This window comes from Pempheris klunzingeri, chromosome 7, assembly GCF_042242105.1.
Source record: "Pempheris klunzingeri isolate RE-2024b chromosome 7, fPemKlu1.hap1, whole genome shotgun sequence".
Taxonomy (NCBI): domain Eukaryota; kingdom Metazoa; phylum Chordata; class Actinopteri; order Acropomatiformes; family Pempheridae; genus Pempheris; species Pempheris klunzingeri.
This window is the reverse complement of record NC_092018.1, coordinates 10,959,821-11,097,192: the sequence shown is the minus strand read 5'-3', so window position 1 is coordinate 11,097,192 and position 137,372 is coordinate 10,959,821. Positions and strand designations below refer to the sequence as shown.

General features: G+C 41.2%; 14 protein-coding genes across 17 annotated transcripts in view; 6 read left to right on the top strand and 8 right to left on the bottom strand.

Annotated features, from left to right (window-relative positions):
• The window catches only part of LOC139203684 (A disintegrin and metalloproteinase with thrombospondin motifs 12-like), a 17,754-nt gene extending 3,918 nt beyond the window's left edge, over positions 1-13,836 (bottom strand). Inside the window, exons 1-18 of the mRNA XM_070833522.1 lie at positions 13,719-13,836; positions 13,193-13,554; positions 7,847-8,021; positions 7,497-7,705; positions 7,311-7,394; positions 6,867-6,991; positions 6,575-6,724; positions 5,575-5,718; positions 4,561-4,705; positions 4,368-4,460; positions 4,060-4,205; positions 3,745-3,914; positions 3,135-3,268; positions 2,808-2,928; positions 1,645-1,889; positions 1,142-1,283; positions 889-1,015; positions 136-346 (exon numbers count right to left, since the gene is read on the bottom strand). Of these exons, the coding sequence (XP_070689623.1) occupies positions 136-346; positions 889-1,015; positions 1,142-1,283; positions 1,645-1,889; positions 2,808-2,928; positions 3,135-3,268; positions 3,745-3,914; positions 4,060-4,205; positions 4,368-4,460; positions 4,561-4,705; positions 5,575-5,718; positions 6,575-6,724; positions 6,867-6,991; positions 7,311-7,394; positions 7,497-7,705; positions 7,847-8,021; positions 13,193-13,554; positions 13,719-13,836 (2,901 nt within the window). The remainder of the gene's footprint in view (positions 1-135; positions 347-888; positions 1,016-1,141; positions 1,284-1,644; positions 1,890-2,807; positions 2,929-3,134; positions 3,269-3,744; positions 3,915-4,059; positions 4,206-4,367; positions 4,461-4,560; positions 4,706-5,574; positions 5,719-6,574; positions 6,725-6,866; positions 6,992-7,310; positions 7,395-7,496; positions 7,706-7,846; positions 8,022-13,192; positions 13,555-13,718) is intronic.
• Positions 13,837-17,267: 3,431 nt separating this feature from the next.
• On the top strand, positions 17,268-23,164 carry agpat9l (1-acylglycerol-3-phosphate O-acyltransferase 9, like). Its single transcript, XM_070833460.1, has 14 exons — positions 17,268-17,323; positions 17,721-17,923; positions 18,021-18,087; positions 19,334-19,482; positions 19,566-19,711; positions 20,263-20,337; positions 20,451-20,540; positions 20,677-20,770; positions 20,854-20,969; positions 21,342-21,397; positions 21,595-21,680; positions 21,800-21,928; positions 22,066-22,145; positions 22,525-23,164. The coding sequence occupies exons 2-14, from the start codon at positions 17,780-17,782 to the stop codon at positions 22,631-22,633; spliced, it is 1,341 nt and encodes a 446-aa protein (XP_070689561.1). The 5' UTR covers positions 17,268-17,323; positions 17,721-17,779; the 3' UTR covers positions 22,634-23,164.
• Positions 23,165-25,806: 2,642 nt separating this feature from the next.
• Positions 25,807-27,132, bottom strand: myl7 (myosin, light chain 7, regulatory). The gene is made up of 6 exons (XM_070833498.1): positions 27,082-27,132; positions 26,573-26,648; positions 26,319-26,423; positions 26,155-26,233; positions 25,994-26,042; positions 25,807-25,911 (listed from the first exon to the last, which is right to left on the bottom strand). Exons 1-6 carry the CDS (start codon positions 27,115-27,117, stop codon positions 25,807-25,809), a joined length of 450 nt encoding a protein of 149 aa, XP_070689599.1. The 5' UTR covers positions 27,118-27,132.
• Positions 27,133-29,673: 2,541 nt separating this feature from the next.
• On the bottom strand, positions 29,674-34,112 carry gck (glucokinase (hexokinase 4)). The gene is made up of 10 exons (XM_070833579.1): positions 34,017-34,112; positions 33,304-33,466; positions 33,064-33,218; positions 32,724-32,843; positions 32,513-32,608; positions 32,286-32,385; positions 31,985-32,168; positions 31,235-31,390; positions 30,596-30,829; positions 29,674-30,168 (listed from the first exon to the last, which is right to left on the bottom strand). The coding sequence occupies exons 1-10, from the start codon at positions 34,095-34,097 to the stop codon at positions 30,021-30,023; spliced, it is 1,437 nt and encodes a 478-aa protein (XP_070689680.1). The 5' UTR covers positions 34,098-34,112; the 3' UTR covers positions 29,674-30,020.
• Positions 34,113-36,974: 2,862 nt separating this feature from the next.
• On the top strand, positions 36,975-41,592 carry ykt6 (YKT6 v-SNARE homolog (S. cerevisiae)). Its single transcript, XM_070833444.1, has 8 exons — positions 36,975-37,157; positions 37,519-37,690; positions 37,934-38,016; positions 38,594-38,694; positions 38,784-38,888; positions 39,158-39,223; positions 39,434-39,535; positions 39,649-41,592. The coding sequence occupies exons 2-8, from the start codon at positions 37,587-37,589 to the stop codon at positions 39,682-39,684; spliced, it is 597 nt and encodes a 198-aa protein (XP_070689545.1). The 5' UTR covers positions 36,975-37,157; positions 37,519-37,586; the 3' UTR covers positions 39,685-41,592.
• A 534-nt stretch (positions 41,593-42,126) lies between these two features.
• Positions 42,127-45,887, top strand: LOC139204236 (uncharacterized). 2 transcript variants are annotated; one of them, XR_011584419.1, is made up of 6 exons: positions 42,127-42,238; positions 42,793-42,850; positions 43,783-43,854; positions 44,832-44,922; positions 45,164-45,354; positions 45,676-45,887. XR_011584419.1 is itself a non-coding variant. In XM_070834218.1 (5 exons), exons 1-5 carry the CDS (start codon positions 42,179-42,181, stop codon positions 45,210-45,212), a joined length of 330 nt encoding a protein of 109 aa, XP_070690319.1. In that variant the 5' UTR covers positions 42,127-42,178; the 3' UTR covers positions 45,213-45,887. The 2 variants fall into 2 exon arrangements, 1 of the variants encoding a protein (XP_070690319.1); XM_070834218.1 differs by having other exon boundaries at positions 45,164-45,887.
• An 802-nt stretch (positions 45,888-46,689) lies between these two features.
• osmr (oncostatin M receptor) lies at positions 46,690-54,695 on the bottom strand. The gene is made up of 16 exons (XM_070834550.1): positions 54,644-54,695; positions 54,321-54,474; positions 53,566-53,838; positions 53,338-53,467; positions 52,644-52,792; positions 52,331-52,464; positions 52,079-52,220; positions 51,614-51,699; positions 51,242-51,455; positions 50,344-50,529; positions 50,148-50,249; positions 49,254-49,421; positions 48,903-49,037; positions 48,675-48,756; positions 48,488-48,572; positions 46,690-48,125 (listed from the first exon to the last, which is right to left on the bottom strand). The coding sequence occupies exons 2-16, from the start codon at positions 54,451-54,453 to the stop codon at positions 47,796-47,798; spliced, it is 2,349 nt and encodes a 782-aa protein (XP_070690651.1). The 5' UTR covers positions 54,454-54,474; positions 54,644-54,695; the 3' UTR covers positions 46,690-47,795.
• A 477-nt stretch (positions 54,696-55,172) lies between these two features.
• LOC139203521 (rho guanine nucleotide exchange factor 28-like) lies at positions 55,173-93,865 on the bottom strand. Of its 3 annotated transcripts, none has more exons than XM_070833312.1 (39): positions 93,708-93,865; positions 92,826-92,869; positions 88,772-88,913; positions 88,016-88,125; positions 87,527-87,713; positions 85,208-85,391; positions 84,377-84,578; positions 84,055-84,130; positions 82,551-82,597; positions 81,827-81,899; positions 72,969-73,090; positions 72,401-72,780; positions 71,418-71,592; positions 70,824-70,935; positions 70,518-70,598; positions 69,559-69,601; positions 67,841-67,964; positions 66,617-66,761; positions 66,292-66,347; positions 64,234-64,291; positions 63,545-63,665; positions 63,128-63,258; positions 62,861-63,001; positions 62,306-62,556; positions 62,100-62,225; positions 61,886-62,003; positions 61,183-61,437; positions 61,022-61,098; positions 60,734-60,912; positions 60,460-60,557; positions 60,143-60,334; positions 58,979-59,110; positions 58,688-58,818; positions 58,557-58,604; positions 58,312-58,416; positions 58,019-58,183; positions 56,991-57,242; positions 56,511-56,871; positions 55,173-56,252 (listed from the first exon to the last, which is right to left on the bottom strand). In XM_070833312.1, exons 2-39 carry the CDS (start codon positions 92,856-92,858, stop codon positions 56,062-56,064), a joined length of 5,424 nt encoding a protein of 1,807 aa, XP_070689413.1. In that variant the 5' UTR covers positions 92,859-92,869; positions 93,708-93,865; the 3' UTR covers positions 55,173-56,061. The 3 variants fall into 3 exon arrangements, with proteins under 3 accessions (XP_070689413.1, XP_070689414.1, XP_070689415.1); XM_070833313.1 differs by having other exon boundaries at positions 55,173-56,249; XM_070833314.1 differs by lacking the exon at positions 70,518-70,598.
• A 1,239-nt stretch (positions 93,866-95,104) lies between these two features.
• On the bottom strand, positions 95,105-100,899 carry utp15 (UTP15 small subunit processome component). The gene is made up of 12 exons (XM_070833725.1): positions 100,756-100,899; positions 99,846-99,968; positions 99,645-99,737; positions 99,324-99,508; positions 98,860-99,038; positions 98,466-98,591; positions 97,836-97,971; positions 97,636-97,720; positions 96,901-97,056; positions 96,577-96,678; positions 96,218-96,351; positions 95,105-96,071 (listed from the first exon to the last, which is right to left on the bottom strand). Exons 2-12 carry the CDS (start codon positions 99,933-99,935, stop codon positions 95,771-95,773), a joined length of 1,587 nt encoding a protein of 528 aa, XP_070689826.1. The 5' UTR covers positions 99,936-99,968; positions 100,756-100,899; the 3' UTR covers positions 95,105-95,770.
• Positions 100,900-101,449: 550 nt separating this feature from the next.
• On the top strand, positions 101,450-104,696 carry LOC139203624 (transcription factor BTF3-like). The gene is made up of 6 exons (XM_070833445.1): positions 101,450-101,503; positions 102,339-102,407; positions 102,516-102,629; positions 103,620-103,821; positions 103,916-103,972; positions 104,299-104,696. The coding sequence occupies exons 2-6, from the start codon at positions 102,339-102,341 to the stop codon at positions 104,343-104,345; spliced, it is 489 nt and encodes a 162-aa protein (XP_070689546.1). The 5' UTR covers positions 101,450-101,503; the 3' UTR covers positions 104,346-104,696.
• Positions 104,697-107,897: 3,201 nt separating this feature from the next.
• il12b2 (interleukin 12B 2) lies at positions 107,898-111,087 on the top strand. The gene is made up of 6 exons (XM_070833412.1): positions 107,898-107,979; positions 108,097-108,327; positions 110,029-110,131; positions 110,262-110,443; positions 110,713-110,861; positions 110,965-111,087. The coding sequence occupies exons 1-6, from the start codon at positions 107,898-107,900 to the stop codon at positions 111,085-111,087; spliced, it is 870 nt and encodes a 289-aa protein (XP_070689513.1).
• Positions 111,088-114,565: 3,478 nt separating this feature from the next.
• LOC139204141 (protease-associated domain-containing protein 1-like) lies at positions 114,566-117,333 on the top strand. Its single transcript, XM_070834110.1, has 5 exons — positions 114,566-114,767; positions 115,001-115,101; positions 115,200-115,309; positions 116,383-116,550; positions 116,668-117,333. The coding sequence occupies exons 1-5, from the start codon at positions 114,692-114,694 to the stop codon at positions 116,786-116,788; spliced, it is 576 nt and encodes a 191-aa protein (XP_070690211.1). The 5' UTR covers positions 114,566-114,691; the 3' UTR covers positions 116,789-117,333.
• A 532-nt stretch (positions 117,334-117,865) lies between these two features.
• Positions 117,866-118,756, bottom strand: LOC139203386 (sphingosine 1-phosphate receptor 3-like). Its single transcript, XM_070833086.1, has one exon. The coding sequence runs from the start codon at positions 118,754-118,756 to the stop codon at positions 117,866-117,868; it is 891 nt and encodes a 296-aa protein (XP_070689187.1).
• A 3,760-nt stretch (positions 118,757-122,516) lies between these two features.
• LOC139203596 (allatostatin-A receptor-like) lies at positions 122,517-123,606 on the bottom strand. Its single transcript, XM_070833411.1, has 2 exons — positions 122,744-123,606; positions 122,517-122,583 (listed from the first exon to the last, which is right to left on the bottom strand). Exons 1-2 carry the CDS (start codon positions 123,604-123,606, stop codon positions 122,517-122,519), a joined length of 930 nt encoding a protein of 309 aa, XP_070689512.1.
• Positions 123,607-137,372: the final 13,766 nt, after the last annotated feature.

Below are 137,372 nucleotides of genomic sequence, written 5' to 3'. Positions count from 1 at the left end.
GAGGAAGAACACCAATGATTATTAATTAATTAATTCAGAAAAGCTCTGTGATCAGTGGAACCAAAGTTAGAGAGAGAAGAGCTACAGAGATGCAAGAAAACCCAATAAGAAATGAGTAATAGAAAGAAAACGTACCTCTTCCCAGCTGCTGACTGCCCAGTCCTGTCCACAGGGTACATCTCTGTTGCACGGCACTACAGGTTTGGGTTTAAGGAGATGCTTACATTCGATAGGGTGGAGCACCCTTTCCTCCCCTGACACAGTGCGAACACACAGCACTGTTCGCTTCCGTATTCCCTCTGATCCACAGGTGGTTGTGCACTGCTGCCAGCCACCCACCCACCACCTGAGGAAGAGGGGATGGACAGAGGAGAGAGGGTGAAGAGAGAGACTGCTGACAGAGGACATTCAACAGAGTGCAGGGGGACATCATCATCTGTTTCTTCTTTGAACAGGGGTTGACATCATTTGAAAACATTTGATACAGTTGCCAATGTGTTACCTGAGTGTCGGTGCCGATTTGATTTGATTTGATTGAAATCAGCACATGACAGTTTAATATGCTCCATAAGCACGTTACCAAAAAAGTATTGAGGTTCCATTAACAGCCCTAAGAATGAAAATGTCACTACAACGAAACCCAGAGGCAAGAGGAGAGAATGCAGTGTTACTCTTTAGACTGACTAAAAAGATCTAGATTATGCAGTGAAATGAATAAAAAAAAAAACTGCTTTTTACTCTCAAACCAGCCATAATAACCTGTAGATGTCTATATTTAGATCTTAGCCTGGATATTCTCCAGTATTATAACTGCAATAATCATCAAGAAATATTTATAGAACTAAAACCACAACACAATATGTTTGGAGGTCATATTAGAGTAAGGACCTTGCAGGACAATCCATAGTCTTGCATTTTCGGTGTCTGTCTTCAGGGCGGGTCTCTGGGTCACACAGAGACTCATCCACTACACCCACGTCCACCTCAAAACACCGTGCAGGCTGGTGCTGCTCCCCTAAAACAGGCAGGAAATTGGAAAGCAGAAAGCAGATGGCCACATCATAACTAAAATGTCACTGAAATCCTCCAACTATCACAAGCTCACAGAAAAAGTACGCTTCTTGTCAAAGGCAGCACCAACCTAATCCACAGGTGGTGCTGCAGCCTGTCCATGCCCCGTGTCTCCACGTGTAAATGGGTTCGATGACCTCGTTTCCTGTCACTTTGGTCTTCTTGATGGTGTACTCGTAGTTTAGACCTAGGTTCTTCTCCTGGAACAGCAACTGGACAACCACATGAATTATTGAGAAAAGTATCATTTCAAGATTATCTGTCAACATTAAATATTTTACATTATGAAAAAACACATTCATCACATTCTCACCAGTTTCATTCAAGTATATGATCCTTCATCCAGGTATGTATAGGCTGATTTGGAGTTTGTTTGCTCTGATTGGTTGGTTAAGGTTATATTATAGTACGTCTGTTTTCTCTATCCCTGATTGGCTGAACAGGAAAAAAATATAAATTGCTAATTTCTTACCCTAACCCTACATCTCAGAATACTAAAACACTTAAAAACTGTGAAAATGAACACAAATCACTCTGATTAAGACATCAAAACCATGTGGTATGAAGGTCTACCTGGAGCATGACTGGCTGTTTGGTGGGTCCAGGAGCGGTGAGGTTCTCCAAGTTCCCGCTGCGTTCATAGTAGAAAGTCGTACCGCCGGCCTTATACTCCCCGTTCCACTGGATGATGTAGTTACCGTTGAGGAAGTATTCATCTGATGCCTCACTCCTCAGAGCCAGGAAGTTACCTGCCTCCCCCACTTCCTTTACCAGGATGTCGCGCGCCCCCTCAGGTATCACACCCACGTCCACATACCCTGGGAGAGCCGGGAGGGGAGTCAGAGTCACAGCGAGGTAATGGATGGCCCACCATGGCTGCTGCCACACTCACATCCAGACTACCAGACAGTTTCTCTCTGATCTTTAATAGAGGGTGGGCTCAGTCTGTGGGGGTGGTTGGCATGTGTGTGAGTGAGTGAGTGTACGTGTGCGTATTCAGTGTGGGGGGCACTGCCCTGTCTCTGTTTTTTATTGTGTTTGGATGGGGGGACTGGATGGGGGAAGACGAAAGCAGCTATGAGTAGGTCTCTGGAGTTTAATGATGTTTGTGGGAAGGTGTGTGTGTTTCTGTGTATGTGCAAAGGAGGGGGAGGTTTGCCCTTGGTCTAAGCCTTTTGAAGTCTTACACATCTGGGCTGGTTATCTGGAAAGGATGCTGTGCGGGGCAAACACACACAGATAGAGAGAAAGAAAGAGGGAAAGAAGGAGGGATGTTTTATTGTTTTAGAGCCTCTATCTCTATTAATCTGCCTTTGCCGTGTGTTGACTCTGCATGTGAGTTATAGTTTTCCAAGGTCAGTAAAATCAGCCAGAGACACATTTCTCCTCAGACTAATGCAAACATGGGCCTGCAGACGCACAAACACACACACATATCACACCAGCCAAGTACAGCAGGACAAACAGCTGCACAGTGTGGACAAGGAGGCTGCCATGACAACAAAGAAACAACACAATGGCGTAATGCTAATGAACTGTCCTGAAATGACTCTCCGCCTGTAGACATAAATCTGAATTCTGTGCTTTTTCACACTTTTCTGGTGGGTACATTAAAGCTTTTCCTCATTAATAGGCTATCTGTTTTGCATTACTACAATTTTACAATTGTATGAATTCCAATGTCTACATAATTCAATTTGTTTCCAGCTGCTCAAATATACATGTGCTGAACTCACCAAAGCCTTCTCCTTCATCAAACGACTTATAGACCGTCTCACAGCTTGTGCCATCACCCAAACAGACTCCACAACGATCCTCCACTGCATTTGAGTCAATGCCATAGTCACACCCTACCTCCTACAGACAAAACACACACACACACGCGCGCGTGTGCCAAAACATTACAATACAAACACAGACACATTACAGAGTCACATAAAATGCTAAGTTTGTACAGAAAAACTAGTTCCACTATTACACCATAGTTACACTGCAGCTTGTCTCATATCCTGCTCCACTATCACCCCCCCAAGCTCTTTTAGTCTCTTACCCAGCCACACTACCTTGCACACTCCGTTGACGCAGATGTTCCTGGAGTTGTTATTCATGAAGCATGGTGTTCCGTCTGTCACAGCGTCAAGCATCCTCTCCGAAAAATACTCATTGACTGGTCGACAGTGCAGCTCACAGGAAAGTACTTAAGACAGTCGAGAGGTGGGGGAAATAGGAGTTTAATTTAGTTTTATTCCAATGAAATGCTGAGTGTGGGTCCAGTCATCTGATGTTAAACCAAAGTACCAGAGATGGATGATGAATATACATATATAAAATACTTTTTATTAATGACCAGATATTTTTGGAGCTCTTTTTTCTATAAAACAACTTATGAGCCCAATAAAGTAAGATCTATAATGCATAAACAGTGATTTCAATGTCAGAAATAACACATAACATAAAAACATTCACTGAGCTGTACTGTCTCTGGTTGGAAGCAGTAGATGGTGCAGCTACAGCACTGAGGGCTTTCTAGTATAAATGCTGCCCCCTTTTGGCTGATATATATAATCACAGTTACAGATCTGTGATTTTAAAAAAAAGGGCAAGTGCAGAAAACGGCTACTAGCACATGTGTCTGCAGTATTTAATTGTATATTTGAGGTTTTGACCACTTACATGGGTTAGCCACAGGAATCCACTTGTAGAGCTCATTGTGGTAGGGCACAGTGTCGAACTCACTGCATAGCATCTCTCGAAAGGTTGGTTTATTCCTCTCGCAGGGCTTTGTGTTACAGGTCCGATAACGCTTCCTCTCCCCAGTGCAGTACTTGCCCCCAAACTCTGGTCTGTGGAAAACAGTAGCAACCGTGAATGAAACACGTCAACAGTAACGTTTCAGGATGTCCCCTGTTGTGGAAGACATGCTAAAGAACTGCAGGAAAGGTTTAACTACAAAAAGAGTTGCGAGGCAGATCTAGAGTTAGCTCTTACTTTGGGCTGTTACATTCCCTCTCTGCTGACTGGACTCCAGTTCCACAGGTCCTGGAGCAGTGAGACCAGGTGCTCCACTGTCCCCAGCCGCCATTCACCGTCTCTGGAAGTTTACCTACAATCACGCACTCTCCTGAGATGCACCACTGATGGAGAAAAAGCTGGTAAGATCACTCAGAGGGCACTATTAATGTGACACATTTAATACTGCAGCCAGTACCACCCTCTTCTTGGTAGAGCTAACTATCTCCATCCCCAGGCTAATGAAATCCAAACCCTGAGAAGACAAAGCAACTGGCAACATTCACCTTCTCTGGTCCACAGCGAGTGCCATCTATAGGTGAGTCCAGTTTGGAGCGACAGGAGCCGTTCACTGAACACCAAAGAATCTGGCAAACGTTCTGAAAGAAAGACGTAATCCAAAACCAATGAGAAAAGGACTATTTGTAAAAGATTTCTGACATTCACTCTTCACTTGGTGCTTGGGTGCATAGTACTCACATCAACCTCATGGCAGAATGTAGCGTTTGGGCCATACTGGAGTTGGCACTGGTGGTGTGTGGTGTAGCGGACACCGAGGCGAGCCAGTGGGGTGGTTAGGTCCCTCTTGGATGGACGGTCATCCAGGCAGAAACCCCAGCCACGACTAGGACGCACAAATATGTGATAATGAATGTGTGACCTTTTAAAAGAGAAGGTGTGGTGGTTGAGAGAGAGACCTGGCTGAGAAACAAAAAGAGCTCAGCAGGGAGGAGTAAAAATCCTTGCTTGAGGCTACTAATGTGTTTTGAACATTTTACAAAATTCTAAAATCCTAAAACTTGTGCCATGTCAGTGAACATGTCCATTCAGCACTTTGCAGTGTCCTCACCTAGTATTAAATTGAATGAGGTGATGGAAAAACACCAAATTCTGAATAGAATGACTTGCTTAAAGGCAACTACTCTAATAGCAAAATATGCTGATTCACAGTTCAGAGTTTAACAAACATGAACTCTGACTTTGCAGAAGCTTGAGGTGAAATTTAAACAGTCAGAAAGGAATTGTTGAATTCATCATTGAAGCAGTTTTCAATAGAAAATAATGATACTGTATCTTTAGGCTTCTCTTGCTTTTCTGTCATTAGTTAGATTTCCGAGCTTCAAATGAATTGTGCATGTTCAGCATATTCACACTTATGTTCTTTTTTAAAAAAACAAAACTTAGTCTGTCATGGTTTGCTACACAACAATGTCTTCTGACTTAGTTTTGTTCCAACCACACCCCACCCACTGCATTTTTGGATCATTTTCACTGCCTCGATCAAGTCTGCACCAGCATATCCGCTTTGTTTGCATTCAGGAAGTGTCATTATAGTAGGGAATTAATCCCATTTTCACCATGATTTCACAACCTTAGCAATTTTGCAGTCGACCCGCATGTTTCCCATAAAGAAAAATAACATAAGAGCTACATGAATCATGTTGTTATTTAATGATTACTGGCTTCATAATAAAAGCAAGGATTCAGCCTTACTCAAGGAAGCGTGTGATGTATTCTTTGGAGCAGGGAGACCAAGTGAGAGGCGAGCTGTCATACATCAGCTGTCTGGACATGATGAACGGGTGCCTCCCTTCCAGCTCACAGTCGTTCCCTTGGCCATCATGATGGATTCCAAAACTGTGTTCAAACACAACCAACATAGCCAATGATGATATTATCATTACACAAAGAAATGTTTTACAAGAAAAGATAGCCTTCCCGCTCTCTGATCTGCAAAAAGCTGAATCAACTAAATCAACTGATGACTGTAGTTTATGTGTGTCTTAGTTATATCAATTCCTGTTAGTAAGAAGCAGTAAAGTACATTCATTTCTTGTCCAAACAGGATACTGTGAAGATTTCTACATAATTTATACATTATATTAGTCACAGAGTGGAGTTTAGTCTCAGCCACGGTGTTTACATTAAATTAAGCTTAGAAAGAACGTTCCATCGGGAAAAGTATGTTTTTCATTTGTCTGCTTTTCTTCATTCATTACTCTATCTAAGCCATGTGCCTCCTCGCCCTTTTTCTTGCCATCTTCTTCTTAAAATGAAAAGGATCACTTTTCTCTGCATCCAACATATACATACAGATGTTAACTAACAGTACCAACTCTCATTTTATCAGCACAACTTTATATTTGTAAACTGGTGTCTGCTACAGCTCTACAACGCTCTGGAGTAGAAAAATGAGGGAAATATTGTTTTTTTTGTGTCACAGTAATCCAAAGCTGAAAACAAATCTAACTTCTCTGTCACTTTCACTGTTACTACATGATCTGCGCCCACACTAGATCAATCTTCTCAGGTATCAGTCTTTCATGTCTGGTTACTTGATACTAGCCATTATTTCCATAAAAGCCAATGATACGCGAATGCTAGGAGATTTAATGACGCAACTGTATATTTCTCTATAGTAACCGATCATGCTTTCTTTGTCACATTGGCCATTGTTATGATATTCCATTATTCACACAGAAAACACACAGACCTGTGGCCCATTTCATGAGCAACGGTGAAGGCGACAGGCAGTCCTGAATCCTCATTGATGTTGCAGCTGCGGTGCGGTTGACACATGCCAGACAGATGAGACAGACCCAGGGTCTCACAGGGCTGGTTCATCCCAGCACAGATGTCTTTCCTGAGGGGGAAACACAGACTAATTACGCGTGTCCATACCATATTTCCATCATAAGAGGCATCAGAGCATATAATTTATCAACTTCATTTGAATAATCTATTGAAACTGCTGACCTTCAAATGCATATGTGAGTGTCACTTGCCTGGTGACTAACACAGCCACGTCATGATGAGCTGGGTGCGTGTCACTCTGGGGATTGAGGTTCTTCTGCCAAGCACAGAAACTGGCCAGAGTGGTGTCTGCATGGTGAACAATCTTCAAGCCTTTCTGCAACCAACAAGAGAATCAAAAATATCATTCTGCACATTTTTGGCATCACTTGGATTTTTCTTTCTTTCTGTCATTTGAGAACAGCTTGAGATTTTTTTGACCCTGAAGAGAAATGTTTGTTGTCATTCTTGGAATTTAGTTTGAACTACAGCCAAATGGAGAAGAGTCACCCAGTTTACTTCACCTTCTATCCACCCCAATGAGGAATGCTTCATAGATATGCACGTCCTTGTTCCAACTTTAATATACGTATATAGTAAAAGTAGTAAACTCACATAAGAGTTTCGTGAGAAAAATTCTTTCAGGAAAGTGTTACCTCTTCTCCCTGTAGTAGAATGAGGCGAACCAAGATGACATGGATGGCATTCCCAATACTGGCATCATGAAATATCCCAGCCACCTGTTAACATAGAAATGATTCACTGCTAAACGTATATACAAACTCGTCATCTGTGCAGACACTTTGAAGGGGTGAGAGCAAATTTAAAGACTGTAAAGAGACCATATTCATGATGGTGAAGATGTAGGACTCCACGTTATCGCTGCCATGGTATTCTATGAGTTTGGAGTCAGCCACCACCATGGTCTCCACCCACCGCTCCCTGCTGACAGAGCGTTGCGAGCGGGACTGAGCCTGATCTTCCTCCCTCTGCTGCTCCCTCTCCCATTCCTCCCTCTCCCTCTCCACCTGGACAGAGTCACTTGGAGCATCTAAAGCGTGGATAATGGAAGACATCACTTGCTGTACTCTTGTGGCTTGTCCTTACTTGTCACAGAAAAAGAGAGAAATGTATACAAATATACAAACATCTGCAGTGTCTTACACAAACACACACAAGTTCAGATACACACCTTGAACTCCACAGGTGCTGGGTGTGTGTTTGGACGCTAGACTGCGTTTTTTTCTGTGATTTTCTGTAAGTCTTGGATAGACAACGTGGGGCTCTGGAGTCCCTGCAGGACCATCAGGAGATTTGTGGACAGGTTCGATAAAATAGTGTCCCTCTGGCAGGGAGAAGAAGCCCCTCTGAGGAAAATAAAGATTACACAGAATATGGATTTAGTAGACATGACTGAGCCTAGACAGAGTGAGTTTATGTTTTGATCAATCACTTCCTGTGTAGTGAAAAGACACAGATGCACAGCTGAGAAATAGGGCAAATCAACATTGTGCAAGTTATTCAGGACATGCCGTTCTACTCAGTCACAGCTCCAAACGGTGATTAAGGTTTAAAGATTATTTTATGCCAAAATCAATCTTTCCCAATGCAGTTTTAAGTCTCATGTGTATTGTCATGCATTCTTAGACTGCCACTAAAACAGAAACATTACAGCCTAGAAACTAGCATGCTTTTGTGTTAAAACACTTCACAGTGCAACAACAAATCACCAACAATTGTAGTATTTCAATAATTCCTACACTTAAAAGGTGAGAGGTTGGACTTTCTCTTGCAAAGCCAGCTGAAAGGGTAATTTCTCAGTAATTTCCATCGGGGTGGAAACCATCATTAGCCACAGATCTTAATATGAACCTTTCTCCTTGCCTGAGGCACATTCCCCGTCTGTTGTAGCAGCAATACAGACACTTGTTCCTAAGTATGCCATGCATGTTCTTACTGGTGCAGGCTATTTACTAGCTGGTGAGGTCTGCTGGTGAACACACACATAGACAAGTACATAGAAACAAACCCCACACACACACACCACATGAAAACATACATGCATGCAAACACACAAGAGATGCTTCTGTCAAATGTCTGACTTTTCCTTATAAGCACATGCATTACAAATGTTCCACCTCAAGCTCACTGTTAGCAAGTTCTATTCATTAAGGTGAATGTGTTTGTGTGTGTGTGTGTGTGTGTGTGGTGGGGGGGGGGGGGGGTTGTGTCAAGCTGAGTCCAAACAAGCCCAGACTGTTCTGGGATGAACCCCTCCCTCTCCCTTAAACCAATTTCCAAAGGCAGAATGAGAGAAGGAGATATAATTCTTGGAATGAGTACAACTGAGTGAAAGACTTTTTCATTTGTTTGTCTTTGTCTCCAGCATCATTTTTAGAAAAAAAAAATTCACTGTGCATACACATAAAGAAACATATCCAAGACATAATATATCAGATTTAAAAAAAAGAGTCAAACATGGCCAACACGAGGAATTCTTACAATATGATAGTTGCTTCTGATTCTTGGATCTACTCAGTGTTTGGGGAGCCAAAGGCAGATGTGAAAAATTAGGCCACGCAGTGCTTACAGTTTGGCCAGTTGTGGTTCCCTGCTGCTTGCTGCAGCTACACACTGTTCAGCTTTCTGGGTCACCCTTACAAGTTTTACATGTGTTTCTTGGGACATGTGTTTCAACCACATTCACTCAGCAGTTTGCAGAGCTCAGATCGGGTATTCTGTATCTCCATTCAGGGAGTTCAGAAAGTACAAATCCAGAGGAGCACTCCCTTTGGAAAGACTATATTACTCCACCTGCTACAGTTAAGCTTGTAAAATAAGATGGGGAGCCCACAAACTGGAACAGAAACTTTGTAAGATAAAACCCAGGCTTGTTTCTACATGTAAAACCACCAGAAGAACAACAGTAATGTAACAAATGATAAACAATAGTCCTCTGTGCATGTCTCAGGTTTGTTTTTTTCTCAGATTAAATAAAGTTTTGAGAAAGGGTTTTCCAGTGACTCAGAGTGTGGCCCTCAGCCAGGGGTTCCAGAGCTGTGGTGGACTCATCCACAAAGCATGCTGGCTGATATGTCTGTGGTCAGTTGGGAAAGCTTCCCAGAGGCCCTGTGCAGAGAGCATTCAGCTGATTTCACTATTAATGTGTGTCATTCTATTTGACAGGATTAGCATTTTACCAGATAAAGATTTGTTTTGCATTTGCAAGACAAAACATAAAAATGCACGAGACATATAAGGGTGAAGCTTTAGGCAGATTCTTTGCTTTTCTCTACCATCATGCCTCCCCATTGTCTCCTATATCTTTTTCTGAGTCCCAGAAGAAAAAAAGCAGGTGGTTGAGATCAACCAGGAAGGAATGCTACAGAGAGGCCCATCCAAACATTCAGACCATTGCTCTGCATGATCTGTATTATCTGCATACCAAATGCAGTCCTACCGTGCCGCACAGCTTGCAAGGCTTTGTTTGTACAGTGTGGTTATGGTGTTACTTGTGATCCTTAAATTACCACGTACAGATCCTGTGTGATGTGTATCCTCGACAAACAAAGGCAATTTGAATGGACACCAACTAGGACTTTGTTTTCCATTTGAACCAAAATAGAGGATTATTCTGGAGCAGTTTTTGCTCTAAATCCTGAATGGTCCCCCTGCTCAAGCAGCCTGGGACTGAAGTTCACCTTGCACTTTTGCCACCACTTCTCCCTCTGCCACCTCCTGCCCCTCTCCTCCTCCTTCTCCATTAATCCCCCTCCTCTGACCTAGAGGAAGCATGTTTGGGCGTGAGGTGCCAGAGCCAGGGGAGGTTACCATAACACAGGTCTGTGTTCTAAATACATCGGCCATGTGGAACTGCTTTCCTTCTGTTTCCTGCTTCTGTGGGTTTTGTAGTGCTGGCCAGCTGGGTCTGAAATAAAGTCTGTGCAGTTACACAGCCTGTGGCCTCAGCAGTGATTAGTGGAACACAAGGGGAGGTGGGGGCGGATGGTGCTCGTTACTGCAATATGATTAACCACAACAGATTTCGACCAAACTAACTTGCATTTATTCTCAGACAATTGTTTCTCGATAATTACAAGTTTCATTCCACTTTCTTGCCTTCAGCTTTTTTTTTCAACTTCAAAAGATAATTCTGCCTGTGAGCTAATTTCTTCCTCAGAGGTCAAAGACATTATCATTTTTCATCTGCATAGTGCAAGGAAACATGCATTTAAGTGAGGAAAATACTGATATAATAGGTCTGAACTTGCATATTCTTGCTCCACGCTGTGCCTCAGGGATTACCAAAGACTCTACTGAGCAAGTTTAGGCTTTGCTTGAATTGAAGGTTTTCCCACGGAAACATGAGAGTATGTGTACATGTACAGTGAATAGTGAAGGTGAAGAGTTCCCTGCACTTTGTAAAGGTAAAATCTGCATCACTGCAGCACAGCCCTATTTGTTTGAGAAAATGTAACTGGATTTTCTCAACCAGAGGCAGGAGTTAAAATGACACAATGCAGAGGTGATACTGTGGAGGTGGGGACTGTGTTGAGGCTTTTTATGCCTGTTTGCCTGCCAGGCTTCCTTTATTTTGGTCAGCCCTCCAACCGCAGCCAGATGACACACCAGGTTGTAGACAATGAAACCATTTCACCAGCCTACGACTACGGCTCGAGTCAAGTATGCAGCCCTTTCTCAACAAGTTTCGCGAACATATCGCTGGACGATTTGCTTCACCAACAAAAGTAAGAGCAAATTAACTGTGAGACTGCTGGGAAACACATAATCAAGACAAAAGGTGGGAAATTAGCTCTTATGGAATTAATCTTTAATTCAATCTCCATGTTTTGAAGAGGAAGAATAACTTGGGTAAGAGTTGAAATGATTAGTCAATTAATCTATTAGTAATATATTATATTATATATAATTCCAGTCTGCTTTTTTAATAACTGAGCAATTGTTTCAATCACTTTTCAAGCAAAATGCCAAAATGCTTTGTCTTCGATAATAATAAATTCAATATCTTAATAAAAATATCTGAAAGAATAATAACAAGCATTCAGTGATGATCTAATTCTGAAAACTGCTCTCGTACTGTAACTTCTGTAGAAAAATATTTTGCTTCCTGTTCGTTTATGGCATTTAGTAACTTCAGTCTTGTGCAACATAAACAAATGATGATTGTGAATTTATATGTTGAATTAGTCCATCTCTATTTGTCTCCTCAGGGTGAATGACCTCCATAGCAGCTGGCAGGGGTTTCCCCTCCCACATCTGTCTGGCTGAGTCTTGCTGTTTAGGGCTCTCTCTGTGGTTTTAGCTGCTATAAACCTTCTGCAGAACAGAAAATCAGTGTAATAGATCACAGTGGTTTCCCCACTGAGCATGAGAGAGGGAATAAAAAGGAGCATTGGGGATTGCAGGGGAAAAAAACCCCTCTTAATGTGGTAAGTTGTAGATAATTGGAGTTTAGAGTGACATAACACACTTATCAAATGGACTGCATTTATGAGATTCGGCAGGAAGAGGTAGTGCAACCCACACAAACATAACAGAGAGGCAGGAGGCAAGACCCTGCAGGAGGAGAGGCATTCCTGCTGTGACACAATCAAACATGAAAACCGAAACATTCTTCTTGACTAAAACTGACACATCTCATCATTTCAGAGCCACATCCTCTTCCTATTTGGTTGTTTCAAAATATTAGTGTAAATCAAATGACTCAGTTATTATTTCAAGAGCAACTAATTTTTTAGTGAATAAACGTCTCAAAGACGCAAATTCTAAGCAATGAATTTCCCCCAGATTTTTTCATATGGTTCATATCTCTTTTCATAATTGAAATTCTTCATATGTTGAGCTGCTGTTGAGGGTCTGTCCAACTGTCTCCTCTCCTTTGTAGTCGAACTACTACTCACAGCCATAAGTAAAAAAAATACCCATTCTTTGATCAAAAAGTATGGCCATATTTCCTGTCTCTCGATCCGTCAAATCTTATTGTTCCAGTCTATAAAAAAGTGCCAAAGTCTATTACTGAAGCTCTCTCTCAGCGTAGAACAAAGTAACACTGCCGGGCCAAGGGTGGGGGTTGCAAAGAGTTTCTGCAGGAACAGACAGCCATGTGAATGAATGAATGAACGAGGGTGAAAGTAAAGAGCAAAACATCTGAAAGACAAAGAGGACAGAAAGAGTCTCATGGCTGGCCGAGAAGCAGCAGCCGTCAGCGGGTCTGCAGCACAGCCGCTCTGCAAATAGTGTCAGGAAGTCTTTGAAGGGCAAACTAACACACAGGGCACTGTCAGATGGAAGGGTTTGCTCAACAGCTTATGACTGCCTGCACCACATACCAGCTTCCCCATAGTGATGCCCCCACTCCTCCTGTGTATTAAAAAAAATCCTCCTGCCAAAAGCAACTAGATTTTTCAAAGAGATATGACCTTCGGTGCAGATTTAGGGAGGAAGCTGCTGGATAAAGGCTCCATTTGGAGAGGATGATTCAATTTGGTGAATGAGACAGAGGTTTGTAACTCCTTACCAGTCCTTTGCAGGTGCTGATGGCAGCAGTTCCTTGCACATCATAGGATTTTACGGTGCCAAGGAGGTGGCAGAAATTCCCCCCAGAGGGACGGTGCTCAGTCCTGTGTTCACTGCCATTCCTCTTCTCCAGGATGTACTCACTTGAAACCAGGTGATTGTTTGCCGTCAAATTAAACATTAAAGTTTGACCCTTGTAGTTGACCTTGTAGTAAACCTGTTCCTCCAAACCGGGTTGCAGGTCACGCCTGACTCTCCCACCCTTGAAGTGGTGAGACAGAGAGTGGGAGATGAGCTCTCCATCAGCTGTGGTTTTCACTGGGTAGATGACAGACAGATCTAACCCTGACTGGGACAGGTGACCTGCAGAATAGTGATGAATAAAACACAACACAATAGAACTGGACCTTTACAGCAGATTTTTAACATTAGTGCACATTGCACTCACCCATGCAAACGTTTCCAACCATGCATTAAGTTCAGACATGCACAGAAATGCAGCTTCTGATTAAGTGCACCACACTGACCTTGCTCTGCAAAGAGGTAGAGGAGTCTGCCAGAGTCGGAGAGCTCTTCGTGGCCGGCAGCCAAACTGAAAACAAAGTGTAGCAGAAAAAGAACCGGGCGCTCCTGCGAACATCGCATATTTCATGTAACCAAAATCAAAACACTGCAAAAGAGTCCTGGGCATTGGAGATCCAGTGGCGAGAAGCGACCACTTCGATCCTGCACTGCACTGTGTCATGTCATGGACAAGCCCAAGAAATCTGCCCTCACGAAGGGACACACGCATCGAGCAAGACTGGGAGCCAGATCATGGTTTAAAGAGGGAGAGAGCTCTGGCTCTGCGGAGGAAGGAGGGGAGGAGTGTTCTTTGGGCCAGTGTCTACTTTCCTTAGCAGGAGTGAGGGGGAGCAGAGCGGCTTCGTTGATCTGAATGAATGAATTAGCCGAGACTTGTCATCAGTAGAAGTAACTTCAAGTAACTTTAAAACTTGATGGATGGATGGAGGAGGAACAACTCCACTGACTACATCATCTAAACTGATTCACAGCTGACACTTTTTTGACACCAACAACATGACAACATACATAATGGGCTGTGGTATTAAAGTTTGTACAGTTTTCAAATAGGCCTTCTCTAATACCACATGAAACGTGCACACGTGCATAAACTGACTCGGTATTTATTTATGGTTAAAATTTCACATTTTAGGGCAGCGACATGGTCGTGATAAAACCAAACACCTGTCACTCAAAAATCTGCAGCTACAAATGGAATTATTGCTGTTTTGTACATTATAAAAATCCACAATAATGAAATCCTATCTATGCCTTTCCATGCTCCATGTTCTAATATAGATGCATATGGGAAGGCGCAGACTAATGAAAGTGAGCAAAGCTACTCTAAAATATGTACAATAATTTTGTTTGGGGTTTTTTTTTGTGTGTGTGTCTTTTGCATGCTCTACTGTTTGGGGGGGAAAATGAAGATGTTTGTGTTTTTTGTGACATTTTTGCAGATCTCTTAATTCCATGAGGACAAAAAGGTCTAAACGTGAAACAATGGACACATCCTGTGCAAACACATGCATTCTTTACCTCTTTATTTGAGATAAAAGGACAAATGTTTGTTCATTCCATATATGCTGCTGTAGCCTTGGACATGTTCTCATTCTGCCTTGTTGGCAACAGAGATCAGTTTATATAAAGCAGGAATTAGACTCCAGTGTTGCAGGATTGTAATGCATTCAAGGAACTTGGACACCAAGAATGGTGTATAGTGGCTGTACCTCCAGCCTCCATTGAGCTTCATTGTAAAAGTAGACAGGCCAAAACAGGCCAAAATCCCTAAGAGGTTTTCTGTGGAATAGCCCTCTGTCAGGTGTTATTTATTACTGCCAGAGAACATTTAAGGTCCCTGTGAACTGTGGCATACTGTAGCTCGGGATAAAAAGGCTTTTCTGAGGTGAATGCCAGTCTCAGTAAATACTGCTGTTGTTCTATTGTCTAGTTTGTAGACCTGGAGCAGATTTATGTGTGACTAAGAGGCAACTGAGACTCGACACATTCCCTCCTGCTTTGTCTCAGTCCATGGAAGAAATGAATGCAAACAATCCTGTGAACTCATTTAACTGTGGAGTCTAATGGTATCTATCTATCTATCTATCTATCTATCTATCTATCTATCTATCTATCTATCTATCTATCTATCTATCTATCTATCTATCTATCTATCTATCCCTTCTGTGCATGAGTATGAGTATGTAGGCGTATGTGGTTATGGACCTACCACAGACTTATCTTCCACAATGTTTTTCAAAGGCCCAAATGTGAGTCAAGGAAGATTTGAATTAGTTATTTTTAAAGTCCTGCAGCTTTGGCTGCACATGAGACTTCTGGGTAATGGGGCAGTGGCTTTTGAACAAAGAAACTTTGTTTGGTTTTCTCAATCTCTCAGAAATCTGGTTTGGAGTAAAGAGACGATAATTTTGGAAAATTCCAAAATTGCTAAAAATAACCTTGCAAACCACTGATGGCACACAGCTCCACACGGATATATGACTAATGGGCCGGACTGGGGTGTTGGCCCAACAGGACCCAAAAAACCTAACATGCAATATAAGCTGTAAGATCTTTGTATTGACGCTTTATGGTTAAAAAGAAAGTGCTATTTTAGACCAAACAAGCACTGCCTTACAGGAACTAACACACCTTAAGTTTGAAGGACAAATAATGTGCTGTCGGCAGGTGTTTGATACACACAGAATGTTTACCTGGTCTTAAGTTACCGAACCAGGCAGATTTATGAACAACTTTATTGCACGTAACGTCTCATTAAATCAATCTTATCTCATACTTTTGATGAAGAGGATAGATTAGATATGAATTTACAGTATATTATAATATCCAGTATTTTACTGTGGCAGGCAGCCAGTTTTATTCTGAAATTGCATCTCCACCGAGTATCCAGGTTGTGGTCCAGAAAGCTCTCTGGATTAGATTCAATCCCACAATGAATCGCCCTCTTATCATTCCCAGAGATATTACCCAAACTGACCCCCTGAAGTCCCCAGTTACAGTAATGTGCAACAGACTGTGAAATGTCTGAACCTGGAAAATAATCAGGACCTTTTGTTAGTCTGAGGTGGGAGAGAGAGGCTTTTACACAGAGAGGTTGTGGCCACATTCCTCATATAGGCTTCCCTGTGTCGTGGTGAGTAACATGTCTGAGAGGTTTGGGGCAGGTTAGGGTCGTATTACTGTTTCCCAAAATGCGTTAAGTCAGCACTTTAACATTTTAGCCTTTGGGTTAGTGATCGAAGATCTCAGATGACAAGAGGAACTGAAAGTCATAGTGAGCCCAAATAAATAGACCAGTGTTACCTGCAACATGAAGCTGACCAAATATCTTTTTTTTTTCAAAAATTCATTGCAGAAATAGTTTAATTTTGACCAAAAACATGTTATCGCAAGGTCCACAAGCTTTTTGAGGAGCTTTTAGCCATATCAATGGAGTTTTACCAGAGAATTTCTCTCACAAAAAACCAAGGAAGTGGACATCGTAATGATGGTCAAGAATGAACCCACAAGCTCAAACAGCGTTTTATTTATTGTATTTTGTTATCATAAACTTTAATCTAATCAGACAATAATCTCATGATCTCTTTTGAAAGAGAGACTCAAGTGTAGCAGAAGAATTGTGACAAGACGCACACGCAGACTGCACCAGAAACAGACAAACGCATCCATCAGGAGCAAAACTCATCCAGTAAGATGTGACAAGTTTAAATATCCTACCCTTAATTCATTCCATTTACAGGTAAGTGGTGGTGGAGGGTGATCTTTCCAAGGTCAGTGTTTACTCATGTAAAGATCAAGAGATGTCCACTTTATAATGCCACAGGAGAGAAAACACAGCATGTTACATTGTCCAGCAAGTGTTATGCAAAAATAAACAAGTATTTCCCCTCCCAAAGATGAATCCATGCCAGGGCTGCGCGTCCACAGGAGGCGCTGTTGGCCCGCTGCTGCTTGAACTTTGTTCCAGTTGTAAATGGGCGTTTCTTCTCACTGCTCAGTCCTCTGAGTTACTCTTCAGGAAGGGAGGACATGGACTCACGTTTGACAGGTAAAATGAGCAGATTTAACTCTTAAATAATGCTGGTAATTGTAGTAAACTAACAGAACTAATGCAGTGTTGTATACAGTCCTGTATTGTAAGTGGAGACGACCCCTGTCACAGTTTGATTACGCATGGATTTGTTTATATTTACATATGATGACTTTGGTGACTGTCCGGGTTTCTGTGAAGTGAACTGTGACCTGGTCAGGCCTGATTAGATTCTGTGCAGTCTTTCAGCGTTTTATTTCCATTATTTTGCTCCTTTTGTCACTGTGGTTGCTGTTGACCTTCATGCGCTGACAGGTGATATTGTTTCTGGCACAGCATGGACCGTCTGTATTACTTTGGTGACAACAGTGGAATTGTATGACAAAAAAACAAATATATATTCCCCCATATACAGAGCTACACTACATCTGAGCCACGGGGCTGCTCTTCTATATCCCAGAGAATAAAGTGGAGATGGAGGATTTCTGGGCAGGGACCCTTTGGGTGCTGAAAATCTGGCTGTACCTCATTATCAGCCTCATCATGGTGCCAGCCATGTTTGGCTTCTCACTGGGCATCTCTGAGACCTACATGACCATCATGGTCAAAACCTTAGAGGTACTGCTGTTTGTAGTGTTATGTTTCTCTCAGATGTGCATGTGTTATCCTATGAGGGTATTCAGACTGAACGCCCCCTGTCTGTCCTCCCGTGCAGTGGGCCACTCTGAAGATACAGAAGGCAAACGCAGATGAAGGAGCACTCAAAGCTTCTGCGTCTAATGGTGAGTAGAAACCGTGTCTGGAGGGACATTAAAGATAGATACAGTTTGAGTCCCAAACAACAGAAAAACTTGTGGGAAGGGCACTTGTCTAAAGAAGAATTGCAGTCATATCCTTTGTGGTGAAACATGGGGGGTTAGTGACAGATATGTGCTGTGCTGAAATACTGGATTTCACTTTGCCTGCGCAGGCATGTTGCAATGATTTTTCCCAGTTTTGAAAGACTAATTGTTTTACCTACACAGTCTGTTTCGGCACACACTTAAATTCTTCCAGGATGACAGCGCTGTGACCTTTCATGGCAGGGTTTTATTCCGTACCACAGGACTGAACTTTTATGAGAGGCAACAAGGTGAAGTTGCTGTGGGAACTCTGCCTATCTTACAAGTCGGCATTACTCAACTCTTTATCAGTCGCTCAGCTGCACAGGGTGGTATCCCCCACTGTAACACTTAGAGACTGTTAGTAATGTCAGCGAAATGAGTCCAAAGTATGCCAGTGTTACTTTTTTAAATGTGGATGATGAATACAAGAAGCAAGAGTGCTTCATAAACAGAGATAAGGCAAGAATGGAGATTGTTCTGAAAGTCTTCACTGAATATTCAATAGAAGATTTGTTCCTCCAGGTTTTGCACTTTGCCCCCTAAGTTATCAGATAATGTGGAGTCCATGCTTAGGCCAACTCTTGGCTGGTCTGAGACATGTTCTGGTCTGAGACAGTGCAGCCTTCACTTTACATAAGACTGCTCCTTGAACAGCTCACTTTTGTGTCATCATTATGTTTTTGAGGTCAAAAAGTGTGAGGCCATGTCTTAGGTTGTTGGCACATTTTGTCAGCTAAGGTGAATTTTCTTAGAAATTCCCCGCTGCTATTACAAGCTTGATGCAATGTCTCATTTGGGCTCTTGCCTCATCAGAGCCAATATTTCATGGTGAAATTAACTCGTTCTGCCGAATGACACAAGTTGCACAGTTTTAGGTGATGCAGAGTTGTTGCTGATTTTATCTTGCATGTCCCAGACAGGGTTTCTGTTTTGGCTTATTGTAATTGGCCTAATTCATAGCACTTTGTTTATATAATTCTGGCAAAGTACAGAATGTAGTGTCCCTCCAAGATACACATTCCTGAATTGACTTTGATTTTCTTTCTTCTTTTGAGTCAAACTATTTCCTCCTCTAATGCTATCAACACAATCTTAAATGCTATGGCAAGGCTGATGTGTTTGTGTGTGTGTGTGTGTGTATTAGGTCTCATCCAAAGGGAGGATGGCTCTATGGAGAAAGAGTTAGAGGAACTTAGACGCAGTCGCCCCAAACCACCTGACGGCGGTGATTTTACACTTAGTGACTGCTTCTATTTCACCCGTAGAGGAATTGAGAGCATAGTAGACGATGAGGTACATCTATACTTTATTAGCAAGAACACCATTTGTTTTGCATTTCTGTGGTCTGGCTGTGATAGTCTGATTTTTAAATTCAGGTGACCCAGAGGTTCACTTCAGAGGAGCTGGTGTCCTGGAATTTACTGACTCGCAACAGCAACGATTTTCAGTACATCAGTCTGAAACTGACACTGGTCTATGGCCTCGGTATCTTTGTGAGATACTGCATCCTCGCCCCTCTCAGGTACACAAATTCTTAGTGCTAACTACAATTTTAAGCAGGAGTGATACAAATTCAGCACTGTCCTCCAGAAGGCTGAGTCAAACCTCAGTTGGAGGACGTTTAGAACAAAAATGATATATAAGCTGACATTGGATCCCATTGAAAAATGTAAGGCGTAACAGAGGAAGTCATAAAAAAGCTCAAATATAAATCTCTTTTTTTGTTTGAAGCTTGACCAATTTCTTCTTTACCAGTATGTTTGCCATTCATTTAACTGCAAAAAAAATGTGGATATTTGTTCAACTCCATGAATAATATTGTCGGTTAATTCAAACCAACCACCATTTCTCTAACAACCTGTTTTCATACCATTCTTCTTGTCTTTTGCGAAGGCTGTAATTTTAATTTCAGTTATTTACTTTTCCCTCAAATTTGGCCTTCAAATAAACCACCTCAAACTTCACAAATTCTGACGTATTTTTTTTGCTTACCAGTCAGCGTTTTATTATGTTAATGACTTTTCACTTTATCTACTGAAAAACTGAGGGGTAACTGTGTCCCACTTTCTCCAGGATAACACTTGCCTGCATTGGCCTCACCTGGTTGGTCATAGGAACATCTGCAGTTGGATTACTTCCAAACTGGAGGTGACTATAAACTATAACCGTCCCAATAATGGTCATATTCCACATTTAATGGTTTTTCATAGAAGTGGTCCCCTCCTCATTTGCACTTGTTTGCCGATGCGTGTGTGTTTTAGGATGAAGCTCTGGCTCAGTGAATGGGTCCATGTGATGTGCTACAGGATCTGTGCTCGAGGACTCTCTGCCACCATCCACTATCACAACAGGTGAGTGACTGTGAAATAGGAAAAGCTCTCTTTCTTTACTGCTGCTGAAGACACTGTGGCTGCTGTTACTATTTAAGTTTATAACATCAGGAATGTCTTCTGATACCAACTTAATGCTCTCACCTCACGTCAACAGGGAAAATAAACCCAAAAAAGGAGGAATCTGTGTCGCCAATCACACCACTCCTATCGACATTGTGATTCTCTGCAACGATGGGTGTTATGCTATGGTATGAAAGCAACCCTCTTTTATTTCAACATTTCCTCACTGAAACATGACTTGCTGCCATAATTGCCAATGCATCTTTGTCAGGTGGGTCAGATACATGGAGGTTTGATGGGAGTCCTCCAGAGAGCCATGGTGAGGTCCTGTCCTCATGTCTGGTTTGAAAGAGCAGAGATGAAAGACCGCCACCTAGTGACCAAAAGGTCAGTTTTACACTCCCTTCAACACTTCAACACAAGTCTTCTCAGGCTTGTCCTTTCATGTCTTTCTCACCTGTATTTTCTTTTGGTTTCGCCTTGGTGCTAAAAGAGGTTGGCGTTTTGCTGGCAGTAAAACCTGCCAGATTTTCTGTATCTCTTATTATCCAAACAAGAACAGATATGTTTTGGAAAGTTACTACTGAACAGTGAGTCATACAGTTTCCAGTATCGCATAATATCACATCCTCACTCCAGATGCTCATTCCAGATGTTTGATGTATTGTCCAAAATGTGAAAAAACTCTTCAAAGGTGCAATATGTAGATATTTATATAGTCAGGAAATGGTTTCCATTACCTCTTTGTGGTGCTTCCAGGTTGAAGGATCACGTGAATGACAAGACAAAGCTTCCCATATTGATATTTCCAGAGGGTAAGTGTGACCATGTAGAGAGATATAGTTACTTTTATGTTCGTCTTTCTTCAAAGATAAGTGCGTGTTGTCTTAGCTCAGTGCCTGATGGCAGTCTGGCCACTGAGCAGTGACAAATGAGCCGCTGTTTTATGTGGGTTTGGACAGAGCTCACACAGCACTGTGCCCTTTAATCTCCTGGTGTCTGGTTTCCGCAGGAACCTGTGTCAACAACACATCTGTCATGATGTTTAAGAAGGGAAGTTTTGAAATCGGAGCAACGATATACCCAGTAGCCATAAAGGTAGTCCAGTCCTTCAATCACGCTCCATTCCTCATTCAGATTTTTTCTAGCCCACTGGTTTACATATTTCAAAGTACACTTCTTCACTATACCTCTGTGTATTTTTGAACTTTTCTTAGTATGACCCAAAGTTTGGAGATGCTTTCTGGAACAGTTCCAAGTACAGCATGGTCAGTTACCTGCTGAGGATGATGACCAGCTGGGCCCTAGTCTGTAATGTTTGGTACCTGCCCGCCATGCACCAACAGGTGTGTATGACATGTGCTGAAGCATGTGAGCACGGGCATGCATAAAGCCACGTGTGCAGCCCACAGGAGCCACACCCACACAAAGACACACAACACGGTAGACTGACTTTGTTTGTTTTTTCAATCAAAAATGGCAGGAGGGGGAAGATGCTGTCCAGTTTGCCAACAGGGTGAAGTCGGCCATCGCTCACCAGGGAGGACTGGTAGATCTGCAGTGGTAAGATACAATCTCATCACTTCATCCAATTAATTGTTACAGTATTGAATTGGTTTCTTATGTTTTTACCTGAAAAAAGCCAGGACTTAAAAATTTAAAGGAACAAATCAACAGGGGTATGCAATCCTTTAACTGGATGTCAAACATGAAAAACAGTCAATCTTTAACTTGACAGTTATATTCTGCTCGTTTTTATTCTCGTATTAACTGCCTCGTCTGATTTTAGTTTGTTTTGTAAAGCACTTTGTAACGTTCTTAAAAAAGTGCTATGAAATGTATTATTACTATTATTATTATTCCTAGACACTGAACAGATGTGGTTAAATGATGATGAGCACCGTTCTCAGTTTGTCCTGTCTCAATCTGGCTGCTTCTGCAGGGACGGAGGCCTGAAGAGAGCAAAGGTGAAGGAATCCTTTAAAGAGCAGCAGCAGAAGCAGTACAGCAGCATGGTGGTGGGAGAGGACAGTAGCGGCATCAGTGACTGAGATCCCCCACTAGTGCGCTGTACATATCCCTGCCCTATTTTTGGGGAACACACTGGAAACAACCGCTCTCCTCTATTATGTTCTCATTAGCTGGACCTGACAGGGAATACTGCCAAGCAGACTTAAACACACTGTGAAACCATAGGCGGTCTCACTAAAAAGACAAATGGAATATTGAGCTTTTATGACTGTGAAATGTGAAAAGCTCTCTATTTATTACTGCTGCTGAAGATACAATAGCTGCTGTTCTGATTGAATGTTAATGCTGAGAAAATGCTCTGAATGAAATGTGATTGCAAACAAGCCAGTGGTTGGGGAAAAAAATGGATTTCGGGCATCTGCTGTTCACTGTGTTTTTTAAAAAATAAATTTTAGTTTACAATTTCAATGAAAATTTGCAGTGAAAAAGTATTTTGTAGTTGCACTGTTTTATGACATAACACAACATTTTATTTAATACATGTAACAGTTACAAAGAGAAAAATACTGAGATAATTATGATTTAACCATTTAAATATTGGCTGTATGTATTTAGATGTTGCAGTATCATACTGCAACATAATGAACACCTATAATACATAGTTTCAGATACAACAGCCAGTTTGAACAAACTTGCATTATTGAGTTTAACACTGATAGACATATAGCTTAATTCTTAGTTATTCAAAAGGGAAACTTCTTGTACAGTGTTTTTAATAACCTTTGATCCGTCACCCCTTTCACAGAACCTCAAAGGTAAAATATGGGCATTAGGGGTTTGGCACTTAGATAATACAGGATAATGTTGAGTGTGAAAGAGCAGCTCATTAAATGTCCACATGAGATGTGACAGTCTTAAAGGACAACACACAGAAGAGACTTTTTGGATTTCTCTCCACTGGCTGGTTTTCCTGAAGTGGTTTGATCCTCACTGCTGCCATTCGTCTGTGGATTCTCCTCTTTGGTCCCTTGAAGCAAATTAAAGAGGGATTTGTTGGAAGTTTTGCTCATTGTAACTGCGTGAATGTTGATGCAGTCCTGTCATTTCTTTTTTTTCTCTTTCAAATCATCTGCTCTCTCACCATCATCCTCATGATCGCTTGGATCTGCGTTGTCCTGCATGTCCTGTGTAAAAACAAACATCACTTAATCACATAAACGACAGTCACAGTATTTCACTAACTGACCAAACCAACCAGTAATGAGCCTCTGCTTGAAGACAGCACTCACCTGCAACAAGCTATTTTTGTTTTTCTTTTTCTGTTCCTGATATCTGTGAATATGAACAACAATGAAAAGAAAATTACACGTGGGTGCCAAGAAGCTCAGCTGACTGATTTATTTACAACAACGTGCAGTGGACGGCGGCCAGTGTGTCACAGCTTTCTCTAAAATGTGCTCTTCCTTTCAGTCAACCAGCAAGGAGAAACTAATGAGTGAAATATTTATGAGCCAGATTAGTTCCTCTCATCTGCGTCTCCCTCTGCACAGTTCAAATGACAGACGGGCTGATGTTGATCCAGACAGGCACTGTTGAAAACAAGCTGCTTTTATCTCTTAGCAATAAAAGCCAATAAAGCTGCTCTGTGTCTTGTGTTTCTTGTAGGATATGATTTTAAATTTAGTTAGATAATCAGCTCTGTTAGTTTTCATCACTTATGTGTAGTCATTATCTAATTAGCTGCTGAGGAGTGAGTTTGTCTCCATGATAACATCAGCCTACATTGGCCCCCGCTGGTTAATTGTACTAACATCTGCAGTTAACATAATCAACCAAATGGAGGTGACCACAAAATATAACCTTTGCTGATTTTTCATTTGCGTGTCAAACCTAAGAATTATTTATGAATCTCATCATAGTACAGTATATAGCTAGCAGTTACAAAAACACAGATTGGACCTTTAACAACACTTCCATTTCATTTAAAGCTTTTATTGTATTCAGCAGTAAAAGAGACGTGGTACCAAATTTTGTATCAACTTATCAAAATGTTATATTTCTTTTACATTAACATCCCTATAATGTGTTTTGAATGTAAAGAACACAAAAAAATCTCAGTTTTTTCTACTGAGATGTCACTGCAATCAATGCAAAACAATGTGAATCTTCTGAAGTTGCATTTTTTCAGGATGTACCTGTTGCAGTTTATTAATGCGCATATGAAATGTTCAACCCACCTCTGCAGGTAAGAGTCACAGTTCCTGTAGGCAGGTTTGGTCTTCCTCTGCAGCCCATCCGGTGTCCATGTTGCGTCTACATCCACCCTGCCTGCAGCTCCGGATGCAATAGGCATCTCTGCCAGTCGATTTACAGATTCCCGTAAACAAAAGTAAACTCACGATCATTTGGATGCAACTCTGCTGTTGCAAATGTACTGGAAGTGGAGCTTGCCTTGCAGACTTTCGCACACAACTTGGCCTCTTGTTGTTGACTGGCTGTTTGCTGTGTGAACGGGAAAATGTGGCTGTGGAGTTTATGGAGGTGTTTGTTGTTGTATCCATGGTAACAGTGTCCCAGAAGAATGGAGCAGCGGTGAGGAGTCTGTGAATGTGATGGAGCCACGGACATCCTCTTTACTTTACTTTAGTGTAAAATATTCAATAATATATTTTCTTTATATGTAGATATGCCTTTACGTGCAACAACTTTTTACCAACCAAGAAAAGCTTTTGTCTTAGTTTGCTGTTTATCCGCTTGTTTATCCTCTTCCTTTCTACACAGAGGAATAAAAATGGCAAGAACTATAACAACCATAATCATAATATTAAGATGAAGTAAAAATATTAAAAACACGTGAATCAAACTAAGTAGTAAACCCCATGATTCTCTCTTGTATTTATGTAATTTCATTTACTTTTAAACAAATTTGTGTGTGGGTATGACTCTGACTCAAGTTACATATTCCTTAATGAGATGAGTTTAACTTCATTTGTTTATTCGAATAATCACAGATATGACTTTTTTAATGAGCACCTCTGGGATCACAGCCAAGCTGTTTCTAGCTGTTTGCCATATACATTCTTGCTTAATAAAATGAGCATTTGTAATCAACAAAGACTCTTTCGAGGAGCCCAACACTTTATTCTCAATAACATACAATTCCATCAATCATTGTTTTTGAATGGTAACCAGCCAGTGTAAAAACAGTTATCAGCATGTTCAGATGGCCTGACTATATGGATTACAGTCCTTCTTAGGATTCTTCCTTCTCATCTCCATGCGTGATGGTGTAGCAGAGCGACTTGTAGTCGATGTTGCCAGCAGGGTCAATGGGTGCGAGAGCGAAGGCCTGATTCACCTGCAAGTGACAGTTTGCCTGGTGAAAATTATTATCTTAACTAGTTTGAGAGCATTTCCACATAAAAACAGAAAGCACAAACCTCCTCTGCTGTGAATTTATCAGCCTGGTTCATCAGTAACCTTCTGAATCTGGATAAACAAGGCAAAAAAGTGCAAAAAGGGGCAGATAAATAAGCTAGTTTGTTATGTTAAAATGGAAAGCACGAATAGCATGAAAGCAAATTTATCTAATGTATCTTACTCATCCTTATTAACAAAGCCCGTCCCATTGGGGTCAAAAAGTTTGAAGGCAGCAAGTATGGTGTCTTCAGGATCGGTACCTGCAGGAAGTAATGTTGAGCATCTTCTGAAAGTTCATCAAAGAAAATTCAAAGGTTTATTTGATCATCTGTGAAAAACTCTCACCGTTGAGTTTCTCCCCAAAAAGAGTGAGGAAGACAGTGAAGTTGATAGGACCCTTTCCCTCGTTTAACATCCCATCCAGCTCCTCGTCACTGACATTAAGCTTCCCTGGACCACATCCACACATGCAAAGGCACACACAGTAAATCAAATTAAATAAACACATTGAATCATACACATTACATCACTAAACCATCATTTTTATAGGTCTAAGCTGATAGACTAAAAAGATAAAGGGTTAAAGTTAAAGAAGATACCCAGTTGTCCATAAGTCTCCCTCAGGTCTTGTTTTTTAATAACACCATCTCTGTCTTGGTCAATGCAGCCAAAAGCCTGTAAGATAAAGCACATATATCATAATGATAAAATAAAGATAAAATAGAAATGAAATATGAAACACGTACATTTTTCACAAGTGCATGCAGGCTGTTAATCCTTCATTAAAATTATAGAAATACTGAAAACTACATATTTCACCCCTCACAGTTCATAATAATTATTTCTTCCTCTCTACAAAGCATTAGGAGTGATTAGTAAATGTAAAGTTTGCTCTTCACTATCAGTGCCTCAGAAATTATCTTGAAAATGTGAAACATTTATTCTATTTCTATTCTATTTTTTTCATTAAACATAGGTTGTGCGAAAAGGCACAAGAGATTTGCTTGAATATTTCCCTTCCTTTGCATAGAACTAAAAGTCAAAAAAGATCTCTTTCAAAAAAAGTTTTAAAGCAAACTGCATCAAGGCGGACAGGACAGTACGGTACCTCCTTGAACTCCTGTATCTGGGACTGCTCGAACATGGAGAAGACATTGGAGCAAGACTTCTGTCCTCCCCTCTGTCTCTTATTGGAGGCCTTCTTACTTGCCTGAGAAGATGAACACAGTCAGTCAAAGTTAACAAACAGCTGCATTCACATTAGTAAAATGATGTTCAGAAATATACACTAACACAATACAACAATAGGAATCCTAAATGGATTTTAAATCATCACTGACTGAAAGCTGACTGACTTACCATGTTTGAGTGACCGTATGTGGACTCCCAGCCGAGGTGTGATGCTGGGGTGGGTTTTATGTGTGGCCCGTCTTATCGGCCACCCTCCTATAATAGCCTGTGGTGGGTAGCACAGTCCCTACATGGCCATGGCTGCTCTTTGTGTGGCACTGAAGGGACCTGATAAGAGGTGAAGCAGCCAGGATTCCTCAGTGCTGGAAAATAGAGATATGGGGAGCAGAGAGGGAGACAGGAGACAAGGGAAAGTGACCTGACATTTGACAGGTGCTCAACCAAATAAAGCTATTTTTCAGAGGTCAAATCAAGCTCTAAATGAAACGTTATTGTCTGTTTATGGGCACTGTTATTAACCCTGGAGAACCCAAGAACCCTTTTCTTCTTTGGAAAATTATGAACTATGCATTAAATGACTGCTATAAGTTCACTGAACACCAACATATCCACTTTTTCAATTTTAACCCTTTATTCCCTAATTTAGGATTAGGGCCAAATTTGACCCATTGGGCTTTAGGTGTATCATTTCAAAGAATCACAATAACAAACACTGTCAATGCAAACTATTTTAAACTTAGGAAAATAATCAGTTAACCACACAGCTACATTTAACAATGTTTTTTTTGCTTTATTTGTTGCATGTTAGAACTGGATTTCAAATGTACAAACACACTTTGGCCAATGGAAACAAGAACACAAGGCCAAAAAACTAACACCATGGGTCTTTTCTTATCAAAAAATCTGTTCTGCTAGAGAGAGGAACTCACACTAGACATTGTGGTAGTCTTTGAAACAATTTCTGTTTTTGTTGATGCAGAGAGGAACTGCACATTTTTCACAGTGCATTTCAGTTTTGAGGTCCTTACACACAGCTCATCGACGGCAATTTACTTATTATATATATTTATATATAAAATAAGTAATAAGTTATTATATTATTAAAGTTATTATAAGTATTAGTCTCTGGCCCTGTACTACCGAGGTAACTTAGTAAAATATATTATACAAATGAATTTATTTCAAGGCTTTAGCCAAAAACAGGACTGTCACCATTCTCCATCTACAAAGTCACTCAAAGACCCAAAGGGTCATTTTTGACCCGACATTTTTTAACCCATACACCCAGAGGGTCATTTTTGGCCCATCGTTTTTTGAACTAGCGCAAAGTTGCTAATTTATCCAAAAAGAAGTAAAACGTACTTCTAGGCATTCTGCAAGCTAATACTAAATAGATTAACAAAAAATACACAATTTTACCAACCACTGGTTTGCTGAGAAGACGATTTTGTTTGGGTAGGTTTCCAGCTCAACGAAACAGCATGTGGTCAGTCATCTTGTCACTACCACTCTGGCTCATGTCAGTTCAATATTCATCCACTAAGTGTCTCTATGCAGGGGTCAGAAGTGGCACTCTGGGTTTTTTAAGTTAAATTTGACTATTTTTTTTATGTTTGTTCATTTTGGGTAGCAGCAATTAACAGCGGCCAAATTTGACCCCGTGGGTTCTCCAGGGTTAAGACTTAAGCAACAATAATTGTGCAATGCAACACAGCAGACCTTAAGCCTAATTCCTACAAGTATAATAGTTTCCTGTTATTCACTTTTCTGATGAGTTTCTATTATTTCATACCACTCACATTTTAAAAACTCCATGTATATTGATTATTTGTGTGAGCAGATTAATTTGACGTTTACGTTAATTTAAAAAAAAGATGTTCTGGATTAATTTTCTTGTAAGTGATTGTATTGAAAGCACAAAATCAACAATAGTTGTTGCATTTACTGGAAAAAAGATTTCTTGTTTGTCAGATTTACTTCATCAACGTTGCATTAAGAGGACTCAGTTCTGTTGTTGTGTTAAAGGTGTATTACATTATTTTGAAGTATTAGTATTGTTTTGATGTGTTTTAACGACATTGTTTCTCGACCATGGGTGCTTTGTTACAAAATGTCTACTACTAGTTGACATAGAAGTAAGAAGAAATCATACCCTCAAGATGTGTTTGCCAGTCAGTAAAAACCATTTGCTAAGCCATTGTAGCAGTGGTATCTCAGTCATATTTGACAATAAAAAACAGTAAAATTCTTTTAAAGTACAATTGCTTAGTTTAATTAGGCAATTTTATTTACAGTTAAACTTATTCACATCCAAAGCATATTTCGCCATGCACATGTGAAAAACTACAACTGGCTACCATACATAGAGTTGTAAACATGAAAATGAAATATACAATAACGTATAAATATTTCATTGCTCACAAAGAGGAATTACTACACAAGAAAGCAATGAATATGATTTAGTCATAGTTTACAACAGCATTTACAAAAAGAATCCTTGTGTTTTACATCAACCAGTTATATTATACAAACAGTTATATCCATTAGAATGCATTTTCATCAGAAATCCAGCAGCCACTTTTGAAATGGGTCAGTCCGTCACAGTAAAACCAATTCTTACAGTTCAGAAACACTGAAATTGCTACAAGTCTGTCTAATCCTACCAAATATAGTCTATGATACAAGTTGTTTGCTGCTTTCTTTTCTGTACATCTTCCGGCGGTGAATGTCCACTTTGTTTACACACATCCCTCAGAGCCTGAAAAAAAGGCCAGAGCTGCCCACTTGGGATGGTTTGTCTTAACTGTTCTCCGATCAGAGTTCAGGCTTGCTGCACTGCTCAGGGCAGAGCTCCCCTTACTGACTCAGCATGCATGCAGCCATTTTACAGGCCACTGCTGAGATGAGAGCAGCTCCACGACCACTCCCCTCCTCCGACTGGATAAAGGTGATCTCACAGTGAGGCGTCAGGTCCCTGACGATTTTGTGGAACCTGTCATGGAAACTGAAATAGAGAACCAACACATTTAGTATATAGAATCAGTAAAATCTCCATGTGTCCCAACAAACATTCACTGAGCTCCTGTAGCTCAATATGTGTACATGGAGGAAATATAAGCACAGCAACATAGAGATGGAGAAAAAAATTGGTCTTTTGAGGCTGTAGAGGGAAAAGTGTGTCTGCCTCTTCCACAATGGACACATATGATTGCTGAATATTGGGGCAATGCCTGCTACTTGATTCTTGTTTGATTAATTTATTGTAAATGGTTCTTTATATAACTGTTTTTTTGTACTACTACTGAAAATACTCTTTGTGTAGTCACCAAATATTCCTATATTTCCTTTGCTTAGTAGCAAAGCATCTTGTCCCCAATAGTATTCAGGAAAACTAAGATTTCCAAAAGTCTAAAACCTGAGGCATTCCTCACCATGGGTGCAGCTTATAGACAGATCCATCAACCCCCACTGTGATCTTCAGGGCTTCCTGGCTGCGCCGCTCTCGCATCAGGTTGATCACACCCGCAAGCCCTGCACCGCACATATGAGCAGAGCGAGTGGAAACACTCTCACAGACCAGATGCACAATGTCACAGTCCAGCTCTGATGGCAGAACGCCCAGCGAGGACAGGATATTGTAGATTTGTTTTCTGTCTCCAGTGTCACTTAAGAGAAATGACAAAAGACAAAATTAAAAAAAGGCATAAGTTTCTAGATGCACTATAGATGGAAAAGATACAAACTTATTTCTTAAGTTTTAATTTCTATCTCTCATTGTTGTGTTCTGCATCTATTTTTTAATGGTTCTACTACATTAAAAGATCTTCTTGTACAAATGCTAGTTCCCCACATTCCACATCAGCACTGTTATGCAAGCTCATGTCATCAGCATCCAGTTATGTAACACGACAGGCTTTTCCCTTCGCAGTTCTGCAAATTGTCTATAAAGAATGTCTTATCATACCTTACATTTGTTAGTTTTGTTATAGACAAAATTGGAAAAAGGAACCACATGTAGTTGTATAAGCTGGTGGGTAACTGCAGCCAGGTTAGGATTCAATGATGCTTACCTCTCCACCTGTGAAACATAGCGTGTCTCAAAGCTGCCACGTGTCTTCAGCAGCTCTGAGGCTTCACCATTAAACAGCAGGTCTTCATTCACCAGCTTCATCATAACAAGCCTGACCAGCTCACCCATGTACTTCCCACTAATTAACTTCTCGTAACTACAGGAGGCAAGAACAAAACAAGAGACAGATAACTTTAAGAACAGAGGCATATTAATAGGAAGGGTGGGCAAACAGCTTTCTTTCTGTATGCGGGCTGGGAAAGAAGGACGGCGGAAGAGGATGTCAACGTCAATGCTAAAGAGGCTGAATGAAGCTGGCCTCAGCAGTTGTCTGTGTGAAGGGACCGTCAGTGCAAAAGGTAAACAGCCATTAGGCCGACAGGCACTACGGTAAGCAGTGGAGAGGGATCATTAATCTGACACCCCCACCCGCTGACGGACCACTGACGTATGAGGCTTGCCATTTACAAACATCCTCAGGAAAAACAGCCGGTAGCTTAGCAACTACACAGAGACCTCAGGTGAGAGTCAGGTGAGTATTGCCACAGAAGGATAATTAATTCAGAAAAACAATAAGAGAAGGAGGAAGGGACTGCGAGACAATTACAGCACCTTTAATGACATATTACTCTTAAGCCTGAACATCTGATTACTAACGCATGAGTACATGTGCACACAGTGGATAGAAGTTGGAACACGCATAGAGTTGAGTTGAATAAGTGACGAGCTTCCTATGTGGGAATGCACTCACAGCTGATGTCCGGGGTTAATCGAGTTCTCGTCCACCACTCTGTCGTACTCCAGTCTGAATTCGTCCAGCTCCCCATTGTCTCCGAACGCCCCCCACTCTGTGTTCACACACATCCGGCCCTCCTCCCCTTCTACCAGCTCCACAGTCCTCATCTCCTCCATGTAGCACGCATTACACCCAGTTCCTGGTAGACGAAAAAAGTAAAAACACACACCTTAAGTGTGCTTCATTCTGCATGTCTCTGCATATAAGTGTGTTCATGAGTGCGTATCAGTGGTGCATTCATGCTTGTGCTACTCACCAACAATCATTCCAACTTCACAGCTGCGATCTTCATAATAGCAGGAGATCATGGTTGCTACTGTGTCATTCACCATGGCAACCACATCCATCTCAAAGTCCTACATGATAACACCAAATCATAATGCACTTAGAGTCATCCAGTTGTGTATCGGTGTTAAAAATCAGTCAGTGTTGCTTATTAAAAGAGAAAATGATTTTATAATAATCGTACATACAGTAACTCACCCCTCGTCTCTTTATAGCATCTCTGAGTAAACCCACAACATTGTTTCCTTCTGCCCCAGAGGCCTTAAAGCCTTTGGTCCAGTTCAGCAGGATACCCTGTGGAGGGCAAAAAGGCAACCCTTAAATGTAAACACTTTATGATACATACAGCACTTTTATAAATTTGACAAACAAAGTAAATCAGTGTCTGATGTACAGTATAGCATCCTACCTTGTCAATGTCCTCATGTCGTACAGGAAAGGAGAAGGTGAAACCCAGAGGGTGCTTCTTGTGCTTAATATGATGTTTGTCCAAAAAGTCTGACATGCACTCTGCTATGTAATCAAATAACTGCAGAAATGGAGAGAAAGACAGGATATGCAACGCGGAATGTGGAAAAACAGAACAATAATCAGTGCTAATTATATTCAGAGAGGTTTTTTAGTCAGAGTTATGCCAGTGGTTACACATGACCTCTCTTAGATACATCAGCTCTACAAATGGACAACTACAAATAACCAGAAAGCAGCACTTATTAAAACTGAAAAAGAATTGCTATAGAAATACAAACCATTTCAGCGGTGCCTGTCATGGCATCTTCAGGGATGGAGTACATCTGGTTCTTGGTCTCCACCTTCCAGCTCCTCTCCTCATCTTCACCCACCTTCACCAGCATCACACGGAAGTTCGTCCCCCCCAGGTCAAGAGCCAGGAAATCTCCCACCTCTGTCAAAATACACACTAATGAATGCACGTTTTTTGCCTTCTTGGTAACAGCCACATGATCTTATGATTGAAGACGGGTATCTACCTGATCCCTCAGGGGTGGAGCAGACATACGTTGGAAGCATTTTGACACTGGCCTCTTCATGCGTCTCTAAACGCAGTCCTCTCTCCATCTCGCGTTGCATCCTCTTCATGATTTCTTTTAGCTCTTCCTTATTCAGCCTGAACTCTGACAGGATCTGCTCTACCTGCAACGAGAGGAGAGGAGAGGAGAGGAGAGGAGAGGAGAGGAGAGGAGAGGAGAGGAGAGGAGAGGAGAGGAGAGGAGAGGAGAGGAGAGGAGAGGAGAGGAGAGGAGGTCATGAGCTGCACACAGACCAATTAACTATATACATTTACTTGTAAAACAGGGTTTTCACTTATTTTGATTTTATGTGAGGTTTCACTTTTGAAAATAAGAAGAGGAATCAGAAGCAGGAAGAGCCAAAAAGGAAATAGCACACAGACGAATCACGATCACTACTTTACAATACAAAAAAAAGAGGAGAGGACTCTAAGTTCAGCATTTCCACATACAACCATATTTTTAGTAAAGTACAGGACAAAGTAGCATCTAACACAAACAAGCTCCTCACCCAGAGTTTCTTCTGAAACAACATGGAGCAGTCTGTGTGTAAAGACTATGGTTAAAGTCACATAACAGTAACATGGGATAAAAACACACATCCATAGCAATACTAAAGGTACAAAATACTTCAACCTCAACAAACTCGTATCAGACAGAAAATGGGTTCTTACCATTAGGATTTTATCAACCACTGGGCTGAAGCTACAAGGCATCTCCACTGTCTGGTCGAGATGAGAGCTGACACACGGCATCTTCACAGCTTTGACTAAATGAGACTCCGGTGTGTGTTTCTAGGTGTGTGGTGAGTGCGTGTCTACCCTGTGTGTGTGCAGATCCAGTGAAGTGTGAGGACCAATGAATGAGAACCTTAGCTGTTTTTATGCTCAGGTGAAGTGGGCTGGTCATACCAGAAGCAAATACCCACCCCTTCCCAGTGTCACCCCATCTGCTGATCAGGGGATCAAACACGCACACACACACACGCACGTGCACACGCACTCGCACGCCTACTATCTTTGCCAGGAAAAGAACTGAACTGTGAAGAACTGAATAACCATCACTGTCACACTATCACAGATGGCGTTATAACCAAGCAAAAAACTGTTAGATAAATTACTAAATAACTGTTAGAGATAAATTTGGTGAATGATTCTTTGCTTCCATGTGGCACAGTGTGACCTGTGACCTGAAGCTCACCCAACTGACCGACATTTTACACCCACCAACATGACAGATCAAATAAATCTGACCATGAGTCATGACTCTTACTTAAAAAGTCACCATGTGATGCCACAGGGTTGCTCAATGAGAGAACTTCAGAGGCCTGAAATAGTTACACAGGTGTTTGTAAAATTAGAAACGCGTCTAAAATTAGGAACAGTGTGGGATGAATGACCTCCAAAACTAATAAAAGTAAGCTGCAGGTGAAGGTCTCTGGTGTTTATCAGCTCCAGCAGTTTACCTGTCCAGAGGTCAGAGCTTTTCTTAGCTCTGACCTCCCTCTCCCCCAGTGGCCTGACTGACTATAGGATCTGAAGAGCCACACTCACCTAAGGACAAATACAATTATGTAAAATAGTCCAACACTGCTCATAATTTATACCCACTAGCATAGAAATAGCATCTCCTGAACTTTTTTTTCCTTGTAATGTCCCCATATGTAACTTTAAACTTGGGAAAAAAGACAATTCTTTCATAATTATAAACAAGATCAAGTATCTCTTTGTTACTTCATCTGAGCTATGTGACACTTAAGAGTATTTAAACAGAAATACCAGGTTTTACACTCATGCAACATAACAAAGTGAAATATTCTAGCTGATTTGTCCATCACTTTATACCGTGAAATGAGATCCATACAGCAGCACTTCCTTAAGTCAACACTGACTGACGCAGCACTCACAAACTCAGTAACTTGCATGTTTACTTGCTTCCTCGTTGTAGTTTGGCTACTTTAGATAGATAGATATAGATAGAAACACTTTATTGATCCCCGGGGGGAAATTCTGGAACTTTACTTGCTTTACCCATAATTATCTAATTATCAGATCATCATGTATCATCAGATAGATGGATAGATAGATAAAACAGCGATATGCGTCCCTGCAACATCATGCAAACGTTTTTGAACAGCTTTCATGATGCAGAAGAGAAGCAAAATGTGCAGAGGGTCCACACCATTTCCAAGCGACATAAGTCATATGTCATCGTTCAATTACAACATTTGACACGGATGCAGTCAATCTAAACTTACTTTATCCATCGTATCACGACGAGGATTAAATATTAAGCGTCCTGCAGACCATCAGTGCTTTGCAGTAGAAGTTCACTCGTTCTTCACAGGAGTTCTGGAAATTCCCACCTTTCTGCTGTTGTTTTAACTCGGCATCCGTGCATGAAGTGTAAAGAAAATATTATCCTTTAATGGGAAACTGTCCGGCCGCTATTATATTTCCAACACGTGTGATCTACATAATGTTCAGCAGTAAGTTTCAAACACATTTACATATCTTCAGTACTTTCAAGGCCCGGCTGGTGAACGCTAAAATAAATCTTTAAGAAAGCAGAAGTAGCCTATGGATTTTTCTCATTCTTTTAAAGTTATTTAAAGGGGAAAAACTAAGGATTCAGCTTCATTCCTGCAGATATTATGTAAAAATCTGTGGATTTGTCTTCGTTCTTACAGTCAACAGGTCCAGTTAATATCCACGTGGATGTGCCATCAGCTCCAACAGTGAGTTGAACGAGAGAAATAGATTAAAACACTGAATTTTCCATCCAAATTTTAAGCCAAGTGATGAACTATGAAATATTACAGCACAAAGTTAAGCAAACGTCCAGTTTTTAGGCCTGGCTGGTCTTCTTGCTGACTGTGTTACATCAGTATCTTAACGCAACCAAAACTAGTTCCAGGAAAGAAAAATCATTTCTTCCCCTGGTGCGGCCGAGCTTTCAATGTGTTGCCTTGGAAATGAATTACAGGCACACTTCTGCCATGGAAAACACTTACCACTGAGTTAAGTGGCCAAGACGAAATTGTTAAATGGAGCAAGATCACCAGAGAAAACATCAATTGAGGGTGCCATGTTTTTGGTAGATAAAGAGAGTCTTGGTAGACTCGCAGAAGGTTTAACCCCCACATGGAAACAATATTATATGGTGACTACATGAACTGGTTGGACAAAAATAAACAAAAGCTGAATATGATGTCAAACCAGAAAATGAGTCTTTCTGACAGGAAATTTCTCTCCTCCAATAACTAATATACAGAAGCCATAGAATTACCAGACTCCTGCCTGAAATAGTAAAAACTTCCCCCAGAAAAGGGACGCATTGGAATGCACAGTTAGGATAATCATTGAATGAATTCATCTGATAGATTTTGTTATGAAGAGACTGTCATCATGACTATAGAAGGAAAGTGCTTTTCTGAGGAGAAAACTAAACTTTTCCATTTGGTTTTGCTTCATTTAAAAAAGTATTTTCGTTTGAGGGAAATTTAATGTCATCCCCAGTGAATGGGTTAGCATTCAACACGTTTACCAATTTTTATCTTGTGACCAGTCGGAACTATGAAATTAGCGCCACGTTTGTTTCCACCGGAGCCATTATCCAGCTGGACCGTCTGAGGATCGTGACGTGGTGATTGGTCACTAAGCTGCATATTGAAAACTATTTAATTGGCGTTAACTACGTTGTTATTAGGTCGCCGGACGTCCGCTATAAATATTTACGACTTTTAGTTTATGTGGAATAAAAAGTTTCTTCGGTTGTTTTGACGGGATTCAAAGTGTTTGCCGCTGATTTGTCCGGTAAGTTAGCTGAGGCCTCACGTAGACCGTGTAGCATCTTTAGCTAGCTGTGTGCTTGACTTAATGTCAGAAATGCAGTTAAACACGTTGTAAACTGCATATACATGATCAATAGCTTGTAGTAAGTTTGTACTACTCGTTGTCAGATAACTAATTTGTCTTCGCCTGGTGATAAAGACGTGTCTAACAATAGCTGGTTAGCTTGGTGGCTAATGATAAGGCGGCTACTTTCACTTCTCAGCTGTAGGAACTTCACTCAAGTTTCTTTAGCTGCGTTGTTGTAAGCAGGGAGGCTAGCTGGCTGAGCTGGGTGCGGTATAATGCTCTCATGTGATCCTGCTTGTGCCATCTTCGAAATTAGATCATCCAAGCTGCGTAATCGTATCTGCTGTGACTGACTGACTGACCAGGACTGATCCCGGCGGCAGCATGAAGCTCTACAGCATCAGCATCCTCCACAAAGGAGCGACCAAAGCCAACCTCCTCAAAGCGGCCTTTGACCTCTCCTCCTTCAGCTTCTTTCAGCGCTCCAGGTGGGTGTGACCGAGTATAACCAGCTGACCTGACTTATGGTGTCTTAATGTCCTCATTTTCTGTTTGTAGAGTACACAGAGTACGTAAATAGCAGCATTGTTCTCAGTCTTATGTCACTTGATTTGGTTTAGCAGCTAATTTGCTTCACTACAAGCCACAATACTGAGTTTAGTATCAATAATGTTGCCTGACTGTACTGGGATACTTTTCCACCAGTGATGCTATTGTTGTGGTTTGTCTAGTGTTCAAGAGTTCATGACCTTCACCAGTGCCTTGATTGTTGAACGGTCATCACAAGGAAGTCGTGCCTCTGTCAAAGAACAAGGTAAAAAAATGTAATGTTTGTTAAGTTTATTATGATTTAACATTTTACTTAATTTGGCTCAAACATCAAACTCATGTCTGTTGGGCTGCCTTTAAAGATTTAGATTTTAGAGATTTATTATAACTCTTTAGATGTCGCTGAGTCACACAGTATTACCTTTGTGTGGTTATGTGTGAAATCATGTAGTTGGTGACAATGCTAGGGGCATTCTTGTGGCCAACTAGTTAAGATGTACACCATATAATAAGGTACATCAACACACCTGGTGCTCTGCTTTGAAACACTTTAATACCCATTTTTACTCACTAAGCATGAAACAAGCTAAATTCTCAAAAATGATAGACATGTGTAAGAACACTTTTCATTAAGCCAAAGTTTAAAAAACGCCAGGAAAAGCACGTCCACAATGCATGATGATTGCATATCAATCAGTGTATGGAGAACATTGTGCTAACATTTATTTTAAAATCTGTCTTACTTCTGCTTTTCTACCAACTGGCACTGTGGTCATGTGAAAAGACCATTTTTAGCACACTTATGGTTTGATCATACCATACATGGTTTCTCTTTCTTTCAGAGTACCTGTGCCATGTATACGTAAGAAATGACAACCTGAGTGCCGTGGTCATCGCAGATAATGAATACCCACAGAGAGTCTGCTTCACATTGCTAGAAAAGGTGTGCACCAAAATATGTAAATAAAGACATGTAATTATTGCACTTCCCTGCCCACTTCAACACTAACATTGCTGTCTTATTATTTTCAGGTATTAGAGGAGTTCTCCAGGCAAGTTGACAGTATAGACTGGCCCTCTGGTAATCCTGACACCATAAATTATAAAGCCCTGGATATTCACCTTTCTAAATACCAGGTCAGTTTGTCATCTGCGTATCACAACAATATCTGATTCACTTTGGCGTCTTCAAAGTTGCCAGATGTTTAAAATTACTTTAATTGGACACCTTTTACTGAATACACAGTATTGAGATGTGCTCTGGAGCGAACATAAAATGGAGGGTGTGAAGATGAAATTCATGAACCTGTATGTGGCCAATCAAAGAGCTTGTTTTTACGAAATGCTGCCAAATGATAGCAGTGCACTTGATAAGCTTGTTGTTTTTGGTTTTCTTTCCCGCTCAGAATCCCAGGGAAGCAGATGCAATGACCAAAGTGCAAGCAGAGCTGGATGAGACAAAGATCATTTTGGTAAAATAATCTAAATGTAATATGTAGAATTTTCTGAAGCATACTGACCTGAGATGGATGAGAATCATTTTTTTCTGGGCCCCACAAATTTATTATTTTTAGTTTTATTGACCAAATAGTGACTCTGTGTGTCTGAAACATTATATTCCAGAGCTTGTCAAAATCCTTACACTGCACACTATATCATAAACAAATATTTTGTTTTTGTAGCACAACACCATGGAAAGTCTGTTGGAGAGAGGAGAGAAACTAGATGATCTTGTGGCGAAGTCAGAGCACCTGGGAAACCAATCCAAAGCTTTCTACAAGACTGTAAGTACTGGCGACTCGCCTTTTTAACACCGGACTGAAAGTCTATCGGACATCCACTGTTTAGATGCCTGACTGTGTGTGTGTGTGTGTGTGTTTTCACGTTAACCCCGCAGGCGCGCAAACAGAACTCATGCTGTGAAATCATGTGATGTCACTGCCTCGTCCTTGTGGACACGCCTCTCTCTGCCTTTCTGCTCGTCCTACAACTTCCATCAAGCACCGGCCACCAGCTCTCAACACAAAGGACAGAACAGATGCTGTCGAATCCGATGTGGGGCTCCAGGATAAGGGCAGGAAAGGGTGGAAGGGGGTGGCCAGTCAGGTGTGACCTATCTGGATTGTGACTGATGGGGGCTGAAGGAGTGCTGGGGTTTGGTCTGGGGAAGAAGTAACATTTGAATTATTTTTAACCTTTCAAAGGGTAAACATCTGTGCAGTGTTTCAATACCAGCTGAGGACATAACAGTGTGACGTGCATTTGTGATGTGTTGTTGAAATGTCTTCAAACCATTTGTTATTCACATCCAGTCAAATCTTTATAGTTTGATTTCATCTCTCAAATTTTTGAAAGCGTTATAACCACAGTTGTGCTTCTGCTTCAAGGCAACTCTGACAATCTCACAGTCTTATCTTGGGAAGACACGAAATGTTTCACTGTTTTGGTTAAATTCTTCAAAAACTCCAGTGTTGTAGGCATAGCCTTTGTTGCCCACTAGGTGGCTCTGCTCATTTACCTAAATGCTCCAATGAGCCTCCGTATTGAGGTCAATCTAAAAACTCTAATGTGAGCCAAGACAGCGAGCGGCTGCTTGGATATGCGATATCAAAATCTCTCTGAATTTTACAATGATTCTGGAACTCATTTTCTGTGTCTGGATCAAGTTATGTGACTTTGCTTTTCTCTGTCTCATAGTGTTAATTGAAACTTTAAACATTCCCACTTTGGGCGAGTGTGTGATTGAGTGATTATGCATCTAAAAGCTGATGAGAAGTGGCAGAATAGATGTAAAATGTAGAGAGGTGTTTCTTCTTCGATGCAGCCTTATTGCGGTGTGGCTAACATGTAACCCCCCCCCCCCGTCTACTCATTAGAAGGACGGGACTTCTAAGCTGTTCTCTTTTACTTTGTGTGCTGTAGCCATGCTTTTCTCTCTGATAGCCAACACACGACACTTAACCAGGTTTTATAGAGCACAAAAGCCCATACAGGCCTGTGCTGACCCGGGTTTGTCTGTACCTCACACCTGGAATCACTGACGCTTTACCATCATTTATTATGACTGAGGAGATTATCGGAGATCTCAGGTGCTGTCGCACTCTCTGGCCTCTTACTGTGTGCTAATCAGGATCCTCCTAAAATGGGTGTAATGTTTGAACAGACATAAGTTGAGTGATTATAAATTTAGTGATTTCACATCCTAGTCTTATTTCAAGACACTCCACATCTGACTTTTTTTTTTTTTTTTTTGTTTGTTTGTTTTTTGTTTTTCACACTCTCAGTGCTGTTTGTATTTAGATCTGACCGGGTTGAAAATGTTTTTCTTCAGGAACTGCTGATCAGTTAAAGATTAAAAGATGCCTTTGCTTGTGTATTTTAGGTGTTTCTCTGCTCGCTTTCTGCTGTATGCGTGTATGATTTGCTAAAATACAACATCAGCAGGCTGCATTGATGTTGAGTGCCTGTGTGCGAGATCTGTCGTGTGTTTGTGTGTATGATCTGAACTGCTCTTTCTGCTTTTACAGTGTAAATTTTTGTGCAATATCTCTGCAGACTGTTTGGTGTATGTATGAGTGGAAAGATTTCTCATAAAGGACGGTAAATTGACCTTTGTATATGCTATTCTTATGACTAATTCCCGTGTGAAGCGTGTCCAGGGTTGTATCTGGGATATTTGTTTAATTTCTTCTTTTCAAAATTTCCAATTAATGTGCTGAATTTGAATATCTGTCACATCTACAAAGTTATGCTGTAGTTATTTCCAGGTCGTGTCTTACTGACCAGTGTGTTTAAACAGTCTGCATTTAAACGTTTTGATCCAGATGTGGTCTGCAAATTTGCTAAAACAAAGACTTCAGATAATAAGCGGTTCTTTTTCTGTCTGTATTAACATTTTGTTTTTGATTTGTCAAACACGGATTGTTTACGGAACATGTAATCTTGCTTAGATAAACACAAAAAAAATGGCTTCTGGTGTGTGCTGGTGGTATTTTCAAGCAGCCAAGTGGAAACTATTGTTCCAAGGTGGCAGTGAGGAGTGTCAGGAAACCTTTAAAACAATGTAAAGGTGAACTTGTCCCGAACAGCGTCTGAAAGCCAACAGTCCTATCATTAATATCCTTTAATCAGCATACTGAGAGGCTGATGCGGCCTTCAGGTGTTGTAGGAAATGTTGGATCTCGTGTTTCAGCCAACGCAAGACAAAGATTAAGAATAAAAACCGAAACCAAGCTATAATTTACACAACTGACATTAACATTTTGTTCCTCTGCCTCCAATGGTAATCACGCTGACACAACATTTCTCGAGGCTCTTGCCTTCGATAGTTGTACAGTACGAGTTCAAAAGAAGCACCTGAATGCAGCGCGAGATGCGCGTCTGTGCGCACAGCTGAGTTGATGTAGTCCGACCACAGAGCCTCAAACATGTGGAGGGAGGTGAAAAACAGGAGCAGAAGAAGCACCAGAAACGGAAACAACTCGAAGGTAAGAAGCTTAAAGGAAAAATCAAACACTTTTTTTAAAACTGTTCTCTGTGTAACTCAGCAGTGCAGGCTACCAAAACAAGTCCGTAGATCCGAGAGTGAGCTGGGACACAGTGTCACTTTACGACACATGACTGATTTACTTGTTTGCAAGCCTTCAATAAGCAGTGAGTGTTTCATTCAGTTTCTACTCGGACTTGAGGCTGTTTTATCATCCTGCTACAGGAACAAGAGTTGCCCCGACGTAAAATATTTCGGAAATATGTGGGTCACTTTTCTTATCTTGCATATTTTTCTTATCTTTGCGCCCATCGTTGCCCGAAGCGCTCAGATTTTCCACACAGTCGAACTTCCTGCAGAAACATTCCCACCTCTGCGGTAAGAAGCTCGCAGGGTGACCTGCCCCCGGCTCCTCGCTTTCTGTGCTCGATGCACTGAAGTGTCTGATTTGCACAAGTCAAGTATCCAGTCTGGAGAGGCAGTGCGTCCTGTCCTGTCGGTGCCCTGTGCTCCACATTGTTGTGTTGTAACGCGAATGTTTTGCTGCATTTTCAGATGATTGACCCAGATCTTCTTACAAGGCAGCTTTTACACACAGTTGAGCAGGGAAACGGTGAGCTTCATCTCCTCCATGTACCCATAAACTCATCAGAGAGATCTAAATAGTTATCCTGGATCATAAAGCATGACCATTGTACATAGTAATTTTTAGTTGTAAGTTTATCAATTCTTGTAAGGATAGAGTTTAGATGAATGCCTGACAAGTATTAAGCCACTTCAGGTAAATTCCATCTAATAGTATGTCAGCTTTAATTAACTAGTAATAAGTATTACTTTTAGTTTAGAGGACTAATACCAAAAGCTCCGAAGTAGGCGAGCAGCCCCTGGCCAAAAGAAGGATGCATTGGTCACAAACATGCAAATTATTCAATGGAAAAATACCATGCGAAAGTGCTCACAGATAAAACCACTAATTGTAACCACAGATATGGGTGTACATAGAAAATGTGTATAATAAAACATCCTCGATTAGCTCACCACAGAAAGGAGCTGTTTTTTTGTTTTTTTTTTACTGCAACTGTCATTAGTTAGAAATCATCAGAGGATCACAACAAACAAGTCATTGCCTACAGAAAAAGAAGTGGCTGTTGTTCTCTGATGTGCTGGCCAAAACTCTAATGTTCAAAAATGACCACAGATTTGAATCAACTACTTTGACACAGTTTCAACAACTGAACAACATGAGCTTGCTGTAGCTGGTTTAGGGAAAAGGTGCTTTCAAATCCACACATCTCAGTATTTGTCACTCAGATACCATTTAGTGTATACACAGTGAGGTGAGGTTTGATTATTTCATTCACCCACCTGCATATAGATAAAAATCCATTTAAATGCTACGTCATTACCCTTTAGACTCACATAGTCATTTAACTTATAAGTCCTGTACAGTCTCTCTCACACACAGTCTTTAATATTCAATTTGTTGTTGTTTGATTTGTTTATTTAATTTGTTGTACATTATTTCTGTCTTTTCCCCACATGAAGGTTCAACTGCAGCTGCCACTCGTCCCTCTCGCACAGAGGACTCATTAACCAGGACCAGTGGAATCATCCCCGGTAAGCACCGCTTTGACCTAAATGTGATGCCTTTATAGACTCTGAGACCCCCTTCAGAGAGAAACAGCTGATTTGTGAGAGATACCGCCATGTGTCAACAGCTAACAAAGACCGCCTATTTCACTCAGGGAGTCAGGACCCAAAAATGAAGGGGAATCCAGTTACACCACCAACAACTGAGACAGCTTAAGAAAAAATCTGGAACTTTTTATTTGGTCTTTCTTTTTTTGGATCTTGTCATTTTGATCAGATTGCTTGGGGTCATTTTCATTGGTTGCGTCAGAAACAGAGATTTTCCAAAATTATTCACCTCTGAGACGAGTGTTTTTTGTCAGACACATTCCATAACACCACTCCTGTCTGTTTTAATTTGCAAGCAGGCCTCCTGCTTACCATTTCAACCTTGAACTAAAGAACTGTAGCACTTTGGTGGCTTGGGGAGTGTATAGACCACCATGTGCCCCCACATGGAGATGTGTGACCACCTGTGAATGGTGACTCTATGCAACGTATCCTGTGAAAAATGTCTGACTTTTACTTAAAATTGATCATATTAATCTCTGTAAAATGTGCACTAAGAGGCTGTTATAGATAGAGATGGTGAAAATGTTCCCTGTTGACACACAGCTCATTGCCAGTCAGAATAAAACCTCAGGGCAGTGAAATTCCTCAGGTGTCAGCAATGGTGAGTAATATTATGAATGCAGGACAGGAGCCTGCAGACCTCCGAAAGATGACATTTATAAATACAGCCTCTGACAGGAAGGGAGTGCAGTGAAGCTGGATAGTAAAATGAGGAGCATAAATATGCACAAGAACATATGCAGTCATTAGATTTTTGTTTTTTCAGTTAAACACAATGAGAAGCAGGTAAACTAATTATGCCTGCGATACTCCCTGCAAAAGATCATGTATTAGCATACGTGTCTTTGTGTCTTAACATGTGCAAATTAATGTGAATGTTTTTGTACTTTTAGGTGCAATTGCAGCCACAGTGTTCATTGCCTTTTTACTTGCTCTCTACGCTGTCCTCTGGAAGTGCATGGTGTCACCACCACCACCACAACGGTAAAGAACAGACACAAGCCCTAACTTGATTTTGCTGCAGCTTCAATTTGATTTTGTTGACACAGCGATCTTGCAAACTGGCATTTGTTCACCTGCCTTTTAGTGTCACATGCCTGAACATTGTATCCCTGCTCATCAAAGAAAGATGAGTGACCTCACATGATCGGCACTTTGTACTAAAGTGCGCTTCTGTTTTACTGTAGTTGTCATGTAAACACACTCATCTATGTCTCCCTTTCAGAAAGCACAGCAAGGTGAGGGTAAGAGTGCAACAGGGGACCTCTGTGTGAAGGTACCTCGCATCTGTCCAGCAGGTCATTGGATTTTGCTGGTGTGGACTAAAATCTGAGAGCAGACTTTGCTCCCAGTCAGTGAAAAGCACCAGAGTGATAATATGTCACAGCAGAAGATCCTCCCGATAGATCCAAAGCTGTGAGTAGATGTGTCACTTGTTTGCCTGAGCGTTACTGTCTGCTGTTGGCTCAAAGCACCTTGTTGATGTGAAACACTTTTTTAGATGGTCAGATTGTGCTGCTTTTTCTTGTCTTTTTTCTGTGAACTCTGCACTACTGAGGGAGGAGCCGGCTCAGGCCACAGCTCGCTCCAGTGACCAATGAGCTGACTGTTTAGTCGATTTTAGCTGCATCTTTTGTACCTGCGTCAAACGGACAGTAGCATTTTACACACGTCCTTTCCTTTATAATATGTTCATATTATTTAAATCCATTTTTAATCTGTCTTGGTTTCATAAAGATTTTTTGGGCAAACTTCCAGGATGTTCGAGTCTTCAGACAGCATTTACTGTGGAAGTTTGGACATGGAGTTTGATCTTGTTCGTCCTTTTGATTTGTCCCCTTCTTGTCTTCTTTGAAATCCACATGGTTTAGTCATGTTACTCAGGATGTTGTAACTACTGTATGTGCTAACCCTAACCCTCTGTAATAAACTGTGACTTGTGTTTTTTACATTTAGTGGAATGCCAGCATAAATAAATGCTAAGATGAGACTGAGTCACAATTTGGTGACTTAAGCAATGATGACTTATTTTCCCAACTGTATTTCCTGTTGTGTATTAACAGTATCCGTTAGGATTAGTGCTGCTGAATTGTTAAAACTGTATGGTCAACAAGAAGAAAAGACCATTGTTTTGCAGCATTTCGATGCCTAGCACGTGTGTGTTTGCGCAGGCCGGATAGACGCATCCTGCATGAATCTACACAGTCCAGCAGCCACTGAGTCACCCTGCTTAATATGCTATTCGTTACAGCCACTTCACAGCAGAGGTCTGACACTTGTTTTCAAAACCAGTTTTGCAACTTCTGCAAACCGCAGAGCGCAGAGAATGCGGTTTAGTGTAACAGAGTGTTATTCGTGGAAATTCTGCCCCATTCACCAGAACAGAGATATGATCTTTTGAACTGTTCGATCCATTCACACCTTTGACTTTGATTACTCAATGTGCATCTACATTTCTCAAAACATCAAGGCAGGTGTAGTTTTGATTGTTAATAGGGCCCAGTTTGATATTTATGTTTTACATATAAATATTAGACACAACTGTTAAAATATCTTTGATATTGGGGATCATTTGAATGATTAGTCATAAATGATGTTTCAAACCTGAGTTTTCTAATGACAATTATGGAGCTTTGGCAGTTTAATAAAATATTGCTTAAACTGTATGTACTGTAAACTCGTGTTAGTAAGTAATAGACTTGAAAACCAGTGTAAACTGTCTTCAATACTAACCTAACCTAGATTTCTAAGATAAGATCAACCTTTATTCGTCCCACATTGGGGAAATTTGCAAATTTGCAGCAGCAAAGAACAAGAACAACAGTGCAAAGATATGTTAAAAAACAGGTGCCTATATAAGTAGAACATAATATAAATAGAATAAAAAAGCTATGCAGTTTATACAAATATGACAAAGCTTGCGCTGTAGTAGAATAGATGACGTAATGAATTATTGCACCAGTCAGAACAACACACAGCTGTTAGTTTTGGATAAAAGATGTGGTAACATACAGTAATTCAGGTAACAGATGTCCTGCTATTAACCGGTTCTGTTTGACGAAGCTGCACTCACACACCTCACTCAGTTCCTCGGATGCCTTTGAAATGACTAAAACAATAATCTGGCCTTCAACAGCCGGATTTCTCTTTGATGTGTCTGGGTTGAACTGCATATTTAATGGAAATGGGAATAATTAAAACAAGTGCCTGTAGAGATTTCTACAATTATTGAGTGACCACTCTTAACAAGTAGAGGGGCTCAAAGTGTAAGATTCCTGTATGTTTTGATATGTGAGTTTTCTCTCACTTATCACAGTAAAATGTTTGTTTCTATTATTGGTAACTCTTACTCACTACCTCCCACTTCCTGTTAATTCAATACAGTTTGGTTATCAAAAATCAATTTTGATAACATTATACAAGTAACATCAAATTTAATGTTAAAAAAAAGGACATGTTCAGTTGCCTTATCAGTGCTGCCAGTTGCTTCCTGTAGATACCATCTCCAGTTGCTTCACCGTGAGTTCCTCATTACTGTGTACACTTTAACTTGTAACAGTACGAGGTTATGGTTTGGACTGTTGTGTTTGCAGAGAAAACACTGAGTATCTTAAGATAAGCCAAATTTTTTCAATCAAATCACATATGCATACACTATGTTGTATTTACATATATTTACTTTAGAAAGCTGCTGATTCACATAATGTCTGATAAACAATGAACAATCATCTATTTATAGTATTTACATTCTTGAATTGGAGGCATGAAGCATATGCCATATTAGTTTTGGGCTTGGTCCTTGACTTTGTACTTCAAGTATCATTTGAGATGTAACCATATATCACGCTACATGATTCCTACAGACTCTCTGAGGGTTCATTGATTTCACTAAAAATGGCCTGTGCCTCGAGCACGTTCTCCTCCATGGGATAAAAATAAGTTTTGTTGGTGATGCAGCTTTTTTGCAACAGGTCTGGTCTGTTCCAGCCTGCTGTGACTGCCTGTGCACAGTAGTCTGCTTGGAGCGGCACACAGGACAGTGACATGGATGTTGGAGGGGGCAGTGCGTTCGGGTGTTGAGGATCTCTCAGTGGGGCTGTTTCATTCAGAGGAGGTCTGGTGTTCAGGATCTCAATGTCACAGCTGACGCACTCCTCCACCTTCTGGGACTGCAGCCTCTCAACAGTCTGCACAAACGTGTCGGCGTTTATAATAATGTAAACTAGATTAATGTAAATTAGACAATAGAAGCAGGAGTAAAATGCTATCATGACCACTTACAAATAATTAAATAATGAAAAATAAATAAATAAACTATAGAACTAACCAGGAAATGTATTAACATGAGTGAAATAAGCCAATAATATAATAAAAAATAGGAAGGAGGAATGAGCCACCTGAATATAAATGACCACCATCAAAATCAGTTTGTTGAAATAGGTTATTAATTAATTTTCATACTCTAAAGAATATGTGTGTCTAATCTACTAAATGTATCTCATGGGTAGCATGTAGCAGTTGTTCGACTATGTCACTGGCTTGTCCATACCTCTTGCAGGAAGCTGTCTAACTCAGGAGCTTTGATGCTCATACCAGCAGGATAAACAAATATCCCCATAAGCCCACTCTTCAGTCTGGAGGAGAAACAGAATAAAGAAGAAAATGGAACAGAGGCTTCAAGATGTCCTCAGCAGGAATAAATGTTTAGGTGGCGATCTAAAGAAGAAGTTACTCACACTTTTCTTTGCGGCCACAGGAGTATGGTACAGCCCAGCAGTAACAAGATGGGAGTCAGTATCTTGGCCAAGTGAGCAGAGTCTACCAGAGGAAACAGAAGATGAGCAGTTTAAAGTAAAATTCAAGAAATCTTAGAAAAGACTAAGAGAAGAGAGAAAATAGTGAAATTGCTGAATATTGTTCAATTGTAGTAATTATATGATTGCACTGGGTGTTATGGAGCTCACAGTTGGTTCTAGTCCTGATGGTGATACTGGCAGGCTGTCCAGGGCCCCCCCTGGTGAGAGCGCTCACTGAGACAGTATACTCTTGGCTCTGCTGCAGACCCTCTATGGTCACAGACTTCCTCCGAGGGTCTGCCACTGACAAGTTGAACAGATCTAGATGTACAAGATTATAAACGCCTTGTTTCTAGGGTGACTCATACATATTTATCTGAGACTGCTTCTAATGACTGTGTACGTTTATGCATATGATTGTTTAGAACATTCCACATCTATTTGTTATTGTTTTGTTTGCTTTTTTTAACACAGAAAGAGAACAATATCAGTAATCATTAACATTTCCTCAGCACCCACTTGCAGTATGGCCTGGCACCGAATCAGATCCCACTTCCTGCACCGTAACCAGGTAACCAGTGATGAATGCTGAATGAGCCAGATCATCCTCATTGTAATGCCATTCCAGTGTCACAGAGGAGGAAGTACTCTGAACAAGTTTTACCAGACTCGGGGACTGCACAGAGTCTGAGGAAAAGAAGGTTGTTTTGAGGAAGGACGAAAGATAGAATCAGTTGGAATTAAAGCTAAAGACTAAAAAACAACAATGAAACTTCCCCGCCTGATGTGAAACTACAGGGACATTCTATCTGGTGGCTGCATTGCATATTGCTGACAGAATATGCAGCAAAAGCTTTGATTTAATATAAAGTGGCTGCTGTTTCCCCCCTGATTTGGCTTTTATGGTTACTTTCTTACAAAATAAACCTGGTGTTCTGTATAATATAGTTTGCATTGTATACATAGAATTTACATTGCCCTCTTGTCTGGTCTCTCTTCTGTATACTCCTTTCTGCACATCTGACAGGAAACAGGAAAGATGGTGTCTTGTGTATAGATGACATCTAATGATAATAATACATCTGGAGGATGTCCTCATTAGAGCTTCTGATGAAGACATCCTGTAACAACGCTTTTAGCTGCCACACCTAATTAAAATGTTCATTTTTCACCATGTGCTCAACACCTCTTTCAATTTTCAATTCAATTTCAATTCAACTTTATTGTCTGTTCCAGTTAAAAACAGAAATTTTTCTTTTGGTCAAGGTTTAAAAACCCACATTCGGGCATTAAAAAACACCCCCACACATCAAAAAACAGTGCACATTTCTGTCCTGCAGCGTGTCTCACTGTCCTGTTTGTTGAACCCTCACACATTTCCAGTACAACACATTTATCGAGAATAAGACTCACAGAGCTCTTGTAGGTATCCGGTCTGTATCTGCAGTATGCTGTGGCCACTTTCTGTGCATCCATAGATATTAAATATATACCTACAACCTGCTTTGAAATTTCCTGAAAAATAAAGGTGCCATAATGAACACTCACAGGGGGAAAAAACGTAACCACTTAAGTTCCACTAAAGGAAGACGATGGAATAAAAACCTACTAGCAGGTAGAAACAATGTGTTGTTTCCCTTTGGTGCCTTCATCCATTGCAGAGTACAATGCTCTACGTTTCCCAGAAGACACCACTCCACAGTATAGCCACAGGTGGCGGTGTCCTGTTCTTCCCAGGACAGATTGAAGCCAGCAGTTGTGCTGCTGTTCAGCCGCTTCTCTACTGGGAGGTTTTCTGGACACAAGCACACATCTCAGACTGTATCTTGCAACCAGAAAAGTAGTAATGAAGGTAAATTCAAGAAGCAATATGAACAAAAAAATCAGCTAAAACTTCTGATCTTTTAAATCACCTCTTAAACCCCAGTTTTACAGACTCGCTTTTACATGATGTCTTTATGTCCTTTTATGTCTTTTTACTCAGTGCCGGTTTCTTTTATTCACTCATTTATTTAATTTTTTTTTATTATTGCTCTTATTTTTGAGTGTAGGTATTTATATTAGCACTTTCTAATGCTCTAATGTCTTCTATATCTCTCCCACTCTCACTCTCTTGCTTTTGTCTTTTCCCATTTTCCTCGTCTAAATTCCTGTAATCCTTGCTTTTGTTTGGCCCAACTGTGCTGCTCTCTGATGTTCTTGTATCCTGTTTTGCTTTCACCGTCAAAGCACATTGTTTTTAAAGGTATACAAATAAAATTATTATTAGTATTATTATGATTATCTAACAGCAGGAATCCAAGCTCTAATCCTCCACAACAGTTTGCAAAAGTGGGTTCATACATTTCATACATTTTTGAGACATCAAGCTGAGAGATGGACGCACAAACTTAATAATAGCAATAACTGTTGTTGGAACAGCTTACATTTTAAGCAAAGTAAGCATTATACTTTAGAAGCATAGGAAATGTATTAAATTCATAATGACAGTTGAACTTGTTACTCACCTCCATCGTCCCTCTGAGGGATGGTGATGTGAGCAGGGATGGTGGAGCCCGTACGGAGAACAGCCTGGACAGTGAAGTCATACTGTCCTGGACCGATGGAGACCTCTGCCTGTGTTTGTCCACTGTCCTTCCGCTCGGTCCAGTTTTGGCCCTCATGCGAGCACTGAACTGTGTAGCTTTGGATGTTAACCGTAGCCGCTGAGCCAGGAATATGCTGAGAAAAAAAACGAGGCCATGAATGTCTGGAAAAGCTCATGTTGTGGCGACATACAGTCTCTTAATTCAACCAAGCAAAGATGTTGCATGCTATCACACCAATATTTGTGGCAAAATAAAACATTTGGAGGAAAACAGAGAAGATCAGAGTCTCACTGTAGTCCACAAGAGGGTAACTTGACGATGACTTGGGTCGGGCGGCTGCTTTATTCTCCTCCATATATCTAAGGTCACCAAGGGATCTGAAGAAAGCACATTAAGGTTATTTGTTTAAGGCATCACCAGGAGAACATTCATCCAGCGCCAGTAGTTTTTAGTCTGGCCTTGACATGACCTGATGTGTTGGGTAGGAATTATATTGTTGGCTCAACTGTTTCTTCCCTGCTTGAGATAAAGTGTAGATAAAGAAAGAAAATGACAGAGGGAGGAAAATGAACTTCTGGTGGTTGTGTTGGCAAAGTTGGATATCATGCAACCATAATGTCCTGGATTCATGAATGCTGAAGTTTAATTTATTGCCTGATTTACTCTTGAACTTTTCTGACTCAAACTTCATTGAAACTTGATCACACCCTGTATACACCATGCTATTCTAGTAATGGACATACTGTTTGTACTCACAGGTTATGAAGGATATGGGCTGACTCAATGCTCCCCAGAGCCTGCCGTTGACAGAGCAGCGTACCCTGGTGGAGTAGCAGGTGTTGGGAAGCAGATGTTCCAATTTGACCTTGCAGAGACCACTCACACTATTGCAGCTCAGCTGTTACAAACACGGACGAAAGGTAAAAAAAAAAAACACATGAATGAAAATGTCCACATTTTAATTCTGCTGTATGGATACATTAAATACATACATTGGATTAAACTTACCTCAGTGGTGCTGTCTGGGTCTGTAGTGACCTGACAGAGGAGGTTCAGCTGAGTCAAATTTCCCTGTACGATCCAGGACAGAGTGGCATCCGTCACCCCACGGCTCACTCTGTCCCACTCCACAACAGGAAACACTGATGGCAACACACACATAAAATCACACACAACATTAACGCAGACATACCTCAGGGCATTTAAATCAATTTGTGCATGTTGGCCATGTCTTAAAGCCTTCAAAAACACATTTTCTGTGCACAAAAAAGTGTACACCAACAACATATACTGTAGATCAGATGTTAGTGTGACCTCTGACCTCTGTCAGAGATGTTGAAGCTGTAACTCTCAGTCTCCTCTCCCAGCTGGTCCTTCACCACTACACTGATGTTGTATTCCTCTAAATGTGGGACGACTGGGAAAGTACAAGACGACTGCTCGCAGTTGATGGGATCCCGCTGCAAGTTCCTGTCAACAGAAAACAAAGTCTAGTCTGAAGAACATGACAGCAGCTCTAAGTGAATTAAACATACGGGTTATATTTAAAGCCTTGTTGTTTGCCTTTATTACACAAATATCAATATGGTGTATCAAAGAAATCTGTTTTGAGCCTGTCTGACAATGGGTCCAACCATGAAGCTGAGAAGCTCTGCTTTATATAGTTTTGCTGTTTCATCAGTATAAAATAGGAGCAATGGCCTAATTGTGATTTATTTACTATGAAAGTAAATAGCAGAGCAACAGAAACAGAAATGTACTAGGGATGTCAAGCTGAGCCCCAATGTTTGACAATAGAAAATGAAGTTTGTACACATGGCAGTATCAAAGAGGGAGCTGGAAGAAAGAACTGCAAGAGAGAATTAATCCTCCATACACCATCTCTTTTCAGAATTGTAATTAATTGAATCTGTCATTTTAGTCACAGACATTTCTCATGCACTGCCACGACTGACATCCTGTACTGTACAAAGGCTACCAATGCATCCTGCATGTTTGGTCACGTGTGTGCTTACTCTATGTGGAGAGTGTGTGTTTGCTTGTTGCGATCGTGTGGGGTTCGTTTTCTGCTCGAATCCCAGGTGCAAGTGACAGTTGTCATGTCTGACATCAGACAGCTGAGGTTTCTTGGCTTCTGGGGAGGAACTACAGCACACACACATATATATGTAAAATGTCTTTGGAACAATAATATTAAATTACTGTCAAGAATTTGAATGAAAATGATAATAATTCAAACTGACAACTGACGTAGTTCCATGCATAACTCTCCTTTCCTGCTGAATCCCTGCAACGCAGTGAAAGGACTTTAATGGCTGCTGTTGGAATGCTCACGCTGTCTACAGAGATCGCCTTGGCTCTGGCTCCAATGCTGATAGGAGGGTATTTGTAGTCATTGAGAGTAATGCTGGTAATATTGACTCCAGTTGAGGGAACACAGCAGAACATGGCCCTGTTGCCCTCTCTCAGCACCCGCTGGACGGGGAACGCCTTGGTCTTATCCTTTGGCTGGACTCCTACAGGCCACAGAGCAAAGTTAGAGCACAGTCTCATAAGGATCTGGCCAGCAGTGTGTACAAGCAGGGATGCTATTGGAAAGATCTGTAATTCCAGGTGTCCTCCTTGACCTCAGTATAAGATTCTGAGGTGAAAATCTCATGTATCATTAGAGAAAAAAAAGAAAAGAAAAACCATCTTGTATTGCCGCAACAAAACTCATCCAGTTTTTTATCGCCAAGATTTGAGAAGAGTGAGCATTGCAAAACAATTTCACTAACTGTGACAGACATTGCAGTAGTTGAGAAACACTGAGCGCTTAGTGAAAAGGAAGAGAAGTAGGACAGGAGGGCCTCACTCTTGCTAAGAGAACAGAAAGTAGCGCTTGTTTGAATGCCATGATCTTGTCATTGCAAAAGTGCACACAAGAAACTGAGCTGTTTTCTGTGTGTGCAGTTTAGCTTTACTCATTTACTTTGCCAATTAAGAATCACGCTCTCACTATAGTTGGTTATCCAGTTGCTCCAGGGACTTAGGACAGACTGATTATAGACATGTCGAATCCTGACTGAGTGATCGACACACTCCAGAGGCAGATCAGAGGTCCATGTCCATGTGTATTCATCTGACTCCATGGAAAATAAACTCACATTTTTCTAGATCAACAAAAACAGGAAAAAATAGAACATGAATTTGTCATTAATCACATCACCATAGTAAATGCTGTTAAAAGCAGGATAATCAAAACCATAAAATTAGTGGGATGCAACAATGTAGAGCCTCGCAACAGCATATAGTCCCGACAATAAATCTTTCAATACTCACATTGTAAATAACAAAGTGGTTTTCACTGCGGCTGATCTGGATCTCATAATTGTTGCCCACTAAGCCTCTGTGGTTTACCAGCCAGCTCACCAAGAGGCTTTGCTTGTCACTGATAGCCTGCAGACGACTGATACTTGGTCTTGGAGGCTGCCAAACTGCCACAAAATGCAACTGAATGTATGTAAAGCTACAGGAAATATTTCAAAATGAAAGATGAGAGAATTAAAATGAATCAAACTCACCAGTGTCCATGTAGTGTCCAGTGTGATCCTCAGAAAATATCAGACACAACCCAAGCAAGTTGATCAAGGATATCCTCAAACTTGTCATCCTCTTAGAGTGAAATGCTTCAAATTCACTACACACACAAGTGAGTGTGAGAGTGTGAAAGACTCGTAAGTTTGTGCTTTATGGCCGCCGCCCACAATTACGTGTTGCTTAATAACATGAGATCGGAACCCATGAGATGTGTGCAAATGTCAAACTTGTGTTTGCACAACACACTAAAAACAGATGTTTGCCACGATAGTTTTATATACAGCATAATATTAATATGGCACATCACAGTTCTGATTACAGAGATTACAAGAGAGCACACATCAACCGAAATCTCATTAATGTTGACAGTGCATGGAGCGATTTACACACAATAAATTATCAGAGAAGGAGGTGAACCGAAAAAACATACAGCCACTCTTTACAGAAATCATTTACAGACTCAGATAGCAAGATTTTTGGCACTTAAGTGAGAAAAATAATAATAATAGGAATATAAGTTCTTCTTACAACATAGTGTGCATAGGTAGCCTTTCCATAAAACTATACATATATTTTATATTTATACAATAATGTCAGTATATTTCTAAGTTTTTTAGATGCTCACAAACCTTTATAAATATCTTTAAAGTTCACATGGAGAAATAATGGCATTCTATACATAGTTTGGGGAAGGGCTCAACTGGCTTCCCAGTTATTTCCATTTTCTTTTAAGTACTCATGGGAAAATAACAACAATACTTCTGTCCTGATTTTCTGGTACTTCAGCTCCAAGTGTTTGGGGCACAAAGGTACTTCTACCATCAAAGAAGTGCAACAGATACTGAATAGAATCATAGTAGACGTAAAAACATGAGTGAGTACATGTATAAAAGCTGATATACAAAGAATACGTTTGCAAAAAGGCACAATGGTTTTATCGCTCAGGAAGAGAATGATTAATGGCCGCCACATACGTTGATAAAGGCACAGATATCTTCCCTGCAACTATTCCCTTAATTATTTAAAAATGGCATTATAACCATCACACCTGGATGGATGCAAACGCACACATAGACTAACGCATATAAACCACAGATATATTATTGTCGGTCCAGTTAGATGTCAGGCAGCTTGCATTGCTTGTTTCTTTCCAGCGGCTGTCAAAGATAAACAACGTTCTCCTCGCCTGCCTCCTCCCCGTTCTGTCCTTCAAGAGAGAGGTATGCCTGCGGGGGAAGGAGGGGGGTGAGAGAGGGGGACGAGGTGAAGTCGTCCTCATAAAGTCCGTGACCTGTGACCTGTGACCTCCAGGGGTCGAGGGATCGTCTGTCCAACTGCGGGCTGAAGTCTGCTGGAAGGAGAACAACAGAAATACTTAAGAAAGGGATCATGTTTGGAGGAAGATGAGCTTTGTTTTTCTTCTATGTATGATATGGAATCAATAAGAGCGAAATTATTTCAAATATCGTGGGGACGAGTCCTGAGCTGAAACTAACCAAGGGCAACATGATGTGCTTAAATAGTACACTGGACCAGGGGTTGACAAATGGCTGCAAGTCTTTGGTTGCTATGCAGAGATGTACATGGGAAGGAATATGAGTAGACTTACTGTTGCTAGTCCTTTGTTGCTGTACCGTGACCCTGCTGCTGAAAGGGCGCATGGAGTCATTCAGAGGCCGGGTGCTGCTGTGGTTGTTGCTGTAGTTTGGGTATGTCAGGCCGTCAGGCGGCTGTTTGCTGTGTGCCTGGCTCAGCAGCGTGTTGAGGCTGTTATAGAGGCTGGCGCTGAGGCCAAGGTTAGCCGTGTAGCTGGAGCCGTGCAGAGAGCCGTCATGGTTCTTCCTCGGTGCAGACAGCAAACACTGGTGCTGGTTGTTGTTGGGGGGCTGGAGGGAGGCAAGTAAAGCAGCCTCGTTCTCGTACACTGAACAGCTGCCGTCCAGGCTGCCTGCGCGGCTGTGGCTGGACACCTGGGACATTGAAACAAAAAGCAGGGGTGAGAGATTTTACCAGCAGTGTCCACCGTTTTGTTTCTAGATCCATCAGATCCGAGTAAACTTCCCGCCTCCTCTCACCCTCTCCTCTTTACCTTGTATCCGTCCAGTGGTATGGTGACAGGCAGGCTGCTCTGGCGGTTGTGTCTCCAGCTCTGCAGTAGCCTCTGCTGTGCTTCAATCTTCTCCCTCTCCCTCTCCACACTCTTCTGGCCCTCCCTCAGTCGGTCCAGATTTTGCTTATACTCCAGCAGCTGAGCTTCCAGCTCTTCGCGCTCGCATCGGAGACGCTCGGCCTCCAAGCGGCACTGCTGCTCTCGCTGCTCCAGCACACTCTCCTGCTCACTCTGGAAATGCATATCGTACTTGCACATTAGAAAGTTCAACCACTTATCATCTCTTCCTGAAGTGTTGGGATTCAGAGATATGCTCAGAACACATTTTACGCACTTTGCAAGCACAGTGAGTGTTTGATATGATACAGTTAAAGGATCAATCCACCCTAAAGCAATTGAACAACTTTTGGTGACTGCAGCTAATATCTTATCTAAATATCTTAGATAGAAGGAAACTCCAGTTCACCCCCCAAGACTTGCTTTAACAATTTAGAATGCATAGTTATCGCATAACATATGTTATGTGAGAAATTAAGTACCACTGTTGCAGATGTTTGGAAACCAGTTAGCTTTATGTACAGGCAGAAACTTCCACCTGTGGTGAAAGGAAGGAAGTGACAACATCACCAGCAAATAACATCTGCACATTAGGTTCTGTTGATATCTAGTACCATTTATAAATATCTGATCAGGGAGAGGTGTGACAGCCTTCATATCTTTATTTTGCTTATAATCTATGTTACTGTGTCTATTCATTTTATAATTTAGCCTTAAGGTGCAGCATATCAACAGTAGTGTTTTTGAATTTTATCTTTGATGTGATATCTTTGATTTGGATGTGATATGATGTGATATGAAACTGGCACAGATAAAAGCTATGGGCAATGCCTCAGAGTGAATAATCCTACCCACAACCTTTTTTGTGAAGCACTAAAGTGCCATTGGGTGAGAATAACAGAGAAAAGTGAAAGTCGTCAGACAAATGCATAAATCCACACCAGACTCACCTGTTGTTTCTCTCTGGCCAGACACTCTTTGTCCCAGCGTTGCTGCTCCTGTTTTAGCTTCACATGGAGTTTCTGCACCTCATCCACCTCTTCTTTCTTCCTCTCTAAACCCTTCTTTTCTACTTCCTCTTTCTTCTTATCAATACCCCTCTGCTTCTCCTGCTCCTGCATAACAACATAAGCTGGTTTAATCAGTCCTCACTTCAAAAAGAGGGAACTAAACTCTGGTATAATGTCTTCATTTAGCAAGTAGTAACAGACTTATTTTAATGTGAATATAATGTGACTGATACCAGGCTGTTTTGGAGGGAAGTGAGGTTTCGGAGCTGAGGTCTTTCTCCCTCTTGGAGAAGGAGTTTCTGGACTTCATGGCAGCTGTCCTGCAGGGTTACGGCAGCCTACCAACACAAGGAGGAGACACCTGATCACACTCCAGTTACTACCCGTATACCATAACCATTGTCAGTTTAGAGTTGGGTAGCTTTTAATCAGTTAGTGTCTAGGATCCACAGATGCTCAAACTTGTATCTTTTCTCACCTGTAGACTATAGAGAAGCTGAGTCAGACTCTGGACGCTCTCTGCCACCTACAGAAAACTGTGTTATTACAGGTGAACACTTATACATACTTCTTTTATCTACAAACTTTGACTAACTAAAGTGGTCGAACCTTAAACAGTGTGCCTTTGGTTTCTCCTCTTCTTAGCTCAGCAGCAGAGCTCCACTGCATGCTGTCCACCCCTGTCAGCTCGTCTGATCCCAGAGAGGTGGAGCTCATACTGAGCGTGCTCAGATAATCCGCTGTAGCAACAGCAAGAGGAAAAGCCCAAGTAAATATCACTGCCTGCACATATTAGGCAACATGGTTCCTCACACTGGTCAAGCACTATGTGGGCAGCCATAGCAACTTCAGAACATCACAAAATGACATTCAGAATTATACTGTAAATCTGTGACTCACGTTCAGAGGGAGATTCCTGGATGCTGCTGCCGTGGCTGTTGTAGCTGCAGCCCTCTGGTCCGCGAACAGGAGAGCTTTGACTTTGTACAGGAAGGCCATCACGTGCCTGCAGAATGGTGATCAGGTTCTCCGCTGCAGAGGCAGCAAATATCTGTCAAAACTTGTGATTATTCTATAACATGAACCTTCAGTACACTATATCTCTTTGTTTAATTATCAAATTGCATTCAGTTGTTTCCTATGATATTGTATGCAGATTTTTTCCTATTGATGTTTGTAATGTTATTGCAGTTTGAATTAAAAGGCCTGCACACCACTAACGAAACTCAATATACTGATAAGAATGATATAAAAGTGCAACTTGTCCAGCCCAAAGAGCCATTTTTATAGCAGACATTTGTTTGACTTTGTTATAACAGGAAAAGGCTAAAAAGTTAACTAATTAAATTAATGATTGCATTATTATTAGTATTCATTCACATAAACAAGGAACTAAAAATGGCAAAACTAAATGGCATGCAGCCATTATTAATACTTCTAATTATATAGCTGTTCTTTTTCTGTTATGACATGTCAGAAGGTCTATAGGTGCAAAAGATCTAACAGAGTGAGGGAGATGTCAATAAAGTACGGTCTGCACATAGCAACACAGTCCTGAAAACAGGTCTAATCAGCCAAATTAAGTAAAAACACTAGTGTTGGTGTAACATGGCTGTGCACCATAGGCCTTAGGAAATAGATGTAACTTGTTTAAGAAGAATAAAAACGTATGCAATTGTGAAAAAAGGGATTCCTTCTCAAAAATCTTGCTTAGAGCCTTGACTTTCGGTAAGGATGATCATCCATGTGTATAAAATGTTCTAGTGTTAGATTAAGTGTTTGGTACAGTGTTTCCCCTATATAGATTATATTTAAGTTGCCCATCAAAATCAGTTTGCCAAAAGGCTTTTTTAATTTTCATTTTAAAGTCTGCATGCAGGTGCAGTTGAACGTGATGATTGACTGAAAAGTCTGCCCGAATGGTGCATTTATGGTTATTTTTTATGTAACATCTCAACTCATCATAATCATTCGTCACTGTTGGGGTTGTGAAATATATCCTCTCTCTCATATATGCAGCATGACAGCAGAATCATGCAGCCCACACAGAAGCTTTTTTTTAACCTTCTCTGAGTGCAGCCGTGAGCAGTGAGGAGGCCTGTCGTGACGTCTCACTGTCGGTGTCTGGTTGTACCAGCAGGTGGCGATGTGGTACCGATTCTGGTGAACGGAGGGTTAACTCCGTAAGCTCAGCGTAGAGCTGTAACTTTTCCTCCAGGCTGTTGCAGATTCGCTGGTCCTGACCCAACAGTGTCTCTACGCAAAGCAAACACTAAGATTAGGACTTGTTGTTTACGGTTCTATCAGAGAATCACGTGATGCCTCATGAAGACAGACAGGCGACATAAAATGTACATGTTGGCACACAAGCGTTTTCTCACCTTGGAACTTGGTGATCTTCTGAACTCTCACTTCTGCCGCTCGCCTGGCCTCCTCTGTCTCAGCACTTCGCTCCTCTTCCTCCTCCTCCTCAGGACAACTGCAGATAGACAGGCAGGTCAGATAATGAGTAGCACACACACACACACACACACACATATGCACTTATACACACTAACCACGCACACACACAGATTCCAAGTAGAAGCTGTGACGTGTGAATACCTGCCTAGACGAGCACTGTGGATCTGACTTGACACACACATGCACACACACCTCTCTACAGCTTGTCGTATGTGCCTCATCCATGCATTCCTCTCGTCTCTGGTGGTGGTGTGAACTTCATACATCTCTGGGCCCACTGAGGAGGCGGAGATAAGGAACATCCCTCTCTCCTCATTGGCTACTTCTCTAACAATGAGCTTCTGGAGAGGGATCACTGGGGGCTTTTGGTCCTAAGAACGGCAGATAAAATCCATGAAGTGGTTAAAGGATGGAGATAAATGGATAGACAGCTGGACAAGGCGTCCCTGGTTTCAAAGTGTTCTTCGGGTCGAGGCTTACCACAGTAGCAAATACAAAGCGCTGATCTTTCTCTTGTAGGAAAACCAGAACGTCTGTTAGCAGCAGAGCCAAAGTATCTGGAAACAAACAAGTGTAAAAACATGTAGATTTGCTGTCTGTTAAACTCTAATGATCTTGTGGCACAGGTGACCTTTACACACCTTTTAGACGTCCTGTGGCAGTCTTCCAATATACCAGCCCTTTATGCTGCAGATCCCTGTGTTTACTATGCAGGTCCTGTTTGCGAAACACCTTGCCGTTCTTTAGCTTGGCAAAGCTCTTGTTCTCCAGCCGGGCCAGCACTTCCTGCAGCTCCTGACACCTCTCATACTTACTTACATTCAGATCAACTGCAGCGATGACATCCCGGATCTGAGCCAGGGCACTTGACACGTCAGAGTGGTCCTGACTTCCCACTGTGGAGGAGGCAAAGAGGCAACAGAAGGGTCACGTTAAAATAATATTTTATCCCGTACAAAACAGTTTTTCAAATTGACAGCCCTCAAAGTGAAAAGAAGCAATATCATCTAACGTTAAAAAAATATATAAAAGTAAAATTTATAATATTCTTGGACTTTGCAAAAATCATTTTAGTATAATGTTTTAATGATGAACACAGGAAATAATAAAGCTAGTATCTAGTTGAGTAGTAGAAATTTGAATGTAATAGTCTGGCCTGAAACATGGAACGTTGCAGCAAATATTTGGATCACGTGACACATTTTAGATAAACATTTTGCTATGTAAGAATACAGAAAATGCCCCTTGCCTTGCCTTTTGTTTTGTTATTCCACAGAATATGTAACGGGCTTAAGAGTAGCATATATTACTGGTTTTGTTTAGGACACAGTAGAGTTGACGTACCCTGAGTGTACTGTAATATCCTCTCCAGCAGCACTGGATACTTGGTGATGCGTTGAGTGACCAGCAGGATAAACTCTGGCACCTCTCTCCGCCTGACCAGAGAGTTATTGCTCTGTTGCTGTGAGCAAAGAAGTTAACAGCAAAATAGGGATGTTATTTTACTGTAAAGTTTATTTTTTTAAAAAGCACAAGAGGTCTGGAAGCTGGAGCTGACCTTGACAAAGTTTTGGAGTTTTTTGTTTTGTTGCTGAAGTTCCTTGAAGACATTGACGGCCTCAGTGTGATGACTGCAGAACTCTCCATATACCTGCTTCATCTTCTCAGCATTTTCATCTGAGAACTGAGAAAGAGACCATAAGAGATATACTAGAGACGTGTATCTGTGTGTGTGTTTATGTGCAAGAATCCACCTTCACCAACCTGCTGAAGCAGCACATCTCCAATCTGATGGATGAGGTAATTCCGGGGGTTCTCGGGTTGGCTTGCAGCCTGTCGGCGTTCCTGCAGTGCTCCGAAGAGGTTTCTGTGAAAGAGCAGGAGGGGGTCCAAGCAGGGGAAAATCCGGGCCACACAGTCCCAGTCGAGCTGCAGCTCCTCCAGCATGCCTCTCCTGAACACCTCCGACATGACCGTGAGGGTTTGGATGTGGTGCAGCTCTGTCTGCATCAGCTCTATATGGAGGCATTGGGAGTGCATTATGGGCACTGAAATAAATGGACACATCTACAGGTGCTGATGAGATGTTGAGTTGGTCAAGGTTTCTCAGTGGCTGAATTAATCTGAGTGATTGAAATTACCGTCAGTGGACAACAGAATTACTTAGGGTCTACATCTTAGTTAGCTTGTGTGTGAATGTTTGGCACCACCCACTGAAGTTTAACTCTACCAGTAAGACTCAAAAATAACATCTCACAGATGCAGCATGCTGGTGCGTGATGCTCATAAAAAGTAATGCAATAAGAAGAATTGTCCCACCATAAATAACATCCTGTCGTTTTATGGTGTTCCTGTCGTGTTGCCTGCAAAACTCCGGACTGACCGCCAGGCTCCATGACTCCGCCTCAAGTCCCAGCAGGTCAGCCGACAAGTCGCTCAGTAGAGAAGCATCAACAGCATCTGCAGGAACAAAGATAATGATTGTCTTTCTCCTAAATCACAATCCACTCTACAGTAATTCATTCTCTGTGTTTGTGTGTGCATCACAGGTGTGAAAAAATGAAGACGTCAGCTTGTGTTTCTCACCCTGTGTGGTGATTGGTGGCTCGGTTGACGGGGGTGTCGCTGTCACTGGTGTTCCCTCGTCAGACAATGAGCTGTTAGGGCAAGCTGTCACACTGCACTCACTATCCACCCCAGCTGCATCACTCAACCGTCTGCGCAGAAATAAAATAAGCTGCATCTGAACATGGAACTTTGTCTTTAAGACAAAGTGGGTGTTTGCATGGGGGTGCATGATTGTGAACACAGGTTTTATTTACTTTTAATAAAAACCGATTCCAGTATTTTAAAATTGAAGTTGCATTAGGCTAATATTTTGTGCCAATTTAAAATCAAATTAAGTATGTTTAAAATGTAAGGAGTTAAAATTATTGTAGTTTTGGTAATATTGAAAATCTAACTAACTCAAATATCAATCTAATGTATGCACGGCCACCCTACCTGCTGTCTATAGAGAGGGAGAGACTTTTGGAGAGAGGGGCGACTGTTTCTCTCTTCTCTTTGGTCATGGTGGGAAGTGAAGAGGAGAAAATGGAGGCTGGAGAGTTGTCTTTCATAGAGTCTGAAGGAGAGACAGAGACAATGAGCAGGAAGAAGAATCAGTCACACCTTGGAGGTTTTCCCATTCTATAAATAATTACTTCAAATGTCTGTTTTGCATTCAGATTCTTTATTTGTATCTATGTAGTCACTGAACAATAACTGGATTTTAAAGCTGTGAGGAGGTCTGCAGTTGTTTGCTCTCATTGTTTTATTGCTAATATGTTGTAGGAATTGAAGCTGATTGACTTTGACACTTTTGTCGGACATGAAACACTAAGTGAAGACACAGAGCTTCGCATTATGAAATAAAGTGATCCTGTCAGTGCAAGAGAAACACTCAACCGCTGTATTCATGCACAAACACACATAAACACAATCCAGGCCAGGTCCCCCACCGAGATGGATTAAAATTTAACTTTTTTTAACCAGGGAAAGAACAACAGGGAAGACGGGGGAGAGAGGGATGAGGAGCAATGGCTTTCTTAATCTACTACAGGAGAGACAAGGGAGGACAGGTAAAACTTCATTTATCAAAGACCAAGGGAGGACACTATGGGAGGGGGGACATGCCAAAATTTCGTACTCACTCTGGGGGAGGGACGAGGCCTTGCTTTTCATCAGCAAGGCATTCCTCTCCTGCGGCTTCTGAGGAAACACATAATCGTATTGACAACAGCTGTAAATCATAGCGTTTGTGTGATAAATATCAAGTCGATCAGCTGATTCTGATCTGTTTACGCCCCAGCAAAAACATTAACAAGAAGGCCGCCCTCCCCCTGCAGATATTCTTGTTGTACATCATCAGGATGTGATATTGAACACATGCTAGGAGCTCCTTTTTCACCAAGTGTTGGAATCTACTCATCCTGTTTGTACCCACTTCCTCTCCGTCTGCCTCTACTTCAGTAGCTGGTTTATCATTTTTTTGGCATCTTTTAGCCACTGTAGGAGTGACCTACAACAAAAGCTGAAATTGAACTGGAGATATGGCTGCCACACCTCACGTGCCTCAAACCACTGGACATGGTTGACTGACAGTTACAGGTTTCTACCATTTCCCAAGAAGGATTTTGGCAACTCCAAGAGATCATATGTGAACTTAGTGGATTCAGAACACTGAATAAAGAGTTTGATTAACAAAAGTAACTGCTGTAGCACAGTAATGTGATGGAAAAATACTGAAATGACAATTAGTTGTTGATGACCTTTGAAAGCACAAGTGTAACAACACTGAAACATGCCAAATGTATATATCTGCCCTGCAACTGATCCTAAGAAAAGGACATGGCGAAAACAGGAAAACACCTGGAGTTGAGTTTGAGGGCATTTGATCAGAAAACAGGAAACCACCTTGATTTTAGCGTTGGGGAGGATGACCAGAAATTAGGGAGTTACCTCGGCTATTGTCGCTCTTTGTGTCTGTGATTTATAATGCTATGTTTTACTTAGATTCTTACCTTATAAGGAAGAAAACCATTTGTGCTTATGATACGCCCAATTGCCTATAATATTCTGTCTGATATCTCTTTTGCCAGTCAACTCCTTCACTCTCCTGTGGTGTGGATGACTTGACTCTCTTGCGCAAGATAATAAAGAGTTCAGTTTGTTTGACATTGTACCGAGCTTGATTTTATTTCAAATAGCGATTTTCCACTACAGTAACAACATGAGAGCAACGGATTGTCAGCTCAAAGTGTTAATTGCGTACTTAAAGGCAACCTGTGGAGTTTTTGACCACTAATATAATGGGTCCCCGATTTATTTGTATCATGCATGCGCACAATGACACATTCAAACAGTGCACTGATACTGCTTTGACACTATTCTGCTGATCAGCAGTTGGTGGCGATAACACGCCAAGGATTGTAGAAATGTGACAAAAAAGGCAGTGTAGAAGAAGTCTGCAAGCTAGTAAACATGGAATTTGAAAATGCATGATCTAAAATATTCAAAGAAAATGTATTTTAGCGAGAATCATGAGAATCATGAATGTGAACATACGTTTTTTATTTACAAGAAAACTCCACAGGGCATCTTTAATTCAGAATTCTGTACAAATCTTGTCACTACATTTTGGTCTATGAGGCTTTAAAGACGTATTGCAGTGATAAAGTATTGCACTTTGAGCCGGAGGTTAAGCGCTAATAATGAGAGAGCCAACATTTACCATCTGCCACCTATAGCATCTTTTTATTAGCACCTTTCTGTTACAAATGTGTACCCTATGAGCTCAAGCGAAGATGACATCATCATCATCATCATCAGTTATTTTCTCAGACTTACTTAAAGACTTACTTTACTTGAAAAGCCACGGGAGACATTATTAATCTGTTTTCACAGCCTGAGTAGTACTAACCACGATGAACAAGTACAAGCAAAGTGAAAATGTTAAAATTGATGTAGTGCCAAATTCATGTTGGAAAAAGACTCCCTGAGAGACTGCTCATGAAATCAAACAAGTCCAAGTATGACTCTTGACAGCTATGAAATAAAGAAAAACATAACTTAACATCATCAGCAGCTCTTTTGTACTGTTTGTGAAGTCATTTAGAGCGCCTTTTTCCTTTAAACTTTTATTGAAATCATATGTTATTTTAGCTTGCTGGTTTTGGAAATCAAAAGAGGTGTGTAGTGATGGTAGTTACCTTTCCACAGGCTGAAACAGAGTCTCTGCAGTTTCTATGGACATTCAGGAAACAATCTACAGACAAAAGAAGATGAAATTCCAGTTAATTTTATCAGTTAACTGATAATAAACAAAATTACCACATCTCTGGATTCAGTGTCCAGATGGCTGTCAAACTGCCCTGCTCCTCACGATAGATGTTGACTTTGAGGAAGAAAACTGATTTCGTGCCTTCTGCGAAACAACACGTCAAGGCAGCATGTGCAATGAGATTTACACAAACCCTAAACAGTTCAACCATCACAGACATAAAACAACAACAGTACTGACAGTATAGTACTTACTGGAGCACTGCAGCAGCTCCTTCCCAGAAACAGACTTATCGCAGGCCACACAGAAAGCGGGACCAGACGGAGACACAGGAACAAACTGGTGTCCATTAGCAGCTCCTGACTTCTCCTTTCCCTCCTTCACCTCTTTCGCTTTCACCTGGAACACGAGTCATAAATATTGCAATTCAGCTGGCATTTACTGCAGTTGATGCCAAAATATAATGTAAACCGGCAAAGAAGAAACAACATGACTGTGAGCGGCAGGCAGAAAGAGGTGTACAGCGGTCATGTGCTCGCTGAAGCACACCTGTTAAAGTGGAGTTAGATGAGATAAAGGGGCCTCTGAGCGAGCTTTTCTGTTTACTTTGTTAAGGTCCATGGAGATGGCTGCTGTTGTGGTGTTTTATCCTCAGGGGGGCATTAGGGGGATTCCTCTGTGTATGTGTGTGATAGTGCAATGTTTGTTTTCTGATCAAACTTTACAAGGAAGTCTCAGAGTGTGTGTTTGTTTTTTGACTGTTCGTGTGCATCGTGTCTGTACATACAGCACATGAAAACATGTTCTCTAACACAGGCACATGTGTTTATAAGACTGAGAGTATACTATGGAATGTGTTTTGGTCTTGCACGCTATGTGGAGGGGGTCTACGCATTATGTAAGAGGATATTTCCACTGTGTCCCGTTGCTAAGACCTGAAGAGAGGGAATTTTCTCCCTCACCAAATAAAGACACCGTGCACTGACAAAGGCTCCCCTGCTAAGGAATTCTGACCTGGCCTGTCTCAGAGGTGTTAAACCTTTTACTGTGCTGTTTTGGCAGAACTTATTTTAATAAGTTCAACTATAGGGATTTCTCAGCCGTGTTTTAACCCTTTATAGGGCACTCATTGAAATACTTAGAAATTAAAAATTTCAACCCTAGACCATTACTGGTGGTCATTACAAGACTTTTTTTTCTTTTGTGAGTTTTTCAAAAAAAAATGTTAATGTTATGGTGAAAATCAAGGTCAATTAAGTTACCATATATGGTTTCTTGCCGGTCTGTCATGTAGCCTGATTGTTGCTGATTGGCTTGGAGAAATCTCGTAGTTCTACTTGCCTCATGGTGAGGCAAGGGGCGGCATTTTGAACTCCCACTTAAGTTACCAAATACGGTCCCTTGCCCGATAAAGGGTTAAACACATGTCAGTGAAATCTTTGCCAGCAGGAATCGTATTTTTCACAGTACTGCCTCACCTTGGTCTTGTTGCGAGTGCTGGACATCCTGCTCTTGAGGAAGCTGAAGGTCCGGCTGACTTTGTACTTCTCTGACTCAACCTTGGATGGGATTATGTATTTATCCCACTCCTCATCCTCGATCCTGTTTCAGTGTGAACACTTCAGTCAGTGGCCATCACACAACTTTTCTCATTAGTTTGGCCGGTGGAGGACTGCAGCATTCAAGCCCAACATGCACACTCTTTATATAACTAATCATTAATCCAATGCTTTTAATATACTAAGAAGAGTTGAATAAACAGGTACATTGGTGTCATGCTGGAATGAAAGAATGTCCAGACAGTCTTCCAGGACCCCTGGTCTACAGACTATTACTCTTAACAACATGCTTGGCATGCTTGGAAGTCACTATGGACTCTAGTGGATACTATTTATAGCATGACCTTGGCAAGATGCAATTAATGTGTCAACTATTGACAGCAGCCTATGCTAGTTGTATTAGAGATTCTAGGTGAAAGGCAACAAACAAACAGAAAGTAAAGAAGAGACACATGCAATATCACATCAAACCTATACTGTGACCAGACATAAAAAGTGTTAATATAATCTACTTCCGAGGATCCATATATGACCAAATACAGCTGGAAAAAACATATGTGTTTAATGGATGAGCTGGGGAATGGTTTTTATGACGGGGTTAGAATGGGTTAAGCCACACATGCATGGCTGTGAGGCCATTTTAGTGAAAACATACTCTTTGAGGAACTCTGTGAGGGTGAGATGTTGGAGTGATGCGCTGCTCTCCTCCTCTGCTGACTGGGCCCGCTTACGGAAACCCAAAACCCTGCATGGATATAACACACCTCAGACCAGGTTGCTGTGTTTTGGCTCATCAGGAGACTCAAAATGTTAATATTGTGGCATCTGAGATTAGAATGTACAAACTATTTCTGGGCCTAATAAAGTGCATATGGAAAAGGAAGATGGCTACAGGTTTTACTTGTGGATAGTCAGCTACATACTGTTTTAGTAAACCATACAAAAACAGTAGCCAGTGCTTAAGGCAGGGGCAACATCCTTATTTTGTTAATACTGGATGGATACTGATGTTGTGAGGGATAAAAGTCTGATCAGGCTGGTGTTGAAAATGTAGTCATATAAATATGATCCACTGTAACACTGTTACACTGTTAGCAATGCATGGTTATTAGCAAACTAAATGTATTAGTGCATGATAAATTTATGAGATGATATGCACAATAAAATGAATATGGATTATGGTATTTATGAAATGAAAAACAAAATAAGGAACATTTGTCACACAGAAGGATTGTGAAGCAAATGTCAAGTCATTACAATTGTTAAAATGTACATCCAAAATACATACTCCAATACGGACTAACATATTCAGCATCACTGATGTGGTCTTGAAATTAGCTAGATGTTTCGGAGGTCTGGAGTCCAGGAAAGCCCAGAGTTTGGCTGTTTACTCTGGGTTATTTTGAGGTTGCAATCAGAGCATATTCTGGCCCCCGGCCTTGCAACGGGAAGTATGTCACATCCTGCACACTCAGACCCCAACCACAGATTTAACACTGGAGATGCACATACAAACACACACATGCAGGCCCATCGAAGCCAATCTCTAACTACTGGTAAACACTGATGCCTGAAAAGGGAGGAACATGTGTGATTGAGTTGCTCTTGAGTTCATGAAATGACAAACTGAGTTTTACCTCTTTTCTCTGGGAGTCTCAGTAAGGCTGAATGCTCTCTGCTCTGTAAGGTAGAGTAACAAGGTCAAGGCAAAATAGTAAGCCAGAAATACATGTCGGTAAAACTGAAGACATTATTAAAGATTCTGAGTGAGACAGCCGAGGGCATTAAAAGCCATCATCCCCAATCAGAATTGAGTTAGAAGCGAATACAAGAATCCCTGAAACAGTCTGGATCCCACAAACCACCACAGAGAAAGAACAAACACAGCACAAGAGTTTTGAAAAACCATATGAGGCTAAAGGCAGAAAATCAAAAGAGGGAAACAAAATATGTACCCAAATGGAAGCAAAACAGAGGCCATAGAGTAGAAACAATTCCTTCTTCAGATGGTCTGTAAGAATTATGTAGAGTGCATTTTTTCCAAAGCCTCTTAATATGCAGATTCAGACTTGTCATTCATATACATGAGTGGAGTTAAGAAGACTATTGTTTTATTACCAAGACAAAAAAATGTCTTAACATTGAGCTTTGGAAAAAAGTCTGCTCTCCATCTCCCCATAATAATGACTATGTTCTTCTCTGAGACAGTGGTTTGTGCATTGCACTTTATGACTGCTGCAGTCACCACCAAAAACAAAATCTTACCACAGATATAGGGCTGCACTATTTAGGCCACAATGAGAACCATCATTGTGTGATCAAAATATGTAGGCAAATCATTTTACAGCAAAATATGCAGAGAAATGATTTGATTTTCAAACAAGACTGATTCAATAATTGTAGTCCAATTATCCATCTAGTATAAATATACATTTAAATTAAACTGGGTAATTTTAGTTTAAATATACCAGATGTGCCTTGTAATTGCGCAGCTCTTGATAATCACCTGTTTATCCCAGTTCACCAGAAAGAGCAAAAGACAAACTGAAATTTATGCACCCTCCAACCAGCAGTGTCTAAGTGTTCTTGTACTTACTAACTTGGTTGAGACGAGAGAGGGATTTAGAGAGAGATAAAGCTTGCAGTAGAGAACGACTGCTGCTGCCGAATGCACCATCTACACAGAACAAAGCATGGCCTTAATGCTGTACTCATAAACCCACAAGAAGTGGAGCTGTATCAAAGCAGAGCTGACACTAAACACACATATACTTTATACAGGCCCAGTTGATTTATGACACCTGTCTGGTTTTCCCCCTGTTAGACATGTGGCACATGTGTCCATTCAGCTGGTTCCTGGGAACAGAAAGGTCACAGGGCAAAAGGGTCAAAGTTCACTTACCTTCTGCCAGGTCAGTGATGGTCGCGTCTCGGTTTAGCAGCGGCCGTGACGGCTTCGCTTTGGGGGAGGAGTAGGAGTAGGAGCGCAGGCGAACCTCTGCTTCTTCTGGGTTCTGGGTGAGAAAGGAGAGCAGAAGGAACAAATCAGAAAGAGCAGAGAGCAGATTCACAGGTTTGACCCTGTGGACGGGAAAAGTGGGGAGCTGCAGAGTGCTGCTGGGCTGAAACATCCACTCCATATATCGGTTCTTTCCATCTGGGTTTATCAACAAGAGCTTGTGGTGTTTTAATGTGCTTGTGATGAATTTTTACAATAAAACCTGCTGCTAAAATGTTTCACTTGATAGTAGAATGGTGTATGGTGTAAAAATGGTGTATGCCTCTGAAGCAGGTTAATGAGACAGAAGTAATCAATTAATTAATTCTCTGGAAGGCAGGAGGGCAACAAAGTCACAAAGACAATTTAAATGTATTGTTTGGAATTGAAAGAACCAGAAGGAGACGTCCCATGTGGCCTTTCTCAGGCCAGAGAATATGTTGCTAGATATCTAGTCTGTGATAATACGTACATACGTAATACGTAGTGAGTGTGTACCTTGGTGGACTTGTGCGTGCTGTCAGAGTGTGTGCGGTTAAAGTCTGGTGACGTGTCAAAAGAGTCCCTCTCCTCTCCTGAGCTGGACCGCGGGATGATCTGCTGCTTTGAAGACGAGCTGGGATAGGAATGTCCCAGTATGTCCTCTTCTCCACTGTCACACTCAAGACTAGGACTATTTGCACAAATATACACAGAAACACAGACGCAAAAACACACAAAATTCAGTGAATGGCTGTTACTCCTTCAGTATACACGAGTCCATTAAACTGGGAGCAAGCAAGAAGACCTTGCTGACTGCCAAAAACCATCACACATTACAGCTGTAGACATCTTAAAAAGCAGCCCAGTCTTATATGATCATGATGCCTCCAACTGGTCCTCAAGTGGGGAGATTTAGATCCTAAACTAAAACACACTACAAAATAACATGCTGACTCTGTATCAACAATTACTTCCACCGATTTGTACAGATAAGTGCAGCTGATCTTGATCTTTAAATCAGATCATCATGGTCAAATCCAGGCATCTGTCAGACTTTGAACTGGCCTCAGTGCTCACAGAGGAGATCCTGACACCATGAGGAAACTGGAAGGAATGTTCAGCAACTTCAGCACACAAACAGCTCAATTGTGTCTGTGCTTCCTGTCACTTTCCGCACCTTCGTAGACTACAATCACTGCGCAACATGTCAAAGAATGCTTTGGCCGAAATTCCAAACAGATGACTTGGTTGTCTTAGTGTGAGTCAGTCACAGCAATGTTTTTGATCCTTGTCACCAAGAAGTTTCAAAATTGGTGCACATAAGAAAAAAAAAAAAATCAAGGAATCAAGGTGGCCGTCTTCTTTAACTTCAACGCACAAAATATTGCCTCAGTTGTGAGGCAGTCACATTAAAAGTTCTTCACATAAATATAACAGTTTGAACACATTGAATGGCTTTGATTTTTTTTATCTAGTAAATAAGAACAGTAGTGTCTTACCTCAGGCCCCGACTCTCCTCCGTCAAGCTGCATCCTCTGCGATTCAAAGCAGGAGAAACTGGCAGGCACGGCTGGGTCTGACGCCTCTGCGCTCCTTCGAACAAACGGAAGGGGGAGGCCAGCGGGGAGGAAGGAAAAGACAGAGAGGTAGCAAAGGGAGAGGGGGGAGAGACGCGAGGGGATGGCCTGTGATTCTCCAGGCTGGGGCCGTGATTTCCTCTCTCTCCATTATGGGGTGAGGATGGGTGCCGGTTCTGGGAGCAGTTTGCTGAGTCAGGGGGTGTCATGAAGAAGGAGTCCCAGCATGGGCTGCCAGCATGGGGCCCAGGGCTCACCTCGTCCTCCCCTGGAGAGCGGTATTTAATGTCAGCATCATCCACCTGGAACAGAAAAGTGAGAGAGCAAAGGCAATGAGAAGGAACCATCCCATAGGCTGATTTGTACATCATATGTACCAAGTGTATCAAGTTAAGTCTGTTTTTAACTGTTATAAACTATAAAACTGATTTACATTGTATATTTTCACTTACACTACATAGAAATTGGTACTCATTTCAGTCAGACTCACCTGATCCACCAGCATGGTGTTGGCGTACACTCGGTCTTTGCCGTGTATCATCGCTGACAGTCTGGCAGCTGCAGCCAGAGTCGGGGACGAGGCCTGGCCCTCCCTTATGGACTGGCTTTTCTCTGCAGAAAGGGAGGGAGCCACAGAGAGAGAGAGAGAGAGGGGATTTTTCAATATTACATTTGGTTTCCACAGCAACACCAAATAACTTCTCACAAACACGGGAAGTGACATAGACATCCTGGGCAGTTGCATGTCATTGTTCAGGACCAAGAGTCTCTGTATGAGTGTGTGTGTGTGTGTGTGTGTGTGTGTGTGTGTGTGTGTGTGTGTGTGTGTGTGTGTGTGTGTGAGTGTGTGTGTGTGTCTGTCTGAATAGCTCTTTGCACACACGTGTGAACGGGCGTGCATGGAGTTGTGAGTGGGCATCTGTAGGCATGTTTCTTCCCCACCCTGCCTTCAATACAGCAGGCGAGTGGAAATAACTCCCGGTGAGCACACAGTAGCATTGAGAGGAACCCTCTCAGCACAGTAGAGTTACTGTGAGCAGTAGCCTGGTTTTCATGTTAAACAGGGGAAAACACTCCTGCTCTCAAAACACACACAGCTCCCTCTGGGATGTTGCTCTGTACAAAACACTGCTTCTCCACAACACAATTTCTTGGAAAGTATTTCAGGTTAGAGAACAACCTACAGATATGCACAAACACAGAGAGGGTGAATGTTCCTACTCACTACAACAAATCTCTGATGAGACATTTATGCGACAAAGTTTGGTATTATTTGAGGTTATTCGCACAATGTGATGGAATATAACTCAACAAAATAAACAGTCTGCGAAGGTGAGATGGGTAAAACACACACTTATATACTTAGATTACAACTTACTAACAAGTAAATGTCAATTTAAATATAAAGCATGAAAGCATGAAACATTAAAATGAACACAAAATTCCCACAAAGTAGCAAAAAGCATTTTGTATATCTCCAACTAGAACACTCTGTGGTGCAAACACTACATACTGCATGCCCATGTACTTTATACAGGTATAGATACATATGATATACGCAATAAGTCAAACCGAATGTTTGTGATGCACTTTCCTGAATAAAATACATAGTTGAATTGAATGTGAGCTGTAAACTAGTGAGAATATCTACTAAAAAAACTGCCATTTAAATTGCCATTATGTGGTGTGATTAAAAGCTCCAGAACTGCAACTAAATGGGCTTTGGTAAAAAAAAAATTTTTTATATTTCCATGACAACTGGGCAAGCTCCATTTGCCAATAAAGATCATGTGACATATTCAAAAGCCCCAAAACAGGCACTAAGTGGACCTTGAGGTGAGACTCTTTTGATAACTGCTGTTTTCAAGGTCTAGAAATAACTCAAAGGCTTGGGGTATTCAAACCTATATGAAGTTCCAGATTACAGAAGTTTCCACTGGATGTTACACTGCTTGAGTTTTCTGTCCAACTTTGTCCAATCTCTGCACCACACTCACTGTGTGGCCTGTTGCATCTGCAGTCTGTAGAGTTATTTGTGAAAAGCTGCTTTTGAATTCTGTCAAAATCATTTCAACCACACATAAACCAGCAATTCGGTTAACTGATGTTTTTACCCATAACCTCTTACAGATACTGGTCTACCATCTGTGGAGAAATGTGTCTCTGTCTCTTCAATGCTGAATTTCTCACTGTATGATTGTCCAGAAGTCCAGAAAGAAGCCCTTGCCCTTCAATTCTGAGCATCACCATCTTTAAAAGCTCACCACTGAACTTTTAAGCATCTGAAATTTTTTAGGCTGTCTAACTCCCATCACACCTGGCCAGCAATGAGCAAGACTAAGTAAACTACATCACAAAACTACAAGGGACTTGCCCTGCAGCTACTCATAACTCTACCAACTCCCACTCAGGACTCCAGTGAAGCTTCTAACCAAGCATGCAGAACTAGATGTGGTACAATTCAGCAGCCCACAGGTATGACAGCATTATGCACGTGAAGTGCAGCAATGAAAAGGAGATTTCACTATCTGCAAAGCATTCACTGGGAAAAAAGAACTTCCAACCACATTAGCAACTGGTAGTAATGGTGCTCGTCACACTAACCAGAAGAGGCAGTCTCATTAGCTCAGTTATATTGTTATGCTCCTAATGACAGTCTCATCTTACGCTGGCCAAGCCATGCCTGCAACAATGCCCCTTGTGCAAAGACACAGCCACTTTGGCACTGATGTTACTACCTAAACTATTTAAGCAGATATTAAGCCTGGGATTAGCAGCCCTCTTTAAAAACAAATCCATAGTTTATCCATAGTTTCCAATCTGTAAGTACCACAGAGTAGGAGAAATGAAGCCCAGCATTTGTAGCATTGAATAAATCAGACCAACAATTGGCTGTGCTTCCTGTAGGCGGTGAATCCAATAAATCTGAGAGGCAGCAGGGGGACATTGATGAGGACACCAGATGAGCCCTGTTCCATCCGCATCAAATGTAAAGACACAGACTCAAGTTGAACTACCGCAGGATATACAGAATCCACTCAACATCAATCCTATCCAAAGTTCTTAAGTATTTCCAAAACTCCGTTATGTCTCTCAAACCTTACAGGTCAAAGTACATTTATTACAGTCTGAATTGACCAGAGAACAGCAAAATATAAACATTACAACCTGTTCTTCTGTCGTTAAAAACTTCTGGATCCTCTTAGTTCCACATGAAAACATTATACTGTACATAAACGTGAATACAGATATATAAAACCTGCACAGAGTCATGTTAGACCCTCTACTATGTATGGTAGGATTAGTTTTAGTCCAACATAAAATCCAGAGAGGGCTCAGATCCTGGATGTGGGTCAAACCACTGTTTGAAAGCAGATTTTGTTTCATATAAGCCCACTTAGGGAACTTGACGGACAGCACTAATAGTTAAGGCTCTGGGCCAGGTCCAAAGCCACAGCTGGCTGCCACGGGCCCGATCATTCACACACCTATGACCCATAAACACTGCCGCAGTGAACATTACTGTCAGTCGCTGCGATCTGTGTTTAACATTAGTTAACCGGGAGAATAACAGAGGAGCAGGGAGTTCATATTACTAGCAAGTTAGAGCCGCACAAAATCAATCTTTCTGCCGGAGAGGCTGTCTTTATCGCTGAGACAGAGAGTCCTGTCTGCAGGTTGCCATTTCAAAGAAGGTTTTAAGGAATGCAGAGCAGTGTGTGGGGCTATTTGTATAGTATTTTGCTCAGTGAAGGTATATTTGGAGTGATGTGATATTCAGAGCATGTCCCTGAGCGAGAGCCAACCCTATACAGTAGCAGAGCCCAGAGCAGCAGCAGAGGGAAAAAGAGAGAGGTCGAGGTTTGCTGAGACCCAGACAAAGACAGCAGTCACTGCCAGGTTTCAAGACCAGGGCAGTTAAACACAGAGGGTGACCCTTCAACCCATGCACACCCCTGGGAGAGAGAGAGAGAGAGAGAGAGGGGCAGAGGAAAGCACGATGGAGAGGGGGGAGGCAGGGCTGTCATAAGGGCTCTTTCTCCAAGGTTCGCTCTCTTTGGAAGCTGCTGGTGTGCTGAAAATGGCACAGAATCATAATTGTTAATTGTGTAAATAGATCGGCTTGTTTATCATGAGTATGAAGGGATCATTTGTCCATGCTGTGCCGTCTTTTATGACGTAAGTCGCTTTTTAAGCACCACTCTAAACAACGGTCACTTTGGAGAGAGCTGGGAGAAATTAGGAGCAGAGTAAAATAATAAGCCAAGTCTAAAAGAATCACTACAGAGGGTGTTATTTCCTCATAAAAGGGGAGAGGTAATTATTTGACTTCAATGCTCATGGAGGGCCGTTTAAATCATTAAAACAATTGTCTACCAAAATCCACAAACCCACTCTGAGTTATGACACATGTGGTCAAACATAACAGTCCAAGCATCACATTGTGTGTTCCCTTTGTGTTTACATTTCAGTGCGTCACCCGGCCCGGGAGATCCAGGGAGAGGTAAACCCAGAGTGAACAGCGATCAGTCTTCAGAGTGAAGAAATAAACTTGTGGCTCCGCACACCTGAAATCACATTTCACTCTGCAGGTGCATTGTGAGACCGAAACTGTTTTACTTTAGATTTTGACTTCTGAAAATTTCTAAGTCCACTTGGAGAATATATGGTCCTTTTAAAAAGTTTATATAGTGCCGCTGTTTCTGCTCTGCAGCTGAACAACACAGACGGGCAGTGTGTATAAAATCTGCTGATGTCAATCACAATTAAGAAGCAATAACAGGGGTAATCTTGCAGAGGTTTATATTGAAAGATGAGGAAAAGACCACTGGAGTCGAGCCATGACACAGACATGGCAGTAACTTGATCTTCCTCTGTGTCTCTCTGTCTCTGTTTTTCACTCTCTCTCTCTCTCTCTCTCTCTCTCTCTCTTCCCAGCAAGCACACACAGTCACTGCCACACAAGCAATGAACTGTTTGACCATCCTGGTTTAATTTTGCACTATTTTAAGCATTCACTTCGGCTCCCCCATGACTAATGATGAAGCAACAAAGTTGCATGCCAAGTTTAAGCACCAGCATTGGCTTAAGTTTGGTTCAGTTTCTCATAAAATCGACAATAAACTGTGACACTGAACACTTCAGCTCCGATGACGCTTCAGGGAAACAAAGGCTGATGATGATTATCAACTGCAGGTTCCTGAACAGAGGTACATAAGAACAAATAATATGCGTACGGCCTCCCTTTTGCACTTCATGGATCTCTCAGTCATGTGAGGCCAAGACACCTCAGTGGGGTTCATTCGTGCAAGCAGCAGAGTGGCCTGAAGATGTCGAAAGCCTCAAACCACTCAATCAGCCTTGAGTGGACATCTGACATTCCCCAACATACTGTCAGATATCTGGTTACATCACAGACAAACATGCAGTTATCTCACTCTGATTGACTCGCTGCTGCAGAGGAGGCCTGTGAATAAGAGTGTGTAATGGGAACAGTCTAATTTTAACTGAATTGTTCCACAGTGAACGGCCTGCCAGGGGGGCAGTTTGTGGTAAAGTCTTCCATTTGTCATCTGTAACATGATGCAACTATAAGAGAACAGATGTAACCGATAAAGAAAAACTATTGGACAACAAGTTAATCTGCCTCTTTCTGACATTAATCCACATGCATAAAATGTCTGTCAAACACAGCTGCAATTAACAGAACAGTAACACTTTGTCCACTCTATAACTCTATTTCAAGGATATCAAACTGTGAAATCAATAGTGACCTTGTCAACCTTAATGGCTGGCCCTACAACCAAGAAATACCTGTGACAAGATGGAAACACAATTCTTCTATCGATGAATAAATTAAGATTCCCACATCTTTCAGTTACAGTACCACTCGCTGTTACCTTTTTTGCCCGTCTTCCTGCGCATCCTCATCTTAGGAAAAGAGGGCCAGGAGTAATTGAATGGAGAGTCAGAGTCAGAATCCATGATTTGCAGTCTTCAAGAAAATCTTCATCCAAACAGCTCAAAGTGTTTGATAAATAAAAAAGCAGCACCTCAGTTTACATCCATTTCCCAATGACTGAACAGACTGCAGACTAGCTGCCGCGTTCGCTCTCCTTTTTCCAGAGCTCCACTGTAGACACTCTGACACTTCATGAGTGAGCCAGCATGTTCCCCTCTGTCTCCCCCAACCACCCCTCCCCCTAAAATCCACCCCTTCCCCCTCCACAACTCTGCACCAACTGTCCAACAGAGCCGGGACCGAACCCTGGCTTCTGCCTTTGCTCCTTTTCTTGGGTTTCCTCTCTATCCACCACTTTTTTCCTGCCTTTCTAACTGCTTTTCTCAAATCTGTGCCAACCTTTGGGTCTCTCAGTCTTTGTCTGTCCCCCTCAGTCACTACCTATACCACACACAGTATGGAGAGAGAGAGAGGGAGAGAGATCAACACATGCTGACAGGAGCAGGGGGAGGAGTATATTGACGACCGGAAAGAGCGACTGAAGGAGGGAGAGCAACAGAAAGAGACTAAGTCAAATATAGGAGTGACTTCAGAACCTAAAGCGAAGACAAACATGAGGGCAGACAGCATAGCAGAGGTGAGTCTCAGACACGGAGAGAAATCATTAACTCTGTGAGTTCATGATTGTCTCACAGATATGCCAGGCCGCAGAGCTGCACACTCCACACTCTCAAAGATACACAGCATTCACCCCAAGTACATCTGATGCCATGAGAGTCCTTCTGGATCACTCCATTCTCTCAGTCTCTTTCTCTATATTTTAGCATGTCAAAGCCAAGCTGAGGGGGAAAGGGGTTTGGAGCGAGGGGGGGCAGACTGCCAGGTCAGCAGCCTCACCATGGAGACAGCAGTGAGAGCCGCTGCTGTTTTCTCCTTCCGTTTTTTTCCCCCCCTTTTTCTCCTCTTGCCAACTTGTAGGAGTACAGTGCTCCATTTGCAGCACGGATACAAGTACGTTTGGCTAGTGGTGGTAAAAGTGAGAGAATGGGATGGTGAAGGGGGTTTAAGAGACAAATCAGACAATGGCACTCTGGAAAGGGGCCCAACATGAGTTTATAAATGCACATAAATGAAGGAATGTGATAAAAACAACGAGAGAAAAGAGGGCATGAGAAGGGTTTTGTAGGTAGGATATTCACAGAGGGAAACAGGGGTACAGTGAGACTATAGAAAGTAGTGTCTGTATGTGTGTGCGTGGGGAGGGGTGACAGAGGGTTTTGGCACTGTACTAGTGAACATTAATGCTGCCTTTGTGGGGTCTGTGTGAGGTTTAATCCTTTTTTCCGTTCTCCAATTAGATCCCTCAGCCGGGGTCGGAGACTCTTGTTTGCGTTCCTGGCATTGCACTCATCGTCTGTTGTCCCCCTGCCAAACTATCCATATCATAAATCGCTTTCTCTTGCTCTCCCCCCCCCCAGTAGCCACACACACACCATTCTCACACTCCACCACTCTCCTCTCCCTGGGGATCTCAACAAACTGCTGGAAAACTGCATTCAGCAAAGCCCTGGCAACCTCCATTCACAGCCCAACACCCCTTTTTTTTTCCCCCCACTTCTCCAAACCCCTTGCCCCCTTCAAAGCGCTCTACCCCACTGCATTCTGCCTCTCAAACACACAAGTGCACACAAACACTGACAACACACACACACACACATCGATGTCCTTCCTTTCTTCAGATACAGAGAGCAGAGATCCTCGGGATGAAGTGGCCTTTGCTGTTTGTTCACTAAACTCACATTAAAATGCTGACCTGGGAGGATGGGACCTGGGGGGCATGGGTGCATAAGTCTGTCTGTTTGTGTGTGTATGTAGGTATTTGGGGGCAAGTGTGTGTTTTGGGTGGGGTATTTGATTTTTGGGGGCATGAAGAGGGCAGCGGTGGGGGAAAGTGGAGGGAGGCAAAAGGATGGAAGATAACAGAGACAAACGTGTCTTTCTTTCTTAAAAAGTTTGAACTAGTATACTTGCATTGTAAAACTTGTGCCACCTGCTGTGGCAATACCGTATTTCATTATGGTCGTGCCGGTGAAGTTACAGTAATTTGAATTGGAGAGAGGAAAGAGCTGACATCAAGAAGACAGGGGGAACATGACAGCTATGCTCTAAATTCCTCATCCCTTGCTGAGGGTCTGGCTACAGAAGTTCTGTCTGTCTACTTGATGACGCATTAGCTCAAGTCAAGCAGCCATATCGCATGTGATAAAAACAGACTGGAATCCCACTATATGCTTCACTTCTTTTAAAAAAAACAAAAACCTGCCCATCACTTGTAATGCCCGACAGCTCAGGAATGTCTAATGAGGAACTGAAATTCCTCAAGAGTCAAATAAGCATTGTAATCCCAGAAGAATGACATGTATAAAACCTGAGTCATTTTCAGTCTGAGCCATTTTTTTTAATTCTAATATGGCAGTGAGGGAAACTTTAGAGAAAACAGGATTCCAGTGACCAATACTATTCGCCTGAACCACAAAAAGCGTTTGAAAGGATCAATCGAGTTCACAGGCAGGCAGTCTTCAAAGACTACTCAGAAAATGTGAAAGTCCTCAACCAGCCAACAAACACACATTCACAAATACACATACGGAGTATAAAATGGCTAAAACTTATAGCATGGAAAACAACACCAGCCACAGGAAGTTAAGACTGCAGATGTCCAGTGCCAAGTGTTATAAAGTCTAAAGCCTCAGCTTGTAACCACAGCATTCTTACACTGAAGCATCAGTCTGCTCTGCAGCAATACAAGCCAATTATTAACCCGCTGGATGTTCCCACTCTCAAATCCTTCCCTTCCTGTCCAGAAGCAGATCAGAGCGAAGACACCTTCAGCCACCTAGTTGGGATTCATTTCTCTTCCGCTGTCACATCTGGCAGGAATAGGCTGACTAATGGGATGACTACTGGAGTGTTCTCTGCATGCCGCATTAAAAAGATTCCTCCTCAGTGCCACAATCACTGTAAACACAGAGTGACGAGGCTCCAAAAACTCCAAAGACAGGGGAGGGAGACAAGCGAGGGGGCTGAAATGTGATCCTATAGTCTGTGGGGATGGTAGACAACCATAATCATGGATTAGAGTTGAGGTCTAAGTTCTGTTCAGGAAAGGAAACGTTTCCTGCAGTTGGACTCACTTAATGATTAGAAGCTACTTGGATAACTTCCTATGAATATAACACCACCTAAAACAACAGTGATCAACTTCAGTCTGCATGATCTGCAGCTGTGGCACTGCAAGCTCTAAAATTAAAACCACATCTACAAACAGCCTTCCGAGAAAGCAGCTTTGCTTCGAAGGAAGTTTTAAAAAGACTTAAAAACTTTACCAGAGTCGGACCGTGATGGATCATCCTCTTCGTCCTCCTCATTCAGGCAAAACATCAGCGGCTCGTCATAGTCCTGAATGAAGACATGGGGAACCTTTCACCAAATAGCGCACACACTTCCACTGTGAAACTTTCCCATCAGTCTACAAGCGTGCCGTAAAAAACTAAGTACAATAACACAAGTGTTTAGCAAGTGCCTCGGTGTGTAACAGAGAGATTAATTAGCTAACCATCTGCATCACATAAAACAGGCCCTGTTTCGATGACCAGTCATGTGCATGCACCACACCTCTCAGAGCTTGAAATCCACACTTGACCGTTCACAAAGTCAGCTATTCAGTGGCATGAGCAAGGTGCCAAATCCAACACCTTAACAATAAGAGTAAAACAATGTGGAGCATTGACAGGCGGTCAGTCCTTGTTCCAACTATGACCGCAGTTAGCCACTGGCTGATGCAGATGTTCTTCCAGATTCAATGGTGCTTTGAGAGATTCAAAATTTGTGATGGAATATTAAGGATTTTTTAACTAACCTGTTGAATAGATAAAATCACTAAACATTTAGGAAGGACAGGTGGGCTGCTTAAACACAAGTTTGAGGGGAATTTACAGTATCAGTAAAAAATATATATCTTCATCATCTTCGTCATATTTTAGTCTATGGCACTCTGTGTGTGTGATTTATTATGAGAGAATCAACACTGTCCTTGCATCAAATACTCACATTTTCTTCTACAGCAGAGTTTCCTCCATTGATATCAGAATACAGTGCTGAAAGAAGAGAAATCGTACTCAGACGCAGCCATTAAACTTCAAAAGAGGCGCTCGAGTAAGCACAGATGTGTGTCAGTTTTTAATGATGTATATAGCACAGTCTTATTTTCTTTTCATAACCTGGGGAGATCTTTACTGTGTGGCCTTGATCTCCTTTCTTTTCAAGAAACTACCATGTGCATCCCAGATCAAAGGCCACGGTGTATGTCTGCTAACCGAAAAAAAAAGCAGCGACACATAAAAATTAGTGTTTGGGTGGTTTGATATGAGACCTTCGTTCATCTAAAAACAGAAAAGGCAAGACACGTAGGAGACAGATAAAGGATTTACAGATTGGGAGAGAAAGCCAGAGACAGAAAAATATATGAGAGGAGGAGTAACAATAAGGCAAATACTGAGAAAGGAGACAATTTAAAAGTACAGGAAATCACTAAACAACTACGTTACTTTGGCAAAGGTCTTCCTGATCCTCAGCTTGATACCATAAAACACATTCACTCAAGTCAGACACAGTGATGCCAGCTGGCTCTGATGTTGCTCCACAGCAAGATGGAGCGAGCAGGAGAGACAGAGACAGAGGGTAAAGGAAACAATCTCATGAAAGAGACTGTGACCTCCCAAATTTCATCCTGGTAACTGACTAGATTTTTTTATTTACATTTTTGGCACTTGTCTTAACATATATATGAAAATATATGAAACATGAAAATATACTGACACATACATATAAAAACATGATGATACAATTTAGAATTATTTCACTATTGTGTGTTTTGAAATTGTCTGAAAAATGTAAAAAAAAAAATGTCAAAGGATATGTGTCAAAACCAAAAGATACTAAATTTGCAAAGAGATAAAGCAGAAAAGCATCAAACATACATTTGAGGAGCTAGAAACAGTAAATATTAACTAAATATTAATATTAACTTAACTGACTGAGCAATTTGTCAGCTATTTACATTGTTGTTGTTGATTAATTTCCTCTCAAACTAATTGATGAATCACATATTTACATTAGAATAGTTTTAGCACACCTTATAAACACACTACATAAATGCAGTGATTCCTATATTTCAGATTAAAATGCTGTGTGGCTGCTGTGTGGTTTGGTTGCTTATGGACATAGAACTTTCTTTTCCTGTGCTGTTAATCAAATTCATTTATTCAATTCTGATTCCTCCACAAGAGTTTCTCAGATTCATCTTCAATTTGCCCTTCCAAAGCTTTTTTAACAGCCTTGCAATATTCCAGCACCCCACAGGGGGGCAGTCAATGTCTATTAATGTTGTAGGCTGATTCAAGCAACAATACCTACATGATCTAACCTCATAAGCCTCTAGAACTAAAAATGGCAGACCATTTCAACATAAAAGAAAAGAGTTAAGACCGGATGGTTTAATCTAACCAGGCCTCTCAAATCCCACAAAGGAGACAGATCAGGGAGGGTATGATACCGTTCTCCGTAGGATCATCCACCAGCTCCTCCTTCCCTAAGATGGTCTCCACACATTCCCTCCTTAGCGCTTTGATCTGTGGGAGGAAAGGTCATGTTTAAGTAAGCACATGCAGTAAACTGAAATATGTAAACCAGAGATGGACTGAGTTTGACTCCAAGATTACTTATCTTTATTTTATGTGCTTTATCTTGATGGTAATTTCAGGTACTTTGTTACCCCAAAACCCCCAAGAACGGCCATATTATTAATTTTGTCATCAGAAATTTCAGGCTTATTTGTATATTCTTTGCACCAGACGACACTGATAACCCAGACTCACCTCTCTGAGGAAGTCCTCATCTCTGAGCCGCTCTCTGAGAAGCAGGATGTCAGCGTGCCGGCTCTCCTCGGAGCTCCACCTCAGGTTTTGTCGGACGGTCAGAGTCAGGTTCCCCATATCATGATAGAACCTCAGCAAGCGGGACCGGTCTGCCCACACCTGGGACAGGCCTGCTGGAGGTGTGGCCAGAGGGTTGGGTGGGCTATAGCACAACAAGTTGTTTAGTTTAGTCTCAAATCGCAAAAAACAGAGTTAATCATTTCTGAGAATAAAGCTTTTGTCATTAAAATGTAGATAGAAAGACTTTCCTTCATCACATCAGAGTATACTGTCTCTTCGCCAAGTAAACAAAACTATACAGGTGCTGTGCTAAAGATTTATGGATCCAGATTGAACAGAAAACATTTGAAAGGTAACACTAACAGGTGTTTAGCATTTTATCTTCTCATGAAATGTATGTCAAGCAGTACATTTACAGTACCTTAGAAATCTAAAGAATGCAAATTATGTGGGATAATAACTGGGTGGTATGGTGGTGGGTGTGGATTTGAACCTGCAGGCAGGCTGTGGCCTTTCTGTGTGGAGTCTGCATGCCCTGTGATTGACTGGGTACCTGTCCGGGGTGTAACCTTCTAAAAGGAATAGCTGCGTATAGCTAATGGATAGATGAGGTAAGAACTAGTGTAAAACTGGGTTGTTTTACGCTTGAAGGAAAGCTTTCCCATACTGTGTGCCGTGTGGGAAAGCTTTGCACCAAACGAATAATGTTACAGCAAAACAGTGATTCGTTTGTTAGTGTCTGAAGAGCCATGGGAGAGCTGGTGATCTTACTGTGTGAGCAGTTCCAGGAGCTCGCCGTTGCCTGCTGTCTGTGCCAGCTGCAGCGGTGTGACTCCCTCTTCGTTTGGCAGATTGACCGTCATCAAACCTCCAGGCTGACAAAGCAGCAGCTCTGCCAGCCGATACAGACCCCATCGCACAGCCAGGTGGAGGGGAGACTCCCTGAGACTGTGCTCTGAGGACATGAAAAGAAAGGTAATGATATTTTAAAAAAAACTGTCTCGCCAGATATAAAATTATGCAGTGAGCTCCAAGGTAACTGCTGAATGGAAGAGGGAAACAGATTAACAGCAAGCTGAGAAAAAAAAAAAAGACAGTGGCAGAATGTGAGTAAAATAGGAGGAAACGAGAATGTCAAGAATCTCGTCTAGATAACCACATTGCCATGATAATTAACCTAAATGTCAGTGATTGATTCATTCTCTGGCACAGTACTGGATCCCTCTGCTCCACTGACCCACTTTAAGACAATAAAAGCTTTTAACAAAGTGGTGACAGCTTCTTATTTCTTTGCCTGCCACTCAACACTCACACAACAGGATCTGTATCCAGGTGACTGGTCTGCATCAAATCAGCACCAGTCAAGTAACTGGTAAGTTTACAAATGTACTGTTCTAATTTTAAAAATGCAGGAAACTTTACCATAATTTACTCTGAACATTTCATTACACTTAAAGTATGATATTCCAAAAGGAAAAGTACACAGAAAATTAGCACATTTTAAGCTGGACAACAAGCTGTAACAAGCTCTCCTGTCTGCTAATGCAGTTTTTTTGCATTTTGTATGTCATCCTCATTTTTGTGACTTTCACACTTTTCTTGAACGTTGCAAAATTCATGAAAGACTTGCCACCAATTCAGACTTTGACTACAATAGGTAGTTATAAAGGCAACTGCAGAAGTGAGTCACATTAACTTGAATAACAATAAGCAGCATGTGACAGCTTTTATAAAGACCTGACAGTCACTGTTTTCATAACTGAGTTTTCAAGGCAACCTACGGAGGCCAGACAGATGCTGTTTGAGTTAGTTGCGCATCACTAACACTGCAGAAATATGGCAAGAGGAGAAGAGTCAAAAAACAAAAATCAAATTTAGTATAGCATCAAGTAGAACTGTCGAACACAATCAATACCTTGATAAGTGATAAAAGCCCTTTTTACCCACATACTGTGCAGCGATGTATGCTTCAAAACCAGAGCGAGAAATACTTTGATTTACTTGAATTAGACTTATTGTGTTTTCTATAGAAATTGAGGTAACTTTATAGCTAATAAACAGACATGAGCTGGCAGATTTACTTTACAGATCTAAAAGGCTCCACTTCAGCTCTTAAAAATTCCCCTTTTTCCATTTATGCCAGAATTTTCTACATCCAAACCCCAGCAGGGTGCGGGGGCTTGTTGAGCTATGAAGCCAAATTTCACAAATAACACTTTTGCCATCTGTATGTCAAAATTTTAGAGCTTTCAGTGCTGCACTCAGTCCAGAGAGAACACAATTCTTCCAAGTTCCTATAAAGTCTCTTGATTTTGTGACAGATTAAGGATTTATTAAGTTTTTCCTATGACCTTTAAAAACACAGAATACACTATAAACACATGGTAACCATCTAAGGAAAGTCAGGGACAGAAAATTCAGTTGCACACACAGCATCGGCAAAGGAGTGATGTCATAAGCCGTGTTATCAAATTAACTGCAGACATTTAGAGGGAGACGCTGCAATGAAACAGACTGCCATAACTATATTAACGCTAAATCTAGTTTGTTATTTATGTAGGTGGCCCTACACAAACACTCAGATCGTACACACAGATGGTGGAATCTAGTAAACATGGTCAGCACACACACAAACACACACGTATATATACACACGCACACATAAACACACTTGCCCTCAGATTTATGGAGCTCTGCTTAGGGCTACTTCCAGATGGAAAGGCTCTATTAACAACATTACGTGCTGCTTAATTGGCTTTGATGAATTCAACAGGAGCAAACATGTGAGCATGTTCACTTCCGATTTCAGCCCAGTGAGCATGGAAAATGGGAATGATGATGAGGAAGAAGCCCAACGGAGTGGGAGCAGAGTTGAAGAGTTCACCTTCCTTGGATAAGACAGGCTCCAAGTTTCCAGCACAACGCTGAGAGATGAAGTTATGAGGAAACCTGTTGACTGTATCTCTGCTCACGAATTCAAGGTTTTTAACATGTACGTGATAAAATATAGCAAATCTAGTAAATGAAATATATTAAAACGTGTCCGCGCAGGAATGCCCTTTCAGCAAGATAAGATAATCCCGCTCTCACCATCTCCACTGTGGCTCCCCAGTACATTCCAGTTTTGGGGGATATCGAGGTTGGCCATGGCGAGGGCCACGCGACGATCCATAGCCCAGCGGGAGCTCTCCTGGCCCAGGTTGAAGAGGCTGCTCAGCTCCTTGTGATCCGTGGAGCTCAAACAATGTCCGTGGATTACCAGGTGCTCTGCCAGGTCCTGAGAACAAAGCAGTCATGAATCAGATACAATCTGTGATCTGGGATGTTTGGAGAATGTTATGACTTGAGGTGAGCGACTCACTTTACACTAATAACATAACAGTGAAGTACTCTCATCCTTTTAGCAAACACTATTGTGTTTAACCTAATATTTGGCGCATTGCTTCGGTAAGATGGACATTTTTTACACAGTATGAAGAGTCTGCAAAAGTGTAGAAAAATATGCTGCTTCTGGTAATTTTTACCACAGGAATGCACAAACTTGCAATGTATAGGATCGTATGCGTGTATCTTCCCCACCTGAGCATCATCTTGGACGTACTCCAATGAAGCTCCGCCCACCCAGGTGAGGGGTGTGGTTTCAGAGCACAGGTAGGCCTGGACAGAGACCACCTCAGCCAGGTTATGTCCTAAAGCGGGATAAAACACAACAAAGCCAGACTTTACTCCAGACAGATGTTAACTTTTATATGAAAAAACACTGATGGCCACCTGGGTGTAATGTGAAATAATCAGCATGATACACGTTTGTCATAGCAAGCTAACAATACAAACCCACCAGAATGGTTCATTAATGACAAAAGGCCTTAAAAATCAAAATGCCTTTAGCCCAGAGAGCCAGCCTGCTTTTTTTGCTTTTATAAATAGAGATGGAGAACTCGTTTTAATAGTCCAGCTATTGTAGAGAGTGGACAAGCTTGCAGGACTGCCTGCTGTCTGTGTCAACCTAAACAGAGGCTCAGTAATGTTGACATATTGTTTCTGGAGTCCTTTCCCCCCCTGAGAGGAAGCTGATAAGACTCTGTGCTCTTCCAGGCCTCTAGTCACAGACTGTGCATGTGTGAAGATTCGATTAGTGGTATTCCGTTCCCGAGTATATTACAGACAGTTGTGGACAACCTGGAATTGTCAGGATGTTTAACGCCTGAACGTGGTTTTCCAAATTAATTCTCTCTTTTCATGTAAAATGTAGAAAATCATGCTAAAAGACACAAAAGCATACATGTATTAACAAGGCAATACAGTACACCTCATAGAGACATACATAGCACATACCAGGCACTACAAAGCAGAGCATGACATCACTTTGAGCCCTGGTGACATGGACCAGTGTGGATCCTTCCAAAACAATGTAGACCTCCACATCCTCTGGCATGGAATCTAAACCCTCCAGCAATGCAAATACCTTCGCCTGGCCCTGAAATAAAGAAAAGTGAGAGGTTGAGAGGCAAAATAATGAAGACGCTAGAGAGCAAACAATATCTCTACTTGTAAAGATACTCATTTTAGGTAAGACTCTATCCTGATGTCGTGTTCTGCATTTCTGTAAAGCACACCAAATCCCTTGACGGCATTCCTCTTGAGGATACAATAAAATATCCCCCCTCAATAAAAACAGGAATGTCATAGTGTCTACTACAAAGACCTGCCCTGATCCCAACAGGGCAGAGCCCTTTAGACTTCTGATCTGAGGCAGAAGAAGATGAAATAGGGCAGAGCAGTCACACTGATGTGCACACTTTAAAAACAAAACTTGGTGCAGGTCAGATGTGGGTGTGACAACATGTCGTATATCAGCCTCACTAGACTGTAAATCATTGCTCAAGAGGTCAAGGTTGGGCTGTTAAAATCCTAAGTCGCTGATTTATCTAGGGCTGGGTATCGTTTGAGTTTACCTGATACAAGAGCCGACACAGAACCTGAGATACCAGTATGACAGTGATTTTTATTAAAGGAAAGAGTTCAACACAGGCTCAAATGAACCAATACAAGAACTCCATCTGGACAGAGTTGTCTAAAACCAACACAACTTTGATTTCAATCTGGAACCGTCCAAACAGAGAATGAGCGAAAAGGTTACCGAATCTAATCAGACATTCAATCCCTGCTTTTGGTATTGACTTTTTCAATACTCTGGACAATACAGATACATTTCAATACTTAACAAAAAAACATTTCCCACCACAGACATATCATGCAACTAACGCAGAGATCCAGAAAGCTGTTAAAAATCACAGAACTTGGGGAAAATAGAATTAGCACGTAGGTATATTTGTGGGATATTAGTTTAACAAAGCACTATATAGCACACCTAGCTTAGAGGCAACAATTTAAATACAACAAAAACACAGTTTCAGTTCGGGATAGACTGGCACTTCTTTGTCAAGTTAATTATTAGTTGGTTACACAGGCACTGTTAGAATTGGATCTTTGAAGAAAGTCAACCTTAAAATATTCATTTTATTTGTTTTATTTATGCATCTAAGAAGGGACAATGCACATTAATTGTAATATACGTAAACATTAAGTGAATGCACCAGATTTAGCCATACAGGCTAATTTTCTACTGCAGTCCCTGACATGGTATACAAAAGTAGCTGTCTGGCCACAGCAGGACAAGTTGTAAATACAACACTTTCATTTTCTCACCTTATAAAGTTGATTAGAAAACATCATAGAAAACAGGTGTCTATTTTCGTGTCATTTCTGGGCACATGCCACTGTTTGGTTGGTAACTTATTTACTGTCGATTAATGGCAGCGTCTGTACATCTATGATGGCCAATCTTTTGTAATTTAAATATTAAAACTAAACATTCACTTTTAGTTTTAATCCATCAAAATAAAAAAACAACTTACAGGGCCACTAGCCTACTTTTTAGAGATCCCACTTTCCACCAACATCCACCAGTTGCAGGGGAAGAAATCTATTGTAGAAGATATCAATGTGTCCACCTACAGTGGCCTCAGTGACAGACAGCAATGCAACATACTGTGTGGGTTATTCTGGGAAACGTATCAACCAAGTGACTGACTGAGGAGCAGAGGAGAGCAGGAGTAGAAGAGACATGTTGAAGGAAAGAAGGTATACTAAAAATGCTAAGTATAATGCTTATCTTGAAATGCAATGAACAGATTAGTGCTGAATGGTATACAAATGTAAGAGGGTGGGTTTTTTTAAGTAGTCTCTCTTTTTCTCATGAGAGTCTGTCTATTACCCTTGCATCACCTCAACAGCTGACCTGATTTCTCACGCTATAAAAACCGAGTTCTTTACTCTTTACTTTCTTCTCACAGATAGAGACACTGTGAGTAATCCTGCCTCCATGTTTCTCCGTCTCACCTAATCCCACCTTCAGGTTCACTCATCCATTTCTTTATCCCTACGCAGCTGTTCTTTGACAGAGAGAACATCAGCTTTACCACAGAGTCCATACCGTCTACACAGCCTCTCCTGTGCCCTCATTATGACTCTTCACTTCGGTGTGACTGACCAGATGTTGACCACTAATGATTCTGTGGCCTCTCTGTGAAAAAGTAGCCATAACAGTGGGGACTGCCAGAGGCAAAAGATGAATGGTTAGGAACAGACTATAAACAGTTGATGCCGCATTAAGTGATATGATGTGCACCTGTCTAGCAATGTGCTATTGCTTACTTTGTCCTCCACCTTGGAACAGATGCCCACAAATTCTTGTGAGAATATATGCACACGTACACGGAGGATAAAGCCCACCGACTTGGGTGATATCCTGACTTTCCCCTCTAGCGAGGTTGACATTTTTAGTTTTTAGTGAAATGTTTCTACAACTATTAAATGGATTGTGATGCATCTTGGGAAAGATGTGCGAGGAGAGCACAGGATGAATCCTTATGATTTTATTGATCTTCTGCCTGTTCATCTAGCGCCACCAGCAGGTCAAAGTTTGAAATGTTCAAGTAAATGTCGCATTTTAATAACATGATCACATGTTAATAACATTTTGTGCAGACATTCATGGTTCCCAGAAGACGTATGCTTGTGATTTTGATGAATCGCTGATTTCTTTTCTCTAGCATGTGTTATTTTGAATAAAAAGATAACAACTATTGGATGGATTGCCTTAAAGCTGAGTACAGACATTCATGTCCCCCTGAGGATGAATCATAACAACTGGTAACCCTTTAACTTTTCTCCAGATCAACATTGATTAGTCCAACAATAATGAAAAATCTAACACCATTCCACAGCTGTGTTTTTATGTTCGGAGCCTGTTAGCAAATGTTAGCATGCTAACCGTTTAAGATGAACATGAACATGGTAAACATTACCTGCTAAACATCAAGTATGTTAGCACTGTCATCGTGAGCATCTTAGCACGCTGTTGTAAAACTGAGTCGTTGCATGAATGAATTCACTCATTCATTTATTTGTGGGCCTGTATAGAAAACAAACACAGTATCTGAGGAGTAGGCCTTTCAGTACATGAAATGGTCTGGATGCTGCGTCCACATTAAAAGATTGGTACCTTCAAGTAACCGCGAGTACCAGACAGTAACAGCAATGTATTCCCTCTTTGATCTCTAGAGAAGCATTAGTTCTCATTAATGTTTGCGTACATTGCTAAGATCCCCAATTGAAACCATTGAAAAAATATTTAACCGCATTCCTGCCCTGTTTGACTACAGCTTAACCTCACAGACAACAGATCCATTCAAAGGTTTAACATGACCAGAGACATCACAAATCAAACTGATAGCAAACACAAGTTCCTTTCTAACCCCAGAGCGCGTAAAATACAAATAAAATACTTGAATGAATCACAGAGTTACTGATTTGCTAGTTATATACACAAATTCCAGGCTGGTATTGTCACTGTTGTGCTGATGAATATTGTTATTTTTTTCCTCAGAAACTATGATTCAGTGCTCAAATAATCCAACAGAAATGCTTCATTCAAAGAACAATAAAGACTGTGCTTGATCAAAGTCGAAGACATCAGTCTCCTGTCATCACGGCGCCCTCATTGACCGTAGTGCCAAATCTGAAGCCTTAATCAAAAAACAATCTTACACACAGGAACTTTAGTGTACTTGATGAAAGTACATGAACTGCGTTGATACATGAACAGAAAATAAAATCTTTTCACATGATACATTTTCATTAAACATAATGGTTCGGACATGAGCACAAAATCTCTGCCACAGACTTTTGGTTTTTATAAATGAGGCTGCTGATCTCTCACTGCATTCCAAACTCAATTATCAGAGATTTTCCTGGGGAATAACTCTTGAGATTAACTGGAGAAGCTGGCATCCAAACTTGACTGCAAACTGTAGCGTATACTCACATACAGAGGCACTTTCCTCCTGCTCAGCTCCATCTGCACAGCAACTGCAGGCAAACGCAGACATTAAACAGACATTTGAGACAAAAAATGAAAACTCACACAGGACTCCTCATTTCTTCTGTGGTTATTTTGGTTATTCTGCCTGCTCTTCTGATCCCAAAGAGATTATCAAACCTTGTCTGTGTCAAGCAGAGTGTCTCTGATGAGACAGGATCGTCTTTTGATCTCAAAGTATGTGGATAATGATATTAATGATGATATTTTCCACCTTTGGTGTGTAGAGACGGTTCCAGCTATGCTCAAATCTGATATGCAGACAGCGTTTAGTTTACTTCTGCGTATGTGCGTCTCTGCCTGTGTGCTAAAGTATGAAATCGATCAAGTGTCAGTGCTGCAGTGTTCAGGTCTGTTCTTTATCAGTGGCTACTTCCTAAAGTGGACACAGCAGAAAGGTCTTAATACAACCATTTTTAAAAACATGCTTCCTGTGCAATCACGTCATCTTTTGAGTTTGCATTTTTAACTCTATAATATCACTGTGAGCAAAGGCAAAGGAATTTTGTGAGTGTGTCTAGCTTTGTGACACAGAAAAACTGCTCATCAGTTGGGATATTAATAGCACTAAATTAGATGCTTATTATCAAATGACTCAGTCCAGCTTTAGAAACATTTATGAGTCTTTTCCTTATGATTCAAATGAATTAAACTCACAGTTTGATGCTGACCTATTTAGACCAATCTGAGGTTCCCTTCTATAGAGCTATATGTTGCCATTCAAATAGAGTTAACATATCAGCAAACTGTCAATATATCACAGGAAACACACACGTTGATAAAAGTAAACAGCCACTAGTTAGGGCTTAACATTAATGCTGTGCTTACCTTCACAGGAGCTCGGACTCCGGCAGAGGAAACCTGACGGTGCGCTTAAATTGAGCAAAATAAAATAAAAGAGCACCTAAGTCGGATTCATCGTCCTTCTGCTACCTGCTGGTTCAGGTGTCTTTGGTAAAGCTACAAGTTGGGAAATGGCGTTCAATCAGTGCGGGTGCTGTTTGCAGTGTGAGCCGCACTGACACAGCATCCTCCTCTCTGTCAGTGCTGATGCTCTCCGTCTTCCGTCTGCTCGCATGCAAATTCCTCCTAGTGTGTGAAAGTCAACTGTTTCTTCGAGCTTACAGCGACCTCTAGTGGAAGGCGATAAAACAGCGACGGCCGTGCATTTTGAAGTCTGAATCATAATTAGGGGATATTTAAAGGTCCTGTATTATTGCAAAACACAAGCAACAGAAAGATAACATAGATATGCGTCTTTGTTGTGCCTTGAGACCACCATATTCTCAGAAAGGATCGTTCCTCTCCATCTTTCAGTAAATGTGAGTGAAAACATGCTATTTAGGTTTTCCTCCCTTTATGATGTCATGAGGGGAATCTGTTGATCACGTGACCTCCTCCAGCCCATCAGCAGGCCGACTGTCACTGAAAACCTCCCAAGTCCACCTCGCTGTCCGCTGTTTTTTTATCACACTACCACCAACGCAAAGATGTTGAAGGCGACAGTGAAGCAGCAGATTGTTTCTCTTCTTCTAAAAGGTAGCGTGCAGACAGAGGCTGCAGCAGCCCTGTCAGTAGAAGAAAAATAGTGTGGTTTTTGAACATTAAACCATACAAATCTGTTTTGGTAAGACGTCCAAATACAAGTCTGAACGTTAAAATTTGCAAAATATGGGACATTAACACACAGTTTTACATAAAGTCCCACATTATGCTCATTTTCAAGTTCATACTTTTGTTTGGAAGTCTTACTAGAGCAGGCTTATATGGCTTAGTGTTAAAAAAAAAAAAAACACATTATGGTTTCCATAACAGACATGGCTGTTGCAGCTGTTCAGTCTCAGTCTGCACATTCAGCTTTAGAAGAACAGAGCAACTGCTCTCGCCTTCAACATCTTTGCGTTCTCAGAGCTGGTGTTGGTGACAAAAGAGCAATGGCAAACAGCTAGATGGATTCAGGAGGTTTTCAGTGGGTGGGGAAAGTTGGCCTGCTGAAGGCCTGGAGGTGATTGAATGTAAAGCAAATCCCCCTTATGACATCATAAAGGGATCCAGACCTAAACGACATGTTTTCACACACATTTAGTGAAAGATGGAGTAGGAGAAAAAGGGAGATGATTGTCTGTGGCAATCGATAGGCACACAGGTCGCACATTTATGTTGAAAAGACATTAAAAGCTGCATTTTGCATAATTTAAGTGACTTTCGGGGTATTTACATCAACTTGCTTTCATTTCCTGGAAACATACTATTGCCACTAATTGCCTGAACGTACACAATCCTAACTTTAACCACTGACCCTAAATTCTGGTTTACCAATTGGGCACACAGCTTCTGTCCCAAATTGCACAAGCAGCCCCCAATCAACTGGTCACAAGTCTGGCATGTGTTGAGCAGAGTTAAGCAGATTTTTCAAACTACACTATTTTTATTATGATATTATGGCAGTTTCAATATTACAAAAATTTATTCTCATCTGCTTAGAAAACATTTGTCAATGCCAAATTTTATGACAACACAAAGCAGACATTCACGGTGAAATCATTCAAAACACACAAACCCTGACACGCACACACATACACGCAGTTCACATATACAATTGAAACTGTAATAACAAGACTTCCAAAAAGCAACACCTTGCTTTACATTCACACAAACACAGACAGACAAGTTCTTTTAGCTGCCTGTTGTGTTGTCAGTCACACCGAGTTCAAACAACAAGTGAGGCCATGGGGGATTTGTCAGTCTCTTAAAACCTGTACCAAAAGGCATCTGTTTGGTGAAGTCGACAGCATGTCAGGAAATTTGTGTATGATGTTTCAAAAGGAGGTTTTAGAGTTGAAAAGGCACTCTAGCCCAGTCTAAAGCAGTTTTCCCCCTCTGCAAGCCTCTCAGGTGGCCTGAAGCTGTGGTCTTGAGGTGCTAGCTTCACCCAGAGCCAGGCCATTAGACCTGCTGAACCCAGTGCATGGCACCTCCTTTCTAGGGAGGGAGGCAGCGAACATCGTGTCCAACATGCCCAGCACCTCCAGGAGGTCCTGCTGGTAGTCGATTTCTCTCTGCAGCAGCTCCTGCAGACGCAGCAGCTGTCGGTCCACGAATGGTGACTGGCCGATTACCGACTTATAGATGTCCAGAATCATCTCAGCCGCTGTTACCAGGACCGAAGCAAACCGGGTGTCAACCAAGTTCCTGAAGAGGAAACGGTAAAAGGTTCAAGTACTGCCAGCTGTTTCTGCATGACTTTATGTGCAACTGCAAGCTACCAAATTCAGCACATCCAACAATAAACCCACAATCAAGTCTACTTAGGTAATGAAGTTTTATCTGTGTCTTACCCTATGAGGAAGTTGAGCAACTTTGAGAGACCCTGTTCATCCCTTCCTGCCAGAGCATTCTTCAACGTTCCTCTTCGATCCAGCTCCTTTATGACAGCAACTGTGACCTCTGGCTTTCTCAATCTTGTCCATGTCTATAAATTAAAAGATATTTAATATCAATAAAAGTAAAGTCATACCACCTTTTTGAAATGTTTGTTCATGTAGGATGCTGTTAGTATAACTCCACAACAGGAAAGTAGCATGTGTCACTGCTTTATTTGAAAGTTGGAAAAAAAAAAAGTACAACTTTAACCTCAAGAAAGTGATGCCCTCCAATTTAACCTAGTTACTAAAGTTATAAATGCATTAATGTATACCTCCAGAGCCTTATCCAAGGCCTTCGATACATTAAATTTCTTGAGCTGCTTGTCGTATTTGGCCAAGTGCTGTTTCACTGGCTTGCTGACAAGAAAATCATCCTGGAAAAAGATGGAGAACCAAGAAATTTATCAGCAATTGTAAGAAAGAAAACAGTCCCATACACAATATATAACAACTCAGTGTGCAGAAATAAAAGAATGGCCACTGAATGTCAGCTTAACCTTGTAATTTGAAGAATTCAGTCAGTGCATCTTCTCATAGCCAGATCAAGTCTCAGACAGCTGAGCTCCGCGTCTGCATGTTACTAAGTGTAAACGTACCTGTTTAGGGATGTAGTTCTTCCCCTTTACAAAAACACGATATGATGGTCGTCGCCTCTGTGGGCCAGAAACGTCCTTTGACTCTTCAGGGCTTTTCCTGTGTTTGATACTTAGAATTCCGTTGGTCATACCCACAACAATGGACTCATCATCCGGCTGAGGAGAAAGACACATTCACAGTTTTACTGTCTCACAACAAACAGTGCACACTTTGGTACAGATCACTGCTATAGTTGTGACAGCAGAGCATGTTTCTAACAAATTAAAAATCCGTGGTGGTGATTAAAGGTCGAAATCAAAAAGCACTGAAGGACCAAAGTAAAAAAAAAAAAAAGCCTTGTCAGTTCACTGAGGTCGCACAGTGTGTTCTAGAAATCCAACACCCTTATGCCAATACCAAGTGGAGAGGATGTACTGTTTCATCTCCTTTCGATTTAAATCTCTGGCAGAGCTGGATATTTATGTTGGCTGCTGCAGAAACTGAATCTATCACTTCTCAGTCTCAGATTTTATCTCTCAAATCACAACTCCCTCCAGGGCTGCACCATAGACACAAGCAAATTTCCATCTCTCTATATTGACTTTTTTCCATGTTTATAGGCCACAGTCAGCAAAATAGAAGCAGTATAAGTATAATTACATACATTCTGCACCATAAATGCACCTTTCTACACTTAATTCATCCTCATACATAAAAAACTAATAATAAACGAAGGGTTGAATGTAATTTCTTACAGCCAGAGCCAGACTGAGGATGGAGGCAGCGTAGTCAAAGTTGTGGACCACTTTATAGCTGGTTGTGTTGTACACCTTTACATGCCTGAAAGACAAACAGAGGCTCTGCATTAGATCAGGTTCATATATAAAACTTACTTACAGATAGAGAAGCCTCAGTGATTTCCACATTCATACTGTACATAGACCTGTCCCCATACCTGTCCAGAGAGGCTGACAGCAGTCTTTGTCCGTTGCTGCTGAGACACAAAGAGGTGACGGTTTTGTGATGGTTCTTCAGTGACACCAGAGGCTGGCCTCCTTTTAGCAGATCCCACACTTTCACATAGCGCCCCCCTGAGGAGAGTGGTAGAAAGAATTTCTTTAATGTCCTGGATAAACATCTGTGAATATAATGTCATAAGTGCAGTTATTGGCAGGAAGGCAACAGTGTAGAAAGACATATTTAGGTTGTTTTTGTCTCAACTGAGGCCAAATGGCCCAAGGGCAGGGTAGATGCTCAGAGGGAGGCAGTTAGAGGCTAAGCGAGCCTCCTGGCAACCAGCTTCAATAATTATCTATAGGCAGTAAAGATTAGAATGCTGTAAATGGACAGCCAGTCCTGACCACCCATACTGGGGTACATCAGGGATCTAACAGGTCACAACGGACTTAAATGCTGTTGTCTTCAGTGCTGCTCCTCATTTCTCTTGGCCCAGCCCATCCAAGTTTGAACATTTTCTACTCAACAACTTGTTTCAATGAGAACCAGACGGAGGACCCAGCAATAACTCATTGACCATGTGTGTGATCTAACGCTGACCGAACATGATGATCATACTGCTGACTACCTGCAGAGACGAGGAGTCCCTCAGAGGGATAGAGGAGCAGACTCTCCACTGGCTGGCCGTGATCCATGGTCATCATACTCTTATCCACTCTGGCATCAAACAGCTTCAGTGTGTGGTCATAAGATCCTGGGGAAAGAAAAGAAGAAGAAAAAAAAAAAAACAACACACACTAGTTGTTAGTCAGACAAAAACAAACAAAACTCTTTCATCCCATTCCTCATCCCTCCATCTGCAATGGCATTCTGTCTAACAAATGAAGAGCAGCATTTGGAGTGGGATTACTGTTTATTTTTCTGAAGTTACATTGATGCTAATGGTTCAAAAAGTTAATTTCCTGCCCCGAGTTTAACTTTTCCTCCCACATCATTTTAAAAGATGTTGCTTCCAAACTCACCAGTAATGAAGAGATCTCTGTTGAGTTTGCTCGTGAGGCCACAGCGAATGTAATCTGTGTGCTCTTGATAGGAAGTGAGCTCAGTGGCGTTTGGGATGTCCCAAAGTCGACAGGTGTAGTCGTCTGATCCTGTTAGTATCTGGTAACGATCCGAGGTGAAGTCCGTTACATGTACAGGCCTGAGTAGACATAAAATAAAAGACAAGATTTGCATCAGTTCAATTTAATGACAAGACATCCATAAGCCGTCAAGACAGTTTGAGGGTTGTCAGAATTCTTGAGATCATCATAAAATTCAGTCGATGGATCACTCAAGAAATCATCATTCAACAATCCCTTTGCTACAAAAGCATTTCAGAAGACAGAATCAGTCTGAAATTAAGCCTATTTTATAGCACTTGAAAATGGGCTTCAGGCCAAGACAGCACATCTAAAACACTAACAGAGACACATTAGATACCTACTTTGTGTGCCCTTTGAACATCCTGAGTGCCACCTTGCCACTGACATCAAACAGCCGGACCGCAGAGTCCTCACATCCTGCCACTAGCAGCTGACCGTCTGACCTGAACCTCCCACTGTATGCAGTGTCCTTAAACCGTGTAAACGTCTTTACAGGCTCCTGAGAGAACGGCCCATAAATGTGAACCTGTAGAGAAACCAGAGTTAGAAATCTCATACAAATGTTGTATAGGCCTACTTAATATTTGTTGTTTAATGATGTGAACATGACTAATTTGAATAAACACAACTAAGACGAATTCATACAAGAGAAGCCAACATACTCTTGTGAATGCTGTCACAGCAAAGTTATGTGGAGCCACTGGGGAGTAGTCTATGTTTGTGATTGCTCCAAATTCTTTAATCTGGACCGGAGCCTGTGAGAGGAGAAACAAAGACGCATTGTTGAGATTGAGAGACGAAATTATGAATCCACTTTTCTTGCTTACACTGATATGATGGTATGCAGCAAAAGAGAGACTCACCTTGTAGTTTTTCCAGTAAAGTGTGTCTTGTGTGACTTTCTCACCAAGTTTAGGATAGACTTGGATCTTCGTAGGTTTAAATGAAGCCATTTTGCTGCTGCAAAATTGCAAATTGTTCTTTATCTGGTAAGACAGACAATAAAAAACATGGATGTTAACATACAGTAAATTAAATGATATCTAGGCTGATAATCCCTTTAGTCCCACTGACCTGCTGGTGGTTACTCTTAAACAAACTGATGCTGATTAGCCCAACAATGTTTAAACCCACAAAAATGTATTTACAGTTTTTGCTGAGATACAACATTTAGCAAAGATACCAAAACTGCTAGGCTGAATCTGTGGGGAATTTAAAAAGTGACAAATTAAACTATAATGCTTTAATTTGATGCCTTAGTGCAGCCATAAAAACACAAGTCTGAGAGGACGTTGATAATTTCACTTCAAGTAAACATGACAAACCTTCTACCTAAACAGAGCTCGTTGCTGTCTAACAGTGAAATGTGGTGGTTTTTGCAACCGTAAGTCAAATAAAAAATAATCGTCATATGCTGGATGGTAAGGGGTTAACTGCTTGGTAAATATAGTCTTGATGAGTCCCCATTGACACTTTAGCAGACAGCATCACAACCCACCAATTTAACTTTAGGCAATTGGTGAAGGCTAAGCTAACGGGTTCATACGAGTACAGTCGATTTCTTCACTGATGTTCATTACTGTGAACGAAAGACTAATATAATCACTGACCTTTCAATGCTCCAACTTACGCGTAATGTTAATGCTTTGAAAAGCAGCTTAGACAAATGAAACCTGAGCCAACGTGTTCAGTGCTCACAGCAGAAGTTAGTTAGCACGTTACGCTTTAGCCGACAGGCATTTTCCTGCCAAAACGTATCATAAGGATTCTCACCTTTGATCAAAAAGGTCCAGGAGCGAAGGCTTATTTCTTATAAATAAGACGTGTTAAAATTAGACTATACGGGTATTTGTTGTCCAAACAAACCAAAAGTTTCTCGTTTTAAAGAGTTATCACGTTGCCTTTCGCTGCACAGAAGGACGCCATGATTACAGATGTGACAACTTCCGTTGAGAGTGAGATATCTTTATTGTTCACTGAAAGGACGCACAGTCTACATCTTAACCCTTCTTTTTCATTTTTTAATATTTGAAATGGCATTGACTGTGGACCTAGTATTGTAATTCATTCATAGGACTACATAAAATAAATTTAATTGATTGATTAATTGATTTTTTCTAAAATTGAATCTACTTCTTTTCTCGTAAAGTCTACCAGGAATCTTTTGACCAAAATATGTCAACTAATGTTTTAGATTGTACTTCATTATTTTTAAGTGGCTGTTAAAATATAGCTACTACAGTAAAAATCCAAATATATTTTGTTCAAAAGTTTATGTGTTCTCTATTTTAGTCCATTCTAAACATCAGGTTATTTTGGTGTAATCTCTGACACCATCAAAACATCACAAGATAGATTTATCAATAGAAAACACTATAATTTAAGATATAAATCACATTAAAGTATAGGAAAACTGCGTACACTTCCGGTGAGTTATTGATCTGTGTGCGTCACTTCCGGTCTTCCCTCCTTTCCCCGAGCTTCTTTCGACTGTGTGACCCGCGTGTTTACACACTCCCAGGTCAGTTCACGTCTCTGTAGCCTTTTAAGCTGTCTCACCATGATATTATGTCTGGGTTTGTAAATAAAGAACAGTCCCTGTGCCACATTAGTGTTAAAGCGGAAGGAAAAGGTAAATTATACGTGGACGTTATCATCAGTTTGAAGAGGCCTAAACTAGCTGTTTAGCTTGGTTTGCTAACTAGCCGGTACTTCAGTTGTCATGATGTCTGACAACTAGGGTTGAAAAATATAAGCTGTCCAGTCTCGGAGGCTGAAAGATCAAGCATAAGCCCATGGCATATCTTGTCGGGAGGGTACACTAGCAAAAGTAAGCTAACAAAGTTGATAAGTAACCGATCTCTCTTCGCTTTTTGGGAACGTTGCGAGCCTAACTTAGCCACTAACTTTAGCTGGCCACCTCTGTCTGCTTCACGCAGAACTTGAGTCGAGACTAAAAGGCGTGCATCTATTTTGGGCTTCTGGCAGCTGAGCATTCTTGTAGTTTATCGTGCCAAAAGGCAAAACGGGGGTGGAGGGGGATTTTAGGGAGTTTTAGGTTTGGCACTTCATAGAACTTATGAGCCCTGTTTCCAGAGAACTGCTGAAATCATACACTAGGTGCCAGTTACTAATTTATTTCTAATGAAATTTCGACTTGTGTACCATTTTGCATGTTCATCACTGATTTTTCATTTCAAGATCAAACTATTAGTTCGCAAGTAGATGAATGTCTGATTAACAGTAGTGGAATGACTATTGATGTGGGAATTGTTTTTTTCTAATGACTGAAATTTGTGAAATAAATATAACAAGTATGAAAATTCAGGATGTGTATGTGCTGTTTCTTGTGTTAGATGAAGGAGTCGATAATGAACCAGGAAAAGCTCGCCAAACTGCAGGAGCAGGTCCGCATAGGGGGCAAGGTGAGTTGCAGTACAAGTGGCAAATTAGTTTTTGATTAATTTTTTTTTTTTTTTCCCCCAATGAGTCTTTTGGATGTCGAACTTACTGTGAGTTGTTGTCCTCCGTAGGGGTCAGCCCGCAGAAAGAAGAAGGTGGTGCACAGAACAGCTACAGCAGATGACAAGAAGCTACAGTTTTCCCTTAAGAAACTGGGAGTCAATAACATCTCTGGCATTGAGGAGGTACAGCAAGTTGTTTTTGAAATGGACAACAATATGTAGGTCTTCTTTATAACATTGATTAGTGTGTTGTTCTCCTACAAGTCTTTTAATCTCTTTTTGCGACAGTTTACAAGGACGTCCAAAATGTCATTTTAGATAGTAAAGGGTACCGTTAGCATTTTGTTCGTGAGAAATGGTGTTATGTCACTGTTCAGAGACCAGCGTTTTTTTGTCAGTATTGACAAAAGTGATGTAAGAAGAGATATGAGCATGGTTGGAAATTAACTTGCTTTAATGACCTGCCACTGTGGCTGATGAATGCAAAAAAGTTTTTTTTATCTGCCCCTTTTACTTGCAGTGTTTAACTGCATGTGAAAAATCTACTATGTACAACATTCAAGCATGATTATTTAGGAAAATAGGCTCTCTTTTTTTATCTCATAAGCTAAATATTTAAGGAAAATAATTACAGTAATTCTCTCACACACATTTAGTTTTCTTATTGGCATCTTAAGCATATTGATGACATACCGAAGAGGACATTGTCTGGCTTGCCTCATCGTAACCTAACCAAACACAGGACTCTCCATTGTCGGTTTCACTTAAAAAAAAAAAAAAAAAATTCCAACCTTCTTTGGCCTGTCTCTCCTCCTGGGTGGTTTTATCTGCCGAGTGTTCAACCCCTGCAATGTAACGCCACATGTCTAAGTGAAAAAAAACAGACTCATGATTGAATCTGTGTTTTAAAATGTCACAAAGCATCTTTGTCATCGTCCTTGTCATCATCATCATCTTCTTTTCCTCTGTTGTTTAATGGCATGTGGCAGCTTTTAGGTACATGGATATGATGTAACAAGTTTTTAAAGGGAGTTTTTGTTCATCTCTCCGTTGCTGAAGAGGGTTTTAAAACACGAGCAAAGTCTTACCATCTGTTTCGTCATCCCCTTTGACGCTGACCTCAAGCTCTTCTTTGTCCTCCCCCCCTTCAACTCTTTTTATGTTCCACTGTAGGTGAACATGTTCACAAACCAGGGGACAGTGATCCACTTCAATAACCCAAAGGTTCAGGCTTCCCTGGCTGCCAACACCTTTACGATCACAGGGCACGCTGAGAACAAGCAGCTCACAGAGATGCTCCCAGGAATCCTTAACCAGCTGGGAGCCGACAGTCTTACCAGCCTCAGGAGATTAGCAGAGACTCTGCCCAAACCAGGTAACACTCTTTACGTTCTATATGTTCGCATGTATCAGTGGTTGTCTGTGCTTTGTATCAACAACTTGCTGTTTGTTCTTCTTCCGCCTCATAGCTGGAGAGAACAAAGCCCCCATGGTAGCCGCTGAAGAGGAGGATGACGAGGTTCCAGGTACACATCCTCTTTTAAATAAAGATTTGCATTAATTTTGTAATGTACAGTAGTATTTATATAACCACCCAGTCCAGAACAGACTGGCCTAAATGTTTGCATTCATGGCTTCACAGGGGGATCCTCTATGATCTCTTCCGGTTTAATAAGTTTAGTCTCAATATAAGAATATGAGACAACCTCTGTCACAGACAGAATTTATTGATTAATTCAGATGGCTGATATTTTAGGTTTTATTGATATGTAGTCACCACTTGGTGAGAAACAAGTTTTTGTATGCTAATTAAAGCTTGTGCTGATTTAAATAATTTTCTTTAAATTTTCAGATCTTGTTGAAAACTTTGACGAGGCTTCAAAGAACGAGGCAAACTAACAAACACCAGTGATCATTTTAAGGCTCCTCTCGACCCGTCGTACTTTGACACAGCAGCATTTGGTAATTGTTCATCTCTGTTATTGCTCTGTGGCTTCAAGCAAAAGTTACTTTTTAATTGTAACCTTGACAATTGGGCTAAAGTAAGAAAAACTGACTTTGTATGGCAACTGTTACCCACCCCTTCGTCAGATTTGCTTTGTTCTGCAGTACAAGTGAAATTATTTAATTCAGTGGAATGTGCAAACCGTTCTCTTTCTCACTCTGTCTCTCCTGCATGGTGATGCCCACACATCAAAAATGTATTGGTGAAATTAATCATGTAATAAAGATTATATTTCAGTTTCTCAATTTTAGTTACATTTTTAATGGTCCACCAGTTCTCTGTGTCATTTAATGGAGAAGCATGTATATTATTTATTATATTCTAACTTATGGTCCTAGTTTTCTGAATTTTCACAGGTGATTGGCTGATGGCAATGATTACTGATAGGAAAAACTTTTTATTCTGTGTGCAAGTGGAAAAATATAAGCTTGATGAGAGCTTTCCAAATGAGTTTCACTTAAGGTTTGTGTGGACAGTAGCGTTGGTTATTTTTGAAATTAATATTTAAACTTCTTGCAAATCTCTTAAATGTTCTCTTTTGTATTCAGAATAAAAGACAATGCCTAACTCCTATTTACATACTGTACATCAAATCACAGGTGTGGTAAAAGTGGCAATTTGGCCAATTATTTCAGAATTGAGGGCTGGAATATTGCATCTATACTAACCAGCTAAAAAACAAACAAACGCCTCTTTCTCATGCACCTTTAATGGTAAAGGGTCTGGCAGAGCTCTCTGTCTTTGTGACTCAGAGGCTGGAGTTGAATTTTCCATCTAAGATACTACACATCTTCTGGCTCAAGACATTTGTAGCTTTTCTGGAAATCTTGACAGTAAATGACTGAATTGCTGTGGGAGGTGTCCACGGCATACTGTTAAGACTGTTTCCACAGAAAAGGTACACGAGGTAGGGTCAGCTCTTGCTGTCACTGAATAACAGCTGGTTGTTGTATCTGTGGTGCTGAAATATGTTGACAATCCAGCCAGGGAAGTTCAGCTGTATTTCAGCTGTATGATGTGGGTTTCACACATGGAAGGGTCCAAAAAGGTTTTCTAAATCAGCCCAAAATAAGTCGAATACACTGAGATAATCATATCTGACATTAATTACATGTGCTTTTGTAGTTGAGTGTAAGTGTTGTTGACTCTTCCTTGGCCAAGCTTGATGGGTATGTTTCATTATCCTGGCTCAGATGGCTTCAGATCTTGGGGTAGTGCTGAGAACTGTGTAAACTAATTTCAGTTTGGGAGTTCATATGCAAGTAAAGTGTATCCGAATTTGAGGAAAAAAGAAAGTTTCGTGACTCAAAACCATCTTTGAACTTGAAAACGCAATCACTAAATATGAAAATGTAATGAGAAAAACATCACGCTGAAATACAACTAAACCAAAATTTCAAAAAATTATACATTTCGTTACTTTATAGTTTTAATTCCTAACACCATAACTAAACAAAACAAAAAAATCAAATGTTGAGTTCAGTGGTGAAACAATACATTTAATATCCCTACCAACAATTCACAGCTGAGTCTCTCCCTGTTCAGTTCACGTTATCGTTGTAGAAGCCAACACTGACATTACGAACATCCTGTAGTACCACATTCCGATGTCCTGTATATTTAGCTGCTCTGCATCAATTTGTAGTACTGGCTGATAATTGATTTTTGGATGTGGGCATTTCAAATATTTGGACCTTTATGTAGCAAGACATTATTATCAATTTGAACATTCACAGTTCAAGCTCAGCAAATCCAGACATGACGAAAGGCATTACTCGTGTGCTCCTTTACCACAAAAATAAAGCTATTTAGGGTTTTCAGGAACTGACACCCGAAACCAGCTATATTTTTCAACAGGTTTCGCAGAGTTTTAGGTCAGCAGTGTAAATAAAATACACATGACTTAGTTTCTATTAAATATACTGTGCGGTGTAATGTCATTACCTACCAACTTGCAAGAGGATAATGAACAATTATAACACCAAATGTTAGCACATCCTTCCTGTAAACATGAATTGCAAGGCTTTGTTTACTGTGGAAGTACTTCACACAGTTTAACACATGACGGTACAGATGATTTGCGTATGTGTGAGGATAAACACCTGAGCAGAATGTGTTTTTCTATTGTGAATTTACGGTTCTTTCATAGCTGACATTTGGCAGAAGAAAACTGGGTTGCCCCAAGTTATGGGCAGGGAAAGTCCTGTTGTCTCTCCCTCTCTTTTCCTGTATGAAGGTGGGAGTGTGTGTGTGCGTTCATGTATGTATGCATTCTCTTCACGTCCTCACTGTGATGGTACGATGGGGGAAAACCTCTGAAAGAAAGGAGAACATTTTTACTGGTCGTCTCTTCGGCCAAGATAATGCTGGGTTATATGTATGATTTAAATACAGGACTAATGATCAGGGATTGGAATTAGGAAAACATTATCATTTATGTTTTACACACTCATCTCTTATGTAGGGCTGCCACTAATGATGTTTTTCATTATCAATAAATCTGATGATAAAATTTTCAACTAGCTGATGCATTATTTGGGCTATAAAATGTGAGGAAAAAGTGATAAATGCCTCTAACAATTTCCTAAAGGCTTTGTTGTGTGACCAACAATCCAAAAGCCAAAAATCATAATTTAGTTTTATTGTAGACCAAAAAAAAGGAAAATATTCACATCTTTTTTTGTGCCATTTTAGGTTAAAGAATATTACTTGATGACAATTAACTGATAATAAAAATAGAAAGAGGAGAAGAGAAAGAGAAACAGGATTTGCTTAAAAAAGAATGATTAAGTGTGTGTGTGTGTGTGTGTGTATGTGGGCGCGCACGTGTGTGTGAGAGTCCAGTTTGTTAATAAGACAGATAACTCAGACACTGCAGTATTTCAGTTTAAAGGCTGAGGGCAAGCCCCCATGTCACCAAACACCCACACTTAACACCTCTTATCTCCATCTCTCAGTCCCTCATGCGAAACTCACAGTATATCTGTTTACAAAATTTGACATGCAAAACACATCGCCCATCAGTTTACTGTATTGCTCATCTTACCTCCTGTCATGGCGGGTGGTGATGATGATGATGATGATGATGCATGCTGTATGCAACAATATATAAATGATGTCCAGTGGGCAGTTGGAGCACACAGTAATCAGAACTACTACGACTGAACTTCTGCTCTTGATTTTTTTGATTGCATCACATCAGCCTAACTTCACCCAAATGGTAAGAAACATATGCTGTTTAATAAACCTCTTTTTAAATTACATTTATTATCTGGTTGATGACTGTGGCCTATATTTGTGTGTGGTGAATGACAGGATAGGGAGTAAATGACCAACTTTGTTATTCTAGTTGTTTCATCATAACACATTTTCTCAGCTAAATGCAACCAATTGAAATGTCCCATGAACAGATTTTTATTTTGTTCCTTTCTCTTGCTGTAACACAGATGACGTCATCACAGTTCATATTCGGACTCCTGTTCATCAGCCTCACTGGAGCTCATGAACTCAATCACTTTCCAGAAAATTGTACGTCTCATTTATGGCTCATTTAGTTTTTACACATATTGAATGGATCTAAATCTGTTCATTTTTGGCATGTCAGTATGTGTTTTTGTGCATGTGTGTGTCTCTGTGTTTGTGTAGTTGTGGTGGCAAAAAGGAATGATCCGAATCCAGTCACACTGACCTGCGGTGCCAACACAGGAGAAGCGGTCATATGGAAGTTCGATGGGGAAGAGATGGAGTTCACCGGTCCAAATCTGAACATGTCAGAAGTAGATATACCCATGCTGGGAGATTACAGCTGCTGGAGTGAAGGAGTGAAATTATCGTCCACCTATCTGCTGCTGCAGGCTGAGGGGGGAGAAGAGCTCGGTGAGGTGTTCCTGTTTCATGTTTCATTTATTTTACTGCTCTATGCAAATGACAGGAACCTTAACAAATACTGGAACTTATAGTGCAAACATACAGCCCACAAATCCAAATGAAGCACTATATGAACTATTTATGAGCTAATTATGAACTATAGCCAGTTCAAATCTTGAAACACTCTTTGTGTCTTGCTGGGTGGAATCTTTCTCTCTCTAGAACAGACCTGGGCATATTACGGCCCGCGGGCCACATACGGCCCTTTGGGCATCCCTGTCCGGCCCGCGGTATGTCAGTCATAAACACAAATGAACAAGTATTTATGCTGTGCATGCAATACAACTGTGTTGCTTTTATTTTGAAAAGCCTGGCGTTATTATTATTTACGTAAGGACGCACGTATCTGCGTCTGTCTGAACGGCGACATACGATGCTAGCCAGCTACCCCTAGCCCCCTAAAAATGTCGGCTCACGTTAAAAAAAGAAAAGTTGATTCCGAATGCCGCGTTTTCAACAAGACATGGGCTGCTAAATATTTCTTCACAGAAGTCAAAGGTAAAGCCGTGTGCTTAGTTTGTGGTACACAAATCGCCGTGTTTAAGGATTACAATCTGAATCGCCACCACGTGACCAAACACGAGGAGACCCAGAGTTTCACACCCAGAGATGCAGCTGTCAAGACAAGTTATGTCATATCTCACAAAATCGCCAGAAAAAGTAAACCGTTTTCTGACGGAGAGTTTATTAAGGAGTGTTTGGTGGACTCAGATATGCCCAGAGAAAAAGGGCGCGTTTGAGAAGGTTCACTAACGAGAGGGGTTGAGGGCATCGCGGGAAATCTGGAGCTTCAGCTGAAGTACAGAGCGGTTAACTTCCCCCCTGGCTCTGGATGAGAGCTGCGATGTACGTGACACTGACCAGCTACTCAGCTTCTTACGTGGGATCACTGCAGACTTCAAAATCACGGAGGAGCTGGCAGCCATGCAGTCAGTGAAAGGGACAAGAACAGGGAGTGATTTCTTAACGGAGGTAAATCGAGTTTGGACAAGTTGGGACTGAAATGGGACAAACATTCAGACATTCAGTCAGATTCCAGTGCACTTGTTCAAGCCCAAGACAGACTGGATTTCTCTCATTGAACAAGTAAACTGAACTGAAAACATCAAAGGCGCTTATTGCTTTTTGTATGAAGTTGATCAGTTGCTTATCTTTAACATACTGCAAAACACCTTTTCAGTATTTGTGAAGATTATCAAGTTACAAATAGAATGAAACTGTGATGTAATGATTGTTTTTGTTTTAACCTGTTTATTACTTTTATATGATTGTTTTCCTCTTCGACCTACTCCACAATTCATAAATTTACATAAATATTTACAGAATGTTCTTATACTTGTGATTACCAGTAGCAGCTAATCAAAGTATATGATTGACTGCCTTTTACAATGGGAGAAAATTAATATTGAGCCGAATTAAGTTCAAGTTATCGTTGGTTCGGCCCTCCAAAAGAGTTCAGGTTGTTCATGTGGCCCCCTGTAGAAACCCCCTGCTCTAGAAGATGAAAGTTGACACATACTGAACAATTCTGTGATGCTCTTTCAAAATAAATGTCTTACATATACTGATATTTTATTTTTAGTTTTGCTGTGACCCTGTCCAAACATTTTGCATTAAACTTGTATTCACTCACATTGTTTATCTTTACAGAGTCTTTAGTCCGCTGCCGGGCCAAGTCTTATGACTGTAACTTTAGCTGTAAGTGGACTCACAGTGAATACACAGCAGTGCGCCTTGGACTGGGCCATGAGTGGTAAGAACAAACACAAGACAGACAAATTACAGTAAAGAGGCCAAAAGTATTGGATTACAGTGTATAAAGAACGACGTGTACCTTCCTCAGTCAGATTTTTCACTGAGTGTTTTACTGTTTGCCTCTGTAGCAGCGAAGGTGAGAAGTCGTGTCACTGGGTCAGTCACAATAGTGATGGGGGATTCCAGTTTGAGCTGTCTCACTCCCTCTCCCCCTACACTGAGGAAAGCACCATGCTCGAACTCACCGCAGAGGCTATCTCTGACCTCTTCATCCTCAGGAAGACCAAGAGATTTTATCTCAGAGACATCAGTAAGAACAACAGAACTGAGCTCCATGACAGGCATTGAAATTGGTCTTGAAAGATTAAATCAAACATTTTAATATAAACTACTTGTGGTGCCAATAATTTACATTATTAAAAACTACATACAGCACACATAAAATGAAATTATTTCCAAGTAACTGCTACAAAAACAGCTGTGTCAACTAAAAAATACAAGGAATTCAAGCACAAAATCCTTTTAAAATGTCCTTACTCATACATGTTGACCCAAACTTTATATATTCCTTCTGTCCAGTTCAGCCCGACAGTCCTAAGATTGTCAGGTGTGAGAAGGGGGAGCAGGGCCTGAATGTGACCATTGATCCACCGTCCAGCTGGTCAACTCCTCACAGCTTCTTCACTCTGGAGCACGAGATCGAATACGTGTTAAAAGACAACGGCAAGGTACACACAAGCTTACACTTGAACAAAGCCTGGTGATCTCTCCGTGCCTGTCATCCTCTCAAGTGCATTTTGTTCTCTCACTGTGCGAACTGTCTGGCCATAGACTGGACGTTCTTCATCTGGTTTGATACCGAAGGGGATCAGCAAGCTGAGGGCCCGCTCCAGAGACTCGCTGGTGCTCTCTGACTGGAGCAAGTGGACTCCCTGGAAAAATGTAACCTACTGACTTAAATTGAATTCACCACTGTCTGCTCCTGCTCTTTCTTTCTTCTTACCTATCCACAATGTCCTCTCATGTCCTCTCACCTACTTTTTTTCACTAAGTGTTTCTGGCTGTCTTCCCTCAGCGTAATCACACACCGATGGCCAACCGATAACACAGCACACACCTGAAGCTCAGTAATCGGACGAGAGTTTTGTTTTTTAATAGATTGCACACTTTTATTATCAATTTTTATCCATGGCTATACTCAAACTATTCATTACTGTATATATTTAATATTTATTTATAACACAAAAAGTAAAGCAGACTCCTTTATAGACATGAAAAAATCTAGAGGAACTTCTTTCTTGCTCACAAATCAGTGTTATTCCCCAGTTTGGGGTGTGGTAACCACCACCAGAACGACCCAGTGAGGGCTAATGGGAATTGTAGACACTAGACACTGGTTGATTCACTGTTACATCCAAACTTGCAACACAAACGGCTCTGTGATTCATTGTGGTATTGTACTTTGTCTACCAGCAGCACCAGTTCTGCCCATTTAAGGAAACTTCACGTGAAATTCGTGATTCACATAATTCATTATTTAATATGAATCAGAGGTTAAATTAGTACATGTAGTCACAGTAAATGTGCACTTTAGACAAACTTTTACACATGGTGTTTTTTTGTCCCTGTTATTTCTGTGTAAGTGTGTTGGTGTTTCTGTGTATTTTGGGGGTTTGGCGTTGTGCTATTAAAAGAGCTTTGTACTTCCTTCCTTATGTATGTTCCTCCTTCGTTTATGTGTTGCTCACGTCATGTGTACAGTTACTGACGAGACAAATAGAAATCCCTGTTGAATATAATGCAGTATCAAACCACATTTATGCACTTTATGTACGTGGGTATGGACAAAATATTAGTAACATTAATTACTGAGTACATGTACTTTATGTTCCTTCAAGTTGAATTGAATCAAGGTCAAACCAGCAGATTTTATTTCTGAGGTCACTTGTTTGAAAATACTAAATAATGTCTATCAAAGATGACTTTAAAAAGGAAAAAAAGGAGTGTTATTTTATCATAATGATTAATCAAAGTTAGAATTTCACACTGATGAAATAATTGGTAAACAAGTCGCCCTTTAAAAAGTAGAGGGTTTTTATAATCAACAAGTAGTGTTCCAGTGTCCCATACTAATCTTTCAATCAAGACAGTATGGCTAACAGCGAGACACTCTTTCTTAGTGGCTTTTGGCTGTGGTATAATACTAGTTTCAGTTTTCACATATTATATATCATATTCAGGTTGTGCACATACTGACCCTCTAAGGCATCAACTGTAGCTTGCAAACAGAAGTTTTTCATAGATGCACCTGCTTTACCAGTCAGATTTAATAGTGATGACAAATTCATTGAAATTCATTCACCAAACTAGGATTATGGCATTAGCTGCTAACTGAAATATGTGAAAAGTAACATGTCAGTGAAAGTCATCCAACACTAACTCTTGAAGTTAGTCATAAACACAAATGAGTCACAGTTAATATCCATAGCCAGAATTTGCAAAGACAAATTGACAAATGGCACATTAAAGTTTTTAAGACCTTTAGACTGCATATTCAGTTTTCATAATTTTAGATCCTAATACGTCTAATTAACTTGTTCCAGGTAAGAACGGGGAACAAGAACCTATGCAAACGCAAAGCAAAATCTTGCAGTCCAGAGTTGCCATGTGGGAACTTGGGCCACCGCAGGAGGAGAAAGAAGACAAAAGGGAACAAAGATGCAAAGTGGACCAAGACATCTAAGAGAGAAGATGTTCTATAAAAACATACATTTTAACCGGGGTCATGCTGGTATACAAAAGCCTTTTATTAGGAAATAGTGGAAAGAAGTGAAATTATCACTTTGATTGTATTTGTCAAGTGCTTTAACACAAAGTCAACATCAGGGATGGTAAGGATTGTAAACTGAATTTAAGAGGGCATTACTTTTGTTGTTGTGTGAATTACACTCATTTCCATGTATTTATCAGTTTATTAGGTTCACCTGTGCAGACTGATGCAACAGCCATGCAATACATCTATATCTTCATGACAGTTATAATGTCTGTATTGTATTTCATTACCGATATTTTGCATTTCATTGTATGAAGGACTGATTCTTATTCATTTTTACTATTATTTTCATAGCATCTGAAAAACTGAAATGTAGTGAGAATTCTCCTGAGCTAAACAGAGGAATATTTTTTGTCCTATTGCATTTCATTTGTATGAAAATCTCACAAGCGATTAATGCAAGCCAGTCCCTCCACTTTACAATGAGTTTTCAAAAATGTCTTCCCTCTAAGCAAGTCTGGCTAAATGCCCTTAGTGCTGTTACAGTAGTCGATTCTGACTGTGATGAAAGCATGGATCAGGGTTTCAGCAGTAGAGAGGAAGAGTGAAGGGTGGAGATGCACTATGAGCTGGACGTCATCGACGCAAGAGAGGAAGTGAAGACCATGACATCATATGATTTCACCCAGGGGGAGAGTTGTAGAGGATGAACAGCAGAAGACCAAGCACTCCACCCTGGGGGAAAATATACATCACTAAAGCACATCATCAACTGAGGTGCTGAGCCTGAAGTACGGTGGCAATAAGGGTCAAAACACAACATTTCACAAAACACACCATTTCACAAAACATGACATTTCACAGATTACAAAATTTCATAAATCACAACATTTCACAAAACTGTGATGTCTCAGATTATGTTTCAGATAGTGTAATCCTTTGGGGGTAGCCACAAGTTAGACCTGCACGATCCATTTTGTTTAACCAAAAATAACTGTTATATTGCTAATTGCTAGTAATTTTACCTCGCAGAACACGAGAGTTCCTGGTCTATTTCTGCCTCAGTCTGATAGTTTGTCTCACTATGTGTTACACAAATAATGTGTTTGCTCCAAATTACTCCTTAAAACACCAAAGTCGCATAATATCAGACATGGACAAAAAAAAAAAAGTAAAGATAAGATATAAAATGGGAAAGGGAACTATAATATGCTCTGCTTGAACTAACAGTTAAATTACATTGTTAAAATCCATATAATGGCATCTCCCCCCTCCCTCATTAAAATTCCAAATTATGCAGAGAGTATACATTAGATTATACTAATTAGACTAATGCAACATGTTTAAAGCAATGCATTGTGAGTTAATCCTAATCTGGGCAGTTGCATCATGAATTTTTATGGTGGTCCACCATGCGAATCAGTGGATCCTACCACACAGCCTAAAAAACTGATTCTGATTGAAAATGCCTACTCCGAAAAGGCCTATAAATCGGTTTAATCGAGTAAACCCTCAGCAAATGTGGCTGTTACTCTAGAATATAGAAAAAATGGGCTCCACATAGCACATAATTGTAATAATGAACCGGGCTCCAACAGCCCTGCAGCACCTCATCAGATACATCCGGCAATGTACGCATGCGCAAGAGAAGAAGCGCGGAAGTGGTTGCTAACCTGCTTTTCTGTCGCTCAGAGACACACGATAGCTACATGTTGACAAAAGACGACAGAGCCACACTGAAATCTCGTCTATGTAACGCCGGGGAGCTCTATAAATGTCTTGAACATGGCAAAGGTTGTTCGGACAACAGCGCTAATGTTATACCTCTGGAGTGTTTTCATGCAGTTCAGTCGCTTGTCAGGTGAGAGTGAGGGGCGGAGGCAAGGTTCAAATGCTAGTAAACAGCTAATTAAGCTAACAGGTCGGTGTTAGCCCAAGGGTAACTGAAGCATGCTAAGGTTTTTACTTCATGATTCCTCACTTACTGTGGCATATTCCCTGTGAATTTCTCTACTGCCACGGTTTACCAACACTGGCCTCATACTGATGATGCAGTTATTCACATCTCTGAAGTGCTTCTTTGGTCTGCTCTAGGTCTTGGGATCAATGAATTGCTTTATTTCCGGGTCATCAGTCCAGAGGAGATAGGCTACATCTTCAGTGCAGCACCTGCTAAAGACTTCGGTGGTGATTTTGTTAGTACTCTGCCCTTCTGTTGGCCAAAGGTTTCACAAGGCTCAGACACATGTACACTCACCATCTAACCACATCCCTCTTCCCCTTTGATCCACAGACGTCATCCTATGATGAGATTTTTCTTGTGCCGGCAAACCCAGCAGACGGTTGTTCAGACTTGGAGGACAAAGAAATCATCCAGGGACAAGTAGTCCTGGTAGAAAGAGGGTATGCACACTTGACACAGCACCTATAGGTTCACCTGTTTATGTCAAAGACACTGGAACTACGAACCTGGATGGAGTTATTTACTATAGCAGTGGAGAGTTGGGAAAGGAGACAAATTGCAGCTGGAGCCTGAGATAAAGCTTTAAGAAATCAAAAGATTTGAGTAGCTGGTCAGTAAGGCAACTGTTGTAATCTTAATATTTGAAAATGTATGTATATATAAATGACATTTATTCTCACTATAATACTTTGTTCGTATTATGGATGCATTAAGGTTATTTGATGGTGTTTCAAAATGGTGCCCATTCATTCCAATAGCAGTTGCTTACATGCCCCATATACCCTAAAACCCGTCAAGCTTCCACATTTTGTTTACCTCTGGCCTCATCAGCCACCCGCCTGCACTCCATAAATGGCACAAAAATAAAATGTTGATATGGCTATGCATGTCAATTTAAACTTGCATTGATCCTGTGGCTAAAATTGTGAACTCTTTTTAGAATGCATGCTTTGTAAATTGTACCTCAAGTTTTGACTTGGTTCACTACAGCAAAATACAGCAGGGAACAGCCTGGTCCCGTTCCTGGGGGCTTGGTTCTTACCCATATCGCAGTAACTCAACAACCATTTTTAACATTTAATGGTAGACACATTTTCTAAAACATATTTGTGAAAGATTTTCAATTGTCAAGATATTTGAGCAGAATTGCGGGACACTGTAATGTGGCTTTTCAAGAAATAACACTGAAAGTGCCCAAACTACGGCAGCAAAATGTAACAATCCTTGTCTTTATTTATGCACATTAGAAGTTATCTGTACATAATCACAGCGGCAGACCCAGGTCTTGTGCAAACCTTGACTACCAGGTATCAATGCATTATGACCATCAGTGTCACACTGTCTACACTGGTGTGAATGTGTGAAGATATTATATTTTTGCAGTGTTTTACTGCAAACTATGTAGAAATCAAACTGCCTGTATCGGACAATAGGGTAGTAGTACGGCAACAGATCATTGGCCAGCACGTTTTGAAATAGTTTCTCACATTTCTTTTTCTGTTTTTGTGTCCAGAGGCTGTTCCTTTGTACAAAAGGCCAGACTTGTGGAGGAAGCAGGAGGCAAAGCTGTTCTGATTGCTGATAATGCAGCGGATAATGACAGTCAATACCTTGATATGATTACTGATGGAAGCACTGCCAAACCAAGCATACCTGCTCTATTCCTGCTGGGTCGTGATGGGTAAGCCATATGCAGACACACAAACAATTATTTAGACCTATTTTATTTTATATCAGCATTAATACTAGCACATTTCAGGACATTACAGGTTTTTTTACGCTTTTCTGTGTTTTCTAGGATGATGATCAGACGGTCTCTTCAGAGACAAGCACTGCCGTGGGCTGTCATTTCCATTCCTGTCAATGTTTCCTCTTTGGCCTCGTTCCCACTAAAGCAGCCTCCATGGACGCTGTGGTAGAGGTGAAGCACACCCACAACTTCTTGCACTTTCTCTCTCAATAAACAGTCTTTCACCGGTGCACATCCTTTGGTGGTTAGACAGATTCACACCCACTTAACCACACAGCCAGAGGCACACAGAACAGTGTCCAATTGGACTCTTTTTCAGAGCTGTTAAACCAGGTGAGGACAGAAAAACTCAGTAAGAAACATGTATGCTTATTCTCAGTGCTCGGCAGAAGTTGACTGATTTAATAGTAATCTCGAGGAACTTTTGTACAGGTGATTTGTGGGTCAATAGTTTGGTGAAACTGTCAAATGTGATGTACATTAATACAACACAAGAGAATAACTGCAAAATTTCTTTTGTCAAATAGTACAAGTTGCTGTGCAGGCTTCTATGGGCAATAAAAACAAGCAATGTCAGCATACACAATACTTCACTACAATACAGCAAACCAGGAATGTGATCTCACTGTAAAAATGTAATTCCTGTTCATTTGCATGGACTTTGCCCTAAATGAATATTGTTTCTCTGAATCTGTTGAATAAATAACAAGTGAATTTGTTATGCATAAAAACAAGCATTTGCCTTTCTGAGCTAAACATCTGTACAACTTTAAGGATCAGAAACACGTTTTTGCCTACTTGTGCCTGAAGCCTAACCAATCTGACTCTATGATATACCACTACCTCTCACACTACAGCTCTGTTGTTTATCATTTAATGGCAGAGGCTGTTTGAGTATGGGATCATTATCAGCAAACTGTCACTGAATTGAAACATTGATACGTTTTTGCATAAAAACACATTGACTGTAGGTTATATTGAGTTAGCTATATGTACTATATGAAGGCCTATGTATTAAATCTAAATAATTCAGGGAGGGAGAGAGGTGGCAACAAAAACACAGCCGATTAGAATAACGTGCTGGATATTTTTTATTTCCATGACAGTTTGGTTTTCCCAGGACAGGAGCTGGTTCTGCAGAAGGGGATCACAATGCACTTCATAAATATCACAGTATGTTTGTATATAGGTTGAACATGACTGTGAATGCCGTGTGCAGTTTCCCCACAGTGTTTAGCTACCCAGCTTACCTCCTCTTGCACCGTGGACACACTCTGCCCCACACAGTCCTCACGGTGGCTTCCCTCAGAGCCGGACTCCCCCACAGGTACACCGCCGGTGTGCACACGGCGTTCAAACGGGCCATGATGGCGAACAGGTTGGTGGCCTCGTTTCTAAACGTGAGCCCTCCTCCTACCACAAACCTGATGATGATATTAACAAAAGAGGGGCACCACAACACCAAGAAGCTCACGACAACAAAAATAATGATTCTCAGCGATTCCTTTTTGCTGTCTTTCTCGGCGCTGGGAGGGTCTCTGTCCAGCTGGAATCTGGCAACAACATACAGTTTGATGGTCATGACCACTTTGGTGAGCACGATGGCTTGAAAGAGGACAATGCTGAACACGTACAGCTGTATCGCTTTGGAAAGTGGCAGCAGATTCCGGGCGAGCAAGTGAGCAATATTATAAACCCAGCAGTAGATGTTAATGCCGATCACAAACGGTCTGGTTATGAAACGACTGTAGATGAATGGTTGGCACACAGCAAAATACCGGTCAAACTGCGCAAATAGAAAAGTCAGTATATTCACACCTAGAAGTGACGGTAAAACATTGTAAGTTCCATTTCTAGATGGATACCCTTCCTGGACATCAAACAGACCGAGATAATACACCGAAACCCCCACCAGCGTGTCGCAAATGCTGGTGTTCAGCATGAAAATAAACCTGTTCTGAAGGCGCAGCGCTCTGGTGCACAAGATGCCAATGACCACCGTCCCGGCTACGAGAACTGTAGTTGTGGCGAATACAATCTGGAAAATAAAGATTAAATAATCCTCAGGGTTGTCGAAGTCTACCGAGAGAGGCACTCCTCCTCCTGTCAGAGAGTCTGTGATGTTGAAGAGGAGCATCGTTTATGCGCAAAAGGCTTTTCAGCGCGACCACTGATTTATAGCTGGAGGACCGAGCAGACAGTGAAGTTACCGGGCTTGATCTCCTGAGGTGTAATGATGCAACGTCGTTTTAAACCCTTTAACTCGCGCAGAAGTCCTGCAGAGACTTTAGTGTAACATTTGAATACACTTTAGTCATAGTCATGGGTTTATTTCATTTTTTTTCTCAAACGCAGCACTTTATTTCTAACGTGACCAAACGTCACTGTTCTGTACTAATAAAGGGCCTCATTAGTTGCATCAGTTGTGCTGAAGACACCTGATTTGCAAATGCGTGCTCGTATGAGCGATTTTATTCGGAGGGGTTGAATAGTTTTGAGACTGCAGTCATTAAAAGTGTTGAATCTGGAGAAGTCATCTGTAATACTCGTTACGTTGAGCTGTTTCAGTTATTCATTGCACAAAGCTGAAAGTTTCGACATTTTGCTTCTACACCTAATTTGCAAAGGGGGTTGAATAATTTTAGGTGTAACTGTATTATACTAAGCACCAAATGATTTTTCCCCCTGAATTTATGGTTTGACATTTTCTCGGTAGCTTTCATACAGTTCCTTAACACTGAATCATTGCGGTGGTTGCTCTCAGTCCCCTCGGTTAACACATTTTTCACAGAACCTTCAGACCTTCCTCCACCTTTTCTCTTCACAGAACAGCAGCCAACCACGAGAAGGAGGCGGAAAACCACCGCTGCTTATTGCAAATTTACAACCGAGGCACTCCTGTTAGTCTGTGATGTTGGAGATAAGCATGCGTTCATTTATTTAAAGTCTTTATTGCTGATTGATAAGCCACCTAAACCCACACTTTTTCTCTCATGAGCAATGACCTAATCTCACACAAACCCAACTTCTCCTAACCCTGACTGCAGAAAGCAACGAAACAAATTAATAAGCAAGCCAAATAACTATTAAGTGAGTATCCAGATAATGGATATTATTAAAAAACTAAAAACCAAAAACCATCAGGGCCCCTTCTGACTTCCATTTCTCTCACTGTCTATGGAGTTTTTCTGTTCTACCTGATCCCAGATTTTCTAACTTGACAAAACACAATATTTTAGGAATATGTAACATATCAGCACACAACTGAGCATTGGAGGTGAGAATTACAGATTTTAGCACAGGAGTCCTCTTCAAGAAAAGGTCTCAAGATGATGAAATATATCATGATCCACCTGAAGGCCCTTTGTTATCTAAGTTCCTATTGTTTTTGTGCTGCATGTTCTGCTTTTGCTTGTTTTTTTCCAATTAAATTACCCCAAACTACACTCAGTGGACATTTTATTACACTTATGTGCACCTGTACATTACAATTTCCATGAAGTCTACATTTATGCAGCCAATAGTGTTCAGGTTTTATGTCACTGTCATAGATGTGTTGAATGAAAACAGGGAAATAAATCAGAAACACCTCTCAGTAACTATGACTCCAGCAAGAAACACATCTCACATTTTGGTGGGGAAATAAATAATGTGGTCAAGTATTAATATCGATAGGTCGAGGGAAAAACCCATGAGTCATAACCACAGCAGGAGGAGGTCAAAACTCCAGTAGTATAAAGGACAACTTTATTCTGAGAACATGTTTCTGCCTTCATCAAGGTCATCTGCAACTTCCCATCATTTTATCAAATGTCACAACAATTATAGAGCAACTTTAGAAACCAGCAAGGCAAGTTTTTGTTTTGCACAATTTATACATCAATGTAAGTTAAGGCACTTTTAACAAGGTATAAAATACATGTATTAAGCTAAAAATGAAGTGTAAGACAAGGAAAACATGACAGCACTAGAAAATAAATTCCAATTTTTGAATAGAATATTGATTATTTTGCATCCAGCATGATGTGTGTGCCAGGGGGTGCTGTGTCTGTAAAATCAGAAGCATTGCAATGATAACAGAATAAAATCCTCCATGTTTAGATCCCATTCTGACACACATGTTAAGCGGTCAGTAAGCAAACTGTTCTCGAAGGAAAAATAATCCTGACCCATTTATCCTGAATAGCTTTTGTCCTATTTGTGAGGAGCGGTACATGAATTCAGACATGGTCGGCATTGTTTCTGTCCTTGTCGACAACGATTATGATTTAATAATAATAATAATGATAATAATAGAATAGTGATTTTAACTCATTTTCCCCTGTCTCTTTAGAAATTATGTGATAACACCAATTTGTTTTCCACGTTAACTGTGGTGATAAAACTTCACTGCCGCATGGCTGACTGTGTGTAACTGTGTGTGCAGTGCAACATTTACTACACCCAAAGCCTTCGTTTCCTATAGTTACATGAGCAGATGTTGTAGTCTATTGCAAGAGCAGATATTTAGGCGGAAAACAAAAGAGGTACGTTTCGCTGATACTCTCAGTATCAACATTTATTGACTTGTCAGATATTAACCAACGTTTCCACAAACAATCAAGCAAATAAATACTTACCTCTTAAATGCATTTTTTGTTGTAAATGTCAAGGCCTAGTATATGAATTATTTTTTTAGAAGACGGTGTTGGCTTATAGATTATATATATAAAACATGCCACAAGCCATCATGCACTAAATGCAATAAAAGGGTCCTGAAACCTAAAATATCGTCCATGAAATGGCCTTTTACTGTCGTTCCCTCTATATATTAAAACAAAGTTACGAGAGCTCAGCTTATGGGCCTACAGTTAAAGTCTTCTATAATAATAATAATAATAATAATAATAATGTGAGTACTGGTGCAGCTCAGTGGCCTACTGTGTGTTTGTCCATTTATATTTCAGATAAAAGACGACTCAGAAAATTGTTTCACTTTCGATGACTAAACTGTGATTTGTCCATCCACATATGTGGTTGGGTGTTTCCTCTTTCCTACTGTTAAGTCATGATTTCTTTTTTTGATAGGCGTACAGCTCATGAGTCAGTGTTTTATTTTAGCCCAACTGTGGCAAATCTAAGTCTCAAATCCGGTGCTTTTATCACTGCTAAATATATTATTTCAGAACAGAGTTTCGGGCCGCCTTGCTATGACGACCCCACCCACGTTGTGGTGGTACGCAGTTGTATTGGAAAACGACCCAAACAGAGGAGAGTCGTGACGAGTAGTGCTAAAACCGTGTAATGGAAAAGCGCCATTACAGAAGGGAGGATGCGGGACAATTTTTTTAAATATTTTCCAGGTGGTTCAAAATTGGTTTCCTCGTGTTAAAAAAATAAATAAATAAAAATAGAATAAAAAAAGTGAATGAAATTGTTTTCTGATTTACTGCTGTATGATGAACTCCACAAAATGCAAAAAGCTTCATAAGTAAAATATCATCCAAACTTTGAAAATAAACTGCTTTAAAGAAAAGATAGGAAACGACAGGGGATTTAAAACAAAGAAATCCATTTTCTAAATTCAAGATGAGCAATGAGGCAGCTGTTAGAAGATACTTCGAATATCTAATTGTATTCTGCCAGAGGCGTTATTGACAAGTTTGACAGATGTGTTAAAAAATCAACACATCGACACCAAACGAAATGTCAGAATTAGTGGAAACTGTAATGAACTGTGAATATGTGACACGAGACAGCCCTCACAATCCATAGCTCAGCTCTGACATCACACCTGAATCCCCAAATCACAAAAATTCCGCTTTTAAACATCGCTCACTTTTGAGCATTTAAAACGTGATGATTAAGAACCGACTGAACCACATGTCCTGTATTTCCACGTTAGTCACAATAATACTTCACGCTGCTGATGTTGATCCTGGTGACTTTAATTTCTTTGTCACTCCATCAAAGTGAAAGCCAATTCTGAAATAGAGAGAGAGGGAGAATTACAGTCTTATAAAATATTTCTTCATCACGCACAAAATTGGATAAAATGACAAATACGCCTGTGACTCAACGGTGCGTAACGCGCGGGAAACACTTAACGTGATTCAAATTGACACAATTTGAGACCGACTCTTACCTTGTCCCACTCCAGGGGCAGACCCTCCTCCACACTACCCTCCACACGGCCCCCCGCAGCGCCGGGCTGCCCCAGATGTACAGAGCCGGGGTGACCAGTGCGTTCAGGCGTGCCATGATGGCGAACAGGTTAGTGGCCTCATTCCTAAACCTCAGACCTCTCCTGGTCAGCTGTCTGACGATGATATTGACAAAGGACGGACACCACAGGGCCAAGAAGCAAATCACCACAAACACAATGATGCGCAGTGACTCTTTTTTGTTGTCTCTCTCAGCACTTGGCGCTTCTCTCACCAGCTGATTCCTGGCTATGATGTACAATTTGACTGTCATCAACACTTTAACGAAAACTATAATCTGCAGAGTCATCACACCAAACGCGTTTATTTGAGCCGCCCTTGAAATGGGCACCATGTTCTGCACAGTGAGGATAGTGTACGTGTAAATCCAGCAAAACGCACAGATGCCAATGACGACGGACCTGGTTATGTAGCGGCTGTAAAAGAAAGGATGGCACACGGCGAAGTAGCGGTCAAACTGGGCGAAGAGGAAGGTTAACACATTGACACCTAGAAATGAGGGCAAGATGTAGTACGTCCCGTTCCTGGAGGGATAGCCCTCCTGGACGTCGAAGAGGCCGAGGTAGTAGACCGAGAAGCCGGTCAGAGTGTCACTGATGCTCGTGTTGAGCATGAATATGAAGCGGTTCTGGCCTCGCAGGGACCTGGTGGACGATATCCCGATGACCACCGAGCCGGCGACGAGCGCCGCGCTCGTGGCAAAGAGGATGTGGAAGATGAAGATGATGAAGTCCTCCGGGGTGTCGAAATCCACCGACAGAGGGACGGTGGTGTTGGGGAGCATCCTGACGCTCCGCCAGAGGACGAGCAGTCTTCATATTTATAGACGAACGGGGCCGCCTGTCAGACTGTGTTCAAACTTCTTGATCTCTAGAGAGCAACGACTTTGGCACAAACAAGATCAGGTAGAACATGTCAGACCCACGGAGAGGACTACTGAGGCCTTAATACAGTCATCTGGTAACAGTTCAAACCAGAGGATTACTGGTTACACATTTGTGCGTCCTGAGATTTTCCATTTCACTTTGACCATGAAGGTCTTCGTGTCTCCAGGTGACCCAGGAAAGCTCTTATAACTTCAGTTTTTCATCACTCTTGTTCAATACCTTCACTCTCCCCACTGCAACCTCTAAATCAACATTGATGTTCATCAACAAAACAAAACGTGCTTTACTTCAATCTTCTAAGAAAGACCTCTGTGCAGCCAGTTATGTTTTTTTTTCTTGATTCTGCAGGACTGTCCAAGTCCTTCCTTTTATTCCACAACAGTTGTCATGTCCTCCCTAACATCTTTTCCCCCATTATTAACTAATATATGGTCTACACATTTCATCCAGATTATGCTGAATAGGCATGACATGCTCGCTTCAGTCATGAAAACAAGACAAAACACAGACTGTATTTGTGGTTTACTCCAGGTACATTTTGTAAAAAAGGTTTAGTGAGAGTTTCCAAACAAGTAAGCCTTGATCACTGGAAGGCCATTTCATTAAACCGCCCTTTAACTGTTGCAATAATTAAAATGAAATAAGGCTTTTCATGCTTTACTACATTAATATATAGTCCAAAACCCAAAGTCAAAGCAATTTTCAGCCACTGGAGGGAGCAAGGCATTTTCTTTTCCCTAAATGGCCAAGAGGCTTCTTCTGCTTCTCTCTGCTGTTGGCAGTGTTAATTTACCTTTTCTCATTTTCATCCCATACAAGCCATTACAGCTTGTAAAAAGGTTTTTTATGTTTGGACTCAAGTTTGAGTTCAATACATGCAGCAAAGTAAATTACAATGTGTAAAAGGTTGATTCTCTCACAGACTGGCCCTGACGGTGGACTTCATGATGGAGAAATGTGTTTGGTACACTGCTTTTTAGTTCTCTTTAAGCACCATCAATAATAAAGATACAACTTAAATAAAAAACAGTGTAACAAAGAGCTGATAAAAGCAGTGAGGGGTTTGAACAGTTCATACATGCTGTTGCCAGCTTCTTTATCTATTGTTGTAGCATCCACACTTACAAATACTGTTCACAACTACTTAACCCCATTTATAGGTCAAGTTTGCGAGTTCTTTATGCATCATTGTGACAAAGTGGGTGAGAACGCTCATTTCTCCTCACCACGTGACCCTGGACATTTTCATGCTACATACCGTTTTCCCCATGTGTATTTTGCTTTAATCTAACCAGGCCACAGCACAACACTGAAGCGCATAATGTCCCAGGTTTGTTTGTTTTAATATTATGTTACAGTTTACATCGATTACAGGAAGGATTAAAGTAAAAAGTCTAAAGTTGTGATTAGAGATACACGCCTACGCAAACAACATCCACAAGTGTTTGAATATTATATGATCACACCAGGGTTGCACTATCTGTGACGCACACAATGAAATGGCCAGTTAGAGACAGTCACGTATAGTACTCGGTCCAGCCAACCCTTTAAAAAGCATATGCATGAAAGAGTCGGGGCTCACTGCCAGAGGTCCATGAGGCCTCTGTCACTCCGAGCCCAGCGCTGTATGTACTTTACCTGTGACTTCTGTGACTTGAATAAAACTGCTATTGGGAACTGCAGAACTCTCCGGCTGAAATCCTCGGACTGTCAATAAAAGAACCGGGAGAATCTAGCAATTGGTGCCGTGACCCGGATTGGCAAACTCCGAGACGTGTCCCGTTGAGGAACCCCGGAGTGAGTGGAGGAAAACTTTTTCAGACAACTTCAAGGCGCGCCTGAGTAAGGGTAAGCAGAAAACCTTTTTGAGATAGAATTTCTGCACATTGGCCATACTCAAATCAAAGTTGTCTGAATAATGTTGTTCCTACATTCGCTAAAACGTAAACCAAAATAGTATAGTATAACTAAACCACATTGAAATGTTGTAGTCACATGTAAAGTACAGAACCACATAGTCACAGTTGAGGGAAAAGAAAATAAGTGTCCAAGGACAGCTAATTTGGCCTGATAAGGGACAGAACTCACTGGGTAAATAACCACTGAGAGTTGTCTCCCAAATTTTAGGGCAGGACATTTTGCTTTCCTCCATACTGTACACTATTGTATATATTTTCCGGGTAGCTAACCGATGCCGCAAGGGCGATGCCGCTAAGGAGCGATGCCACTGATGAGAGTGATGCCGCGATGCCACTGTTGAGAGTGATGCCACTGATGAGAGTGATGCCACTGATGAGAGTGATGCCGCGATGCCACTGTTGAGAGTGATGCCACTGTTGAGAGTGATGCCACTGATGAGAGTGATGCCACTGATGAGAGTGATGCCACTGTTGAGAGTGATGCCACTGATGAGAGTGATGGTTTTTTAAAAAAATAAAATAAAATTAAAAAAAATAAATAAAAAATAAAAATAAACAAATAAGTAAATAAAATGAAAATAATAAACAAACAAGGACACAGGGACAAGTTTGTTATTTTCCATGACAATGTGGGCAGTTTCCTGCCTGGATGATATTGCAACTGAATAATGGGACACATAAACTAAGGTGTTTTGGAGTCACTGTGAATTAAAACGAGTGATAAGACTGGGAGAACCCCCAGCAAACAAGCGCACAGATTAATAGAATCTGTGTAGAAGCTTCTTGTTTGGGTCCTCACTCGGGCAATCACAGACTCTGTGAAAGCACGTATACAACTTTTTCACCATGTCACACAAAGCTGTCAGATATGGCAGCAAGGACAACACTAGGGTACAACCCCTACAAACAAATGATTCACATAACCCCTGATGACAAACCACAGAGGGAATTGTGTGTGCAGAACATTAAAGAACTACAGAGTAACTCTCTTCTCTGTTGCTGAACCCCCCTGCTTAGATGATGTTTTAACTGAATGAGGTGTTTGGCATTGATCAGTCACTACTGATTGGGGATCCCAACACCTGATCCAGGTCAACGAGCAGCTCTGTCGGGGCAATGGATTACTAAGGGGACAATTCGGCTTGGGCGTTTCAGAATCACTGTGAATTAAAACGAGTGGTGAGACTGGGGGAAACCCTACCGATCGAGCACTAAGACTGATAAGAGTCTGTGTGGAAGCTTCTTGATTAGGTCCACACTTGGGCACGGGGCACTGTGCCATTCACTGATTCTGTACAGATACGCATACAATATTTCACTATGTTAAAAAACCTTTTTGAGATAGAATTTCTGCACATTGGCCATACTCAAATCAAAGTTGTCTGAATAATGTTGTTCCTACATTCGCTAAAACGTAAACCAAAATAGTATAGTATAACTAAACCACATTGAAATGTTGTAGTCACATGTAAAGTACAGAACCACATAGTCACAGTTGAGGGAAAAGAAAATAAGTGTCCAAGGACAGCTAATTTGGCCTGATAAGGGACAGAACTCACTGGGTAAATAACCACTGAGAGTTGTCTCCCAAATTTTAGGGCAGGACATTTTGCTTTCCTCCATACTGTACACTATTGTATATATTTTCCGGGTAGCTAACCGATGCCGCAAGGGCGATGCCGCTAAGGAGCGATGCCACTGATGAGAGTGATGCCGCGATGCCACTGTTGAGAGTGATGCCACTGATGAGAGTGATGCCACTGATGAGAGTGATGCCACTGATGAGAGTGATGCCGCGATGCCACTGTTGAGAGTGATGCCACTGTTGAGAGTGATGCCACTGATGAGAGTGATGCCACTGATGAGAGTGATGCCACTGTTGAGAGTGATGCCACTGATGAGAGTGATGGTTTTTTAAAAAAATAAAATAAAATTAAAAAAAATAAATAAAAAATAAAAATAAACAAATAAGTAAATAAAATGAAAATAATAAACAAACAAGGACACAGGGACAAGTTTGTTATTTTCCATGACAATGTGGGCAGTTTCCTGCCTGGATGATATTGCAACTGAATAATGGGACACATAAACTAAGGTGTTTTGGAGTCACTGTGAATTAAAACGAGTGATAAGACTGGGAGAACCCCCAGCAAACAAGCGCACAGATTAATAGAATCTGTGTAGAAGCTTCTTGTTTGGGTCCTCACTCGGGCAATCACAGACTCTGTGAAAGCACGTATACAACTTTTTCACCATGTCACACAAAGCTGTCAGATATGGCAGCAAGGACAACACTAGGGTACAACCCCTACAAACAAATGATTCACATAACCCCTGATGACAAACCACAGAGGGAATTGTGTGTGCAGAACATTAAAGAACTACAGAGTAACTCTCTTCTCTGTTGCTGAACCCCCCTGCTTAGATGATGTTTTAACTGAATGAGGTGTTTGGCATTGATCAGTCACTACTGATTGGGGATCCCAACACCTGATCCAGGTCAACGAGCAGCTCTGTCGGGGCAATGGATTACTAAGGGGACAATTCGGCTTGGGCGTTTCAGAATCACTGTGAATTAAAACGAGTGGTGAGACTGGGGGAAACCCTACCGATCGAGCACTAAGACTGATAAGAGTCTGTGTGGAAGCTTCTTGATTAGGTCCACACTTGGGCACGGGGCACTGTGCCATTCACTGATTCTGTACAGATACGCATACAATATTTCACTATGTTAAAAAACCTTTTTGAGATAGAATTTCTGCACATTGGCCATACTCAAATCAAAGTTGTCTGAATAATGTTGTTCCTACATTCGCTAAAACGTAAACCAAAATAGTATAGTATAACTAAACCACATTGAAATGTTGTAGTCACATGTAAAGTACAGAACCACATAGTCACAGTTGAGGGAAAAGAAAATAAGTGTCCAAGGACAGCTAATTTGGCCTGATAAGGGACAGAACTCACTGGGTAAATAACCACTGAGAGTTGTCTCCCAAATTTTAGGGCAGGACATTTTGCTTTCCTCCATACTGTACACTATTGTATATATTTTCCGGGTAGCTAACCGATGCCGCAAGGGCGATGCCGCTAAGGAGCGATGCCACTGATGAGAGTGATGCCGCGATGCCACTGTTGAGAGTGATGCCACTGATGAGAGTGATGCCACTGATGAGAGTGATGCCACTGATGAGAGTGATGCCGCGATGCCACTGTTGAGAGTGATGCCACTGTTGAGAGTGATGCCACTGATGAGAGTGATGCCACTGATGAGAGTGATGCCACTGTTGAGAGTGATGCCACTGATGAGAGTGATGGTTTTTTAAAAAAATAAAATAAAATTAAAAAAAATAAATAAAAAATAAAAATAAACAAATAAGTAAATAAAATGAAAATAATAAACAAACAAGGACACAGGGACAAGTTTGTTATTTTCCATGACAATGTGGGCAGTTTCCTGCCTGGATGATATTGCAACTGAATAATGGGACACATAAACTAAGGTGTTTTGGAGTCACTGTGAATTAAAACGAGTGATAAGACTGGGAGAACCCCCAGCAAACAAGCGCACAGATTAATAGAATCTGTGTAGAAGCTTCTTGTTTGGGTCCTCACTCGGGCAATCACAGACTCTGTGAAAGCACGTATACAACTTTTTCACCATGTCACACAAAGCTGTCAGATATGGCAGCAAGGACAACACTAGGGTACAACCCCTACAAACAAATGATTCACATAACCCCTGATGACAAACCACAGAGGGAATTGTGTGTGCAGAACATTAAAGAACTACAGAGTAACTCTCTTCTCTGTTGCTGAACCCCCCTGCTTAGATGATGTTTTAACTGAATGAGGTGTTTGGCATTGATCAGTCACTACTGATTGGGGATCCCAACACCTGATCCAGGTCAACGAGCAGCTCTGTCGGGGCAATGGATTACTAAGGGGACAATTCGGCTTGGGCGTTTCAGAATCACTGTGAATTAAAACGAGTGGTGAGACTGGGGGAAACCCTACCGATCGAGCACTAAGACTGATAAGAGTCTGTGTGGAAGCTTCTTGATTAGGTCCACACTTGGGCACGGGGCACTGTGCCATTCACTGATTCTGTACAGATACGCATACAATATTTCACTATGTTAAAAAACCTTTTTGAGATAGAATTTCTGCACATTGGCCATACTCAAATCAAAGTTGTCTGAATAATGTTGTTCCTACATTCGCTAAAACGTAAACCAAAATAGTATAGTATAACTAAACCACATTGAAATGTTGTAGTCACATGTAAAGTACAGAACCACATAGTCACAGTTGAGGGAAAAGAAAATAAGTGTCCAAGGACAGCTAATTTGGCCTGATAAGGGACAGAACTCACTGGGTAAATAACCACTGAGAGTTGTCTCCCAAATTTTAGGGCAGGACATTTTGCTTTCCTCCATACTGTACACTATTGTATATATTTTCCGGGTAGCTAACCGATGCCGCAAGGGCGATGCCGCTAAGGAGCGATGCCACTGATGAGAGTGATGCCGCGATGCCACTGTTGAGAGTGATGCCACTGATGAGAGTGATGCCACTGATGAGAGTGATGCCACTGATGAGAGTGATGCCGCGATGCCACTGTTGAGAGTGATGCCACTGTTGAGAGTGATGCCACTGATGAGAGTGATGCCACTGATGAGAGTGATGCCACTGTTGAGAGTGATGCCACTGATGAGAGTGATGGTTTTTTAAAAAAATAAAATAAAATTAAAAAAAATAAATAAAAAATAAAAATAAACAAATAAGTAAATAAAATGAAAATAATAAACAAACAAGGACACAGGGACAAGTTTGTTATTTTCCATGACAATGTGGGCAGTTTCCTGCCTGGATGATATTGCAACTGAATAATGGGACACATAAACTAAGGTGTTTTGGAGTCACTGTGAATTAAAACGAGTGATAAGACTGGGAGAACCCCCAGCAAACAAGCGCACAGATTAATAGAATCTGTGTAGAAGCTTCTTGTTTGGGTCCTCACTCGGGCAATCACAGACTCTGTGAAAGCACGTATACAACTTTTTCACCATGTCACACAAAGCTGTCAGATATGGCAGCAAGGACAACACTAGGGTACAACCCCTACAAACAAATGATTCACATAACCCCTGATGACAAACCACAGAGGGAATTGTGTGTGCAGAACATTAAAGAACTACAGAGTAACTCTCTTCTCTGTTGCTGAACCCCCCTGCTTAGATGATGTTTTAACTGAATGAGGTGTTTGGCATTGATCAGTCACTACTGATTGGGGATCCCAACACCTGATCCAGGTCAACGAGCAGCTCTGTCGGGGCAATGGATTACTAAGGGGACAATTCGGCTTGGGCGTTTCAGAATCACTGTGAATTAAAACGAGTGGTGAGACTGGGGGAAACCCTACCGATCGAGCACTAAGACTGATAAGAGTCTGTGTGGAAGCTTCTTGATTAGGTCCACACTTGGGCACGGGGCACTGTGCCATTCACTGATTCTGTACAGATACGCATACAATATTTCACTATGTTAAAAAACCTTTTTGAGATAGAATTTCTGCACATTGGCCATACTCAAATCAAAGTTGTCTGAATAATGTTGTTCCTACATTCGCTAAAACGTAAACCAAAATAGTATAGTATAACTAAACCACATTGAAATGTTGTAGTCACATGTAAAGTACAGAACCACATAGTCACAGTTGAGGGAAAAGAAAATAAGTGTCCAAGGACAGCTAATTTGGCCTGATAAGGGACAGAACTCACTGGGTAAATAACCACTGAGAGTTGTCTCCCAAATTTTAGGGCAGGACATTTTGCTTTCCTCCATACTGTACACTATTGTATATATTTTCCGGGTAGCTAACCGATGCCGCAAGGGCGATGCCGCTAAGGAGCGATGCCACTGATGAGAGTGATGCCGCGATGCCACTGTTGAGAGTGATGCCACTGATGAGAGTGATGCCACTGATGAGAGTGATGCCACTGATGAGAGTGATGCCGCGATGCCACTGTTGAGAGTGATGCCACTGTTGAGAGTGATGCCACTGATGAGAGTGATGCCACTGATGAGAGTGATGCCACTGTTGAGAGTGATGCCACTGATGAGAGTGATGGTTTTTTAAAAAAATAAAATAAAATTAAAAAAAATAAATAAAAAATAAAAATAAACAAATAAGTAAATAAAATGAAAATAATAAACAAACAAGGACACAGGGACAAGTTTGTTATTTTCCATGACAATGTGGGCAGTTTCCTGCCTGGATGATATTGCAACTGAATAATGGGACACATAAACTAAGGTGTTTTGGAGTCACTGTGAATTAAAACGAGTGATAAGACTGGGAGAACCCCCAGCAAACAAGCGCACAGATTAATAGAATCTGTGTAGAAGCTTCTTGTTTGGGTCCTCACTCGGGCAATCACAGACTCTGTGAAAGCACGTATACAACTTTTTCACCATGTCACACAAAGCTGTCAGATATGGCAGCAAGGACAACACTAGGGTACAACCCCTACAAACAAATGATTCACATAACCCCTGATGACAAACCACAGAGGGAATTGTGTGTGCAGAACATTAAAGAACTACAGAGTAACTCTCTTCTCTGTTGCTGAACCCCCCTGCTTAGATGATGTTTTAACTGAATGAGGTGTTTGGCATTGATCAGTCACTACTGATTGGGGATCCCAACACCTGATCCAGGTCAACGAGCAGCTCTGTCGGGGCAATGGATTACTAAGGGGACAATTCGGCTTGGGCGTTTCAGAATCACTGTGAATTAAAACGAGTGGTGAGACTGGGGGAAACCCTACCGATCGAGCACTAAGACTGATAAGAGTCTGTGTGGAAGCTTCTTGATTAGGTCCACACTTGGGCACGGGGCACTGTGCCATTCACTGATTCTGTACAGATACGCATACAATATTTCACTATGTTAAAAAACCTTTTTGAGATAGAATTTCTGCACATTGGCCATACTCAAATCAAAGTTGTCTGAATAATGTTGTTCCTACATTCGCTAAAACGTAAACCAAAATAGTATAGTATAACTAAACCACATTGAAATGTTGTAGTCACATGTAAAGTACAGAACCACATAGTCACAGTTGAGGGAAAAGAAAATAAGTGTCCAAGGACAGCTAATTTGGCCTGATAAGGGACAGAACTCACTGGGTAAATAACCACTGAGAGTTGTCTCCCAAATTTTAGGGCAGGACATTTTGCTTTCCTCCATACTGTACACTATTGTATATATTTTCCGGGTAGCTAACCGATGCCGCAAGGGCGATGCCGCTAAGGAGCGATGCCACTGATGAGAGTGATGCCGCGATGCCACTGTTGAGAGTGATGCCACTGATGAGAGTGATGCCACTGATGAGAGTGATGCCGCGATGCCACTGTTGAGAGTGATGCCACTGTTGAGAGTGATGCCACTGATGAGAGTGATGCCACTGATGAGAGTGATGCCACTGTTGAGAGTGATGCCACTGATGAGAGTGATGGTTTTTTAAAAAAATAAAATAAAATTAAAAAAAATAAATAAAAAATAAAAATAAACAAATAAGTAAATAAAATGAAAATAATAAACAAACAAGGACACAGGGACAAGTTTGTTATTTTCCATGACAATGTGGGCAGTTTCCTGCCTGGATGATATTGCAACTGAATAATGGGACACATAAACTAAGGTGTTTTGGAGTCACTGTGAATTAAAACGAGTGATAAGACTGGGAGAACCCCCAGCAAACAAGCGCACAGATTAATAGAATCTGTGTAGAAGCTTCTTGTTTGGGTCCTCACTCGGGCAATCACAGACTCTGTGAAAGCACGTATACAACTTTTTCACCATGTCACACAAAGCTGTCAGATATGGCAGCAAGGACAACACTAGGGTACAACCCCTACAAACAAATGATTCACATAACCCCTGATGACAAACCACAGAGGGAATTGTGTGTGCAGAACATTAAAGAACTACAGAGTAACTCTCTTCTCTGTTGCTGAACCCCCCTGCTTAGATGATGTTTTAACTGAATGAGGTGTTTGGCATTGATCAGTCACTACTGATTGGGGATCCCAACACCTGATCCAGGTCAACGAGCAGCTCTGTCGGGGCAATGGATTACTAAGGGGACAATTCGGCTTGGGCGTTTCAGAATCACTGTGAATTAAAACGAGTGGTGAGACTGGGGGAAACCCTACCGATCGAGCACTAAGACTGATAAGAGTCTGTGTGGAAGCTTCTTGATTAGGTCCACACTTGGGCACGGGGCACTGTGCCATTCACTGATTCTGTACAGATACGCATACAATATTTCACTATGTTAAAAAACCTTTTTGAGATAGAATTTCTGCACATTGGCCATACTCAAATCAAAGTTGTCTGAATAATGTTGTTCCTACATTCGCTAAAACGTAAACCAAAATAGTATAGTATAACTAAACCACATTGAAATGTTGTAGTCACATGTAAAGTACAGAACCACATAGTCACAGTTGAGGGAAAAGAAAATAAGTGTCCAAGGACAGCTAATTTGGCCTGATAAGGGACAGAACTCACTGGGTAAATAACCACTGAGAGTTGTCTCCCAAATTTTAGGGCAGGACATTTTGCTTTCCTCCATACTGTACACTATTGTATATATTTTCCGGGTAGCTAACCGATGCCGCAAGGGCGATGCCGCTAAGGAGCGATGCCACTGATGAGAGTGATGCCGCGATGCCACTGTTGAGAGTGATGCCACTGATGAGAGTGATGCCACTGATGAGAGTGATGCCACTGATGAGAGTGATGCCGCGATGCCACTGTTGAGAGTGATGCCACTGTTGAGAGTGATGCCACTGATGAGAGTGATGCCACTGATGAGAGTGATGCCACTGTTGAGAGTGATGCCACTGATGAGAGTGATGGTTTTTTAAAAAAATAAAATAAAATTAAAAAAAATAAATAAAAAATAAAAATAAACAAATAAGTAAATAAAATGAAAATAATAAACAAACAAGGACACAGGGACAAGTTTGTTATTTTCCATGACAATGTGGGCAGTTTCCTGCCTGGATGATATTGCAACTGAATAATGGGACACATAAACTAAGGTGTTTTGGAGTCACTGTGAATTAAAACGAGTGATAAGACTGGGAGAACCCCCAGCAAACAAGCGCACAGATTAATAGAATCTGTGTAGAAGCTTCTTGTTTGGGTCCTCACTCGGGCAATCACAGACTCTGTGAAAGCACGTATACAACTTTTTCACCATGTCACACAAAGCTGTCAGATATGGCAGCAAGGACAACACTAGGGTACAACCCCTACAAACAAATGATTCACATAACCCCTGATGACAAACCACAGAGGGAATTGTGTGTGCAGAACATTAAAGAACTACAGAGTAACTCTCTTCTCTGTTGCTGAACCCCCCTGCTTAGATGATGTTTTAACTGAATGAGGTGTTTGGCATTGATCAGTCACTACTGATTGGGGATCCCAACACCTGATCCAGGTCAACGAGCAGCTCTGTCGGGGCAATGGATTACTAAGGGGACAATTCGGCTTGGGCGTTTCAGAATCACTGTGAATTAAAACGAGTGGTGAGACTGGGGGAAACCCTACCGATCGAGCACTAAGACTGATAAGAGTCTGTGTGGAAGCTTCTTGATTAGGTCCACACTTGGGCACGGGGCACTGTGCCATTCACTGATTCTGTACAGATACGCATACAATATTTCACTATGTTAAAAAACCTTTTTGAGATAGAATTTCTGCACATTGGCCATACTCAAATCAAAGTTGTCTGAATAATGTTGTTCCTACATTCGCTAAAACGTAAACCAAAATAGTATAGTATAACTAAACCACATTGAAATGTTGTAGTCACATGTAAAGTACAGAACCACATAGTCACAGTTGAGGGAAAAGAAAATAAGTGTCCAAGGACAGCTAATTTGGCCTGATAAGGGACAGAACTCACTGGGTAAATAACCACTGAGAGTTGTCTCCCAAATTTTAGGGCAGGACATTTTGCTTTCCTCCATACTGTACACTATTGTATATATTTTCCGGGTAGCTAACCGATGCCGCAAGGGCGATGCCGCTAAGGAGCGATGCCACTGATGAGAGTGATGCCGCGATGCCACTGTTGAGAGTGATGCCACTGATGAGAGTGATGCCACTGATGAGAGTGATGCCACTGATGAGAGTGATGCCGCGATGCCACTGTTGAGAGTGATGCCACTGTTGAGAGTGATGCCACTGATGAGAGTGATGCCACTGATGAGAGTGATGCCACTGTTGAGAGTGATGCCACTGATGAGAGTGATGGTTTTTTAAAAAAATAAAATAAAATTAAAAAAAATAAATAAAAAATAAAAATAAACAAATAAGTAAATAAAATGAAAATAATAAACAAACAAGGACACAGGGACAAGTTTGTTATTTTCCATGACAATGTGGGCAGTTTCCTGCCTGGATGATATTGCAACTGAATAATGGGACACATAAACTAAGGTGTTTTGGAGTCACTGTGAATTAAAACGAGTGATAAGACTGGGAGAACCCCCAGCAAACAAGCGCACAGATTAATAGAATCTGTGTAGAAGCTTCTTGTTTGGGTCCTCACTCGGGCAATCACAGACTCTGTGAAAGCACGTATACAACTTTTTCACCATGTCACACAAAGCTGTCAGATATGGCAGCAAGGACAACACTAGGGTACAACCCCTACAAACAAATGATTCACATAACCCCTGATGACAAACCACAGAGGGAATTGTGTGTGCAGAACATTAAAGAACTACAGAGTAACTCTCTTCTCTGTTGCTGAACCCCCCTGCTTAGATGATGTTTTAACTGAATGAGGTGTTTGGCATTGATCAGTCACTACTGATTGGGGATCCCAACACCTGATCCAGGTCAACGAGCAGCTCTGTCGGGGCAATGGATTACTAAGGGGACAATTCGGCTTGGGCGTTTCAGAATCACTGTGAATTAAAACGAGTGGTGAGACTGGGGGAAACCCTACCGATCGAGCACTAAGACTGATAAGAGTCTGTGTGGAAGCTTCTTGATTAGGTCCACACTTGGGCACGGGGCACTGTGCCATTCACTGATTCTGTACAGATACGCATACAATATTTCACTATGTTAAAACAAATGAATAAAGGATAAAAACAAGTATGGAGAGATAAAGGACTGGACTACTAAACATGTTGTGCCAAGAAGCTCACAGTGGAGGCCACTGTGCTAGCTCTAAGGTTACAGCACTCATCTAAGGGCAGCATACCACCCAGCCTCACAAGGACTGGTTGAAGGAGCAAACAGAACTATCAAAAAGGACTAGCGAAAGTCTGTGCAGACACAAACTTCCACCATGAATGTTAGTCCACATGAGATACTGACAGGAAGAAAAATGCCCTGTCCATTTACCACTGATATGCCACCATTACTCTTACAGTATGAAAGTACACATGAATATGTCAAAGTTGAAAAACACTGTGATGAGTATTTCCCAACAGGTAACGGAAATACTCACAAAGGAACAAAGCCACGACAACTCTCCTGTAGAAACGGGAGACTGGACCTTAAGAGAGGTCAACAAGCTCAATTGGTTCCCACCCCTTTGGGAGGGACCCCACATGGTAGCAAAGGCTGCCTCACAGTAAAGAGAGGACTGACAGACAAACTGAATGACTGGATCCATGAGACCCACTGTTCCCTGACACAAGGC

Bases quoted from the DNA above. Each gene is read 5' to 3' on its own strand.
- osmr (XM_070834550.1), bottom strand. From the start codon at position 54,453: ATGGAGTCAGATGAATACACATGGACATGGACCTCTGATCTGCCTCTG. The intron at 53,839-54,320 runs GTGAGAGCGTGA...TGTGGCCTGTAG, and splicing joins CAACTGGATAACCAACTATA to GAGTCCAGCCAAAGGATAAG. The intron at 52,793-53,337 runs GTAAGCACACAC...TTCTGTTGACAG, and splicing joins ACACACACTCTCCACATAGA to GAACTTGCAGCGGGATCCCA.
- ykt6 (XM_070833444.1), top strand. From the start codon at position 37,587: ATGAAGCTCTACAGCATCAGCATCCTCCACAAAGGAGCGACCAAAGCC. The intron at 37,691-37,933 runs GTGGGTGTGACC...TGGTTTGTCTAG, and splicing joins AGCTTCTTTCAGCGCTCCAG to TGTTCAAGAGTTCATGACCT. The intron at 39,536-39,648 runs GTAAGTACTGGC...TTAACCCCGCAG, and splicing joins CCAAAGCTTTCTACAAGACT to GCGCGCAAACAGAACTCATG.
- utp15 (XM_070833725.1), bottom strand. From the start codon at position 99,935: ATGGCTTCATTTAAACCTACGAAGATCCAAGTCTATCCTAAACTTGGT. The intron at 99,509-99,644 runs GTATGTTGGCTT...GTTTCTCTACAG, and splicing joins CTGTGACAGCATTCACAAGA to GTTCACATTTATGGGCCGTT. The intron at 96,072-96,217 runs GTAAGACACAGA...TTTCCTCTTCAG, and splicing joins TTGCTCAACTTCCTCATAGG to GAACTTGGTTGACACCCGGT.
- LOC139204141 (XM_070834110.1), top strand. From the start codon at position 114,692: ATGGCAAAGGTTGTTCGGACAACAGCGCTAATGTTATACCTCTGGAGT. The intron at 115,310-116,382 runs GTATGCACACTT...TTTTGTGTCCAG, and splicing joins GTAGTCCTGGTAGAAAGAGG to AGGCTGTTCCTTTGTACAAA. The intron at 116,551-116,667 runs GTAAGCCATATG...TGTGTTTTCTAG, and splicing joins TTCCTGCTGGGTCGTGATGG to GATGATGATCAGACGGTCTC.
- agpat9l (XM_070833460.1), top strand. From the start codon at position 17,780: ATGGAGGATTTCTGGGCAGGGACCCTTTGGGTGCTGAAAATCTGGCTG. The intron at 18,088-19,333 runs GTGAGTAGAAAC...TGTGTGTATTAG, and splicing joins CAAAGCTTCTGCGTCTAATG to GTCTCATCCAAAGGGAGGAT. The intron at 19,712-20,262 runs GTACACAAATTC...CACTTTCTCCAG, and splicing joins TGCATCCTCGCCCCTCTCAG to GATAACACTTGCCTGCATTG.
- LOC139204236 (XM_070834218.1), top strand. From the start codon at position 42,179: ATGTGGAGGGAGGTGAAAAACAGGAGCAGAAGAAGCACCAGAAACGGA. The intron at 43,855-44,831 runs GTAAGCACCGCT...TTGTACTTTTAG, and splicing joins GACCAGTGGAATCATCCCCG to GTGCAATTGCAGCCACAGTG. The intron at 44,923-45,163 runs GTAAAGAACAGA...TCTCCCTTTCAG, and splicing joins TCACCACCACCACCACAACG to AAAGCACAGCAAGGTGAGGG.
- myl7 (XM_070833498.1), bottom strand. From the start codon at position 27,117: ATGTTCGAGCAGTCCCAGATACAGGAGTTCAAGGAG. The intron at 26,043-26,154 runs GTAAGATACATT...TTGTTTATCCAG, and splicing joins GGCTTTGTTAATAAGGATGA to ATTCAGAAGGTTACTGATGA. The intron at 25,912-25,993 runs GTTTGTGCTTTC...TGTCACTTGCAG, and splicing joins ATAAATTCACAGCAGAGGAG to GTGAATCAGGCCTTCGCTCT.
- LOC139203624 (XM_070833445.1), top strand. From the start codon at position 102,339: ATGAAGGAGTCGATAATGAACCAGGAAAAGCTCGCCAAACTGCAGGAG. The intron at 102,408-102,515 runs GTGAGTTGCAGT...TGTCCTCCGTAG, and splicing joins AGGTCCGCATAGGGGGCAAG to GGGTCAGCCCGCAGAAAGAA. The intron at 102,630-103,619 runs GTACAGCAAGTT...GTTCCACTGTAG, and splicing joins ACATCTCTGGCATTGAGGAG to GTGAACATGTTCACAAACCA.
- LOC139203521 (XM_070833312.1), bottom strand. From the start codon at position 92,858: ATGGAGCTGAGCAGGAGGAAAGTGCCTCTGTAT. The intron at 59,111-60,142 runs GTTAAAAAAAAG...CTGCCTCTGCAG, and splicing joins CACGGCTGCACTCAGAGAAG to CGGAGAACCTGATCACCATT. The intron at 58,605-58,687 runs GTTCGACCACTT...AGTTTTCTGTAG, and splicing joins CCAAAGGCACACTGTTTAAG to GTGGCAGAGAGCGTCCAGAG.
- LOC139203596 (XM_070833411.1), bottom strand. From the start codon at position 123,606: ATGCTCCCCAACACCACCGTCCCTCTGTCGGTGGATTTCGACACCCCG. The intron at 122,584-122,743 runs GTAAGAGTCGGT...TCTCTATTTCAG, and splicing joins TGCCCCTGGAGTGGGACAAG to AATTGGCTTTCACTTTGATG.
- il12b2 (XM_070833412.1), top strand. From the start codon at position 107,898: ATGACGTCATCACAGTTCATATTCGGACTCCTGTTCATCAGCCTCACT. The intron at 108,328-110,028 runs GTGAGGTGTTCC...TTATCTTTACAG, and splicing joins TGAGGGGGGAGAAGAGCTCG to AGTCTTTAGTCCGCTGCCGG. The intron at 110,862-110,964 runs GTACACACAAGC...GTCTGGCCATAG, and splicing joins TGTTAAAAGACAACGGCAAG to ACTGGACGTTCTTCATCTGG.
- gck (XM_070833579.1), bottom strand. From the start codon at position 34,097: ATGCCGTGTGTCAGCTCTCATCTCGACCAGACAGTGGAGATGCCTTGT. The intron at 32,169-32,285 runs GTGAGTAGCACA...TTCGTCTACCAG, and splicing joins TGAAGTTGGAATGATTGTTG to GAACTGGGTGTAATGCGTGC. The intron at 31,391-31,984 runs GTGAGTGCATTC...TGCCTCCTGTAG, and splicing joins ATTAACCCCGGACATCAGCT to TTACGAGAAGTTAATTAGTG.
- LOC139203386 (XM_070833086.1), bottom strand. From the start codon at position 118,756: ATGCTCCTCTTCAACATCACAGACTCTCTGACAGGAGGAGGAGTGCCT.